The sequence below is a fragment of the Caloenas nicobarica genome, chromosome 5, assembly GCF_036013445.1.
Source record: "Caloenas nicobarica isolate bCalNic1 chromosome 5, bCalNic1.hap1, whole genome shotgun sequence".
NCBI lineage: Eukaryota > Metazoa > Chordata > Aves > Columbiformes > Columbidae > Caloenas > Caloenas nicobarica.
Window position 1 is genome coordinate 67,846,118 of NC_088249.1, and position 118,583 is coordinate 67,964,700.

Sequence of the window (118,583 nt, forward strand, 5' to 3'; positions counted from 1 at the left end):
TTCTGTTAGTTCTGCTTCTAGACTCTGTACAGGGCTTTACTTGGTAGTAATCTGTGCGGAACACTTCTGCTGGAGGCATTGGGCTCGCTGAGATAGGAACCGAGAGCTGGAACTGCTGTTAAGATTTGACGTTGTTGCCTCCTGCAGTAATTGCCTTGGTAAAGCTTTGGAAACTCAAGTATCTCCAACTTTATCCAGATGTATTTTTGTCCTTGGCCTGAGGTTTTTTAAATTGATCTCTTTATGCAAGAGTTAATTCACTATTCCGAAATCAATTTCGATATGAATTTTAGGTACGGAGTCGCTGTGTTGAAATTGATGGCAAATTGTGCCGACTAGCAGAGTGTCTGGCAGCAAACTGCTTTTTTGGTTTACAGAACAAGGTGTTGTGCCCGAGAGTCGCTGCTGCTTTCCTGGTGTCTGCAAGAGCCAGAATAACTTTGACAAAATCCCTGCGCTCCCAGCCGCTGCTGGGAGGGAACAGGGACCTCTGCAGGCAGATGACTTTGTGATGAAGAGGCTCCCATGTCTCTCTGAACCAGTCTTGAGTTCCAACGCAGGCTGCCGTCGCTGCCGCCAGCTTCTTGGGTGACTTAGCACACACGTTAAGCGCTTTCCTAAGGGGTAAGCAATCTGAATTGGAGCGGTTGCTCTAAAAAGCAGAGATTATTGATTCAGTTCAGAAAACTCTACATGTGGGACTGAGAAACACTGAGAGCTTTTCCCGCATCACAACTTTTATTTCATATAAATAATCCCTCTACATCAGATTTTTCAACTTTTCAGCCTTTGCTCTCACTGTAAAGAAGAAACAGCTAGCCACAGTTTTCTGAAAAATTGCAATCCAGGCACCACCCCAAACGCATTCGAGCAAAGTGTTAATGAGCAGGAAAAAGTTACACTTAGAGCAGGCACTATCTGTGTAGTCCCTTCCCTGGAGCTTGGTACAGACTCAGTCCTTCCTAGGCATCACTAAGTGCAAAGTTACGTGGATTTGCAGGAGAACACAGAGGGAATGGGGGAAAAGTGATGGTTTTCCTTTCCAGATCGAGTCTAGGGTGGTAAGATACAGTGACAATTGCAGGTTTTTAAAAATTTTTTATCTCTATGAATAAGTGCTGGACCAGGGGCAACGTAAAAGTTTGTCTGCCTGGCTGTGTGCCCAACGGCTGCCGACATGCAACAAGTTCTTGATCTGAGACTGTATCGTGCACGGACCGCGAGGCAAGGCAGCTCCTGCTGTGTGCTGGGAACGACGCGGGCTGACTGCGGCAAGACGGAGCTCAGACACCCGATGTAAAAAATAATAATAAATTAAAGAATGAAACCATTGTAAGCAGGTTTTTGAGCCAGTCAGATAATCAGCTTTTAACACTGATGGAGAATCTCCAGAACCTGGAGCAGTTTTATAATCTGGCTATTATCTATCTATTCTTTTAACTGTTGAGTAAGTCCAAGTAAACCCAGTCTGATTTTTGGAGGGGTGATGATGTTTCTACTGATAACACATGAAAGCTGCACACTCTGTTTCTTGATAATACCTGGTCTGAGGCCAGTAAATTCTCCTGAGCTTGGGATGTAGAGGAAGTTCCCAGGCTTGTCCATGAGATGGGTGCTTTTGGATCTAAGTTACGTGGAAAACCAAAATGTTTATCTGTGCAAATATTAGTTTATTAGAACAGAATACAGTATTTCAGTCCACACATGCCAACCGTCTCACCAAGGCAGTCTGCTGTTTTGGATAGCAAACACATCCCACAGTGAAATCCAGCAAGTCTCAATGCATACGTGTCTGCATGTACGTTTGCTCCTGCATTAAGTTGTAGAGCAACGCTTCAAAGCGAGCCTGATATCCTCTCTGCTCTGTCATTCACAAGCCGGAAATTCTGTTGTGTTATTCCTTGTCCCTGCTTTTTCCTTACTCTGCAGCCCTGTTTCAGGTAGGTCCTAGTCTGCTGTGAGTCTCTTAGCTGCTGGAAATCCAAGCAGCTGCGATTCTTGCGCATTTATGCTTGTAAGTGCTCATCCAGGTTATTGATTTGGAAGGTTTCTTTTAAGGCCAAGTCAAAATGTCTGTATGGCAGCTTCCAGGGGAACTGCTGCCGTCTTATTCAAGCACAAGGCTACGAAAGGCACAACCAGGAAGGTGAAAGCATTTGATAGGAAGCCTTAGACCCTCAGCTCCCGTTGGGCCTGGGTCCTGCTGCCAACTCCTTCGGGCAGGGTAGTGGAGAAGGAAGATTATTGCATTTGTGCTGTCCTCCTCCTTGCCCGGCTTGGCACACAGAGCTCCACGTGTCTCCAGCTACTGTAGCCGTCCTGGCTTTACAAAGTGGGCGAGTGTTTTGCTGAGGTGCGTGCATACCTGCTCAAACAAGCAGCCACCTTCCTTAGAAAAAAGCCCCACTCCCGATGTGCTGATGCAGCTGTTTGTGCCCTACACACCTAACCAGAGGAGGAAAGCAAGCTGTGCGCAGAGGAGACGCTGGGGGGGACGTGAGCACCTGCCCCCCACAGTGTACCTCAAGAACACTCGTCCCTCTGTGCCCCGCAGCCCACACAACCGCCGTCCACCTCTGCCAGCACCTCGACCACCTACAAACCCCTAGCACAAGAGCTGCTCTGAACACTACTTATTCATCCTCCTACCCAATTACAACGTAACGCCTCTCACCCTGTCTCCTAAAGCTCCGTTGGTAGCGAGGGAGAGCTCGCACGGCCGCTGCCGTCCTCCCAGCACAGCCGCTTCCCTGCCGGCCTCTGGGGGGGTGCCCAGAAACCTAAACCTTAACTTTAAACAGAATTAGTTATTAAATAAAATAAAGTGCATCCAGTAGACATTTCATTGGCTTGCCACACAGCTGCAATATAGGCAAAATAAATACAAAAGATAAGTGGCGGTATTTTCTTTGTAGGTCGGGAGTGTGTGTAGCCTTCCCTGTCCTTTGGCACACGGAGAGGAAAGGGCGATGCCAAAACTGAGCAGGGGTGGTGGTGACGGGGGACCCCACGTGTTGTGAGTGGGTGCTGAAGGGCACAGGGCAGGTGCTGAAAGCTGATTTCATAGAAGGTCAAAGAGCGAGGACAAGCTCGTGCTCCTCTTCTCATCCACCGCCTTCAGCACGGTGTCCTGTGAAACAAGAGCAGAGACAGCAGCGGGATTGTCAGTCCGCGGGGAACTGCTGAGCAGTAAATTAAAAGCGTTGGCTGAGTTTCAACCTGACCTTCCTGTGCGGCTGGGGCTGCTGGGGGCCCCAGCACCCACCTGCCAGATCCCACGGGAACAACGGGGCTCCGCAGCCCAGGGAGGAGCTGGGGGCGCCAGGCTGGATGAAACACGCTCCCAGTCCCCCTCTGGGTTAGATAAAACTACGTTAGTCCTTTTTTCTCAAGAACAGCAATCTCTACAGGGGTTCGTGTGTGCTTGGGCAGCACCTGGAGCACCAAGAGGGGCTGATGTGGGGCAGGGCTTTGCTGCCTCTCTTGTGAAACTTGTGCTGGGCTGCAGCACTTGTGGATCAGCCTGAAAACACAAACCCCAGCCTGGAGCCTTCTGTCCTGTAGCTGCCTTCACACCCAGATACCTTGATTTTAATTGCAAAAGGCAGACTTCGCAGTTGGGTGGTTGTTGTTAGTTGGTTGGCATTTTTTTATCCTGCAGCTGCCAGATGCTTGGGAGCTGCTGAGAATTGCTGAGCTGGCATTTTCCTGCATCCATGTTTAAATCCCCAGATCTGCCTTCGGCTGATGCAGATTTCAGCACCAAAAGCTCACAAGGAAGGGCAGAGGGGACACATTAAAAGAAAAACAGATGAAACACCATGAAGGCAGGAGAGGCGATGGTAAGCTTGGCTTGCATAAAAAGGAGACCTCTAAATGAATCATTTAAGGACATGTACACAGATATCTAATAAGGAACTGCACTGAAATCATAGCCACGGCACTGAAATAATCAATGCTATGTACAGCTGAGATTGTAGGACTGTTGCTGGGGTTGTTTTTCACTGTCCTGTATGTCTCCCACTGCCGGGGTGCTTGGGCTGCAGCAGCACAATTCTGGATGTAGCGCTCCTGGGAAGGGCCGGGAAGCAGATTTTCAGAATTGTGCTTGGTGGTCCAAATATTTTTAAAAATCTCTTTTACAAGTCTGAACTGACTGCAGAGCCAGCTCTGTTTATTGTTGATCTATTTTATTACTAATGGTTTCAAATCTCTTTGACAGCCTTGTGCTATTAGTGCTGGTAGACAATTCTCTTTCCTATTTTTACAATATTATCCTTTCAATACAGACGCCTTCCTGTGCATGAGTGATGTCATTCTGCTGGGTCTCTCCTGGGGCTGGTCCACAGTTCCCAGAGACAATTTTGTTCTTAGTGGGCACTCAGTCCCGTGAAATACCACAAGGCAAACTCAGACATGACGCGTAAGGACCATCTGTTAGACACAATCATACCAGATTTTCTCACTTAGCTTTTAAAAAATGGAGAGAGAGAGAGATATATATCTATCTATATATCTGCTGTTCCAACATACACTGTTAGGCCAGAAAAAAGACCAGTAAGATCAAGAGTCATCTTCTACCTAGAACAAGCCATTGGACATCCCTGATTTAATTCCCATTTGAATTACAATTGATTTCTTTAAGGGGAAAAAAGATTTCTAATCCTGTCTAGATTTGCCAATGGTAGAAAAATTATCACTGCAACTCTTGCTGAGGTTAAGTATGTAAAGAGAGTCTGTGTGGATTCCTGTTGGAGTGGCTGAAGATATTGTCACTCTCTGGGGCCTGTTCTCAAGGGCAGAGCTGGCAAGAGGAGGACGTCCCTGTGCCCCTTGCGTGGCAGGTGACAACGTGGGACGTTCACCTCCCTTTCCCCTGGGGCTGGCACGAAGAGGCTTCACGCAGGTGCTGCGGCGTGGGCACGTGCTCCCTGCTGCCAGCCTGGCAGTAACAGCAACGACTGGAGGTGACAAGAGCAGCTCCGTTTTCAACATTTAGAATGGTGATGGCTTGACTGGCAGAGCCCTACATTATGTTCAGACTTGTTAAGCTGCAGTAAGTAGCCATAAGGAAACAAAGGTGCTCCGGTGAAGAGCAAGTGAAGTCAAAGTGTCAACTGCTTCTAATAGTTCCTTGTCTCCTCAAGTCACCCCACCAAACTAAAGAAGAGACAGAAACTCTTGCAAAGTGCCAGAGAGATTTAGGAGCAAAGAGCCTACATTTCCATATGGGAAGTGTACGCTCATTTTTGGGGTGTCAGTGAAAGCATCTCCTTTGCAGCGGTCCTCAACTTTGACAGGGCCATACACAACTTGCCATCAAACTCATCCTGTCGCTGCCGCAAGCACCACATTAGCCAGTCCCTGCCAAAGCACGCTGGGCGGGCCAGCCCGGGGGCAGCGAGCCCTGCCCCGACACGGCACGCTTCCAAGTCCTCTCCTCCAGGCAGCCACCTTGCCCTCATCTTCCCCTATTTATTCAGGGTCTTCTTCAATACATTGACTCTTGCACCAGAGTTTTCTGGCTTGAATGTTTCTTCACTGCTGTTTGCTACCCTGCTGTATTTACAGAGATCACAACTCCAGCACTTTCTGCCTTCATCTCACTAGACTAAACAACCATTCCCTGGAGTCCTTCCCTGGGTTTCTTCAGCCCAAGTACAATTCTCTTGAACCACTGTCACATAATCCCCGTGTTTTCCAATGTTAACAGTATTTTCCCATGTTGTGCCCTGGGAGAGGTTTCCGTCACTCCATAGCATGAACATCACTGCATCGATCCCTGTATTTAGCCATAGCGCTCCCAGTTCTGCACGAGGATGCTCAGCTCTCTGCCCTGGTGGTACACGATGCTCTGGGAATCTGAAACACCCGTCGTGTGACGGTCGGTCCGGGAGGTGGTGTGGGCGGCTGGAAGGGCCAGCGAGACCCACGCTGCTCAAGTCAAGCCCTTGGGACCTCAGCCTGCCGATCCTGGGCCAACTTCCAGACATAACAGCAGATGGGACGTCCTCGTCTCTTGAACCTTGAGGAAGCTGGTGTGTTCTTCGGCAGCTCTGTAACTGCACTGGGAAATGTTGGTTTCTGCTTGTCCCGCTTCCCGCACCAACCTTTAGTGCCGGTTTGCATCAGAAAGCCGACCTCTGCCGTCCTCTGCCGCGCACAGGCCCTGCCGGCCCCGCTCCCGCTGACGTCAGCCCGACCCACGAGGTCAGATCCCTGGAGCTGCTCTGGAAATCTACCCCCAGCTGCATTTTCTCTAAAGATGTTAAGATTAATTTTCTCAAGAGAATTCAGGGAAAAGCTTCTGTGTTTTTTGTGTATCGTTTACTTCTCTGGGACTTGCTGGACATTCTCCAGGGATTCCAGCCCTGCACTTCGGGTAAATATTTATTCCTTGTTATTTGAAGCGAAGGATAAAAGCCCTACCACACTCTCTGCACAGCATCTCCAACTGATTTGAAGGTGATGGAGATTTTTAGTGCCATAAATAGACATCAGCAGTGGAAGCTGTGAAACCCACATGGTGGCCGCTTGCTGCAAGGAGCTGCTGTTGCGCAGGGATGGATGAGCAGCATCTGCGGTGGGGAGGGAGATCTGGCCGTTAACGTGGGGGGACGGGGCCCCCCCGAGCCCAGGAGCAGGGCAGGTGCAGAACACGGTGTTATCGCCCATTGCCGACATTTGTTCTCTGCCGTGCTCTGGGCTGCCTGAGATCCATGAACAGAGGGCATGGCCCTGGCGTCAGGTGAAGTGACCCTGTCACAGGATTTTCCACTTCATGGAAATTCCACAATATTAAAAAAAAAAAGTCATTCTGTTAAAAAGTTGGTTTTTTTTTTTTTTTTTTTTACATTCCCTTTGGAGTCGATAGGTTGTATTTTGCAAAATCATAGCATCTGTTTCAAAGCCGATTTTCCAAAACTTGCACCGTATCGAAACTGAATCACCAGTATTTAAAAACATAACATTAAAATTTTCTGTTTTGAAAAGGTTTAACGAGGGCTCCAGTTTGCGTTTTATAAAATATGAAGTGTTGGAGCAGACACACTTCTGGTACATGCAAGGCATTTGTCAAATCTGTATTTTTTCACAGGAAAAAAAATAATTTCATTGGGAAGTTACCTGCTACCTGCTGGCAGGGAATTCTTAACCAGTTTTGATAGCCCATGACGGTGCATCCCTCCAGATGCTTCTCCTTTATGCTGGTCATATCTCACATGGGTTCCAGTTACAATAATCATCTTCCTTTATTGCTATGAGCTCTCTGTCCTCCAATACAGTAGTCGTTCAAACTCTGTATAATTTAGATTCTCAGCACAGACTTGGCTCATGTTTTCTACCAGGCACTCCAGGTCATTCCCTGGCCACTTGTTCCATGGACACAGAACAGCGCAAAGCTTTCCAGCTGGTCTGGATTTACCAAGCCAGAGCTGCCCGGTACCTCCCGCAGGCTCGCCCAACAACAACCCATTTACCTTGCCGCATAAATCCTTCATCCACAGAGAACTTGTGTTACTGTTGTTCGCGCACCGCAGGGTGAGAAACGCCCCCTCCCTCCCCTGCTGCAGCGGAGAATTTGTCATTGTGTTGCCCTGATGCCAGCTCCACAGTCAGGAACAGGCATCTGCAGTTCCTTGTAAGCATCTACTGTTCAAAAGTATACACGAGCTCCCAGCCCACCGCCTCTTCAACTGGATTACGGGCCATTCACTCAGGACTGCCTGTTCCTTAAAGACTATACACCAGCCGTGAGAGGCAGAAAAGAATTCAGGTGGTTTGGGCACCTGAATTCATGGTACTAGACACAAAAGGAATAAATAGAACTTTGAATTTTGCATTCTAACAAAGAAGCGCAGCTCTTTGTTTAATGCTTGATCTTATTGCTCTCCTAGCTCCCTGAGTGATGCTCTTTTCCTGGTTCTTGCTCAACCTAGCTCTGCCTGATAATGCTGCGCTTTTGATTAGCCAGGCTGAAAAGGCACGATCATTAGCTTGTCACATGTGGTTACACTCACAAAGGGACTCCAGCGGTTGTCCTGATGTTTCCCTCCAGGATGGCCACACCACTGAAGTCCCTGTGTGGGCCACACGCAACGGCTTTGCTGGTTTCCTACGGGTTGCACTTCAGTCAGTCCTTGCCCTGAAGCATCACCAGGAGTCAGCTGGCTCAATAAGCCAAAAAAACCAAATAGGAAAATCCTGCCAAGGATTCAAACGCACCTCAAATAGGGCAATTCTGAGGCATCTGGTTCCAAAGAATTGCTGTGAAATAACACTTCAGGGAGAACTACATGAAAATAGAGCTTTGCAGCTTTTTATACAGAGCATGGTCTACAACTACTCTGTCTGCAGAGCGCTAGGAGACAGAAGCCGAGGAAGAAGGGAAGCGAGTGTCGCCAGCCGGTGGTTCTTTCTGACTGCCATCTGTGTCATTGTGCAGCCTGCCACGTTGATTTGGGGACTTCAAAGCAACAGCAGGAATAGACACGAGACCTTTTCGCTCCAAACATGCTGACAACTTATTTGGTGGCTATTGTTGTAATCGTCGCTGTTTGTCGCTCCTGGGAGCCCTGCTGTCAGCCACGCAGATGAACCGCTCTGCTTGTGCTGAGCCAGTGCTACAGAAACCCAGGTCGTGCATTTTTTCTGCCTGCCAAGGGAAGTTCCTGACAAATTGGACACATGGAGCAGACAGTTAAAGACAGGTCCGTCTGCCTCTTGGCTCTTCTCCCCACTACAAATAAATCATGGCAGAATTCACTCTGTCTGCAAATGATTGTATTTGGGAAAGCCAGCCCTGACAACAGCCTGTCAGTGGTGCAAAGGGAGAGGCCAAATTGCTTTCTGGTGACTTGAGCAGATAGGAGGTGACAATGACGCCCTAGACCTTCATCACAGCCAAGCAGCACTCACGCGCCCAGTCCCCAAGTGCTCTTGCAGTTGATGGAATGAAAAGAAACACCAGGAGAAACCCATTGCTGGGATGGGGGACACAAAGTGCTGCTCCAGCTCAGCCCGGCGCCGCTGCGGGTGCCCTGCCAGCCGTCTCTGATGCCGAGCACATAGTTTAGGCACACCTGGAAACTGAGCTTAAACTGCTTGGGAAAGAGAGGCAAGTGAGGCAGGAACACGCTCTCTTGGAGGGGCATGATCATGGAAAACAAGCATTGCAGATAGGAAGGAGAGAGATCGGAAGGCAGGCAGGATGAAATGGTAGAGGGTAACTGGGACACCAGTTAAACACTCATTTTCCCCCAGCATCACTACACTTGGTGTTTCCCAAGCAATAAATACTTCCAGAGAGCAACACTGGCCTCAAGCTCTGGCTTAGCCAAGCGGGTATGCGAGCGCTTAAGTGCAAACACCAGGTTAAGTCACCTTCTGTTCTCCAAGACATAAAACGATGTTTATAATTGAGCCTGCAGTAATGAATGCAGCGAGGAGTGATGGAGTGAAGAGCCACGCTCAAGTGGACTCAGGGCCCGATTAGCAAACCATAGGAATCTCCACTGCTGAGATGAAAACGGGCTACTGTAATTTATTGTTTCCTCTTAGTCGGTGTCTAATTAAAGTTATCCTGAGTGAGAAAAGTAGTCATTAATTCCTTCATCCTCTACTTTGGGGGCATTTTTGGTAGACTGGAGAGGCACGGCCTAGACAGCAAACTCCTGCTATGTGCATCCAAGGGTCTCTTAACATTTTCATAAATGCTGTTGGAATTAATTTCCTTCACTTGAAGGAATTTTAGTTCAAGCACAGAACCAGCTCCTGCTGGTTCTTGGTGTTTTGTCTTTTTTTAAATAGCTGTAACACTTGCGCTTCTTCAAGCCTTTTGTATAGTATTGGAATATAGTGAAAGTCTTTTGTTAGCAGCTTAACCACATCATCCCTAAGCTCACTTATGCCTTTGGGATGACTACTGAGCAATACTCGGTGACAAGCTGCTGGGTTGGGGTCTGGAGAAAACCCTGCTGAAACCAGGGAAAGGTACCCGGTGGGGCGATCTGCCTGCCTGGCTTTGAGCAGCTAATTGCCTTTGAGCAGCTAATTGCCTCAAGTGCCCACTCATGGAATATCGCTGCTGCCTCTCTACTTGAAGGCTAGAACCAGGAGTATCCTGAGAGTGATTCAGGTGATAGACAAGCTGGATTGTGTTCTGGAAGCGCTCACCTCTCCTTCAAAGAGAAACAAAGCCCAGATCTTCAGCTGGGTGCCTCTGTGCTCAGCCTGAGTTAACTGGAATGAATTACAACCTGACTGCCGAACCCGGTGGTAGGATCACATCCCAACTTACCCGTCTGATCTGCGGGTGTGACACCCTGACCTCTGTCTGACAGTGCCTGGAAAAAACATCTCTTGCAAAGGTAACTGCCCAAGAGCCCCTACACTCTCTCCTTGCTCCTTCCTCCTAATTTCTACCTTATTTTTCTGCCTGTCATACTTTGTTCTTTCTCCTGGCCTTTCTCGTTCTGCATTTGCCTTTCTCGAAGAAACTTCTTTGCTTGAGTAAAACCTGGAGCATTGCTACATAACCAGATCTGTTCTTCCTCCTTTCTGTCTGGTCAACAGGCCTTTTCAACAGCAACCGTCTCACCTTTTGTATTTATGCGCTGACTTCACATTAGTGTTACTACCCATACAATTCAAAGTGCAGTCGCCCTTCAAACTACTGTCCACGAGCTGGGCCTCTACAGCTTTGCAAGTGTTTTGGGAAAGGGTCTGTGCTGACCTCAAGTTATTCTAGTTGTGATCACCCTGGAGACAGAAATAAATTAATCCCACTATCCTTTCTGAGGTTCTCCCTTCCCAGAACAGTTTCAGTTTGTGCCCTAACTAATGTATGTCATCAACCAGACTCAGCAGTCCAGTTTTCTGTCCAAGTTTTCCTGACTTGCAGTTGTTTCCCCATCCACTCTAGGGCAGGTCTTTGTGATGCACAGATTTAAACTACCTGAGGGACCCATATCACTGTTCAGGCACATTTCTGGATAGTTTTCTGGTGTGATGCCGTAATGGATACAGAAAATGGGAGTTGTGGACCTGTACTAGAGCTGAGTGCATTAATGGGATAACAAACACACCATGGGAGAGGGGTCAGGAACTCACCTTCTGTCTCAGGCAAGCCGGTGCAATCTTCACTAGTTGAGAGTGACCCCACTGTCCTTGTCCTTGCAGTCCTCAGGCTGGTTCCCTTCCCTGGGCTGTGACTTCACCATGTCCTGCTCAGATACACCAGTCTGGTCAGAGCTGGCTTTCCCTGGGGGCAAAGGCTCTCCTCTGTGTTCAGTGCCTCCAGCATCTTCACCTCCTTTCAGTGCAAGTGTCTGCCCCTGAAGGGCAGCGTCTTGGGTCACCTCCTCCCCTCTTTTTCTCACCAGTTGTCCTTGATCTGCATCCAGTCCATCTCCTGCTGCTGTGTCCAGCTTTCCTCCGGGGCTGTTTAAAGAGTCCTCAGTAGACTCCTGTTCTGAAGCTGTGTTTTTCTCTAAGCCAGCTGCATCTAAATTTTCTCCCACAGGCAATGACAAGGTCTCCTCACTGCCACACCTGGTGGTTTGCACAGAAGCCGTGCTGTTAGCGCTCTCCTGCTCCTGGGAGATGTCAGCAGTGCCAGGCTTCCCACTGGCTTCTTCCCCAACACTGTCCTTGCTCAGCTCAGGCCCTGGCTCCGAGTCACCTGTGCTGGTCACAGACATGTCCGTGCTGCAGCCCTTCACTCCTCGCTGCTCCTCCTTCTGGCCGTCGTGGGCAGACTGGACCTTTCCGCTCTGTAGCCTTTGTGATGAGGAGGCCCCATGGTCTTGGAGGCTTGGCTGTTTCACCTTCTCCTCCAGCTCAGCTGTGCAGTCCTCTTCCACCCCCTCATCGCCTCTGTTCTTTCTCAGGCTCCTCTGAGAAAAGAAGGAAATATTTAGTTCAGCTTATTAAAATACCAGTATATGGTATTCCTTGTCTATCATGGCTCTCAAAACTTGAGGAAAAATTTGCAGAGGCCATTAAAGGGTGTAAAAGGACGTTGGTGGAGAAGCGTTCAGGGACCAGAATAAGTGGGGTGGTTGTGCTGACAGAGGGCCAATGCAACAAGCAAAGCTGCTCTCACATCCTGCCATCTGCAGAGTGCTAACGAGGGGTTCATTTACCCCAGCTCTGCACTGGCTGAGAGCATCCAACCTTCCTGACCATGCATGTTCTGAGAAAAATCAGCAGTCAGCCTTGAACTCATGAACTCACCTGGCTGTCAAGGTCATCCTTCGGAAAAGACATATCCTCGCCTTCTTTTGCATCCCATCTGTCAAGGGAAAAAAAACCCAACACAACAATTAAATAACAAAACAAAAACAAAAAACCCCACAACAAACCAGAATTTAGACCTTCAAGTTCTCATATGGCAAAGCCACTCTCCCTGCCTGCCACCTGGGTAGGAATTTCTCCCAGGTCCATGCATTCCTTGTCTGAGCCCCTTGACTGGGTAACAAGAGATAAAGGGGCAGACAGAACTGGTCCAGTTCCTTTTGGCACCTGCAAAGCACTCAGCCCATCCAGAGACACTTATCTGAGACCACTACATCTTAATGAACTGGTGGTTGTAATTCTGAATGTAATGAAAACATAAAATCCAATTGCCAGAACAGAGAGTTGTCGTTAGACTAATAAGATATACACGTTGCTCATGGTGATGTCTGCCACAGTCTTGTCCTGCTTGCCTGACAGTGCCCAAGGGTCCCAGATGTCCACAACGGCAGATGCAGACAGTGAAGGATAAAATTGCTTTGAAATACCTTGGGAGATTGGAGACATGGACATATGTGAGCTGACTGCAAGAACTGCCATCAGGATCAGTCTGAAGGTCCAGCCTGCCCAGGCTCTCTTCCCCCTTCAGCATCACTAGCAGATGCCTAGGGCAGAGTTTGGAAAGAGGGCAAGTGCGTTTAACACTCCCCCCGTACCCTATCCAGCTTCCAGAAGTGTGCAGCTCCGGGATTTCCTGAGAGATGGTATCTCCGTGTTGAGTCATGCTCAGTAGACAGTCTCGTCCAAGGATTTGTGTAAGTGCATTTCGACCTCATAATAAATTTGCAGCAGCTACAACATCCTGTGCCAAAGAGGGCCACAGCTTGGTTAAGGGCTGCATGACGAGCTGCTTTCTTTTGCTTGTTTGAATTTGCAAGGCTGAATATAAATGGGAATTTGCCCATGCAGTGCTATGGGCAGGGAGGGGTCTTGGTAACCCTGACCTTCTTAGGTGTATGCCTGGCGAGTTATATCACACACAAACTTTTTACATATATACACAAGTATATTATATACATATTTCTCCCTACCCCATACTCTTAAAACACATGTGCAAACGTGTGTGAGATTTAATTCTTCTCTAGATAGACTCTGCTGGGTTTACTGGCCTCTTCATCTGGCAAAATTGGGCCAAGACACAAAAACTGAAAATGCACACTAAGGTGACTGTAGAGTCAGGCATTTCCAGAGGCAAATGCGTTACAGTGACCCCACATGCCCTCGTGAAAATCGTGTAGGAATTACCATCACAGGCTCCACCGTACAATCACACTAAGCTGCTTCACGCTGTCTTTTTATCTAGCAAAGTCCTCAGGGCAGAGGCAAATTGCATTTGCAAGCACTTCAAGGCTCTCTCAGAGTGTAGAGCCAGGTACAGGTAGAAAAAAGTCCGGCTGTAGAGCTGATCATACCCAGTGCTACGTGTCAGCGTGGGTGCCCTTGGGACCAGCTCCCCTCTGTGCTCAGCGGCAATGCTGGTGGGACAGACAGCAGACCAGAGGGACTCCTGCTGCCGGCAGGTTTCTCTGCCTGCTCTACCATGGCCCAGCTCCTGCAGAGCCGGCCCAGCACAGACACCCCACAGGTCTAAGGACAGCCAAAACTAGCCAGACAGCAATGCTGAAATATTCAGCATCTCCACCCAACATGTTCCTCCTCCCCATCATTACTGCTCACACCGAGTGTGTTATTCATCACTAACAAGCAAGGAAAACACGCAGCACATTCCCTAGCACGTTAGTGCTGTCCATGACAGACACTCATATAGGAACTTGGCTCCAAATCCTTCCTGGGGTAAAGCGCTGCTAGAAGCCACCATGAGGTACCCCAAATGGGTCTGATCACTGCCCTTGGGGCTGCCTGGACTTAAACGGGAGGGGAGTCTCTAAGTGATAAAGGCAGATCCAAGTGAAGGTAAGGAAGAGTCAGCACCTCAAAGGCTCCCTGAGCTGAGGTTTGAAATGAGAGGAAAAGCTTCAGAAGTGGCTCTTCCCAAAGGGAAGCAGTGGAGCTAAGGATGCTCTTCCAGCCTCAGAGACAAGATGGCATGACCAGGGAGTCACAGGATCCCCTCTAGATCAGAGGACCCAGAAGATGCAGTGAAGAGGAGATAAGGAAAATGAAGTCCCTGAGGTGAGCTGGATGGGCAGAAGGAGAGCTATTCTGAAGAGATTCTGGCAGGACAGAGCAGCTGGGTGGTGCTGAGCTCTCATGGTGAGACAAGGTGGGCATGGCCAACAGCAGAAGACGTGACCAGAATAAACCAGATGTACCAGCACATGGAGACCCCAGGAAAAACCTCCTCAGCTCCTTCCCACCTCCCCAGGCCCTGAAGTGCAGGGAAAAAAAAAGACTCCTGTAGGAAGGAGAGAGAAAGGAAGAAAATTATCTTTGCAGTGGGTATAACTCATGTTCCCGCAAACACTGACAAAACCGAAAGCTGCTTGTTCTGTGCAATTTCTTCCAGCCCTTGGGAGCACTGAGCATCTCTCCCGCAATGAGACACAATCTGCTCTGCAGCAATAAACTGCTCTGTGAACCCTTCTCAAAGCAGAGGGGATGGCACTGGATGTAGATTTTAAAGGAACAGATGGATCAAAGTCCAAAGGAAAAGTGTCTCAGGAAACAGTGTTCTGTGATTAGCTTGGAGGAGACCCAGACAACTGATAACAACTGATCCGGTTAAGTTCAGAGGGAAGTACAGACAGCAATGCTGCACCAGTGGCCTTCCCCCTGAACCCAGTTTAGCCCAAAACTGGTGTGTGATTTCAGGAAAGCTGTATTCTGTAAGAAGTACTGGCTTTTAGAAAGGATGACAACCTGAAGACAGGTCATTTGTGGCTATTAAAAAGTCTTACAATTAGTGTGGGGGTAGTAGAGTCTGCCCAACAGCTACCTGTGCTTTATAGGATCAGGTGGATATATTTTTTCCTTCTGTTTCTCTCCAGTGCAGCTGTTGAAGCAATTCCTGTGTTTTTAGTTCTTCCCTCACCGCCTTGTAGTCTGTCCCTTTTTAAATTTTATTCTTATCTCCCTCTGGCCAGCTTCCTGTCCCTGCTTTTTTAATTCTTCCCTCTCTGCCCTGTCACTTTTTACATTTTATTTCTGCCTCTCTGGCCAGCTCCCTGTCCTTTTTATTATCACGAATAACCAAATTTCAGTGGCAAACCTCAGAGGCAGAACCACACCAGGTGTTGCGGTCTGGGGGTTTGGGCCGGCCCTGGTAGGTCAGAACTGTGGGTAAATCACTGCGTCTTTCAGAGTTTTGAACAGCAACGTTCAGCCTGCAGCTGTCTCAGGTATTTACAGAAAGTACCACATAAAGCAAATCCCCTGGCGTGCCCATCCTGGGGGAACAAGCACAGCTCAGCAGCTTTTCTTTCCCAAGTACATTTCATCAGGGATGGAGCTGAAGAATTGAAAGAGGTGGAATGTAACTTAGAAACCAAGCTAACTTGATTATTTGCCTGCTGTTTAACCTATTCTTCATCCATTTACCAGAATTAAATTTAATTTTTAAAAGTATGATTAACTAACAAGGCTTAGGAAGACAAAAGACAACCCATCGTTATGCTTTGAGTAGATTCCCAATCCGCAGCATAACAAGATGAGTTATGGCTGCTCAGGTGCATTTCCTCAAAGTACAGTCACTGGAAACAAAAGCAAAATTGAAAATTCTCCAGGCTTATCACAGCAGCAGGCTCTGCATACGAGACCTACACCTGTCCTGCCAGCGCAGGATCCTGCACACACGGCCCTGCCCAACACGCTGCATCTCAGCCAGCTCACAGCCAGCACCCCCCGAGCTCCCACTGACTCGCTGCTCTGGGTAACGTGGCGAGTACCCCCATGAAGCACAAATCTGTTTGTGCAACTCTTTAACTGCACGGCCAGAACTGACCTGGGTGGTTCAAGAACGCAAACATTAAATGCTGCTGGAACGCTTTTGTGCCTGGATAAATGGAGAAGCTTGGTGTACGTAATCAACTCTTCATCCTTCTGTTGCCTGCTAAAGGGCATGGCAGTGCCGCGAAGACAATCGCTGTTATTAAACCGTCAGTGTGGCTCCAGGAAACTGGAGACTGCACTGAATTTAATTATGGAGAGCAGCAGGGGAGGGGGGGCCCTGGGAGGATGTGGGCGAACCTGTAAAATGCACTTAGTTGTGCTCATATTCTGAAATTACTTCTGTGCAAGTTACTATATTGCTGCGTGCTGCCCACAGCCGGCAGAGCAGGCCACTTCCCTCCTCATCAGGTTAGGGATCTTCCAGAAGAAGCATTTAAGAAGAAAAGACGTTTATACCACAGTATCAATCCTAATTACTATTGGTTCAGTTGGGAACTATCTTTGGAGGCTGCTCCTCTGTATCAGCAGGGCCTGGCAGTCAGATAAGACACGTTCAAACACCGGCTGGGGCACATGCCAGCGCTACCCAGCCATGGTCACAGAGTAACCCTGACCCCCGGGCTGTTCCGCAGCGTTGATGCAGCAGGTCCATACAGCAATGGTGCACCCCACAGGTACCACTGACCCCATGGTCCTAGCCAATGGCAACTCATCTGAGAAGACGCCACTAGGGAATAAAATCTCTTTTTGTCTGTCCCTCTTCACAATCAGGCAGGGAATGAGCCCTGGACACGCACATCGCAACCAACAGTTGGTGGCACGGCTGCCAGCCTCCTCACCTCCTGGCTCTGCCCGTCAGTCTGTCCTTCCCTTTGGCTCGGCTGCTCGTGGCTGGTACTGCTTTCGGCCCAGGATCGCTCACATTCACTCCGTGCTGTCCTCCACCTGGAAGACAGGTTGGAAAGGCCATGCAAGAGCAGGCAGAACCAGCTGCTGGGCCACTGAAGGGGCCAACCCCCTTGTGTCACTGGGAAGTACCCCTGGAGGGGGAAGCCTCTGAAGCTGGGTGCATACTATATGTGTATTTCCCAAAGTCATAAATACAAACTGATAATTTAGGGCTATTTCTTCTGCATTTTTCATTCTACATTCCAGTTATAACATTAAATCTTATTCCTTGGATACAGCCTCCCTTGTGCTGTTCCTGGAAGGCTTGTTCTTGTTCTCCCTTGCCGCACAGCACAGACCGTACACGCAGCTATGAGAGCAGCCACGCGGTACGGCCCCAAGAGGTGCTCCAAACCTGCGGGACTGCCTGGCGAGAGCTCTCTCCATGAGGGCATAGCAGAGGTGCTGACATTTAGTGGGGTGACACGACTGAGTCCTGGGGTTTACTCACCTCTCCCATTCGGAGGAAAGGACTTGTGGTGGAATTTCCTTGCGTTTCTTCCCCCTGAAAGGACAAAGCAAAGCATGCATGGAAGTGAGTGAGGTTCTGTGATGGGCACACAGCAGAAAGCCTGACGTTCAAACAGGGTGTCACAAGGGAAAGCTTTGTTCTGCCAGTCCATCTCCTGAGAAACAGGAGGCACGACGGACTTATGCCCAGTAAAGAAGCCAGCATGTGCCACGGGGATCAGAGATAATGTGCTCTGGAATAGGATTGCCTCTTAAACCAGCGTTTGGGGAAGGAGGCAGCACTGAGCCTCCGTACTGTGTCATACAAGGTCACAGAAGCCACTGCTCTCCCTGGGAAGGTAAAAAGCGCTAGCACCCAGCCACTCAAATCCCATCCCCTGAGCACTCTGCAAAGCAGAGAGGGCTGAGACCCCAACACTGCACTCAGAGGCGTTTGCCCAGGAAAGCAGTTTCACAGCTGACAGCCACGGCAGCTGCTGTGGCACTGGGATTCACACGATCAGCATTCACTAGCATCAGGACAGAGTCTAGGTGTCCCTTGCCAACCTTTCTTATTGCTGGGATTATCCAAGGCTGGCTCCCCATCCTTAACAAAGTCCTCTTCAAACCTGCAGGTTAAAAACAGGCATTGTCAGACCTGACCGTTCCCCTCCAGTGTGCAAAAGCGTGGGCAGGAGCCCTCAGGGTGACACAGGCTCCAGCCTTCCGCCCTTCTGCACCTGCCCACTGGCAAATCTGTGCAGGTTTATCAGCAGGAGCTGAAACTACACGCACTAACCAGGGGAAATGAGGCTGTGAGGCAATTCTACCCCAAAGGAGAACCTCTAAAACCTTTACATCAGTACCTATATATATATATGTGTATATAGTTAATTCTATGAACATCCATGAAGCCTAGAGATGCCTGTAGTGTAACTGCACAAGGCTCAAATGCAGCTTCCCAAGCTTCTAAACACAATCCGAAGTAACTTCAGACCTGTCATCTCAGATGAGACCTTTGGATCAGACTCGTTTGGTTGGTTTTCAATCCTGCTTGTTTCGTTTTATGGCTTTTCTCAAAAATTGATACACGGGAGAACAGGAGGGCTCAGAGCTGCCTTGCCAGCAACACTCAGCACCCATTTAAGTCAATTCACCTCTAATTATCGGGGTCTCAGTGACTGAAAATCTACGTATCGGGTTCCATCCCTCAGGAGGAGAAAGAGACAGCGATGGGGATTTGGTCAGGGAGTGGCACATGACAGCATGGGATTCGATGAGCAATAAATATCTGCACAAGACCTCATCGCTGCCTTTAGATGGCCTGCTGCAGACAAACCACCCCAGGGCGGTGGAGGACCTACATGTGCTCCGACTTCTCCACATCCCAAGCCCGTCGCCACTCGCCCTTCGCGTTCTTGTGACGTGCCAGTCGTTCCAGGTCAATCTGATCTCGCTCCCTCTTCCAGCGGATGTACTCCGAGCGCTCCCGTCCCGTCATGGGGAAACTCAGGTCTCCAGGGCTCTTCTGGACTGACTTTCCACCATCCTAGTGGAGGCAAAATTGCTTCTTGTTAATAAAAATGTCTGAAACCAGCTACACTCAGTGTACTTTGTACTGTCACCACCAGAAATGCTCAGTAATATTTGAAAACAACTTGGAGCAAGGTTCACTTCTCTCTCCAAAGCGATGTGCACATGGAAGGGCTCTGCGTTACCCATAGCCTAAACATACCGGTCCCAGGGCTTGTGGACTTTACAGAGAGGGAAACTGAGGCAGGAAGAAGTTACATGGCTTACCTGGAGCCACATGGTAAAGCCATAGCCAAATCAGAACAAGCAACCATTCCCTCCCAGGGATATTCAACAATGGTAATGACGATTTGTGGCAACATATTTCTGAAAAGCTGTTCCATTATATGAATAGCGATACATTTTTAAGGATTAAAATTGTTATTACTTAAAGCCCTGGATTTTACCATCTGGATACACTCCTCTTGCCTTAAGGAGATGGGGCTTCACTGCTGTTCCCCTAACCTGAACCACAAGGTTTCTTTGGTTCTTGTAGTGGTCTTCAAGCTCCTGATCTGTGAAGGGGCTGTCATAAGATGTATTTTTTCATTCTAGATATTCAGTAGCTGATTACAAGCTTTTAAAGCATGCACCTGTAATTCTGTGTGCAAATGGCCAGAGAATTGATTCACCCCATTTGTACTTGCAGTCACTGTAACTGCAGGCATAAATTAGACAGTGGCTTTCACCTGCTGCGTTCCTGCTCACCTGAAGGTTTTAAAACCAAATGTTCTTAATTTTTCCAGGAAGACGCACTTTGCTAAGGTTTATTTATGAGATAGAGCTAGTTCCTGGAGTGCCTGCAACGTCTCCCAACAGAATGTGACAGGTTGAACTCTCATAGAAGATGCATTGGGCTAATGAATTCTCCTACCTGAAGACTTTGGGACATTTAAACCTAAGTTATGCCTGTGAAATCCTTCACACTGAGGTCAGGAAGGAAGCCAGCCTGCTGTGACCATCAGGCACCCAGGGGAGCCCACAGCCAACCCTCCGCCCAGGGCACACGGTGTTGTGACTGCCAAGAGCAGCATCCTTGGACCAAAGGGGCTCTCCACCTTCATTGCCTTCAGCCTCTTGGTTTATCACTCCTCCTCATGATGGACGAGTTAAGGGCTGCCACTGTTCAAAAACTTAAAGCTCAATGAAAAGTTGGCTCAGAGCTGCTGGAGCATATGAAGAGGGAGAGGTGGGTAACCCACCTTTCAGGTTAATAGACCTGGTGGAAACAGGAGCCGACTGGCCATGATGTGTTGTCAAGCAACACTGCATAGTGAATATCAGCCCTGGGGTACTAATTACCAGTGGCTAATTCTTCACTTCATACACGTGCCCTCCCGTGCCAGCCACCCTCACCCCATCCCCAAACGGGAATTAGCTCCTCAGCCCTGCACTGCTGATAAAAACAGAGCAGTAGGGAAGGAGCGACTGAAAACCCTGTTACCAAGGAGACCACCCACATGGGCCAGAGATGGGGTGGCAGTAATTGCTCCTCCACTCATTGCTGGGGGACCTGAGACTGCATCCCCAAAACAGGAGGGACGAGGTCTGCCAAAAGGCAAGTCCTGAAGCACCCACCGAGAAGCACACGAGAGCGGACCAGCACGGGGCTAGTGAGAGCAGGGAGAAGGGAAACGCCCTGGGCAGTTACCTTGACTGGGAACAAAGGGGAAGCCAAAAGGATGCAGAGGCGGCTGTGGGACCTGCAGAGGCAGTCCCTGGCCAGGGGCTCACCTCAGTTGCAGTGGAGCTGTGGTTAGCTGGACCACAAGGCTGTCGTGCTCCCCTTTTCTGCTCTGGGGAACTCAGCCGGAATTAATGTTTAAGAGCCCATCTGTGTCCTCCTAATGAATCACACTGAGGTGGGGCTATTCAATTTGTGCTCCATTAATTAAGAGCATCTGCAGGCTTGGGGGAGCCAGCACGTCCTCCAGGTTTTGCATTAAACAGTCAGTGGGAAGGCCAGTGCTTTAATTTACCTCCATCCTATTCAGCTTCTGCTGAGGAGCTGTAGCTAATACAGCCTGAGCCTTTCAATCCACAAGCAAATGTTTCTGGGAGAAAAACCAGCTAGGGCTGTGCTGCCACAGGGGTGAACATGTTACCCTTTGTAACACCCCTGCTGTGCTGCTAGGGACTTAAAACAGCCACGACAAGGTGTGATGGGCAAGTCCCCTGCCACCTCTTTCCAGCTGCTCAGCAAAGCTTTGGATGACAAAAGGGATGAGCAGTGGGGATCACATCAGAGCATGCTGCTGCTTCCTTTAGGACTTATGCAACTCTCACAGATAGGGAGGCACATCCTACTGGTTTCCTCTTCCAAGACAAGGGTTCCCCCAAAGAGACGCAGAGCCCCGCTCACCTTGCGGCTGTGCTCACTTTCTGGGCCTCTGTCACTGTCTGATCTCCTCTTCTCTGCTGTTCTCCTCTCCTCTGCCTGCAAAGGCACAGACGCAGGAATTAAGTTAAGGATTAAGCAAGGACTCCTGGCAGGGGAGTCAGTGCCTGACCCTGTGCCCACCCAGACATGTAAGAACTGCCTAGGAAAGGTCAGCAAAACAGGAGAGGTTGGTTTCTGGGGTCCTGAATCAAACCGATGTAGGAAAAAACAAAGTCAGAAAGTAAGGGATGTATTAGAAAAGCAAGAAAAAGGAACACATTCCCACAGGTCCCTCTCCTCCCCAGGCAGAGGCACAGAAGGGCCCTGTATGGTCCCGTTTCTTTCCAAGACAGACCAAGCTTCAGGTACTTTTTCAGATTTGGGCCAAAGACCCCTCCTCGCACCCAGAGGAGCTGACATTTCCCCATATTCCCCTCCCTGCTGAACCGCTACAGGGCCAGGGAGCATGTGGGGCTGAGATTATCGTGCTGCCATTCTGCATTGCCAAGCAAAACTGAAACACAAAGAAGAAAATCGCAGCACAAAATGCCAGGTCAGGCGTTCGAGAAATTGTCAGTGCTGTCAGGTCCAGCGCAGGCTGGAAAAGAGGACTTTTATTCCAGTGATTTGCCTGCCCCAGGGGCTGGATGTGAGAAAGTCGGGATCCCGGTCCCTGCCGGCTCTGCCCAGCCTCCCAGGGCAGCTCATCCCCGCTGCAGCCTGTTCCCGCGTACCTAACGAATCTCTGCGGCCTCAAACTGAGCCTTGCATTTATAGAGAGATTAAAGCAGCAGAAACCTGGAAACTTTGCCTATTTGAGGAGGCTGGCTGGGGAGCAAGGGGCAGATGGATGTTTAGCCTTTAAAGCAGCTGTAAAAGAAACTCATCATTTTAGAAAGAGTACAAAGGAGCCAGCTGCTGCAGAAGAGCTGGAGTCCCTCCATCCCTGGGGAAAGAAAACCTTGTGTGGGAGGAGAGACGGGAGAGAAGGAGCACTGATTGCCTCAGAAATGCCAAAGACAGCTCACAACTGATGGGGAAACTGAGGCAGGGAGCTGCATGGGTGTGCTTATTGTTTCAGCTGAGTCTGCATATTTCTCATGCAAAGAATGACACAGTTTGGCCCCTTTACAATGCCTGACTGTGTCCCAGAAGATGGGAACCGGAAAGCCAGAGCATCCGTGCAGCCGGAGAGCTGAGCCAGGGTGTGCGTAAGCTGTGGGGCGAGCGGTGTGTCTCTGCATTCCGCAGCCCAGCGCGGGGTGACCGCAGCCCTGCCGCTGCCAGGGATGAGCGAGCCTGCGCCCCAGGAATGTGCCCCAGCCAAGGGATCGCGACGCAGCTCGCCAGACGCGGGACAAGACGCAGCTCCTGCCTGGCTGGCCAGTGCCGGAGACCTGCACCCCGCAGGCTGCCCTGCTTTGGGCACCAGCTCTTTGGTGCACACCACAAATCGCTCTGTCACAGAGACGCTGTACAACCCTCCTTCCTTTTACACCCCTCGCTCCAAGCCAGGCTGCCTTTTTCCTTCGTCTGCTTCTATTTTCAAAGGGCACTGTGGAAAACAAGACCATAAAAATCTGATTCTCTTCTACAAGGAAAGCAGCTCTGAGCTGTGCAGTTAGGAGAACGTGGTTAGCTTTGCTTTTGCACTGGCACAGGAGCAGATTTTCGCATTTGCTCCACGCTGCCCCAGAGCTGCTGTTAGCCTGTTCTGACGCACCCAGGCCATGGGGAAGCAAAACATGTTTTTCTCCTCCTTCCTCCTCTCCGCCCCCAAAATTATGAAATATGACAATGACATTATCATCTCATAGTTTAACTGTTCCTGCACAGCAGCGGAAGACATGTGAGGAGAGAACAAAAACCTGAAGTAGACAGAGAAGACTATGTTTTGTTTATCCTGAGATTTAAGCAAGGATTTCTCTATTTATCAGCCAGAGGTTGGTCCGGGGCAGGGGTGGGCAGAGCCTGCTCCTAACCACGATATGGCCCTGGGTTCCCAAAGGCTTTCTGACATTGGCTGTGACTTCCCGGTGTACATACACCCCACTAATGTCAGTGTGCAGTGGTGACGATGCTGATGCCACTATCCAGCCATGCTAAGTATTGTTTTGTACTGACAGTTCCCCAGCCCAAAAGCTGTGAGAGGCTTCAATGTCTCTGGGCTACTTCACAGTCTTCTTATTTAAAAAATAACTACCGACAGATGTGTTAAATTAACCTTTTGGTACGCACTTCTCCAGGCACGCGTTGGCACCAGAACTGGCGTTGCTTCTGCAGAAGGAGATTTTTGTAAGAGCTTAGAGCTGGTTTTCCAGTGCTCAGATCCCCCACTGAGCAGGATTTTAGAAACTAGTACATGAGAGGATGTTTTTTTCTAACCCTTTTGAAAAATCTGCCTACCAATTGTGCTGCCTGAAGGGAGCTAAAGGCTTTTCAGCCACCCTTTCTGCCTATCTTCCCCTCCAATCGGCAACGGAAAAACAAGTGTTTCTCCTGCCACAGGTTTGGTTCCTCTCCCACACAGGCAAAGGAGTCAGACTTACCCGTGGAACTCCCTGAAAGCAGCTTTTGTGTCTATTGATTACAGACAGTCATTTCTGATATACCATCCTGGGAAACCCTGTTAATAAAAGGACAATTTAAAAGCCCTGGAGCCCTATCCATTTAAAAGATGATTTGTAACCTGCTAATTAACCATCGTGCTCCACTGGTCCTGGGCTGCAGCTTGCCGCTCTAACGTATTAACGATCCTGAAAGCCTGCCAGAGCACGGAGCGGCTTTTTAGGAAAACTGGTGTGAAACATTAGGCACTGTCCCCAGCCCTGCTTGCAGATTTAGGGGCAGCCAGGCAGAGGTGGGACGGAAGGTCCCAGATGTGGCACTGGAGGGTGTGAAGTTGCATCCACAGAGCAATGTGCTCAGGCTAATTTGTTCTGCAAGGAGACAGGATAATTTGGTGTCCCCAACCCTCTGTGCTACCTTTCACTAGGTAGGAAAAAAATAGGCTTCAAGATGGCATGGTAGTGTAAGGTATTGGGACTGTTTCAGAAAAGAAAATAATGAGAACAGCTTTTTTTTCTTGCATTTCCCCTTTGGCAGCCTCTGCCACAGCCGTGCGCTGTGGTCTGGGACTGAGAATGTGGTGTAGCTGGAAGCGCCAAGGGTAGCAAGAATGGGAATCTACTTTTTTTTTGTAATTTAATTTCATCATGGATAAAAATAGAGAAAGATGTGGGATAACAAGGATGCCCATCAAATGTTCTCATAGGATAAATTTGGCAAGGGCAGTGAGGAGGCAGATTTGACAGTGCCCAGGCTGCGGGACGTTACCGACGGGGCCATGAGGGATGTGATCCTCCCTCCCACACAAATAACCCAGAGTGAGCGGGGAACCAGCTGGCGCATGAGGTGACAAACCCCAAAGGGGAAATTAGGGAGGCTGAACGCTAATGCTCCAATTGGGGGTCTCAGCTCAGGTCCTGACACAGCTACTTGGACGACAACACTGATACCCTTCAGGCTCTCCCAGTAGCTGATCAATTTGGGGATGAAAATGAAGCTTCTCTTTTGGATTAACAACCAATTAAAGGATAGAAAACAAAAAGTGGCAAGAAAACGCCAGTTTCCATGGTAGAAGATTAGCAGGGGTGTGCCACTGGAACACATGCTGCTCGACATGCTCATAAATGGTCTGGAAAAGGAGCTGAATAGAGAGATGAGAGTTTGCTGGTGATAGTAAATCATCCAGGGCAAATAATGTAATTTGCCAGGAAAGAGCTGCAAAAGACCTCTTGACATCGAATGCCTGCATCATAAAATTACAGATGAAATTCAATATCAATAATACAAAATAACTCACATGGAGAAAAAAGCCCCTTATTACATATACACACACAGTAATGAAGCCTGAACTATGATTAATACTCGGGAATGAAATTTTTGGTGTTATTGTGAATAGTTCCCTGAAAATGTTAGCTCAATTATTTAGAAAAAAAAAAGCAAAGGAAATGCAAAGTTGTTAAAAGAAGAATAGAAAACAAACCAGAAACATTGCTATGTCACTGAGTATATCCACAGGAGCCCACAGCCTGAGTACCAAGTACAGTTCTGGTCCTCTCATATTAAAATTATATAGTACAAATAACAGAGGCACAATCGAGGGCAATGAGAGTGATCAAAGATATAGAACTATTTCCTCACCAGACTTGTCTAAACAGGGTCAGTCTCTTAGGCCTGCAGAAGAGATGTGATACGGGTCGATAAGATCATTTGTGCTCTGGGAAAGCGAAGAGGGGAGGATCTATGCATAGCTTCCCGTGACGCAGAAACAGCAACTGGAGTTATCAGGTAACAAGTCTGAAGAAAAAGAAGGCAGGTGTGTTTCGACACTGCACGTCACTTAACATTGCAGCTCCTGGCTGGAAATGTTGTGGGGGATAAAGCTTAGATGGACTCAAAGAAAAAAAAAAATTAGAATTCAGGTAAGAAAAAGCCTGTCAAGGAAAAAGATGCTGTTCTTGGCACAGGAGGCTCCTAATCTGAGAGATGGCGAGTATGGACCAGGCTGCGCTGCTCTTCTGCTCTTTCCCTGATGCTGTGCTTGCTGGCGCCTGCTGCAAACACTCGCTGGTGCTGCAAACACTCGCTGGTGCTGCAAACACCACCACACTAACACTCCTGTCAGCGCACGGCCCTCACTGGGCAGGTCCCAGCTCTTCTGGGGTGGCTTTGGGTTGCAGAGCCCACCAGGGCCAGTTTCCGTGTTTTACCAGCTGGTTCCCCATGTCCCAGCTTTCCCGAAGCGATGCAGCACTGAGCCCTCAGCGACGCTCACATGCTCGTCACCGCTGTGGCCAGGAAGGCAGAGCTGTGCTATAACCCTGGTTACATGGGGGCAACTGAAGCCCAGGGCTGCCAGGGCTTGTGGATTCTGTGATCCTACCAGTGCTGGCAGGATTCAGCCTCCATTTCCAAAGTGAATTGCTGTATTCAACATCTCTGTGACACGCAGAGCTCCGCAGGATTAAGTTATTTAATAGAGGTTTTGTACATTTTGGTATTCCTGACTCGGATCTGCTCTCTGCACCGCAGTCTCCCAGTGCCTCTTGGAGAAACACATCACTCTGAGGCACAGCACGCGAGACCGACTTGCCTCGTTTCTATTTTTCAAGCACTATCGCTATCAGAAAAAAGAAGTACTTGTTTAAAACACTAATCCTTAAGGCAGCTTAGGAACAGCTGAAGTGACAGGGTGGGCCAGACCAAACCTCCCTTGACTCAACCAGCCCAAGCTGGCATGACGTGTGAGACGCTGGCGTGACCTGTCACGTCAGGCCCCATCTGCTTCTGTCACTGATCCTGGGAAAAGGTTGACCAAGTGCGGCTGGAAGAAAGCGGCTCACAGGGGTGACTGTGAAATCCAACCGTTTAACTCTCTTACAGCCACATCCTTTCAGCCCTGTCGTGAGGTGCCTGTGTGCTGAGAGCTGGTGTTTGTCCTGTCACTGTTGTCTGAAGTGACACAATTAAAATTGCAATGCGAGGATAGCTCATTAACTCGGGATGGAACAGGGCCCGATCAGTCTAGGGAAATCACCGGGAACAAGGAAATCTCCTGAGCTCAGCTGGACTCTGAAACATATCCAGCTGGTAACAGGTCTTGGAAACTAGAGTCTCAAACACTTCTATATCTTTTTCTAAATTATAAGAGGAATCCAAAGAACAAATAAGGTCATTAACACACGCTACCGGCCCCTCTGTTTCCCAGCCGTGGGAGGTGTGCTCCGCGGCAGCCCCCGCGTTTGTCCCTGGGAGCACCCTGCCTCCAGGAGCAGTAAGCTCCCTTCTGCTCTCTGCGCTTCCGGGAGGCTGGGGGAGGTACGCTCAGGAACAGAAAGCAGGGGACAAGTTTGCTGTGCCAGCAAGAAGCATGATGCTATCACTAAATGGGTCTGCCAGTGACATTAGTCCAAGACTGCCGTTGAGCCAGGCTGTCTGTTCAGCCAGAAGACCAGAGGATCAAGCAACACTAATCTTTATTTTCAGTTGTAAGTAACGCTGAGGGCAAACACTGCTCCTCGGTAGTGCTGTTTGATAGCTAGTTATCTGAAGCCTTTCCTGTGCTCCTGACAGGGATCCTTCTCCTGTTCAACCACGGCATGAAGACACCAAACGGCTCTGCGCAATCCTTCTCCCTATGGATGTCAGCCCCAGCGAGAGTCCAGCACCAGCAGCCGCCCTCGCCGCCCGCTGTCGCTCACAGAGCGCCGAGCTTCGGTCCTACCCTCTGCCAGCTGAGTGATTGGGCTTGAATTAAGGGGAAAAAAAGAGGAAGACTTTAAATGAACTTGGGTATCTGAGGAGGAGCAGCATAGAGTTGTTTGCATTCCTGGGGATTATCAGGATTACCTTCTAGGCCAAGCCCTGTGAAGGAAACCGCTGTGGCTCTGTACAGTCGAGGAAAGGAGGGTTGACAGAGTTATGTGAGCTCCTTGCACTGCTACATGGAGGTAATTGCATTCATTGGGAATTAATTGAAATGAATGAGCTTAAATGAATGGCAGCACAGCGGGAGGTGAAAGTAGCAGGAGTAAGACTCAAAGACACCAGCCTCTGCTGAATCACCAAAATCAAATCTGCCAGGCATCAGGGGCTTCACACCCTCTTTGCCAGCCTATGAGTCACAGCATCAGATCTCCAGTGGTTCATGTTAAAAGGTGCAGACAGATATGGCTTTCAACCAGTGCAGCTGTAGGCCTGTGCTCATACACACTCCAAAAGTAGCTGCAAGGCATCGCCAAAACCACATATGTGGACCCTCAGCCTCAGATTTCATGTTCCTTAATAAACACATAGGAGATTTTCCAGAACCATCCATACATTTTTAAAATAGGGCTCAGGATCTGGAGCCAAAATCTAGGCACTCCTCCTGCTGCTCTCTCCTAGCACAATCCCACTCTTGATGAGCTCAGAGATTAAGTATTTAAACCAGCTCAGCAGGAGCAGAAGCAGAGAGACTTGCCCTGCACGTGACAGAATGCCCTGCCGGCCCCCAGGACAGCTGCAGCACAGCCACGGGCACGTCACGCTCACCCCGCCACCATGGCCAGGTATATCCGTGACTCCTACACTGAAACAGGGGACGGCGGCCATGTGAACCTCTGGCAAACGGACGGTTACTGGTGGCTCAATCAGGCAGCCGATACGAGGTTTACAGCATTAAAAAAACCTGCTTGGTAGCCATGAGAAATGAGCACATGGGCTTTCAGAGCCTAAGGTAAACTCTGGGGAGGAGGAGAAGCTGAAGATGGACGTGGGCTGCTGTCCCAGGAGGGTGCTGCACAGGTCTCCTGGCGTTCCTGGGTGTGTTTGGCAGCTACACTAAGTGTTGTTTTGCTTCCTAGGCTTTGCTGACTCTGTTTGCTGCAGGCATTCTTACTTATCTGTGCAAACTCTCAAATAGGAAAATATCACATGCCTCCGTGTGTGTAAAGAGGAAGGTATTTGCGAAGAAGTATTTGAAATATGTTTCAAAGATTAACAAAGTTCAGCCACCTCACCCAGCAGGTTATGGCCAGGCACAGCAGGACTTGGGTTTAGAAGCAGATATTGCCCGGCTCTGTTAAGTCATGCAGTGAGTCAGGAAGAGAGTGCTCCTGACTCAGTCTGTGTGGCCCCAAAAAGAAGTTGGTAGGAGACAGGAGGTGAGATTCACGCCCCATTTCTGGCAGTGCTTCCACTGACTCACCCAAACCAGCATTTGACGCTTCTGATGGACCCAGCATGTTTGAGAGCCTGCTAGCCCTAGCTGGGATCACAGACTGGGGAAAGGAGTGCAGCCTCTGCTCTTCCACAGCCATGGAAGCCAGAGAGTTTATGGTGCTAAGCTCCACACCAGTAACATATAGTCTGTCCCAACGTCCTGCTGCTGGGCTGGCTCCTGATCTGTCTCTACAGCCCTTCTCATGCTGGCAGAATGAGTGGATACCACTGATACGCCGCAGTCCAGTCATTCACAATGCACTTACTTTTTCCTTGTTGTCCATGGTGATGGCAATCTGCATCCTCCTGCCCCGGCGGAAAGCCACCAAATGGTCTGTCTCTTCCTCGCTCAGCTCTGGTACTCTGCCTGGGCCAGGGAAGCACTCGGGGCGTTTCTCACTGACGATCCGCTTGCCCTGCAAAAGATGGGATGAGTTAATGACACCTTCATTAGCCCTGCACAATGCCTGTCCGAGGAGCGTGGCCATCCCCACACTGCAAGGGGGTTTGGTGGCAGAACAGAAACAGGAGCCACATAGTCAGTCATCTTAGTTTCTAAAGCTGCCGCTCTAGATATGTTAAGGGGCACGTAATATTACACAGGCACATGCAGCTGAGCACAACTTGGGGTGGGATTTACCCTGTTCAGATGCTTTGCAGCGTAAACACTGACTGACGTTTTTATTTTAGGCAGAAGAACCGCCTTGCGTTTGCGTCTTTGAAATGAATGTGAAGTTGCCCCCCCACCAAACATGTCCCCTCACCAAACATGTGAGGCTACACTGAAGCAGAAACTTAGAGGGTGAAAGAGAAGGGCAACAGTCGTGTTCTCTCCAACCTTGCCCACAAAGCAGTTACTACCTTGAAGTGTATTAACTTTTGACAAATTATCATCTTCATAGTCGTTGTGCATTCACATTTCTGGAATGATTTATTCAGCAATGGAATAATTTAGAAAACTGATATATAAAGTCCCTGAACGAGGGCAGTTTACCCATTTCAGATATTATTTCCAGCTGTCTGTATCAGTTCATGACTTTACTGCATGGATTTACATCTGGTTCTTATTTTGTTAATTATCTTTGTTGCGGTCTGAGCTCCTGCCAGCGCCCTCAGCCATCACTTCCACAAAATGAGCACATCTTTTGTACAAAATTACATATTTTTTCCCATTTAAAAGTATCATCTTTCAGTTCCATCATGTGCCTTTTTATTTTTGCCTTACAGGGAAATGACAGACTTAATAAGTCATCTCCATCTTTATCTCTGATCTTTTTCTTTCCTCTTCATCTGTATGATTCCTCTGCTTGACTTTACCAGGAATGAACAAACCTCAGAAGCTTCCCTCTCTACAGGATGGTGTATTTTCCTCTGTTTGTCTCCTTGGACTTCCACGCATAGTGGGATCTTGATTCCAAAGGAGCTCAAAATCTCCAAGTAAAGTTCAGTGAAACTCGGGAACTCTTTGTTGCTACGATCTTGGTTTCAAAAACAAACAGCACACACTGACCTCAGACTTGTGTGAGTGTCTCGCAAGCATCAGTGAATTTGCCACGACACGCGACAGCGAGATGTCTCGCGTTAGCCTCATCTTCGCTTGGCTCTGCCAGCCGTGCAGACGTGAGCACGGAGGGAACCCCGCTCCAGCCAGCCTCCGGCATCAGGCCCGTCCTTATTGCTTGTCCAGTCATCAAGCTTCCTAACACAAGATAAATGTGTTGGGAGGTACTGGAGTAGTTCCAGCATCAGACCTTCAGTCTCCTGTTTATTCGTCCTTCACATCTGTTTAATTTTGCTGTCTCGGCAGAGACAGTTCTGGAGTTAGCCTGATGTGTGTGAGGAGCAGGTCCCTGCACTGCTCTTGGTTCTGGACATGGTGGGAACATGTGTACATTCCCTTGAGTATGTACAGCTCTGGTTTTAGCTTTCAGCTGTAGCCCCTAACAAGTTTTGCCACCCTCAGCTGGATCCTTGCTATTTCTGCTTTCCTTGAAATCAGCAAAGCCACATGTTGCATTCAAAGTAAGGATCTGCTGCAATCTGCTCAGCGCCATTCTAGTACGTGTTGTTCTCTATGTTTGTGTCAACACAGCCTCCTACTATGACTGCTGCTGAGGACCAAGATCTGTGAGCCATCCCCAGAGAGGCCAAGATCTTTTTCCTGAGAGAGTAAAATCTGATAGTCAAGAGAAAAGGCAATCATTTAAATATGGACTACAACTGTCTTGACATCTACCCCAGCCAGACATTCAGCTGTACTTTTACCTGCAGCCAAGATATACGTCCTGGAAAAGTCTCCGTACTCTGTGAGCTGTTTTAAAGGCTTTAGTCCATGTATCTGTCTTAAGAAGGATATGATTTTATCAGAGACCAGGCAGAGCCAGAAAGTTGGAACCAGAATGTAAACTGCTCTGAAATCCTAGCTTTACTACACCCCCATGAACAGGGCATGCTGTACTGTCCTTAATTACACAGCCCAGTGCAGTCTCAACGTTACAAGTCGTTGCATTGCTGCAGCTCAGTGACTGCCTGACTACTAAAATCAAGTCAGAAATGGAAGAAGACAGTTGATTTTAAGAGCTTCTGAGCAGTAAGGAAGACGAGCGGCGGACTGGAGACCACGGGCTTCAGGAGAGCAGGTGTTGACCTGTTCAGGGAACTGGTAGGCAGGATCCTGCAGGAGCTCCCATGAAGAGAACGGAGCGTGATTCCTCTTAGAGGTACGCAGCGAAAAGGAGAGAGGCGACGGACACAGCCTGCCACAAGGCAAAGTACAACTGGAAATGAGGGAAAAAAGCCATGATGGTGGTAGTCAGACACTTGAAAAGAGGTGCCCAAAGGGGCTGTGAAATCTCCATCACAGGATACTTTCAGAACTGGATCGGACTCAGCCCTGAGCAACCTGAGATAACTTTGGAGATCACTTTCTAGCAGAGGATCAGACAAGATGACCTCCAGAGGTCTCATCCCATCTCAGCTATTTAATGATTCTATTATTGTTTCCAACTCTGTTGCCTGCTTCAACTGTGAGTAACACTTATTTAGGTTTGACACGTGCATATGTGTGTATATGCATGTGCAGACGTATGCAAAGAACGAATTTAATGTGCAAGTATGAATTTAGTAATTTTGCCTGTGTTCTGCAGCTCTGGCTTTTACACAGCTAGAACTAGGTAACACAGATCAGATGTCAGGATCAGGCAGCCACGCAGCTCACAGGCACCGAGCTCTGGGCTTGGAAGTGGCACCTGCTTCCGAATGACTGAATCGCATCATGTCCAAAGGTAACAAGTGTCTGTTGCCAGAACTATGAGCCAATACAAACACAGGATGTTTTAAAATTAAAAGAATATCCCAAATCCTGTTTATGTTCTATGATTCATGTATTTTATTCCTAGACGGCACTGAAACTGGAGACTGGAATTAGAATGCTCAGCATAGGATTTCTTGCCTGCAGTCGAAGAAACCAATGTGGTTTTTCTTTATGTCAGTGCAAATCAATATTAATGGATGTGAGTGGAAGAAAAATTAACCTTTTGAATAGACTGTCTTGGTCTTGTATTTCAGACCAGAGAGCTGCCTGGATAATTTGAAGCTGCAAATCTCTCCTGCCATCTCCTCTGGGTTCACGGGGCAATGTCTGTGGCCACAGGAGTATCCTCCGGTCTCATTCATGTTGGCAGTTAGGCTGAGATGATCTAGCAGTTCAGAAATACAGTATTAACATGGTCATTTCAGGGAGTTACTGTGTATTGGCACTAACAGGCCAACTTTCTCCCACAGCTAGAAAGGATGAAGTGATGAGCATCATTGCGTGTGCCTCACAGTTCCCCTTTGTAAGGAAAACTAAACTCTTAGGCCTGGAGATGTGGAAGGAAAGTGCTCAGCAGTTTTTTGAGACCCCCTACACATCATGGGTCTGTGATTCGGCCGCAGAAATGCCAGTGGAATCACAACAGGGACAAATCCAGCCCCCCTGTTTTGGAACTGGTGCATGTGAGACTGCACCTCTCTTCCTTCTCTCCCCACACCAGCCTCTCCTCTTCTGAAAACCTGTTCCTCGCTCACATCTTTTTGGGAGGATGGCTCTGTAAAGCGATCTGGGCAATTGCCCAAAGCAATCTGTAAAGCAATTTTCTATGAAAGAACCTCTTTACCCCAGCATCTGCCTTCCTGGCAGCAACTCTCCAGCCAAGGAGGCGCCGGCTGCACCGAGCAACTCTGCAGCCCTGAGAACTGCTGTTCCCTCCACATGCAAACAGCCCCCACAACGGACAGTGTTCTCCTGCCGTAAGAGCGAAGCTCTCGGGAGTCACTGGACTGACCCCAGTGAGACTCTCCTGCCCAGGGCCCAGTCCTGCATGACTGTAACACATCTGGGAAAGAGCTGAGATCTGCTGACAACCCTTGCAAGCAGCCAGACACACTGTGCCTTGCACAAGAGGCTCTTAACTGCCTGCTGTCCTGGCTCTTGGCTCTATTTGTAGCACGATTCAGAGGCTGAAAATACAATGTGGCTTTGCAACCACTGAATTGTCCGAGCCTGGTAGACACTTTGGTGCTGAAGCTGTACGTCACTTTGTTCTTCAATGGTTATTATTCTCAGGAAATACCTTTGCTCCAGGGATAATCCTGATTTTTCTGTGACATTCAAGGCCATACATCTTCCCTCTTCTAAGCCCTCAGCAGTGTGTACAGCAATCCCAGGTGGTACTGCTGAGGTCAGCTCATGAACTGCAGAGTTGGGCTTGCCCTGCCCTAAACATAGCACTGGCACAAGGTGTTTAGCATTCTAGCTAATATATTTTTTATTAAAAAAGTAACCCCAGTGATGGCTTAGCAAAGTAATAGCAAGCTATTAATCCGTAACTTGTACATCAAACACTAATTCTAGCTTAAGTCAGCAGCTGTTCCCTAGAGCCCTTCAGTGTGTTAGGTGGTGACGGCCTGTCCTTTAGACAAATAACGTGGTCACAAATAACTCCTGCCAGGGACACCCAGCACTGGGTGGGCATGTTTGGATTAATCTCTTGCTATCTGAGAAAGTCCTTCCTGAGGAGGAACATGGGCCCTGAGAGAAAGCAACAGCAAAGCCGCTACCTGAAAACCACTGCAGAGGACTTGTATCCAAATACTGTGATCAAGACGGAAGCCTCAAAGTGCACTACTGGATTTACGGGGAGGTGGCACCTTCCCTGGGCCATCAGATGTTAGGAGTCACAGCAGGAAGGCTGGCGTGTTGGCAAAGCCATTAAACCCTGCAGTTTATCCAGCAAATGGCAAGGAACACTGAGAGGCTGAGAGAGGAAATATCCATTTAGCAGAGCTGTAGCACATACCAGCTGGGAGACCACCAGTTTTGCTACGGAATACCCTCCCTCCTTCCTTCCCTCCCTCGCTCCCCATATTGCTTCTGGCTAAGACACGTCGCCTGAAGAAATATTCTACTTAACGTGCCAACATGTGCCTTCCTTCTCTTGCTTATTATTTGAAGAACATCAGTGATTCCCTAGATCACTTGTCCCACATTGGGAAGCCCTGGCCCCCAGTGGGCTAGCTCCCCAAGCGAGGGATGTCGGATGAGGAAATGCCCATGCAGAGCCAAGGGGAACAGAGAGCGGGGCCCGAACGGTTGGCAGTGCCTGGCAGAGCCGCCTCCTGCCCTCCACGGGGCCCGTCCCGGCTCACCCACTGCCTGCAGGACATTGCGGACTCTGGCAGTAGCTGTTTCACTGCTGTCAGACAAAACTACACCGCTTCCCTGGTAGCATTTCACTGAGAAACTGTAAACTGAGAAGTGCCCATGTTATGTCTGAGGCATGCCCCAGATTGCAAACGCAGTGTTAAAAATGCCCCTCTGAGAAGCGTCAAGGAAAAGAACATGGGCAACAACAGAAAACACTGGACTTCTGTCCAGCTTATGCTATTTCCCAGCTGCCTTTCCTTTGAGGTGTCTTGCTTTACAAGGATATGTGATATTTAGGATTGAATGTAAATGGTTTTCTGCACAGCCCAGCCACTCTGTTGCTTGAACCTGTCATAGGAACCTTGCTTGCACCTTGCAACGCTCACAGGAAGGACAGCGATGGCCCATTTAATCACCCCAATATCACCGAGCAAGTCTCTCCAGGGACACCAGGTGAAGTCTTGCTCACTGCGATACTGAAGCAAGTTATCCACCCTCTTTTAATCCTCAGCAGCCCAGAGGGTGCCTTAACAGGGCAGCAGCAACAAATAAGCTTGTACTTCATGCGACATCAAATACAATTTTGTCCAAAATCCTAATAAATTTTCCCTCACCCATTACAGTCCCATGCTCTTCCTACTCATTCATTTTGAGAGCTATATTTAAAGTAACTACGGGAAGGTTCTGGATTGGTGCCACTGGAACATTCACCAATAAATCAGTTTTCCTCTGTCATCAAGTCACGCTGCTGGGTTGTGCTTTACACCAACACTCAAGAGACCTTCTGGGGCTGCCAAGGCCTGTGAAAGGTGCTTAATGCAAGCAAATTAATATATACCATACAACAGGGAACTTATGGGGACCATCCACAGAGGTCTGTGTTTTGAGTAGAAGAATCTCAGAGGTCTGTTAACTGGCAATGCTGAAAACCTCTGGCACGGAGTTTAAGGCAGCAACGTGCTTTAGCTGCCAGTGCTTTGCGCTAATACAAATCCCCATCTAGGACTTGAATTCTGAGCTATAGATTATGGAAATGGCTCCAGGGGCCGCAGCCTTCTGCGAGAGCCGCTCACTCTGCCAGGGTAATTGCCTCAAATATAAACCCCCCATGCAGAGCTACGTAGCCGTGAGAAACCTTGGAGGAGACTCTCAAGTACCCCACTGGTAACGTTCAGTCAGTAATGAGGGTGGTTAGATTTCCATGTACCCTTGATTCTAAGAAAAACAAGATTTTTTCCCTTACATCAGGAGGTGGTTTGGTTGTGCTGGAATGAGATTTTACTTGAAGGGGATGTTCGCACTACCGACAATCTATCTGGAACAAAGGAAATGTGAGGCCTCAGTCCCTTTCTCCTGAAAAATCATTCTGAAAGGTGCATTACTTCCTAAATGATTCAGTTCCTTCAAGGTAACATACAATGACTTTATAATGGCACGGTGATTGTGGCCTATTGCTTCATGGAAAGAAAGGGTAACTAGGTCACGAAGAAACAGAAATGAGAAGGCATTCAAGGCACAAAATCAGAAAAATATTTCCAAGATGCCTCAGAGGGAGAAACGTCTCTCTGCCTTTTGTTTACAGCCCAGGTTTTCAGCACTCCCACCCCAGCGCACCGGGGCAGCAGGAAGGGTGGGGTTTCGCTCCATTACCCTGGGGAATGTCTTTGGCTCGGACCTCAGTTCCGAAAAGCCCGCTCTCATTTTGCAGGCCAGGCACGTTTCTGCGCCTAAAAGCGGACCCAGGGGAGCACCATTTGCTGCCACCGTTTCCTTTTCCCAGCGCTGCCGTGACAGAGACAGGAGCCGACCTCGTCTGTCCGTCTCAGACTCAGCAAGGCCCGGAGCCAGCCAGGGCTTTCTGTCTGTTCCACATCAGCGCAGCCAGCACAAAAGGGCTGTGCTCACCTGCGCGCTGTGTCTCTTGCTGCCTCACTGATGTTTTCTCAGTCAATAAATAGATAAGATTGCCTCTTGTATTCTTTTGGACCACATTCAACAGCAAGAAATACCAGGTGCAGCAATGATCTCCCTCCAGAGACTGGGAGAGCTTCCCTGAGCTCCCGCACCAGTGCAGCTCTGCACGCAGATACTGCAGTTTCCCAAAGAAGGTGGCACTTCTGATCCTTGTTCCTATTTATCTCATGGTCAAACTCACTGACTCCAGTGAGAATAAGATCAGTCCCCTGAGATAAACTCCAAGCAAGGAAAACAAGAATGTGAAGCTCATGCAGGCACATATTTCATTGGACGCGCCGCCAGTACTAACTGCCAAAGCCTTATCAAACCCTTCTTGGCAAATAAGTCCCGACATGCCGAAGCTGCCATTAGGATCATTATATCTAGATACGCAGACTGCACGAGGGACGGGGTAGCGCCCAGGGGAGGATGTTTTTGGATTTAAAAAATGACGTAGTATTTTCAATTAGTTTTGCCTTTTCGTGCAATTTTTAATTAAGTCTGCAAATACTGGGTCACATTTTCTGCCCATCACATTGGCAGCTGCAACAGACACTCATGTCACTCTGTTTTCTTCTTCTGCATTTAGGACTTTCGGGAATACGGCAACAGGGAGAAATATGCTGGTTTTACCACCAAACTTCCCTGCCTCCCTGGGAATGGCTGGGGAATAACACAGCTAAATCCGTCTGAGCTGCCACTTATCTCCAGCCCCTTTCCAGGCACATGACACAGTTTAACACACCCGCTGGTAGCCCAGGAGGGCAATGAGGTGACTGATCTCACGAGAAGGGATCTGGCTACGCATGGCTCGGTGGAGCTGCTGGGAGGCTTCGCAAGGCCTGGGGGCCGAGTCCTGGGAATCAGACATGGGGAGGAAAGCGTGTGGCACCTCAAGATGGAGAGCGAGGCTGTTCTGAGGGGTTGAGGAGAGACTTCAGAGTCTCCTCCTTCAGAGGAGAGACTGGGGGACATGCTGAGCAGGCAGCTCAAGTGAGGGGCAGAACAGAAGCTGCTTTGGAAGTCGAGAGGCTGCAGTGTAAGAGAAATCTTTTTCCCTGCTCACCTTGGCTTTGTTGTCCATGGTAACAGCCAGCTGCATCCTCTTCCCCATCCTGAATGTGAACATATGATTGGCTTCTTCCTCCTCCTCCTCCTCCTCACTGCCAATGCCAAACCCAGGGCTCGTAGGACAGGGGCTCACCCGCTTCTCGCTCACAATCCTTTTGTCCTGGAAAACGAATCACTTCCATTAGCAAATGCAGGCCCCTGGTCTCACCAAGGCGACTCCCTTCCCCAAACACACCTGCACACGAGCAGGCAGGCCTTGCCCCGAGGAAGCTTTCTGTGCCTGGCACAGGGCCGTGACATTCCTGGGGAACAAGGGGCTCGTTGTCTGCTCAGCAGCAAAACCCACAATTACAGCGGGTCCAGAAAATCCTTTGCACTTACAAATCTGACATTTCAGATTAAAATGCCAGAGTTATAGGAAACAAATGTCATCCTCCTCTCTCTCTGCAGCACTCTGAGTTAGATCGGGAAAGCCTAAGTCCTGATGGAGATGGCCTTGGAAGCCAAGTGGATGGCTCCTCAGGGGGGTGCTCACCATCGAGAGGGCTGGGCTATCTTGTCCATAGTGTTCAGTCTGGGTTATTGCATCTTTCAGGTCCTGTATGAGAGAAAAACGTGTGCAACAACGCACCTCCGGAGAAAAGCAAGGGCCGGGGCGTGGCTGAGAAGTGAACAAAGCGCTAGCCTGGCTCCGACACGCCAGGAGTGCCGACTGCACGGCAGGAGGGTGTGCTGCTCAGCGGGCTCCACGCTCTCTCTGCCAGAAGGCTTCTCCCAGGGTTAAAGCAAGACCAGCCAGGTGGTTTGCCCAGCCCCACACTGCCAGGAGGGGTGGACAAGGCTTGTCAGAAACAGATTTGGTCCAGTTAGGAAGGAAATCTGGGACCTGAAGCCTTTGTCCCAGTTTTTGGAAGCCTCAAAGCAGCCAAGGGCTACTTGCTTTGCTCACTCACAAAGCCTCTGCAGACCAGGACTTTGCCCAGCCTACAGGCACCCTCAGAGGCATCCCCAATGCCTCCAATGACACACATACACCTGACACATTCTGCCTACGTATCTGCAGCGATGTTGACACCTGGGACCCAGCCAGGACCAAGTGTGACTGTTCACACATTCATTCATCTGCCTGTGAATTCTGCGTGCTCAGGTACAGGTGCCTGGGCATAGCTGGAAATTGATGTGCATCAGCTAAAATCACTTTTGAGCACACATCTCTGCAGAATTTTCACGTGCTTCTGCAAGGATGAGGAGCTATATCCTACACCTGACAGAGCTTTGCTGTGGAGGCTCTCTCCTCCAGAAACGTCACTCTGCTGAGGCAGGACTGGAGTGAGAGCTGTCCCGTGGTGAAGGAGAGGCAGCACTTACGTTGTGAGCCTTAGTGATAGTAATAGTGAGTCCATCCTGCTTGGGTCTCCTGGAGGTAACCGCCATTCCCTCCTGTTCAGCTCGCTTCTTGTCCTCTTCTATTTCCTGAAACACACAGATATCCTTATCATCAGCCTGTCTACTGTGTATCTCCTGCAGGCCACTGGGTGGGCTCTCTTGGGAAGGCAGGATCAAAAAACCCAGGGGTTGTAGCTGGAGCACTTCCTCTGAATTCATAGGGTAAGGCTGCGGTAACCAGCAGGCTGCTAGAGCTTTGATTTGTCTTCATCTCCCTTTTTTTTACGGAAACTCTTTTGGACGCCTCTGTGCTCCACCGGGACTGGCCAGGGAAGAGCTTGCAGCCATGCAACTGCCTCAGCAGGGAAGATACACCTACCAGGTGTCTGGAGGATGCAACCTCCTATGGAGCCGAGAGGATTAGCATGAGGCGCTGGGAAGGACAGACTGGGAAAAGTCTGGGGAATACCAGGTGAAGGGGGTGGAAAGGTGTGATGCAGATAGAGAACGATGGGAGGGTGAGAGGAGATGCTGCAGCAGTAAGGCAGGCGTCAGCAAGCCCGCTTTCCAACACGACTCAGGAGCCGTAGCTAAAGGCAGAGCTGTGCCCACCTGCTCTGAACACTCCCCCATGTAAAACTGTTATCTATACAACAAAGTCACTCCAACACTGCTGACTGTTTTCTCTACACTGCGAGCTGAGGACTCCAAAACAGAGCTGGGGAAGGTCAGAACCTGAAGATTTACCTGGTATCTTCGGATGAGTGCTTCATTCTTTTTCCGCAAAGCCAAGATTTTCTTATCGAGTTCGACATCTTTCAGCTCTTTCTTCCTTAACATTGCATCATCCACAGCAGCATCCTGAAAACAGAAGGAGCAAAGATCTTCTCAGTTATCACATGAACAAGACAAAACCTGCTCCTTCTGTTTGGGCAGGGTGGGAAGTGGAAGAATCTTTCCCCACCATTTCTCCCCTTGGTCCTCCAAAAGAGCACTGCATCTTGTAAATTGACTTTTTTTCTGACAGCAAAAAGCTGATGTCCAATTTTGATGGCTGTTGGTAGGCTTCAGAGTTAATACACCGCTTAGCTCCATGCAGTCACATCACCTCTCCCTGCTGTTGGTTCAGGTGTTCTTGGGCACATCAGTTCCCTTCCATTGCATTCGGAGAGCACCTTGGTTACCACAGGTGATAACAAATGGGATTTTTTAAATTCTAGTGACAGCAGCATCTGGTGAAAATTAATGCTGATGAGTATCAACTCACTGCAGTGAGCTGATCCATATCGCCTAGACTCTGCCTGGCGTTTGCATGAGGAGCAAGGCTGAGATCTCCAAGGCACTACAGGTTGATTTTTAAACAGCATTTTTGTGCTCTCCTCATCAGCATGGCATCCGCGTGCTGCAGAGATCTCACAGTCCCTCTCCACTTACACGGAGAGCTGGACAGGACAAAGTGAGGCTCGGGAGGGGAGGAAATGAAGCGCAAACCTCTGAGCAGGCTCTGCACGCCGGGGGATCTGTTCTGCTGACATGGCAGCTCCAACACCAGCAGGGTCCCCCAGCTGCGCCTGTGCCGTTCGGCCCCGCACAGCAACCTGCCCGGGAGCACCGCAGCAAACCGAGCTGCCAGGCAAGGTGTGTATTGCCCACAGTGCCGGAACGTTTGGAGGAACGAGAAGCAAATGTAACAAAACCATTGCCCATCTCGCTACAGCAGGATGTTGCTCCTGCGGGCGACTCTCAGGGCTGCGAACCTGGGAAGCAGAAACCGCCAGCGCGCGGCTGAAAGGCACATTGGAAGGCATATCCTGGTCCCACAGAATCCTTTTGGTGGGAAAAGACCTTTGAGGTCATCGAATTCAACCGTTAACCTAACACCGCCAAGTAAGATCTTGGCCCTGGAGCTGCTGTGTTCTCTGGGCCGGTACCAGCCCCTGCTCCAAGGGCCTCAGCGGGGGTACCTGCGCCCACCTCCAGCACAGCCCGGCCCGGCGCTGACCTGCTGGCTGCTCCACGCCTGCTCCTCAACCTAGCCCAGGCACAGGGGCACACTGGGCACAACTGGCGAGGCTTCGGCGGCAGGGACGGGCTGGGCGCCCCGCGGGGACGGGCTGGGCGCCCCGCGGGAGCACGCACAGAACACACCCGGCCGCTTCCAGCCGGCTCTGGCATGGACCTCCTGCCCAAACTCAGCCAATCAGAGGAGTCCGTGGGGCCTCTAAGCCAATCAGGGGAGTCCATGGGGCCTCTGAGCCAATCAGAGGTGTCCATGGGGCCTTTGAGCCAATCAGGAGAGGCTGTGGGCCCCCAAGCTGTCAGAGATGGGAGATGTGTGCGCAGCCTTGGGACGAGGCCATGGCGGCTCTGTGGAAACCTACAGAGGGGAAAGGGGGAAGGAGAGCAGAGCAGAGGAGGGCGGGAGGAAAAGGGCCCTGCTGGGGGATGAGGAGGGTGGTCCACCTGCGTGGGGACCCTTGAGGAGCCACCAGGCATGAGCCCCTATTGCCAGCGCTGCCCTTGCCGAAGGGATGGAGAACAAAAAATCAGGGGGGAGCAGCGCCGAGAGGGAAGAAGGGGTGCGCTTCCAAAGGGTGTGCTTGTTTGCTTTCATTGTTCTTTAAAACCAGAACCTGTTGTTAATAGATGGTTAATCAGCAAATAAAATTGATCGAAATACGCCCAAACAGTGAAGTGTTTTTGCTCGCGATGCACGGGCAGGGCGTGGGTTTTGCCTGTCCCTGTTGGCTTCCTATCAAATTTCTCATAAGAACACCAAGACCCTCAAGACAGCTGTTGGTTTTGCCACATTTACAGTAGCAATTCTCCACTGCATTCCTGCTGCCCTCGCCTCTTCAGGGCTGTGCTGGTCCCGAGGGGACCATGCCCAGGAGCACCCTCCACCGCACACCCTGTGGGACCACCCCCAGCACCCTCCACCGCACACCCTGCGGGAGCATCCCCAGCACCCTCCACCGCACACCCTGCGGGACCACCCCCAGCACCCTCCACCGCACACCCTGCGGGAGCATCCCCAGCACCCTCCACCGCACACCCTGCGAGAGCATCCCCAGCACCCTCCACCGCACACCCTGCGGGACCACCCCCAGCACCCTCCACCGCACACCCTGCGGGACCACCCCCAGCACCCTCCACCGCACACCCTGCGGGACCACCCCCAGCACCCTCCACCGCACACCCTGCGGGACCATCCCCAGCACCCTCCACCGCACACCCTGTGGGACCACCCCCAGCACCCTCCACCGCACACCCTGCGGGACCATCCCCAGCACCCTCCACCGCACACCCTGCGGGACCATCCCCAGCACCCTCCACCGCACACCCTGCGAGAGCATCCCCAGCACCCTCCACCGCACACCCTGCGGGACCATCCCCAGCACCCTCCACCGCACACCCTGCGAGAGCATCCCCAGCACCCTCCACCGCACACCCTGCGAGAGCATCCCCAGCACCCTCCACCGCACACCCTGCGAGAGCATCCCCAGCACCCTCCACCGCACACCCTGCAGGAGCATCCCCAGCACCCTCCACCGCACACCCTGCGAGAGCATCCCCAGCACCCTCCACCGCACACCCTGCGGGAGCATCCCCAGCACCCTCCACCGCACGTCGTGCAGCCCTCAAGGCTGGGAAGAGTTTCTGCACAGGCAAGAGGGGTTTTTCCTTCGTTAATCATGGAGGGGTGCTGGCTGACACAGCCCTTCTTAAACAGAGCAAACATGCAGTTGGAAGCCCCAGGCTTGAAAGCAAAGAGTAAAACCACAGATGCTGTAGCCCAGGGGAGGGAAAGCCTCTGACTCTGCTCCATGTTCCCAGCTACGTTTGTGAACTCTATCCAGTGACGTACAGGGGCTCCAGCCTCCCAAAATGTATGTATTTATAGTGTGACAATGCAATGAATGAGGCAGAATTAAGGTGCTGTGACCCTTACTCTTGATTTCATGTGTGTCATGAAGCATTTTGCCAGGGTGACAATACCCTCCCCGTTTTAAAGCATAGGATTTTAGATGAGCTGCAGGAATTACCTCCTTAACACGGGAAGGTTCTCAGCTACCTGGGAGGTGGACACCAACTAAGAACGTGGCCAGGTTTGATCAGTTGGCCCTTCAGAAAATAATTCTAGGTAGCACATGGGAATTCAGCCAGGCGTTAGCATCACTGCTCCTCCAAAAGTGTCACGAGCCTCTTGGGAACCAGGGCTGCAAATCATCCTGCGTGCATGGCCAGCGCTCGCTTCAAAGGAAGGGATCCAGCTGCTGAATCACGGCACATCCCTGCAATGCCAGGTCTGCCTTTCAACAGCTTTACATGAAAAAACCCAAAGCTAACTATACTTCAGCTCTGATCAAGCCGATCTGTGCTTGGTCTGCAAAGAATAGGGCCACAGATGGGGGGAGAAGCCTGAAAAGGGACTAAAGGTCGAAAATGTGATACCGTGGCAGAGGAGATGCGCTGGATGTTAGAAACTAGCGAGGCGAGAGGCAGGAGAACTGGTTTGCTAAAGCAGAGCTCAGATCCTGCACAAGCCCATCTTCACTCATGTCCCCGGCGAGGGGTGTTTTATCCATGCCGATTTACCAGCCCTTGCCGAGGGGACACAGGCACACGTTTGTGCTCAGGTGGAACAACAGGGACATTGAAACTGCCTCTGCACATCCTCCTGCTGGACAATGGGGTTTTGTCAAGGTCTGCGAGAGAACAAAACACGCTTTTCCATTGCCATCAATCAACCAGGTACACAACAGGTGAGTATATTGTATGTGTGGGTGGATACACTTTCATGGCCATTTTGCAAGGCTGATTAAAGCTGAATTCGGTGTTTACCTGCACAGAAGCTATTCTGTGAGCACTAAATTGGCAGGTTCGCTGTTTGCTGAGTGCTGGGGTGTTGGCGGCTTGAGGGTGGGATCAAAGTGGTGCATGCCCTCAAACACACCCCTTTCATCTTCACATCCCTTTGAAGGAGGACTGACAGGGCTGCCAGCTCAGGAAGAATTTAAAAATTCCTGCAGAGGTTGTATTTATGCTCTTCTCTTTTCAAAGGCAAAAAGATGGAAAAGACCTGTCAGGCCGTTCTCCCTCTCTGCGCGAGACTGCACATTCATCAGCATTTTGTCTGCGCTGCAACACAGCTAGTGTGGGGGGGCAGGGGGGCCTTTCTATTTCCAGCTGGAAACAAGTCACTGGAAGGAAAGTTTTACTGGTATTCAGCACTTCTCCTCCCCTTTATTAATGAGGCTGTTAATGTATTTTTCTCTGCACGACCCGTTCCAGCTAATGCAGGACAGCGGATGAGAGGTGGTCACTTGCCCACACAGCCCAGGGCTGCAGAGCCGCAGAAGCGCCGAGCGGCGTTGGGAGCCCACGCACCGGCTTGCAGGGGCTCACCCATTGTACGGTTCAGCCAAGTCAGCGTTTGCTTGTCAGCCGCCACTCCCAGCCAGCCGATAACAGGGGGATATGCCCTCTCCTCTGCTTTGGGAACAAATCTGCCACCCCAGGCTCTGCTGAAGCTGATGCTCAGCATGAAAAGTGGCTACGCTGTGCCCTCCCCGGGGTAAAGCTCTTCCGGGGAGCCAAGGTGCCCGTATGTCACAGCGACGGGAGAGTTATAAATGGCTTTGGCAGAACAAATGTGCCATAGCTTTGAATCAGAAAGGAGCCGAGCCTGATGCCTCCTAGATAGCAAGGCAGAGGGACAAAGCTGCAGAACGGGAGGCCTCTTTCTATCGCAAATAAAAATGTCACAAAGGGAGAAATGGAAAGCTAGCGGCTTCGTGCTTCATTTAAATGACGACATCTCATCCTGTCATACCCCACGCCTAAGTGGCACACACACTTGCTGCGCAGCTCCTCGGGGGCTGGAGGGACACCCGCTCCAGACTAGCTCTGCGTGCAGTGTTTTCCCACATACTTCTCCGATTGCCTGCTTCTCCAGCGAGAGACCTCGGAGGCAGCGGGGTTGGAAAAGCGAGAAAGACAGAAGGTGGGGGGGAGGGAAGAGGTGAAGGGAGCGGGGCCCTTAGCTAACACTCTTCTGCGTAAGCAAATGCATCCGCTCTTTTTAAGAAATATCCTCTGGCTTGACAGCTGCAGCTGAAGCCCTTGCCGGGACAGGCAACATCCAGCACTCCCCGCCTTTCTGTTCGTTGTCTGCCCCGGTCTCCCACCCTCCCTGGAGGCACATTGTCCTGAGCCGGGCGCTGCGACCTGCCCTGCCGATGGACATGCAAACCCCAGCACCCAAAATCTACCCCCCCGGAGCCCCCCCAGTGTGGCATGGCTTGTTTGCACCCCGTGCCTGCTGGCAGCTGGGTGAGGAAAAAAAACCAACAAAGCGACAGCCACCGAAAGGCCACCCTGAAGGAAGCGAGCGCAAGTCATTCCGTGGCATTTTTGGGTGGGGGAACCCCACCGCCCCACGCCCCTCCCAGGCCCCACAAAGGCAGCACTCACAGCTCGGTGCATGTTGGACATCGGCGGCGAAGCCCGGCGGATTCCAGAGCAGAGCTAAAAGAGGAGAGCCATCAGACGGCCTTTCTCAGCACTGGTTGCACAGCATACAAGATCATGTTTTGATTACAAAAGCCTCGTCTGGGCTCCCAGCCAAGAGCACTGGCTGCCTAATATACCGAGCACAGACAGGGTTTTGAGTGCCTGTGTCCTCCTCTCCAATCTCACTCTCTTTTTAAAAGAAACACTCCCCTTTTTCCCACCCTCCTGACTCCTTTTAACTTCCTGATGCCACAAGCCCTTGTTCAAAGTGGGGAAAGCGGGGCAAACAATGAAAAATGGATCAGGCAAACAGCTTGACTTCACTTCGTGGCCATTCATGGGGTCGTGTTATTTGTTATGCATGGCTAAATGCACGCCTGGCAGGGGAGCGGGAGAATATCTGGGGTCCTGAATGTCTTGTGAATGCCAGTATGTGCATGAGCCTTCATGGGAAAACAAGTGCCACACTTGACTTTTGCTGTTTAATTCCAGTATTCTCTGGGGACGATTTCCCTGCTTTTAAAATGTGCCTTTCTTTCAGGGAGGGAGCAGAATTGATGCTATGGGCGGGCAATACCAACGGGCACCATGATTAGCAGAAAGCACATAGTCAAAGGAGAGGGTCCCCCATGTGTCCTCGCCTGAAATGCTGCCAGAATGACCCCCCAGGAGAGTCACAAATCGTGGGGCTCTGAGCAAACTGGCAGCATTTGTCTGCTTCCGTCTCAGGGACCCAGATCAGGCAAGAGGTGAATGGGAGATGGAAGCACATGGGAATATTTTGCTGCCCAAGGACTGATGCACACCCCAACCTTAATATGAGGGCCTTGCTATGTTCATATGTTAAAACAAACAAACAAACAAAAACCAAGCAGGCCTGCTGCTGGTACCTGTCCACTCTGAGACCTCTGAGCAGGTCAGCCACTCACAAAATCCCGAAAGTTCAACCCAAAATCCAGCATGGTTCAAGAGAAGCCTTCAAAGGACTTTGAAGAACTCTGAATCTGGCCCCTCCTCTATGCAGAACTCCAGCTACTGGAGATCAGGACTAAGGCACTAAAGGAGCTGGAAGTGTGACTTAGTAAAAGTGCTTAGAGGGAAAGACTGACCCATATTAATTAGTAGCTACTCAAATGATGAAAGGAAATTGAAATAGTTTCCCAGGCAGTGCCTCTGGATTCAGGCTTGAGGAAGGAAATGAAGACTCTGCTGTGGATGGAAAATTGGGAAAAAGACACAAGAGCTTTGCTAGAGCCCAAGTGCTTGTCGAGAGGTTTGTGATGGACAAGTCTGTGCAGAAGGTGTGGGGCCATGTGGGGCTTTTCCTTACCCTGGGAGCACAGGGCAGCTCGAGATGAGGCTGCCTTGGGTTTCCAAACTGGCACAGCCCCTGGTGAGGGTGGAGTGATGGCCCATTTTTGGTTGGGCTGGTGGCCAGAAGGACAAGGTCAGCCCTAGCAAATGCTGCGGGGCTGAGCCAAGGAGTCAGTGTTCATGGAAACACTTCTTCCAGTGACGGTGCATTATCCTATTGGTGTGGTGGCCACGTTCCTGGGCTTGAGGAGCCTGCACATGCTGCAAACACCTGGGTCCAAGTCAACACAGAGACCCACACCGTTATCCCAGGTGCTTTGCACCATGTGCAGCAGGGTCCATCCTGTGGATCTCGGTAGCTAAGGGCCCGTGTCATGCCCAAGTTGTCATGCCCAAGTTGTCAAGGCTTAAGCTAAATGCTCGCAAGGAGTTTCTACAGACCTCATGGCCATGGCATCCGAGGTATCTGCTGCTACTGATGGTGTGGCCGAGTTCTTCCAGCAACCAGCAGTGCCACGAGCAGGCATGAAGAGCCTCAAAATACCTTTGCCTTTGCTAATGTCTCTGGAGAGCTGCAGTTCCCTCCAGGGCAGCGTCGGCTGCTCCACTGCCCTCAACACAAACAGCTGACATTTCTCAGATGTCCTTTATCATGTCTGAGTGGCATAAATGACAAGCGTCTACTTCTGCATCGTCGCCTGAGACTGATGAGAAGATGAATGCTCGATTAATGCTGTGGACACGGAAACCCGGGGGCAAAGGGGCCCAGTTGAGGAAGCAGCTTCTGCAGCTTCGGCAGTGGGGCAGAACAGGTTGGTCTGGGGACCTGTTTGTGCTCTCGGGACTCTCACAGGACATAGAAAGCAGAACCTTTTAAATGCACTGAGATTTATGCAGTTATATACATGCACATATATTTGCTTGTACCTGGTGTCATGGCCAGAAAGGGTTGCAATAGCACCAAGGCCCTCCTCAACTTGAGGGTTTGCTCTGAACTGTCAAAAACTCTGCTTTGCTCTCAAGTGCAGGATCGATCCTGAGATTATTGCTGCCTTCCCAGGGGGTGTGTGCTCACCCCAGGAGAAGGGCTCTCCAGGACCATCATCCCGGCACCAGGGAGCACCAATACCCAGAGCTCTGCCCCTTGGGAAGGAGAGGAGCCAAAGGTTGGCTCTGTGGTTTTTGCTTCACAGAAGGGGATGTAACAGCCCCTGAAGGAGCAGTCCCTGGAGTGGAGAGCAGCTTGCCTTCAGGAAAGTCTGAAAGCTGGAGGAATCAAGAGGACACAAGGGAATTTTTGCTGTGTTGCCCTGCCGGGGCTGACCTCCCTTGAGCACAGCCCTCAGCTGCCTGCTTGGAGCCCCTGATCTCCACCCAGGGCAAAGTTTGCTGGAGATTTTTCTGGGGCAAAGGAAGGAAACCAGAGCAATGGCCTGCCCATTTTGTGCTCGTGATGGTGAAATAGTCCCTTTCTGTAGCTGTGTGCTGCAAAGCATCTCCCTGACCAGTTTCAGCACAACCAACCATCTCTGACAGCAGTCTAGAATCCCCCCACTCCAGGACAGCATTCAGCAGCTTGCAGAAAGTAATTGCCCCACATTCTGACAGCAAGACTATTTGTTTCTTCTCTGTCTTTCTGCCTTACACAAAAACTGAAGGAAAGAATCCAATTCCTCAATAAATCCAAACCTCACTGCCCCGAGAAGCATTCCTGGCATCCCTTCATCAGCCCTTCCACCAGCAGGAACCGCCTTGGCTTGAAATCCTCCTTGCTTTTCTTTTTGCACTCTGTGAAACTCCTTCAAAGCCACTTGGTCCCATGCTGCCACTTTCCCCAAGTGCTCTTCACCCATCTTCATCTTGGCTCCTCTCCCTTTTTTGCATGACCACTATTTAGTCAACAGATGGCACTCGGTAACTGCTGGGAGAAGCTGGGAACCAGCTGCCAGAAAAGCCCACTGGAGAAGCAGCTGGAGGTCTGGCTGTTTTAGGAGTGTGCTTTTGTACCGTGTATCAGGGCTGCAGATAAGCCACATGGCCAAGTTTCAGAGGTGCTCCTGTACAGCGATGAACTCACAGATCCTGCTGCCTGAGGCTCCTGAGCAGAATTAGCAACCCCTCTCCAGGCCTGTTGGATGGAGGGAGGGATGGGAACATGCAGTGTATCAAAGAAGAGCTTCCCGGTGGCCTGGAGGCATCTTTTCGTATCAGCCACAGAGCAAACTGCCCCGCAATAAGCAAACTCCTCCTTTGCTCCCTTGCCTACCCCCTGCTCTGATCCTTCGGTCAGCTGGAACTGTGGGATAAAAAGGCGTTTGAGGCGTTTCCTCCAGCCAGGAGAAAGGTCAGCATGTTCCCTGGGCTGGGAGGAGGGACTGGCCAGAAACTTTAATCTGGCTTTAGCTGGGGAGACTTGTAAGGATCAAAGGACTGCTGAGACATTCATTTTTAACTGTATCAATATGCAATTGAAATGAATACTACCGAAGCTAGTTAAAGGATATAATGGCAGTTTAGTCCTGGTTAAAATCTGGGAAGATCACAGCTGCCTGTTGGTACCAAGGGGCTGCCTTCCCAAGGCGATACCAATCACAGCACCAGCACAGAAACCTCTCAGGATGTGCAGAGCAGCCTTGTTCCCATCAGAGGACAAGTTTGTCTCCTCTTGTCCCCCTCCCTGTGCATTATCCCAGCCTGAAGGTTCTTTCCTCAAGTCCTGTGAGTGAGATCTTTGTCTACCCACATTTAATGCCACATTGAATAACTCATTATTTCATCCCCTTACCTGACATTTTATGCTCCTGAAATACTTGTAATTCTAGTGTAGGGCCTCTGAAGTAGTTAGAGGCTGAGTGAACAATAAGAGGATCTGTCCTCTTAGTTCTTCCCACTTCCAGACATGCACAGCAGGGCCAAACGTGGGTTTGCTGATCCCATTTACCACCCCAGCCTTCAGACGCAGGACACAGGACCCAGTCTTGGGAAGGGCGCTAGGCTGTGGAAAGTGGCCAGGACAGCCAGTCAGGCAGGTTCTTTTCATCTTTTATGGAAATGCAGTGCTTTGGGGAAGCACGGAGAGCTGCAGACAGCACCTGGTTCGCCCTGGGTGACAGCTGAGGCCAAGGGAGTTCCCCAGCCCAGCCCAGGGCTTTAGCCCAGAGCCGGGGGGACGTGGGCAGCCCAATGGCCTCTAACTTGTAGTTCACAAGCTGCAGATGAGCGTGGAAGAGCCAGCTGGCTCCTGACACGGTCATGTGCCCTTTGTGAACTACAAAAACTGAAAATTACTCAACACATGGCTGCTTTGGGGCCACACCGGTGGCAACGTGACCCACTTTCAGTGCCTCTCATCCCAACCAACTCAGTTAAAACTTAACAAACCATTTCACATCCCTTTGCCAGTAGAACTCAAAAGCAAACTCCAGAGACTAACCTTGGTTCCAGGGTCTAAACTGGACTGAAGACCCTTCATGGACTCCAGCGGCGTCACATCGCACAGATGCTGCATGGGTTCGCTTTGGGCTCAGCTCACCCGGAGACGGGCTGTTCTTGCACGGGGTTAAGGTGCGGAGCTGATTTGGAGAACAAGCCCGGGGAAAGTGCAAGGACCAGGCTGCAAGAGGCACAGAGACGCCTGAGAAGGGAGGAGATGAAAAGGGGAGTCAAGGTGGCAATTAAATATTAAAGGACCTGTTCAACAATAATTAATACTTGGGTGGAGATAAAGGGTGGAGGTACCTGAAGCACTCGCAGACACTTGCTGTGCTACGCCTGGCTGGCTGAGTGCTTCACTCAAGTGGCAGAAAACTCTTGAAATTGCAAATAATCCACGCTCTAGCAGGATGGAAATCATGATTCAAGAGGGTGAATTAAAACCCAGCTGGAGATGCTGGTTCTTCTCCCAGTTATGATCTGAATTTGAGCCATATTGGCCTTATTTCAACCCTTGTACAAGCTGAGGCTGAGCTTGTGTTAAATCTATATGACATTAACCGAGGTCCAAGAGGAGACCACACGATTACTCCTGGGAGGTTTCCTAACTCGACACATCATATCACACTCAAAAAATCCACTGTAAAACCCTTGGGGAGCCATCAGATGCACTGGCCCTGTTCTTACTTTTCTCTGAGCATCCATCCCAGGTCTCTGTGAGCTCCTGAGCGAGGTGACCCTCCCCTGGGACTGTGCACCTTGTGTTGGTCCTTCTTACTTGGTCCTTGCAGCACGTTGCTCAGGGCTGGGGGCGTTCTGCAGCACAAACACATGGGATTAGGTTGAGAACTGAGTTTGTGAAAAGGAAAAATTCCATTTCCTTTCTCCCTGGAATACTGCATTTCTTTCAGTACCTTCAGAAGGAATTGATTAAATAACACCCTTCCTCTGATCTGTTGTTATTTAAACCTTTTGTTGGAAAAGGTTTGGAACAAACATTTAAAGATGCCTTTTTCTGGAAGCATCAGCTGAAATATTTTGAACATTTCTGAAGCTCAGTTTCTAACCAAAAAAAAGCAGAAACATTTCAACAATTTGGGAGATGGAACCTTTCCTCTCCAGTCTCCTACTTGCTCTTGAGCCAAAACAACTGCTTTTCATCCCCCTGTGGCTCTGATCCTCCTGAAATGGGCCATTTGGGCCAATTTCCTCTCCAAAATTTGTGGTACACGTCAGGTTAGGATTGTTATTATGAAGTAAAAAGGGAAAAAAGTAGCTTACAGAGGAAAGTGAACAGTACTTCAGCTCTGACTGGCAATTAAACGACGCTCAGGAATGGGGCTGGAAGCTCAGCTCACAAGTGTGGGATGTCTCTGGTTGTTGCTGGGATCTGCCAGCCTGCACAGGCAGGAGGGGTTTCTCCTGGCAGGGAGGAGATCCTGTCAGCACTGCGTTCAACGCCACAATTGGGGTTGTATTTCAGAGTAGTTCTGTCCTTCATTAGACCTGGGCCTGTTCCCAGCTGCAGCTTTGATCATCATCTTCACAACAGTCCAGACCCCTGCCCAAGCCGCCAAACCGATTTCAGGGAAACCACCCCCGCTAACACTAGCTTTTCCCTACTGGCTTTTATGGCTGGAATTTAAACTTGTCCTTGGCAAGACTGTAGGAGTCCTATTTTGAAGGTGCTGTGGCAAAGCTTAGATTCACCAAGGTAAAGAATGAAACAATAAGGTAATTAAAAGTTTAAAATAAAAAGCTCTCCCTGTGTTAAAACTTCCTAGCTGACACCACTGGTCATTCACCTGATTTTCTTTTCCTTGGCATGGACACACTCACTCAGGCTGAGACTTTCTCCTGTCCTTAAATCTGTTAGTGCTGCCTTTACACACCCAAATGAGGAGGGTGACAGCAGGAGCCCCTTAAATAAGCCTTGCCACAGCAGAAGGAGCAGCACAGTCCTCTCTTTGCAGGGCTGGCACAGCAGAGCAGACAGTTCTACACTTCCTGGGTCTCTCAGGCAAACTTCCCTACTGAAAATTGGATTAGCAGGGCTGAGAGTCTCCTGGTAACTCAGACCTCAGCTGTGTTTGCTGAGCAGTGACAACACAGGTTGGATCAGCCTGCAAAGCCACCAGACAAACCGTGGGAGCCAGCAGCACTTGTAACCTTCTGCGAGCAATGCCGCTAACGGGAAAGGGGATGGCTGGTTTTGCAGTGTTTGATCTCACACGAGTATTCGGCCAAGTCCTGGCAGGACCACACTGTGCGGGCTGTTTGCAGGTCCTCCGTTCCAATGAAAGTCAGACGTGATTTTCAAAACTTTTTGGATCTAAAGAAGGTATTATAACAGACACAGTTAGTCAACGTATGTTGATATATCCCTGCATCTTCTCTGGCCTTCCCCAGGCTGAGAATTTATGTCCCAAGTCCTCAAAAGAAGAATATTTATGTACAAAGAATGAATTAGTCCGGGATGTCTCAGGATGCTCTGAGGGAACTGGCTCGCTGTCAATCACACTGAGCAACGGTGCGAACATATGGGCTGCTTCAGAGCAAACGTGGCTGTGCTCCCAGCACGAGGCACCGCAGAAAATGGTACAGTGGATCTACAGGGAGATTTTCCCTGCCAAGACAATGTTCAGTTGGGTCTCCATGGGCCTCTTGCCCCCCCAAACACACCACAAACTCATCACATCTCTGATTTGCTTCAGTTTGCAATGTACTGGTGCCCATGGTACCATATGCCTGGTGCCTTCTCAGGCCATGGTGTTGTGTCAACAGCCACTCAAAGGTTTCCAGCACTGCAGGAAGCTCACAGTCACCCTGGGGAGCAGAGAAGGAACCTGCAGGGACCTCTCCTTCCTGTGAGGGGATAAAAATAATAACTGGCCATGCAAATGGCCCCGTGGGCCTGATCCCTCACTGCCTTTGAGATCTTGCATCTTTTACTACTGCGTACATTGTGGGGATGCTTCCTATCAACACAAATAACTTCGCACAGATTTTGGAAGGTGACAAGTCCTCCAAGCCCACCCCAGGACAGAGTGGTCACAAATGGCAGAGCAGACCAGGTCCATGAGGGACACAAACAGCATCCAGGCCTTGCTCTTCAGGCACCCAGCACGGATGTTCTTGGCAGAAGTGTCAGCCTAGATGTAAGCGGCTGTTCGGATAAACGGGTCTGACTCAGGTCTGGGCAATCAAATTGTGACTAAAGCACATTTCTCTCTCTAAATTAAACCCTCCTGGAGTTGTGGAAGATAGACAGCTACATTTACCTGTAAAATAAGCTCCGTACAGTGAAGGGAAGTGGGGCTGTATTTGCTAACACAGCACCAGCCCTGCGTTGGAACTGTTCTCTGGCTAAGGAAGCAATTTCACAGGCTGAGAATTCAGGAGACAAGCGGAGGTTTATGAAGCAGAAGAGGCCAGAACTGCTGCTGCTGCTGTACCCATGGAAATCTTCCAGCACGGGAGGTGCCTGGCACGCTGTCGTTAGCTTTGAGGAGCAAAAATACCCTTACTATTTTACTGCTTCAGTGAGCAGTGACAGGCCAGGGTTCAAATGTAGCTGGCTGCAGATCTGTGAGACGTTGCACACTGCTTGGAAACTGGCAGCCTGCTGCAAACCCAACCAATTGCACTGTGATCTCCAGCCTTGCCTTGACCACAGTGACTGCCAGGGCTTGGCTGTCCACAAAACTCATAACACGAGTGATTTTGCACTGTCCAAAACACCATGGTAGTGTCACCACTGCAAGCAGTGGGCTTTGAGCATGGTTTTCCTGAGACCAGGCTAGCATTGCCTGCAGCGAGAGAGGAAGTGCTGCATCCTCATGCTGAGACTGACCAGCGCACTCTGCCTCCAGCCCACTGACTCACCCACCACATCGCCAGGAACTGGGCAAGAAAACGTTCCTCTGGATGAAGGGTGGGCTCAGCTACAAGGAATTATTTTGTGGGCATCGCTTATATTCCTAAACCAGTTTGGGAGCCCCATTTGCACATTCTTCCTGCTCACTCTTGGGTTTTTTTCCGCAAGGGGATGAAATCTTGGGCTCAGCACATGTCTCCCCTAGAATGGTGCTCAGATCTGCTCCACCAGCCTCAAACTGGCCAAGCACAGAGAGGCCACAGAGTGCCAATATTCTAAATGGCAGCAGGCGCTGGGGACAGCTTCTGGCTGACAGTGCATGCTGATGGGCACAGGCAGCTCCTTCTGCTGCAGCGCAGGGCCAAGAGCCAAGCAGGTTTTGCAGAAAGGGACTCCCAGCATCCAGGGCTTCGGCTGCCACAGCCGCTCCCTCCCAGCACGGATGGCAGGTGGGTGCAAGCCCGAGCAGCAGGACCAGGTCTAGGAGGAGCTCCTGCCCCACACCAGCCCCCTCCTTGGCTGTGGATGGCGCGGCAGGAACGCAGCAGCGTTTGCAGCAGTCTGTTATCTCGGTTGCCAGAAGGACTGCAGGACTTGCTGTTTGTGTCTCGGTGCTGGCAGTGGCGGCTCACAGAGCCAGACACACACAGCAGAGCGGGGAAGTGGCAGAAAGCGGGTGTCTGGCCAGAAAGACGGGGGCTTGCTTTGGAGCATTGCTGTGCAACATGGCTGCGCCGGCTGCTGCAAGTGCCTCAGCTGGGGAATAGCCATGTGGTGTGTGCACACTCCTGCTGCTTGTTGCGAGTCGCTTCAATCTGGGAAGCAAAACCTGAGGATTTGGCCTGGCTGGAAGAAGCACCAGTGTGTAGGTAATATTTCCATCTCATTTTCCTGCCCCAGGTGCTTGGGGGATCCACCAAACCTGGCCTGGGCTTCCAAAGGAGCCAAGCCCCAAAACATCTCCTGAGGCAGCAAGAGGGAGAAAGAGGTGCCAAAGCCAATGCCCAGGACTCAATAGCGGGTTGTAGGTCCACCTTGCTAAGAAGAGCTCAAGGCCCTTTATTAAATGAATATATTTGCAGTGTAGCAAGAGGAATTCTGTGGGCTCAGGGACCCACAATGTCAGTCCTAGAGATACAATTATCTCCGAGAGTGATGCTAGCACTGCAGAAGTTGCAAAAGTGGGCTATCAGGAGCAGATATCCCTTGATCCGCATGGATATGTCACTGCCTTTTCCCGATGATCTGAAGAGGAACAGGGGCAAAAGCAGAAAGTACAGAGCACAGGGGTGATTGTCTTGTAACAGCGTCAGTGGAGATGAACCGAAGTGATCCGAGTCAAAATAGCTGATGTCAAATGTTAGCGATCAGCCAAGAGACTGCAAAAGAGTGCGATTCAGGGAGCACCATGCTTCGGCACCCTGCCCTGCCGCTGAGCTCTGCTAACGGGAGTCAGGACATGGGGAACCGAGCTAAATTCTGCTTGGGGAAATGTTGATTTACAGTGAAGGAAAATGAATTGTGCTGAAAGGCACCGTGCTAAGATAGGGCATGAGAAATGAGCCATGCTGAACTGTGACTGCAGTGCAAAGCAAATCCATTGGGAAATGCTCTTGGTCACATCTGCCAGCCCATCAAGTTAGAGCCTTATTCTGCCTCCTTAGACTTCTCTAAGGATATGCCTGGCTTGTACTCCTAATGCTTGGCTTGCACTCCTAAAGATAAAGGGGGCCTTGTTATTGACTTGGGTGGGAGAGGGAGGAACCTCTAGACTGGGGGGGCTTTGCACACACAGTGAGATGAGTGTTCACATCTGACTTTGACCTCTCGAGACAGTGGAGCACTGCAGAGACAATGTTTTGCTTTTTGTTTGTGAAAGAAATGCAAGTGGATGGTGAGCAGGAGGATAAGGAGAAGCAATAAGCTACACAAAACAAGTGGGTTTTTTGCACTTAGCACCTTCATAAACCTGCCTCGCCCCTCAGCTACCTCTTACATCACCCTCCATGCATCTTTGCCCCATTCACCTCTTCATATACTTTCCCTTTCCTTCCCCTCTCTCCTCCTTCCTCTGCTCACCAGCTTTTTTCTCTTTTCCACACATACCCATTACTGTCTAACAGCTTTTTTTAATATACCTGACCATACACCTCCCTTTTTTGCTATTTTTCTTTTTGCTTCTACTTTTTTTTGGTCACTTCTCTCTGTCCCTCTCGCTCACCCTCCTCCACATCGGAGGGACACTGGGGACTGCTGCTGGCAGGTCTCGGATGTGGGTTGCCATGGCAAACAGCCAGCTCCTGCACTGATGAAGAGCGAAAAAAAGCCAATGTGATGTACGGACCAACAGCTCCAGCCCAGGCCCTGTAACAACAGCCCCAAGAAGGATGCGGGCAGCCCCAGTGACAGCCGCACACAGCACTGGGAGCACGAGCCCTGCCATAGTCCCTGGGTAAGGGCAATTTTAAAAAATTAATCCATGTGTCAAATACGTTGCAGGCCACAGAGGAAACCTGCCAAGCTGTGGGAGCGAGGAAGCGCGATCACCCCCACTTCACAGACATGGTGTTCACACATCGGGCTGAGCCAAACTAAAAGCTGTAAGATGCAGCTGTCAGACCAGGGGGATGTTTGCACTTCAGCTGATTCCCACCATCCTTTCAGCGCCCATGGCTTTACTATTATCATTACTGCTGCAAGTATTATTATTTAGCATTGTGAAGAAAGAAAAGGAAATAGCACCCATATCCTTGTCATCGCATTAATGCCAGCCAATCTTTTCAGCAGATACCAGGTTTCAGTCTTTCCTGCTGGGCCACATAATACAAGCGACTCTGTGGCTGCTCCTCGCAGCGTATCTGGTCCTACCAGGCAAGTGACATTTCTGTGGCTGAGGCTCAGAAAAGTGCACTGGTCCCTGCAGCCCAGCCCAGCGGAGATCATCACTGGGACACCAGCACTGCCCCCAGCCTGTCCTCAGAAACTCCCTCTCGATGGGTTGGGAGCGGTGTCAGCCTGCAGTTGGAGAGTCCCCCACCCTGGCATTAGGAAGAGCTTTTTGTTCTTTAAACTGTCTCAGGCATTTAAGTTATTAAGGCAGGAAGGGCTTATTCTAAGCAGCTAGAGGATTAGTGGGAGTTATAGGATACCCTCTGGTCTAATACTCTTCCTTTTTGCTTCGGCTGTTCTGTAGCATGTGAAGCACAAAAGATGCCACTGTCATGAAAAAGGTCACTGCCACAGTGAAGGCCACAGGCACGGCCACAAGAAAGGAGAAGGTCACAGCCATCTGCATGGCCACACACACGGTCATGAAGAGAAGGTTGCTGCCACTTCACATATCATGAGACAGGCCCAGACTTTTCCTAGCACAAGTAATGTCATGGTCATTGGCATGGGAGAGGTTGTGGAAGGAGCATCCACCTTCCACAAGATCTGTGGGAAGCTCTCTCCACGGCACAAGGGGATGTGTGGCTGCCACACAACTCAGGGCAACTTCATGGTATCAACAGACGACAACAGGATCCTGCAAAGAGGGGAACGTGTTTGACCTCCTTGTGTTCTCCATGCTTTCAACTCGGTTGTTTCGAAACTACCATCTATTTCAACAAATTGTTTACTTATTTAATGCTGCTAAAATCCAGAAGGTGAACCCACACACTTCAAAACGCTGCCCTGCCCCTGCCAGGCAGGTCTGGGAGTGCTTCCGGGAGCTTCCCCGGCTAAAGTAGGACCACAACTCTGCTGAGATGAGAGACCTGCCCCCCAAAGGGTTCTGTGCATTGATGGAACCTGCAGCCCCCTCGCTGCGTCGCCCCTAGACGTCCTTCGGCAGGAGCCGTGCGCTGCTCGGGGGGAGGGCGGGAGCGTGGTTTGGGGGCCAGACGAGGCGGTTTGGCGCTCCTGCCCTGCACCCCGCACGCTCAGCCCCGTCCCGGAGCGCCTGGCCGGCCCCGGGGGCGGAGGGAGCAGCCGCTCGGCCCGGTGCTCCCCGCCCCGCCCGCAGCTCCCACCGCGCTCCCCGGGACCAGCGGCAGCGCCCCCGCGCCTGCCCCGCGGCGATTGGCCGCCCGCACGGGGCCCGCCCCCGCGGCCGCGCAAGCGCCGCGCGGAGCCGCGCCGGGGCGCTGCCGCCGCCGTGCCGGGAGCGTTCAGCACCGCGGGCTGCGGACAGCGCACCGCGACCGGCCATGGAGGCCGCGCCGGGGCCGCCGCACGGGGAGCAGCGGCCCGAGGGGACGCGTCGCCGCAGCGCCGCGCCCAGGTCAGAGCGCGGGGCCGGGAGCACGGGGGGTCCCGCACCTGGAGGGCGGGGCAGCCGGCGGGGTCGGGCTGTGCACGGTGCGGCGGGGCAGCCGGCGGGGTCGGGATGTGCACGGTGCGGCGGGGCAGCCGGCGGGGTCGGGCTGTGCCCGCTGCGGTGGGGCAGCCGGCGGGGTCGGGCTGTGCCCGATGCAGCAGCGCAGCCGGCAGGGTCGGGTTGTGCACGGTGCGGCGGGGCAGCCGGTGGGGTTGGGCTGTGCCCGGTGCGGCGAGGCAGACAGCTGTGGAGCCGGTGCAGCGGCGGTGGGAGCTGCCGCCACCCCCGGCTCGGTGGGTATGGAGGTGGCCGGTGTCACCGGGATTTTCCCGGGTCGGGGTCCACTGCCTGGCCCGGCATCCCCGGCAGGTTTTTATCCTGCAACACCGTGCGCTCTCCTCTCCGCAGCACCAGGTGAGCCATTGTTGGGGGAACTCAGCATGTTTTGGGGTTCTTGTTCCACTAGGCTATGGGCACGCATGGTTTTCATTCCAAATATTTTTTTCTATAAAACCCTGCAGTCGTCTTCTCCCTCCTGCGCCATATGCTCCCATACCTGGTGTCTTAAACCAGGCTGGCAGCCACAATCATTGTCATTTTCTGGAAATGTCAACAAGCCCATGATCACGGGCAAGCAGCCATCCCCAAATTTGCAAGCACATTGCCATTTGTTAGAGTGGCGGCAACAGATCTCCTGAGCTCTTGAGATTCTGTTTGACCAGAGCACACTCTGAGGTCAAGAGCACACAAATTCCTTCTGAAAACCAAAGAGCTTCACTTCTGCCTGGTACACGACGTCTGGGCTGAGACATCCCCCCTGCCTGGGGCAGCTCGGAAGGCCTCAGCCAGAGGCCGCTGTGCTTTGGGGTCGCAGTGTTTGCCCAGTGACTGTTACACAACCCAGCACTGGTTTAAATCTCGGGCATACAATGGGGTCAGAGCTGCCACTGACGCCCTGTCAGCTTGGCTTGCCTGAGCAATCCTTGCTCATTCTAACGGGCCTTTTGAAACGAATCCTGCAGCCCGTAAGAGTTGGGTTACAGAGATGGGTTAAGCCACCTGAAAGGAGTGTGGATCTCACTCGTGCTGCTCGCTCAGGATCTAAAATTTGTGCCAATAAAGTATAAGATAGCGCTTACGCAAGGCTCTTCGCAGAGCAGCTAAAGGGTTGGCTCTGCACTCCCTGTCCTCTGCTCCCAGCCAATGCTCTTTATCATCAATGTTCCACCCATCATCAAAAAAATACAGATGTTTGCAAACACCCCCTTCCTTCTGGCCTCTTCCAAACTGGAATAGCAAGGTGTTATTTTCTTTTCCCTTTCCATTTCATTTCTTTTTTCTTCAAAACAAAGCTTAGCAAACATGATTTTACCAGCACATTTGGCACTACCAGTGTAGAGAGAGCAAACTGCATCCAGACGGTTCTGGCACTGAGTTCTGGGAGGGGATTTGAGCCCTTTGTGTCTGGCTGACTCCAAACACACACCTGCATGGCAGCAGCAGGACCTGCCTGGGGTAAAGGAAAGGATGTGCAGACGAGGCAATGGAAAGGATTATAAAACTAAACTTTTCGCGGCAGACTACGTGGGAAGCAGAGTTTTGCAGTCTCATTAATTTTTCATGATGATTTAACGTACTCAGGAGTCTCATTAACAAAAAGATTGTAGGTCTTCTCAAGGATACGCACTATCCTGCTGCTAGACCAAAAAAAGCAAAACAAATCGGAACTCCATAGCAATTTTCCAGCACACGAGAATTTGCCCCAGCCTAAGGAGGAGCTGAATTGCTCAGGAGGTGCCTGTCACTCCCTGTCAGACAGAGGAGCTGGATAACGAGGGGAGAGGGAAACGCAATGAGCCCTCCCCTAATCTCTGGAGAAGGGCACTCTCATCTGCTTAGAAATCACCAGCAAAGAAGCTCTTCTTTCTCAAGAGCCCCACTGCTGTTCTGTTGGTGGTATGTTCAAAGAGAAAACCTCTATTTAAATTCCATTATAAAAACCCATTCTTAAGTAGTCATTTACAGCTCTCAAAGAAAAAGACATTAATCTAGATGGAAGCTGACCTATGGCATGTGGTTTTAATTCAGAAATAATTTCTTTTTTTTTCATTTGGGGAAACTTCTTCAGCTAATATGCCAGCAAAACCTTGCTAGAGTAAGAAAAAAGGGAAAGAAACAAAACCAGCTTCTCTTCGCTTAATATCTAATTGAGCAAAGGTTCCTGGGGAAATGGATCTCGGGTTGTAGTCAGGATACAGACTTGTGCCCTTTCTCTCATTTGTTTTTATTCCCCCTCAAGATTCTTCTGTCAACAGGAGAAGGTGCAGTTTGACTCGGGCATCAGCTCCATTCCTGGTAGGTGTTTCCCATCTTTCATATGCAAAGTGCTGCTGCCTGTGTCCTGTACTCGTCTCAGAAAAGCACTGCTGCACTCAGAGTGACTTAGGCAGTTTCATAAATTGGATTATTATAGTCTAGACATCTCAAGGGAAGAGATGGGGAAGCAAATAGCATGAGAAACGCAACTCATCGCCATGGGTACCAGGAGTGGTTAACTCCAGTCTGAACCTTGCCCTCCAACTGCTTGCCCTCTGTTTTCCCAGCATCTCTTCGGCTGCATCCAGCCGAGTTTGTGGAAGAAATCTGAGGCTCTCAGGCTACCTCTGCAGGCTCTTCTGTGGCTGAGAAACCATTTCTGCCCACTCAGTCCCAACGATGTCAAGTATCTGACAAGGCCCAGACTGGGAATGAACATTAAAAAAAAAAAAAAGTTTCTCTTCCCTTGATGTTAGTTGTTGTGGCAAGCAGAGTCCAGCGCTGTGCTCTGCCCACCTCTCCTGCCTGGCAGCAAACACGTATCAGAAACTCCTCCACAACCATTTTTCTCGCATAGTTCAGGGTCCTGCAGGCCCGAAAAAGCAACAGCGACACAGCTGCAGGGAAAGAAGGACCAGCCTACACCTCTGATGCAGACCTCAGCATATCAAACGTTCAGCCCGCCAGCACTTGGCTAATTGGGAGTGTAGCAAGTGAAGACTCAAATTCTGCAGGACTGCCAGCAGTGATTATCCAAACTGATCGTTATTTGCAAGCTCCAGGTTTCCCTGGAGATGTCAGATAACCAAGGTCACATTGTCATGGAGCTAGGGAGAGACAGGCACAAGGTAACTCATACCCAGAGGGTGATTGACAGAACTGTAATTGTTTAGTCTGAAAAGGGATAATGGAGAAGAGACACGAATGAATGATTTGAACTAGCTCAAGTTATTCTAAAATATGAAGTCTCTGAGCAGGCAGGAGATTGAGTTAAGAGACAACACATGGGGGAAGAACGGAACTTGACAGTATTTCATAGCAAAGGTGGTAAACAAGAAGAATGGGCTTCCATGTGAAATATTAGAATCAAGTATCTTAATCTATGTGCATAAAAACGGAAGGCAATCTGCGATATCCAAGAGTTTGTCATCTGCTTTCCCCACCAGGAGGTTTTGCAGCTGAGGGGTTTTTGGAGGAGGAATTTGTCACTGCATGCTTCCTGCGTCTCCCTCACCATCCTCAAAGGGTATTTTGTGAAAGCCTTTTTGTTCTGTCCAGTGTTACATATTCACCATCAGCTGAGGCAGACATGGCAGTGCAGCCATCAGACTTACTTTGTTACAAAAAGCCTCTGGTCCCAATCTCCTATGCAGATCCAGCAGTTTAAGTGAAAAATAATTTTGGTTTTGCTTTGAAAAAAATGAACACAACTAGCGTAGAGGTGTGAGAACACCAAAAGCAAAAGTTGTCAGTGCAGCAGTGTCTCTGAATTATTATGTATTGTCAGAAACCATCACCTATTTAAAGTGTAGAAAAATTAGGAAAAAACCAAGATCACGGTAGAGGGAAAACAGTAATTTAGAGCCATCAAAAAGGGAGTGAGAAAAGGTCTACACCTTGCCAAAGCATGACACTACCACAGTCCCGGCTCTCTGATGAAAATTCCCTGACCCAGGATTACTAGTACAAAACAGCTTTGCTGCCGTTTGATTTACAACCCCCAAATAGGATGCACGTTCACTTCAGTCACTGGGCACCTGGGAAGAGTGAGATAAATGTCACTGCCAGCTTGGGAGAGCGGGCTGAGAGCCACCTGGGTCAGCTCTCCCAAACCAGCCCTGCCCCGCCAGCTCACAGAGCCACGGGGCATGTGGTGGTCAGCACCTCCCACTCAGGTCACTTCTATAATTAGTATAGATGGGCAATGACTAATTAAAGACGTCATTCGACTACCACAGACCGTAACCTTTCTTCCGTCTGCCTGCGCTGCAGCAGCGCAGCCGAACCTGCGTCCCTCCCGCTGCGGGGATGACTCTGGTGAGGCTGTAATGAGCCCTGACAAGACCGTAGGTTCCATCCCATGAACAGCTTTGCTGCCGTTTCATTTACAGTCTCATGCACTGCATTCATATACACCAAGGACAAATGTGTGGTCTTCTGTTGTAAACTACCTTTAAATAGAGCTGTAACACAAATCATGCGCTTGAAAGTCTGGGTAATCGTGCCACTAATCCATTTGTGACGGGAGAGCAAGGAGTTCATGAAACGGGGCTGATACGATTTCTTTTGACAAATTCTGTGGGTGAATGGGACATAATTGTCACAATCTGTTCAGGAGCTCCTGTCTTGGCCACTATCAAAAATATTCAGCAAAGGAATTTGACAACACAAGGTAAAATCCTCCATGTAGTTCCCCACTCCTGCATGGCCTGAACTTCAGAAAATCTGCATTTGAAGGTTGGTTGTTGCTTCTGAAGTCAGTGTCATTGTAATGAGGACCCAGGAACACGCCACCCATGTCTGTAACCATCCTGCAGCTGTCTGCTGCCTTAAAAACTAAAATTAGCATTGGATGGTGTCTAATCCATTGAGATTTATTTGTTACTGGTCCCTGGACTGGTGAACTGTACAAGTCAAGCTGAGTGTGATGTCTGTGCCATGAGTCTCCACACCAGCACTGGTATAACTGCTACCACAAACATTACTCTGTTGTCATGGTTTTAATGAAATAAGTTGATTTTGTATAATCAAGAAATATAGTTTCTGAGCGTTGATAAACTCAATTGATTTTGGAAAGTACATAGCACAAGCTGCCAAGACCAATATGTCCCTCTTTCTGAAAAAATACCAGTTCTCAAGCAATACCAGCTAATAGTATTCTTCAAATTCCTTTTGTCATTGATATTATCATGCCATTTAATTTTGAGTGCAGTTCCAGAGACCTGTAATTGCTAAAATTCTGTCTTTTTCAGTGGTGGTCTGAAAAAGAAATGACAGAGACTCTGCAAATTTTCAAAAAGATTCCCTTCTCAAACATTTTGCCTTCCATTTTTTCCTACATCACATCAGATGCCTGTGGATAAAGTTCATCTCACTCTAGCCTCGCTCCAGCACTCATAATTCTTTGATGACTTGAGACACTTTGCAATTCTAGCTGGCCCAGATCATTTGTCATACTTAATCCTTGATGCCAGACACTAGGGCAAGACCCAGAAGTCAGCTGTAGACACCCTGGCCAGCTGCATCTCTGGAGACAGCAATTCCTAAGGCATTCTGGGGGTCAGTGTGACCTCAGTCTATCGTGTGTGAAGGGGTTTCTGGTGTCACACAGACTAACCAGTCCCTCAATGTATTATTCAAACTTTCTCCAAGCAAGCAAACTCTCTCAGGCACTATAAATCAAGAACTGTAGGAATTAAATATTTTTTTTCAATTCCTTGGAGAGAAGAAAGCAAAACCTGCAGAGACCTCATTACCTGGGAACTGAAGTCTGCAAATGTTTTGTCTTAGTAAACTGAGCAGTCAGAGGGAAGTCAAGCTTCAAGAGATCTTGAGAGTTCTAGTCCACCCCCTTCCTACATATCAAGGCCAATTAGTATCTGTTGCTGTCATCCTTGGGAGATGTATGTCTGAAATGTTCCTGAAGAGCCCAGCGGAGAGTCTGCAGGACGTGGGAGGCATTAGGGCATGTGCCGGGCTGGAGGCTGAAGCCCTTTTACACCCTCACAGCCATCAGGTTCGCTGTTCACTTTTTTAGTGCCGGAGATGATTCACTCTCCTGCCCTCCCAATGTGGAGCAGCACCAGTCCTTCTGCAGAGCAATCAAGTTCAGATCATTGAGAATCATCTTCACATGCAGTCTCCTTCGGCTTCCATTGCCCCAGGTCTCTGTAGTCACTCTGTGGTCCTGAGTTAGGACCCTGCTGTTACCAACCAGAGTGTTCTGCCTCCTCTGCAGTGAAATATCTTGGAGAATTGAGGAGATGTTACCCAATTTTTCAAAATTTTGGTGCAACATGCACAAAGATATGATGGCTTCTCCATCAGTTATAATCTCTGAGTCATGGATGTCTTTATAAAAACCGTAATCCAGCTCAGCCCTGAGACTGGCTCTTGGCACAGCAAATAGCAGGTGAGGTTTTACATCCTGCACTATGTGGGAGGCCTGTGGGAGTCTCCAGTTTGCAGGATGCGATTCCCTTTCTACTGCTCAGCTGTTTGACCATACCTTTATTTCCCCTCACAGAGAAAAACAAAATGCAGGACCTTGCCAGACCTGTCTTGCCATGCCAGAGATCGCAAACACCGAGCCCAGCTACAGTGGCGCTTCCTGGGAAAGGATCTGCCCTGTCCATCACTGCCCCATTCCTGCGTCCCCTAGGCTGGAGGGAGACCCCCTGCCCTCCTCCAGCCACACGCTCGGGCCGGTCTCCACCCAGTCCAACGGGCAGGTGCCATCCAGCTCCCAGGACTCGCAGCAGCATCACCTGTATTACCCCTGCACCCAGGAGGAGCCCCGAGGCAGCTACGGCCTGCCCCCACTGCCTGGGCACGGCGAGGGGCCTGTGTTGTGTTCCCACCTTTCCAGCGGTGAGCCCGTGCCTGCTGCCCACCATGAGGCCTCAGAAACCCCCTGGAAACAGTGGTCCCCCGGGCAGCGACGGCCGGTGCAGCATCACGTTGTGACAGTCAGGTGAGAGGCACGTGGAAGGTGGCTCAGGGGCTTTCAAAAAGCATCTCCTGAACTTTGTGGTGGGAGGCGAGATGGATGAGAAGGGTCTGAGTGGAGATGCATGGAACATGGGTTCGTCCTCAGATGCCCAGAGGGTCTGGCCTGCCCTCCCCAGCTCTGCTGGGGATGTCCAGAGAGCTGCTGCCCCCACACCAGGCAGGGGTAGGACTTGCCTGACTCACGGGATTATACCCATCTTCTGTGATCTTTGTATTTCCTCCTTTTGCGCTGCAAGACATCCAGCTGGCTAATCCTTTATCATGGCAGAGCTTCTCAGTGATAGGACCAGAGTTAATTTATTTTTCTGCCCCCACCAAAGCTGCTGTCTGTGCTGGAAGGGAGAGGCAGCAGAGGGTAAGTACTGGCTACAGCCGAGCAGCAAGAAACACAAAAGTGGGGATAATTTGTTTTTCCAGGTTGGGCAGCAACAAGGGTGTAAATTCTATATTCTCCATGACAGAACTGGGCAAACCCCATTTGTGTGCAGAGCATCCCAGTGACTCGGGTGGCGGCTGTTGCGTGGGCAGCACTGGAAGGATGCGCACAGGACTTCAACAGCAGGAGCTACAGCCTCTGTCCCTTCCAGCCAGCGTCACCTGTCCTTGCTGCCTGTGCCTTTTGGAGTCTCTGTTGGCACTAAAGACCACGATCCCTTTGCCACCACAGCAGCAGCCATCAAAGTCTGATAAAAGGTGGCACAGGACTCTTGCCTTTGTACACCAGTGCAGGGTTAGGCACAAAAGCCCTTTATGGTCTCATTTTCTAGCCATTAACAGAGGATTTAATTTGCTTGTGTTTGCAGTGTAGAGCAATTGCAGTCAGAGCAGCAGAGCCTGGATCCATTTTAGCTCATACACTATCAACAAAATTGTCAACCACGTTCTCCATAACAGGTTATTTAAGTAGGAAACGCAGCTGGATTGCAAATCCCTTGCAGGATGTGCAGCACTAGCAGACAGAAAAGCGATAACATAATAATGCTAGAATGGGGGTTTTAATCCAAGCAAATCTGCTTGAGAAGCTATTGTGAGAGAATTAGCACAGAATGGGCAGTGTGCTGCCAGAAAGAGACTTCCATAATCGGGTGAGGATTTTTCTTTGCTCCTCTCTCTCCCAAATCTACAGAGCATTAGTGTGACGAGGAGTATTTTGAGGGGACATTTCAGTGGAAATGGGGAGCAGAATGAAAGGTCCTTCAGATACGGTGACCCACTGAGGTGCCACTGTGCTCTTCAGATGCTGGTGGAAAGCTCACCCTTGGGGATTCCTTAACAAACGAAGCCTTGGGACCCGCTGCGGAAGGCTGCTTATTTCGTTCCTCAGAGCCCTACAAGTAGGGATGACAAATGCTCCTCTGTGGAGGAAAACCCAGTAAAATGTTTTAAGCAGCTCTGCTGGCCTTCTGCCCCTCTGGACTGGACAGTTGCTGTCTTTGGAAGGACCTGGGAGACAAATGGCAGCTATGTTTTTGGGAAATCCTTGCTGAGCTGAACAGGAAACAAAAATAGGCATTGCTAGCCCACCTGACGAAATTTAATAAAGAGGTATGCTCTTGCCGAGAAAAAATTTAAAAATCCAGTAGGAAAGCACTTAAAACTGAGAGATTTTCATGGACAGAGATGCGGTGCAATTTCTGTGGGATTACACTGCTGATGACCATTGCTTTCTACAGGGTTTTCTTAAGAGGGCCAAAAATGAGGAGTGACTATGTTTTCCCATCCTGCTTGGTTAAAATGCCAATGGAGAGGAAAAGACTCTGTTACTCATTACACTAATTCATGTAGCACTAGTTCTCTTGCAGACCCTGGAAGGGTCACCTCCCTCATTAGCAGCCCAGCACTGTGCTGCATAGGAAAATTAAATAAATTAATGCTTTTTTTTTTTCTGTCTGCAGACATGACAAATCTTTCAGGATGCCAAAAAGGTATGTTTAATATCAAAGGCTTCCTGTCCTTCTCCTCCATCACCACTGCTCTCCTGGCCGGCTGTTGGGAGATGTGCAGCGTTATTGCTGGTGAGAGCCCAGCAGGGTCCGCGCTGCCTGTTCGGGCTCCCCATCCCCTGGGACAAACCGCAGTTCCCTGCCCAGATCAATTTCACCTGCATCAATGAGTAGCAACACTGTCTTGACAGCTGTTCCTGGGGCAGGTGCTCTGGTCCATACAATAGCTTTTGATATATATAATAATTCTATATGTATGTGTCCATATATGTATATTTATCTATAGACAGGATTAGCCCAGCTTGGCCCACCAGAGGAGCAATCAGGAGGATAGCCCATCCATCCCATAAGTTCACTTTTTCAAAAGACAGAGGATTTTTAATACACTTATCAAAATTAAAATAATTCGATTGCTTTCAGCTGCTGTTTTAAAGGTGATTTTTTAAACCATTTTTTCTAGAAGGTTTAGGAGTCTCCTGTCATGAGGTACTGCAGCTGATTCCTTGACTTGCTTGAGTTGGTTGTCTTTAGGGGACCAAAGCCCAAAGACAGCTCTGGGTCCACCGGCTGAAAATCTGCAGGCCAAACTGTTAGACAGTGACCAGCTCACGCTGCACAATGGGGAAAAAAAAATAAAAGGAAGAAGCTCTTTTTAAATGCAATCTTTTAAGTTAAATATTTAAAGCTTCATTTTGCCCTAGGACACAAGAGTCTGGTTTTTATTATTTCTGATTGAAAAAGCAGGAAAATGTAGGGAGGCAAAATGTGATTACCCGAGTTAATTAGAATTGCCTGCAAACATCCAGTAAGAGGTATAATATGTTCATTAATAGCTGTACTAGAGCCTCTAAGCTTCTCAATAAATAAATTCTCAAACCAGAAAGCCCTAATTCTTTTACTTCCTTTTACTAACACCACGTTGGTTCAACAGCAGGTTTCGTTCTAATAGCAGAAGCGCCTTTACAGCTGCATGTTTTTTTCTGCCTTTGGTTCCAGTTATTCTCAGATGATTGCAGAGTGGCCCATCGCCGTCCTGGTGCTGTGTTCAGTGGCAGCTCTGGTTTGCACCTTAGCTGGCCTGCTCATTGGGAATTTGCCTGACTTTTCAGAACCCTTAATGGTAAGTCCCTACACACGATACATCAACATGAACAGAAGGAAAATCTGTGGGCCAACCAGTGATGTGTTCTTTCTGCCATGTAAAATGAGCCTAGGCTGCCTTCCTTCTCTGCAGACAGAGGCAGCGAGGCAGGACAGTAAATCAAGGAGGACATTAAAGACGAAAATTACTCCCATTTCTGTAAGTGACTATTTTACTTGAAGAGGAGAAGAGTCTTATGAGATCAGGGAGAAAGAACTGTAGCCATCCTTGCCCAGAAAGGACAGGAGATACACTTTTTTCTGTCAGCTCTGGGATGCAGTATTTCCAGGGAAAACTCAAATTTGTGTGTCTCTCCAAGACGCAGAAATAATCTCATATAATATCTGTGTCTAGAAGGAGGACTAAGGAAAGCTAAGCCAAAGTAAAATGCAAGCTGACGACAAAACCCTTTTGCTTGGCTGCAGGGTTTTGAGCCCCGAGATACCGACATTGGCAGGAAGCTCGTTGTGTGGAGGAATGTAGAGAGCCATACGGGCTACCAGAAGACCTTTTCCCTTTCTCCCTATGCCGAGAAGAAAAGGTATTTGAGTTTGGTTTGGGGGGGAGTGAGGAAGATGTTGGCTGTAAAGTTACAGATTCAATGTTCCAAGACAACCTTTGTCAATTGCAACATTTATGCTGCGCTTAGAAGTGACCAAGAGCCTTGTCAGTGAACATAACTCACAGCCAGACCATCCCTAGTTACGCAAATAATCTGATCTCTCGCCAGCTATGATGACATTGGTGTTGGCAAAGAACAGAAGGCTGCTCAGGGACAGCAAGAGGCGAGGACACGGAGGATGGTGGAACAAATCTACGGAGCGGATGGTTTCTTCTGTGGCCCCCCAGGTGTGTGAAATCTTGGTGGGGTGGTAAGTATTACACATCCAGAACTCAACAGCATACAGAATTGTAAAAGCAGTGTAGGACACGGGGAAATGTTCTGAAAAGTGCTCTGAGAAAGCAGTGTGTACAATACCACCCGAGTTAAGCCACTCTTTAGATGCACTTCATAACTGACTGGTTAGAAAAGGCTTGTTCTGAAATCCTGGAGAAGAGTTGTTTCTCCTTTTTGCCATACTTCTTATTCCCCTTTAGAAATACGCCTTCAAAGCACCAGTAAGAGGACTAATGTTTTCACCACTTACCCATTTCACAAGTGATTTCTCTGAAAAAATGGCGCATGACCTGCTCCCTCTCTGTTCCTTCTTTTCTTCTTGAAAATCATAAGTTGCAGTAAACATTGGAGAGAAAAAAAGAGGAAAACTCTAAGACACCCACAGTTCGCCCACAAAAGGACACTCACTAGTAAGCGGAAAGAAGAAGAGCACGCAGATACATTTACTCCCTCTCTGCATCTACTCCACCTCTGAAACCAAACACCAAACCCGCAGGTTCTTGAGAGTTCCTGACTGAACTGGGTCTGTAACAGGGTGCAGAACCAGCTGCCGACACTCACAAAGAACATACTGACAGCACAGGGAGCGCGCGTCCAAAATGCCCAACGCTGCCCTCCCGCTGCTGACAGATGGGTGAGGGGCAGATGTCACATCACACAAGGCAGATGCTACCACCTGCTACAGGCTACTGTCCTTTTGACCTGCTTCCCTTCAGGGAGCCCTCCATAGCAGGCATATAGATAACAATGTACACACATATATATTTTTTTTTTTTTTCTTTGCACAGAGAGGCTACTCCAAACAGCCTGGCTGATTCATCTTCATTACCTAATACGTTTTTTTTTCTTCTTCTTTATTTCAGAAAAGAGCTATTCCCAGCTGGTATTTATGTCCACAACTGCTGGGAGCTTATGGAACTTGCAAGCTATTCAGTCCATGTGTCAAATTGAACAAGATAAGGTTAGTAATGTTGGGAAAAACATATACACATGCTGTCTCTTTTCTGACTGCTGTAATCTTTAATCTCTAGCTGAAAGGAAGCCAGACAAAAATAACGTAAGCTACAGAACAAGTTTCAGCCTGGAGGACTCCAAAGCATTTTACCCAGTTAGCGATACACAGACAATTCCGCCTGTCACTAAAGTCCAGCTGCAGAGTAGCAGCTGCCTTTCAACAAGAATAAACAGACACTGAACCAGAGCTTGGTGCAGAAGCCAAAGGTGCCCATCAGAAGCTGCTGCGAATTTTGGACAGCAGAATCTAATTACCAAAATGGAGCTATCACCTTGGAGACTGTGACAGCAAATTTTGCAAGTGGGAAGTTTAATTGGATTAGCTGTGTTTGCCATAAGATCCAAATTTTCAAATCAGAGGTTATAAAATAGAAATAATGGACAGGGTTTGATTTTTGCAAAAGGCTAGCATGTTCCAATGGCTTTAGTATTTGCAATTTGTCCTTGAGCCATGGCTTGTGCACCTGGAGGGGAAGATTCCTGCAAAGAGCAAGGAGCAGTGTGGGGCTGCAAGATGAGGTGAGCAGAGAGGGTCTGACATGATGTTCCCTCATCTATTTTTCAGATACGCTCACACGTTCATTTTAGGGACCTCTGCCAACGTACTGAAGCCAACGAATGCTGCCCAAGCTGGTCCCTGGGGAACTACATTGCTGTCCTGTACAACAGGTCTTCGTGTTTGGAGATAACCCAAGGAGACATCTCCCACACTCTGGCCCTCCTGCGTGCCTGTGCCCCCGACTACCACAAAGGAATCCTCACTCCGTCGTGCATAGGGCCCGAGACTGTGAGACAGAAACACGCTCAGTGTGCCAAAGTCCCAGAAAAATGTACCCGCTTCAATGCCATTTACCAGCTTCTCCACTTCTTGGTCGACAGGGACTTCCTCAGTCCCCAGACGATGGAGTACCAAGTGCCATCTCTCAAATACAGCCTGCTGTTTTTGCCTACAAGGAAAGGCGCATCTATGATGGGGATCTACTTAGACAATCTCGAATCCTGGGATCTGTTTGATAACTACACATCTATCACTGGAATGGACCTGGGCCTTAAACAGAAACTATTCCAGCACTATCTTTTACTGGATACCAAGTATCCAGTCTTGGCAATATTAGCTATTTTTCTAAGCATTTCTTTTTATTTACGCTCAGTCTTTATTACCTTAATGGTCCTGCTCGCTGTTGTCAGTTCTTTAATGATCTCCTACTTCTTGTACAAGGTGGCCTTCAGATTCACCTACTTCCCTTTTGTAAACCTGACGGCAGTCATCATTCTCAGCAGCATTTGTGCCAACCACACCTTTGTCTTCTTTGACCTCTGGAACCTCAGCAAGAACCAGAACCCTTCTGCTGGGCTCTCCCAGTGGGTGAGTCAAACCATGCACCATTTTGCGTATCTCATGCTGGCATCTTGCTTCACCATGGGTGCTGCATTCTACGCCAGCTACATCAGCAATATAATAGCCATCCGCTGCTTTGCTGTTTACATGGGCACCTCCGTGCTGGTGAGTCTGCTGTTCATGCTGACTTGGCTTCCCTCTTCAGCTGTGCTGTACGAGCGCTACGTGGCAACGACCTGCATTTACAAGCCAGCAGACTACTGGAACAACACCGGCCAGAAAAGGGTTGCTCCCTCCCTCCAGTACATCCTCAGGGGTCTCCAGAACATGCTGTCTGAAACCTCCAAGCTGCTCTTTGAAAAGCTTCTGCCTTGTGGGGTCATCAAGTTTCGGTACATCTGGATCTGCTGGTTTGCTGCCTTAGCGATAGGAGGTGCCTACATCTCCTGTTCCAACCCCAAACTCAAACTCCCGACCCTGGAGGCATCGTCCGTGCAGGTGTTCAGACTGAGCCACCCATTTGAAAGGTATGACTCAGAGTACTGCCATCAGTTCATGTTTGAGAGGTTGGAGCACGGTGAAGGGCAGCACATGCCTGTCACAATAGTCTGGGGCATTCTGCCGGTGGATAATGGGGACCATTTCAATCCAAAAAGCAATGGCACCCTAGTGACAGACATTACCTTCACGATCCAAAACCCTGACGCTCAGAGGTGGCTCCTCGAATTCTGCCAAAAAGTGAAGAACAAAACTTTCTATTACCCTGACACAGAGCAGAAATCTACTGTGTGCTTCATGGAGGAGTTCCTCAGGTGGATGGACAGTCGCCAGTGCTCTCAGCGAGACCACAGCTTCAACCTTTGCTGCAACCAGTTCTCTTTCCCTTATGGAAGCGAAGTCTTCCTACACTGCATCAAAATGATGCTCCTGGAGCAGGGCAGGGAAGGGGCAGAAACGTACGATCTGGGCCTCAGGTTTGACAGGGAGGGAAATCTTGCTGCCTTAGTGCTGCAGTTTCAAACTATTTATCATTATAGCTTCAACTACAGCAAAGCCAAACAATTCTACGAGGAAATCAACCTCTGGGTAACAGAGGAGATGAAAACTGCCCCCGTGGGGCTTCAGAATGGCTGGTTTACTAGTAAACTAGAGCTGTACAACCTCCAGCACAGTCTCAGCACAGAAACCATGGTGATCATGGGGCTTTCTGTAGCCGTTTCCTTTGTGGTGCTGCTGCTCACCACCTGGAATGTTCTCCTCAGCGTTTTCTCGGTTACTGCCATCGCAGGCACTGTCCTGGTAACTATCGGCCTTTTGGTCCTCTTGGAGTGGCAGCTCAACGCAGTGGAGTCTCTCTTCATCTCGGCTGCAGTAGGTCTCTCCGTTGACTTTACTGTCAACTACTGCATCTCCTATCACCTGTGCCCCCACTCTGACCGCCTGAGCCGAGTGGCCTTTTCCCTGAAGCAGATGAGCTGTGCCACGGCCATGGCAGCTTCTGCTCTCTTCTCTGCAGGGGTCATTATGTTGCCTGCGACAGTCCTGGCATATAGGAAGTTGGGGATATTCATCATGATGATCAAGTGTATCAGCTGCGGGTTTGCCAGCCTCTTCTTCCAGTCACTGTGCTGCTTCTTCGGCCCAGAGAAGAACTGTGGGCAGATCCTCTGGCCTTGTGCCCACACCATGAAAGACTATTATGATGACCCTGGCCTGAACGGCAGCTTTGCCTGTGGGGGGAGCGAGAAGCAAAACCGGTTACGGAAGGTCCAGGAGTCCAACACTACAAACGAGCAATATGAGCTCCAGCCCTTGTCTAGAAAACTCAGCGACAGCTTTGACAACAGCACTTCCACAAGCAAGCTGTCCAACCGGCCCTCCGTGCTCTCTGAAGACACACAAGTTGAAGACAACAGATGCCCCAGAATAGGAATGGAAAGAGAGAGACAGAACCTGCAGGAGGCCCTTGGAGAGCAGCAGGTTGGCCTGTGCCAGTGTCCTGCCTTGCAAACCTCGTCTCCGTACAAGCACAGCAGCTCAGGAGTAGAAATGCACAGGGAGAGACTCTGCCGAGATTGTCGATGTCAGAAGTACGGTCTGAAAGCTTGGGACGGGTCTGGGCTGGACCATATCCAGCCGGCTGGCGTGAAAGAAGAAGAGCAGCTCAATAAATCACACTGCTCTAGTGACACTGCCCAGCAGCAGTTGGATTATACCTCAGACAACAGCCACCTCCCTGCTGCTGACATCTACAAAATTCACAGATGCCTTTGTTCTCTCGGCAGCTCTTTTGACATGCTCAACATCTCCAGTGAGACATCGATTAGTGATTTTGAGCAAGGCCTGAAGCTTGCTGAATCAGCCAGTTCTTGTCCCGATGTCTTAGAGCTGTCTGATTCATACAGTCAAACAGAGAGAGGTTACTTGAACGGGAAGAGAGATACTCTGCGGCTGGACCTGAGGGAGACTGTCTTTGATATCTCTCCAGCAGCATCGCAGCAGAACAGCTCTTCGTGGAAAAATCGATTCGGATTAGGGAACGAAGGTCCGGTTGTGTTACCGAACAGCCAGCCAGACATGCCTGATGTTTGGATCAAACGATCTAGCGCACAAAGTTCTGGTCACAACAGTTGAAACCTTGCAGAAAACTAAACTGTACTGCTGGGGAAAGGGGAAGTCAGAATCTCCTTGGAACTGTAAATAGCAGTTTCTTCCTCCCACCTCTCCTAGAGCTGAGACTATTTCTTAGTATTTCAGCTGTGCAAATACCTGTGTTTTCACAGAACCAGCAAATCTGATACTAGGGAGAGGATGTGAGTTCAGTTTTGATGGAGTCTAAGCCCTTTGACCTTCCAGTGTCTGGTGCCATAGTCACAGCTGTACTGCAAAACTTATCGTGTAAACCTGTTTTATCATTTCCTACAAGAGGATTAGATTTTGTTTTCTTGTCAAGGTCACACAGGAGAGAAATAATGAGGCGAACCTCCCCAGATACTTAACAACAGAGAGAGCTCATGTAAAAAACCAAACCAAACCAAAACAAAAACTCCAACCCACAAGTATTGAAAATCTAGGTATCAAGTGAAGAGTGTATTGTTAATAAAAAAAAAAAAGAGTCTTTCATTTCCTACTGAATCAGAACCTGCTTTATGTGAAGTCCAGGTTCACAGATCTCATCAAAATAGTTCAGATACTATAAAAAAAATCTCATTGAGACTTTTGAGTTGATACAGCCTCGTACTGATCATGGAGAAGGCTGCAGAATCCAGACCAAATCTATTTTCGGTAACAATTTCAGTTTGTTTTATCAGAAGTTCTAATACTGCCAAAGACTTTCAGTGTGAGATTTCCCCTTAAAGTGTCCTGGTCCCCTCAGCGACATGGGTGCTTTGTGTGTTGTCTTCATGGCTTGGTTCCACTCAAGGCATTCCCCACAAACATGTAACTTTTTAAAATTTGTGTATCTGGTAAATCTTGACTTTCACTTTTTTTTTTTTTCCTTTTCTTTCTTCTCTACCAGAAACAAACAGGAACACAAACATGTCCTTGCCTTTATATGTTGAAAAAGAGAAAACACTCTCTATACAAGTTGACGTAAAATAAATGCTTATGAGAAACTTTCCTAAAGCCGAGTGATGCTTCATTTTCAGCAGGAACAATGCGGTTCATTTGCTTCATCTTCTAAGTGCCCAATGTATTTTCCAATATAACCAGCAAAAGGAAAGTCTAGGTCTGGAAGATTCGCTCCTTCTGAAACCCCTAAGTTTGCCCTGCTCAGTGGAGAGTGGCCACAACTGCCTGATGTTGAGTAGGAAGATGCACTTCTGAAGCTAATGACAATGCCTGGAACGGACAGTGTATTTCGGTGTTGCATTTCCATGGTGCAGCTCTCGAATCCGGTGTCCAGGCCCCCAGAGCGGCCCTGGGGCTGCGAGCAAGCGCTCACTGAAACTCTCCACACAGGAACGCTTTCCTCTTACTCTTCGGAGGGTCTTCTCACCCATTTTTAAAGCCGTGTTGGAAAACATCTAATAAAGTGGGGAAACACTTTAGACAGACGCCTCGTTTCCACTTCCAGTGTGGGAGGGCGACTCTACCCGCCTCAAACAGCAGCGGCGGCAGCCGCGCCCTGAGGGGACGGGACTCGGCAGAGTGCCCCCCGGCGGAGGCCGCGGAGGCCTCGGGAGCTCCGGGTCTCGAGTGCCCGAAGCGCAGGGCGAGGCAGCGGGAGGCGGGGAAGGCCCTCCCCGCTGGGGGCCGGCTCCCCTGAAGGCAGCTGCGAAGGGAACCAGCGTTACACCCTCATGAGGAGCCGCCATGGCCGCGCCGCCTTCGCTGAGGGAACAGACGAGAGCGCCCGCCCGCGCGCGCCCGCGCCGACCCACAGCCCCCGCGCGCACTGCGCCTGCGCGGCCGCTCGGTGGGCGGGGCCGGCCCTGCGCACGCGCGGAGCCGTTTGGCGGCGGGTTCGATTCAAACGGCGGCGGAGCGGGAGCAGCGGGCGCGGCCGCCATGGACGCGGAGCCCTCTCGGATCCCCGTGTACAGCGGGCTGCACCGCGGCGGGCCGCCCGCAGGTGCGTACGGGAGGCCCTGCCCCGCCGTGGGGCTGCGGGGGCCCGCGGCGTGGGGGGAGCGGTGTCTGTGAGCGAGCTCCGGTGCTGCCCCTCGCGAAGCCCGATTACGGGCTTTATTGAAGTGTTTTGTCTGTATTGAAGGCTTCGGTGAAGGCTTTTTCTGCCAAGGGCGCCTCTCTGGGCAGGGCGGGTGTTGCCGGGCCCCAGGGCGGGGCGGCTGCAGCCGAGCAGCGGCCCGGGGGCGCAGCCCCTCCCCCGGTGTCGGCCGTGGAAACCGCCCGCAGCAGCTCGGGCCGGGGGCGGCCGGGCTGGGCGCCAGAAGCACGGGGGTATTCCGAATCGGGGAGAATCCCGACGTTGCTCCGGTATAAATGTGCCCATGGGTAAGTCATTTGAAAAATGCTTGATTTGAGTGGGAAATCAAAGCAAGCTTCCTGAGCCCACTATGCGAACAAAGCTTTATACACTCAAACAGCCCTGGTTTAAAGCCACATGAACTTTACATAGAAAGCCAGTTCTCTGCAGTGTTTCTTTAGAAGTGTATCTGCTCCTACAAAGTGAATTGAAATATAAAGTTCTCTGAACTGAGAGTTTTGGGTGCGCTGGGTTTGGTTTGCTTCCCGTAACGAGCAGCTTTGCTTGGATCCCTCTGCCATTCTGGCTGCTTAATGTTGACTCCTACTTTATTATCATGCCTGCATTACCACTTTCAAACTTTCTCTCATTAGCGCCAGCCTGGTAACTATGTTTTAACAGTCTCTCGCCTGAGCTATCTGTGCCTTGGTCTCGACCCTGTATCCTCGGTAAAGTGTGAAAACTCCCCTCAGCTGTCGCTACCTTAAAGTCTTATTCTAGCGAGATATGATTGTGATTCATCTCAAATTGAAGGCTTAAGAGATCCAGTAGTTCTGTGTATTATGGTGATGTCTTGCAGACTGTGGTGTTTGCATTGTCGTCTTTTTCTTGCAGAAGTGCAACCGGCTTTTTCTTCAAAGAAACAATGCGTCAGCAAAACAGCAGATGTAGAGTTCAGCAAAGATCCCAACTTTAACTTTAGCTCAAACCCTCCAGCAGATGGTGTCTTCAAAGCCACAAACCAAGGGTAAAAGAAAGTAAAATATTGATGCACTTATTACTTGGCAAATGTCCTAAAGATGGCTTAGTATTTTGCAGATTTTGTCAAACTAACAGGCTTGGTAACCTGCAAGAATGCACTGACCTTCTGGTAATTGTCTTTTACCTGTCTTTTAAGGTTACCTAAATCTGCCAAGAAAGTGGAACCGCCCTTGAAGAAGACGGCTACAAGAGGAGGGTATGTTTCCTCAAACTCCTGTTAGTTGCCCTCGGGCAGCAGTGTTCCCTCTTGGAGGGTTGTGATGAGCTCTCACCCGTGTCCAGCTTTCTTGCCAAGTTTGCCGATTAAAGCTCTTGGTCAGAAACAAGAGCAAATACTTCAAAAAAGGGCATTTTTGTGAAAGTAAAAGAGAAGGCGTGTAATACTGATGTTTTTGCCCCTAAATCTTTGATGTTTGGCTCTACAGAACTCTGAACAGGTACAAACTAGAAGCAGAACTGAAGACCAAGAATCAGCTGCTAGAAACAGCCAAACAACAGCTACACTCCAGGCTAACAGGAGCACAGGTAAGGAAGGGGATGGAAAAATAAATAAATCATGGAGTAATTCTTATATTCTGATCCCTACAAGGTCAGACCAAAGGATTGGCTTGCTTATGTTTCTTCATGTGCTATTGTGTCTTATTGTTGCCTAGTCTTTTAGTGTCTTTGTGTTCTTCTCCAAGTTTTTTTTCCCCTGTCTGCTCAGCACTGGTGAGATCACACCTGGAGTATTGTGTCCAGTTCTGGGCTCCTGGTACAAGAGAGATGTGGACATACTGGAGAGAGTCCAACAAAAGGCCACTAAGATCATTAAGGGACTGGAGGAAATGCTGAGAGAGCTGGGACTGTTCAGTGGCTTCTGTTTCAAACAGATTTGAGTTTCCTGAGTCAAGTTCAGGTTCAAAATTGGCACCTCGTTTTTCACTACCTCTAACAGATCACTCTAGGACACAGCACAATTTCTGTCATGTGCAAGAGGCCCTAATGGTACCTTTCAGCTGTAAAAACTCCCTTTATTTCCTAGTTCTCAACCAGTTACTAATCCGCAAGATGATCGTTCCTCTTACCTCACAGCTTGATTTCTCTAAGAGCCTTTGAGACCTTCTATGAGATGTTCAAAAAGCTCCTGACACTATCAGCCAGATCACCCTAATCCACACGTTCATTGATTCTCTTGAAGAACTGCATTCCACTTGTGAGGTTGATCAGCTTATCCCATTGCCTGGCAATATCTGACCTGTGCAGGGAATAATGCTGGGGCTTAAAGATTCTAAGATGCCCTTTTCTTCCCAATGTTTATATGCTCTTCAGTGTATCAAACTCATGAATTATTGATGTATATGAGAGGGAGCACAAGAAAAGATACACTAGGACTGCCTAAAAGGATCTTTAGGATCGACTTTTTCTAGTAATTGCTATGAGATGTGGATGTGATAAATGTATTAATCCTGTCCCGAAGCAGGAGTAAAGGTTGGCAGCAGACTCATTTGCTGTGGTGGTAGAGCCAGAAGGGCAAGATCTGATTCTCCGTGCTAGTGGAGCACTTGTTAAGCCATTAGCATCACACTCGGTTACTGACTAATGAGAAGAAAATCTCCTTGGAAACTTGATTAACTTAACAACCTGCGTTAATGACAGGGCATTATAAAGGATTTAAAGGAGGAGAACGAAGGCCTGGTACAAGAAGTTGAGAAGCTCAAGAAATTTCAGGAGACTTGCATGGTGATTTTGGAGAGCAGAAACATTGATCCTGGTAAGGACCGTGCCCTTCACATGCCATTCTGCTACTCGTTCTTCAGAACACTTTTTTTTCCCTGTCGTGACTGTTCATAAGACATGTGGATTCTGCTTCCTCATTAAGGAAATACTGCTGTAACTCCAGGGCATATTTTTTTTTTCTAGCTTAAGAGAAAAAGCTGCTTCTGTAGCAGGCCCTGTCCTGGATAAACTTTGAAAACAATTTAGTCTTTCTTGCTGTAGAAAGTCACTTTGAAAAGCTGTTTGTTCTTACAAGTAAAGTTATCAGTATATTAGAGGTTCACTAATGCATCTTGTAAATTAGTTACAGGCAGCAACATTTTGGAGGAGGAAGAAAAGACACAAGAATGCCAGAAGCAGACAACGGTAAGAAAGCTTTGAAATAGCGCTAGGAGTTAAATGGGCTTTGAGAAGTCTGTGTGCTCTGCTGCCCTTTTCTACTGATGCTGTGCAAACAGCTGCTGAGAATTGCATTTATTGGCATGATATTAAACTGTTTTCCTTTTGGCTCTTCAGCTGTTAACTGAGAAGCTCATAGAAGAGTTGAGGCTATTCAATCAAACAGCTGCAAAAGAAAAGGAGGTGCTTCAGGTAAGACTGTGACTTTGTTTCGGACTTAACCAGGTAACGAGCACTTGGTGCTGAGTGAGATTTCAAAGGTTATTTTGCTCCTCCGAGTGCTGCTCCATTCTCCAAATGAACCAGACAGTGAAAGCCTCCAATATTGTTCATTTTTTGTTATATGTGCATTAAGGAAACTGTAGGTGTTACTCCCCTCCTGCACAAAGGGCTGGGACAATGTTAATTCTCAGTCATTTCCAGTTGAATTGTACACAACTGAGCTTGAAACAAGGCAGAAGGTGAAGGTGCTGTTAATGAGTGACAGCTGGCAGGTTGGACTGTACCAGTTCCAAAGCGGAGATGGGTGGCAGTACTGGAAACGGAGCAGTCTCTGCAAGCACAAGCAGCTTCAATAATAGTCTATATACTGACCAAAATAGTAATTAAATTACGGTTCTAAAATTATTTGTAAGAAGTTTAAGAGCTAATTTATGTAATAGCGATTTCATAAGGCTTCCTAAACTTTGGTCACAGATAAATTGCCATATTACTCAAGGAACCAAGCTAAAACGCCCCAGTCAGGCTAGACTAATCTTCGTTTAGCTGGTAAGACCCTGCTGAAGAGTTCAAATGCTTTAGCAGGAGCTGCTTTAGAACGTGGCCTTGCTGTTCAGTAGTTTTTGTGTTTGTAAAATGTCGTGTACAGACTTCTCTAAATGTCATGTACACTGACTTCTCCACGCAGACAGCAATGGCCAAGTGGAAATCTGCGGAAGAAGAGAGGCAGCAGTCCCTGGAGAAGCACTCCTCCTTCCAAGCGGAGATTACGGAATGTTCAGCAGTACTCGATGAGCTGGAGCAGCTCCTGGCGATGTGAGACACAAGGACAGGACTGTACTCTTTTTTTTTTTTTTTTTTTTTAATCTTTTACTCCTTTGCAATCCTAGTTCTTATGTCTGGTGGTCTCACCAATGCGCAGGTCACTGCTCTCTGGGGGGACAGCAGCAGGAGGGACAGTGGGGGAGCACAGCGAGGGCTGCCCACCTGTGTCAGCCGCTTGTTGCTCGTCCCCACCTGCCGGGCTGCGCCTGGGACCCCCGCACCGGGGAACTTCCCTCGCTGGGGAACCCGCTGTAGTCTTGCAAAAATTACTGGTTTTAACCCATTAAATGTACTGGAAGGACGTGGACACTGTCACTTTTCCCTGCAGCGCTGCCCTTCGCCTCCCTCCTCCCGGGCCCCCCCGGCGGGGCGGGGCGGGACGCTCCCCGGGGCCGGGCCGCGCCTGCGCTCCGCTGCGGGCCCGGGGCAGCCATGGCGGCGGCGGCGCTGATCGGGCGGGCGGCGGTGGGCGCGGGGCTGCGCAGAGCGCGGCGGCGGCAGGCGCTGGGGCTGCCGCGGCGGGCCTGCGCGGGGCTGCCGGTGGACGACACGGTGAACGGGCTGAGCGAGCAGCAGCGGCAGGTACCGCGCACCGGGGCTCCCGCCGGCGGGCCGCGCTCCGGGGGGCGGGCCCGGCGCTGGGGGTGTGGCGGGGCTGGCGGCTGCTGATTGGTCGCGGCCGTGGGGAGCCGGCCTATCCCCGGGCGCGCAGAGGGGGCGTGGCGCGGGCGGCGGGGGCGCGCCCGGGGCACGTGTGCGCTGTTCCCGGCGGGAACCGGGAGCCGCGGGGAGCGGGAACCGGGGGGCGGCCGCCGGACCCAGAGCTGAGGTGGTTCCAGCTTGCTCTGGGTTTTCCTCGTCGGTGGAAGGCTCCTCTGTACCATAGAATGCCGCACGACGAACTATTTGCATGAACAAATTCCACTGTGCTCGCGTTGGGCCTGTTTGATCAGAGATACCGGCGCCAAAGGAACAAATTGATTTGGTCTCGTCAAATCCTCTCAAAAGAAGCGTTGTAGCTCTCCTAGCTTGTTCTCTTGCCCAATGGGGGACTTAAAGCTTTAAGATAATGTTTCTTGGCTTTACCGTTCTCTCCTGTGTTGAGCAGCAGCCCAGTGCTGGCCATCACAGCACTCGCTCCCTGCTGCCCCAGGGTGGGTAGGCAAGGCAGAGTCCTCAAAGGCTTGGTCCGGACAGGCTTCTGCCAATAAAACCCTCTTCCTTGGTGCTTCTCAGGTCTGGAGCTATAGCCTTACTTAAATTATGACGGTGCAAGCATATGGATATACAAAACAAACTTATTCTTGTTTCTTTCTTACTAGAGAATTTTTTTAGTCAGCTCGTGTTCATGGTTTATGGCCTTATCAGCCTGAATTAACTTGTTTCTTTGTAGTTCTACATTCAGCAGGTGTAAAAGGAGGAAAATATTCTTGTAGTTCTTATCTGTCTGGTGGAAAAGCTAAAAAAGAGACCAGAAATAGATCTTCAGCAATGTTAGTTAACTGTGAATTAAGAGCACTGTGTTATCAGCTGGCTTAGGCTGTGAGGAGTGCCTGTCTGAGTCCATCCCTTAGTCTCTAATTGATTCAGACTTTTTTTTTTTTTTGTTATGGTTTTAAGTTCAGGGGGGTTTTGGGGGTTTCGTTTTGTTTTTTAAGCTTTATGGTCAGGAATATATATGTATATAAAAGTAGGTTTTCAGCTTTTTAGATGTAGAAAAATATTTTGAGATTTTTAACACTTGGATCAACAAGCATACACAACTTTATGAAATTTTGCCTCTGTAGAAAATATAGGATAACCAATGTACTTCCAGGTTGATGCACCAACACATTCAATTAGTAGGCATGCTTATTACAGGCATCTGCATAAAATTAAATGAAACTGTAAGCAGCTACTGGATAGGGATAATCCATTATAAGCCCTGTTCATCAGTTTTCAAAGTTTCCTGACCAAAGCCATCCCCTGAAACCCTAGTGCAGGCAGTAGTTAAGTAACGTTATCTCATTTTGGGCTAAGATTGTTAAGGTTAAATGCTGAGAGGAACTTAAGTACATCAGTATTTTTTCTTTAAAAGACTAAAGGGTCTTTCCTGTGGTCTTACTGCCAGTAACCTGAAACATCAGTTCCCTTCTCGTCTTGTGCTTCTGGCTTTGGGATCCTGGTGTCACCTGGCAGGATGCTAGAGAAGAAGATGGCAATATATTGATGAGATGTAACATATGTGTTTCTCGTCATGTCTTTTCCCAGCTTAGAGAGACCATGACAAAGTTCTGTCAAGAGCATTTGGCTCCGAAGGCCCAACAGATTGACCAGGAAAATGAATTCAAAGGCATGCGGGCAAGTATTTCATGTGTGCTTTTAAAATAGGTGGTGCTGACAGCCTGTCTGTACTTTGATCTGTGCATTAATCCAGACAAAGGGTCCCAGTCCACACCACAGGAACAGATGCATTAGCTTTTCAAACTTGAAAGCCATAGAGAAAACAATTTTTTGATTTCCTGTTTCATCTTTTGTTAACAACTTTCAGCAACCTGGGGCACAACCCAGCCAGCATCCAACTGGAAAAAAAAAAACCAAAACCAAACAAGATTGATAACGGTCTTGTTTGGATTCTCATCGTGATATTTCTGCCTGGTTCTGTTCAGACTCCTTCTCTAACATGTGCTTTGTATTCTATGTAGGACCCTTTCTTGGGCATCTGAGTTTCCTCTCAAATTTTTTGCGGATGTATTGTGTGCAAATGCTGAAATGTAGAATTTGACTGTTGAACTGAAACTTGCCTTCCTAAAACCCCAACAAATTCTGTGCAAGGGGATGGTTAGATTGATGAAAATGAGAGATCTAGCTGTTGGTTTTCATAAGCTCCACAAGACTTAAAAAGCCCGGAACATCTGCCGGGGCTTCCCGGAGCTCTGATGCTGACATTTCCAGGGATATATGCACGGCTTTGAAGTTCAGTATATGAATTTAGTCTGGCACACCAGATGTCATCCAGAGCTGTTGAATAATACTTTTTGAAGTCTCTGGAGACTTCACTGATAATTCTTATCGCCGGCTGCTGAGGCCGTTAGCTCCGTGCCTCTGATGGTGTGGCTATCACTGGAGTGGTGGCATTGCCAGAGTGACCAGTCTGGGGGGAAACAGGCAGATGGAGGAGTCGGTTTGTTCTCTAGCAGATGAACTTTGCAGCTGAGGTGTCCAGCTCTGCAAAACTAGTGTCTGGTGTCCTGGTGGTCATGAAAACCTCGAGGTTATGTGCTTGAGGGACCCTTGTGGATTCAGCTCCGTTAGCTTCACAAGCCCAAAGTGTTCACAAATTCCCTGTTGTCGTCACCTTTTAAAACTTCTCTAGTCCCGCTGCTCCAGCTGAAACCTTCCCCATTTTCAGCCTTTCCCAAGGAGGCCTCCTCGGCTTTACTTATCAGTTTGCTTTACTAGAAGAGTTAAATTGCCAGCTAATGGCAACTCTTCTAAGTATTTCCAGGGTTTCAGACATGAATACCTTACACTAAATCCACTATTTGCAGCAACCACAGGCTGACAGGCCTACACAGGGCTGCCGAAGAACAGTGGCAAGGGTGCATGAGGTACAATACAAGCAGAAACTTAATTCATAACATCCTATATTATTTTTAGCAAGAGATAGTATATGAAAGCCTGGAAATGCAGTTTTTAAGTTAATAGGAGGTTTTAATTCACTGAGATTCTCCCTAAACTGGGCAATGAGTTAAATCTTATGACCTGTACTTCCAGAAAGAAATTTAGGCTTTGTGAATTTTCACTGAATTCAATGGACTGCTCCCATGTGTGTCATAACTAACGCCCGTTAGTCTGTCTGGGTTCCTAGTCCAAAGGGTGGAGCTGCTGCTGCAGGAGGAACAGGTATTGGTGTGTTTATCTCTGAGATGTCACAAGAATAAGGTAAATTGATGTGTCTGGTGAGCTACCTGGGAAGACTTCTTATGCTGATGTCCTGACTGCAATCTGGAATGATTCCTTGTTCTGTACTTGTAGGAGTTTTGGAGGAAACTGGGGGAACTGGGAGTTCTGGGGATCACAGCTCCTGGTAAGTCTGTTCCCACCCTTTACCTTCTGCTGGGTGATCCTTCAAACAAAAGAGAGACTACTGAAACTTGCCAGTTCGTAACAGCCTTGTCTGTGGTGGGACATCCATTTTGTCCAGAAGCTCCTATCTTCCTATTTTTAAAAAACTCTTTGGCAACTTTTTAATTCTTCACTGAATCCGAATCCTTTTTGCTTGTTAGGACAATTACAAAATGGCTTTTACAATTTAAAAGTGCTGTTCAGAAATGGTTTCTCCAGATATAACATGTGCAACTCAAACATGTTTGCGCTTATGAAGCGTTTGCTGCAGGTTTTGAAGAAAGGGAGCTAGAGATAAAAGTATCCTAGAACAAACATCCATCTCTAATAGAAGTTAGAGCATAAAACAATGCTGTGAAAAGCTGTGATAACGAATGGAGAGCTGACCACATCCAACCAGTCAGAAGAAAATCAGGGTAAATCTTATTCAGCCTTGTCCAGGTTGGTTGAAAAGTGTTTTGATTAATGTTATAGATGACTGAGGCTGCTGTGGTCATGCTGAATGCGCTAACGCAGTGTAATGAGGAGAAGCCCTTAGTGCAGAAAAGCGGCCAATGGGGCCTTTATTTCCCATCGTAAAGTCTGTGTTTCTAGATGTGCGTCTGCAAAGGCTTCTGCAGAAGCAAGCTGAATAGCAATGCGTTGAAATAATGCCTCTGCGTTCCTTTCAGTGGCGCTGAGGCTGCTTGAAAGAGTCTCTATTTCTGCTTTCTTTCTCTTTACTCTTCCCAATTTACTGCTGCTCCTGTTTTTTCTCACTCTTACCTTCTTTCTTCTTTGATGTTGTGCCTGAGGCTTACAGCAGTTTCCCACACTATAAATAAGCCATCCCCTCATGAGTCCTGTCCTTTTGGATTTCCTCAGAGATTTACCTCTAAAACCCTCCTACGCCCGGGATTTTTTGCCTTATTTTTGATTGTATAGCTACGTGCAGTTTCTTTACTGGCATTGGTTTTGTTGGAGTAGGTGGAGACTGGGACTTAGGATGTGAAGATAATGGGAAATCTTACGAGGGCATATGCTCAGTTGAATGGCATGTTTGGGCACCACTGCATCAAGTCTATAAAGGGAGCATTTTAAATAACAGTGCTTTTTGTTTTCTTTTTAAAACTAAGAAAACTATGTTGGTTTGATGTAATTTTCTGTTTATTTTATAAAGAGCTAAGTTAAGAAATGCAAATAGGTAAAGATATATATATATATAGAGGGATGTATTTTTATTCGCTATCAGCTGCTCAAGGCCATTATGCGTTTCTCAGCCTTCTCTTTTTTCCCAGCCTTTAATCTTTACCACTGGTTTTAGGCTCAGCTCAGTGTGCCAAGCTAGATTCCCAGTTATGATGGTTGTGCTGCTCTGTCTCACTTCATCGTCTCTAGAAATCCACATTCTTGCCACTGGTGAATTGCAGCAGTTATATTTATGGGTCATTCTCACTCCAAATCGGCCACCCATCAAAATGCAGGTCTCCTGCACATTTGCGGGCTTAGAAAAGTCCCTAGTGCCCCAATTTTGAGCAGTTTGAGGATTCCTCGCTTGTTTGGGGGTCCTTGTGATGACAAACATGCATGGACTTTACCAGTTTTGCCTGGGTTCCTTTGTCCTCTCACCTAATACTGGTTGCCACTTTGTGATTTAATCTTTGTGATGACGTTAAGGTTGCACTTAAGGGTAGTTGGCAAGAAGGACTCACTGTTGTGCAAGTGTTGGTAGCATGTTTTAGATGTATCCTTGTGCATCTTACATGGGTAAAACTATGCTGTACAAGTAAATGATTTATTTTGGTGAAGTTAATAACAGTGTGTGATATACTCCGTGGCGGTTAACGTGAGGTTCCTCTTCTCTTTCCAGTGGAATACGGGGGATCCGCATTGGGTTATCTGGACCACGTGCTGGTGATGGAGGAAATTTCCCGTGCGTCGGCAGCGGTTGGGCTCAGTTACGGTGCCCACTCAAACCTTTGTATCAACCAGCTCGTGCGGAACGGCAACGAAGCCCAGAAAGACAAGTACTTGCCCAAGGTTTGTGGCTGCAAGAGGGGGAAGCTGGAAGGTGTTTGGGTTTCAGCTGCACGCAAGGCTCAGCGTCTTCCACAGTGCGGAGCATTTCAAGCGCTAACCAATTTCAGTGACCCAACCTTTAGGAAATATTGTGCTTCCCAAACTTGCCTTTCTCTACCTTGTTAGTTTTTGTCCTGTTAATCCATATTGAGCTCAGCCTGTGCCAAAGTCCCTGTCTGCAGGCAGCAGAGTCCCGCTCTCTGGAACCGTGTTACTAAACGAGGCTTTGAAGTGACCCTGGATTATATTGTTCCAACTTCCCAAATCGTTTTGAGATTTCTGGATGGAGGTCACCGCTTTCCTATTTTATATTCTCCGTTTCTCGCTGCCCAAATGCTGGGTTTGCCTGCGCCAATTAACTACATGTGGAGCTTCCTCTTCGTTTGGGGCATCGATGTTTGTGACTCCAAAGCACATTAAACAGATTTCAGTACTTAAATGCATGGAAAAACTTAACTAGTACATTGAATCCCAGCCACTGAAATTATCAGCAAAATTATCAGTGCAGGAAACTTGATTTAAACCGCATGCAAAGTCCAGTGTCACTTCCTCAAAGCGTTGTGCAACCTGCTAATATGTAACCCTGAGTTGTCCTCGTTGCTCCTCAGGTGTATTTTGATGTTCTTATTTGCTGCCTTTCAATAAGATGTGCAATCACTTTAGTTCTTACTTGTCTTGGCTCACGACAGACTCCTAACGGTACTTAAATAGTTTTGAGCAGATCACAAAGACTTCTGTAGAAAAGCACTGATGGATTGAATTGGTTGAACATCTCTCTTAAACATTGAATCTGTTTTTTTCTTTAAAAAAAGGAGATCAAAAGGAGGAGAAGACAGATAAAAGGACACAGGGAGAGAAAAAAAAAAGGCAAGGAGAAAAGGGCAGAAAGAAAGGACCAGCGAAGAGGAAGCAAGGGCTGTGGGAGAGCCTGGAACGAGCAGGCACAGGAGGAGGGTGTCCAGCAGCTATTGCAGCACGAGCATGGGGCAACGAGGCTATGAGAACACTGCTGAGAACTTTGCAATCTCTTTTCATCCCCCTCACTGGCCTGCTCTCCCTCCCTTTCTTATATTTGTATTTTCTTGCAGCTAATCAGCGGGGAGCACGTTGGAGCCTTAGCAATGAGCGAACCCAATGCAGGATCTGATGTTGTGTCCATGAAGCTGAAAGCAGATAAGAAAGGTAAAGCCCGTCATGTGCTGCCTGGCCAGATAGCCGGTGTAAATAACATCTCCTGTAAATCCAGACTGACCTCCTCAACGCCACTGAGATACGGTGCTAAATCCTGGCTGTACCAGGCCATGTTTGCAGGCTTGTGCTGCCTCCCAGGAGGTTGAACGTGTGATAAACCGGGTAGTGAAAACCTGAGGTGGACAGCTGAAGGTGTAAAGTGAACTTCTGATGACGGTGGTAGAGGCCGGTGGTGTTATGGAAGCAGTGCCACGTGCCTTAGTTTGTCTGGTGTTCGTTAAACTGTCCCTGGACTCCAGAAATGAAGGAAATGAATTTTCTTAAACTTGGGAAGGATTTGTGCACAGCGTTTGCGAGGGTCTTAGAGAACATTCGTGGAGATAAATGGTGTGAGGATGTAGGTGTTGGTCTGTTGTGAGCTGACAGGTTGCTGCTCTTTGCTTCTAGGAGACTACTTTGTTTTGAATGGGAACAAATTTTGGATCACCAATGGGCCAGATGCAGATGTTCTCATCGTTTATGCTAAAACCGATGTTCATGCTGTTCCAGCCTCCCGAGGTATAACTGCGTTCATCGTGGAGAGGGTAGGTTGAAGCTACTGTTTAATAATTCCCACAAGCTTATTGTAGTGGGGCTTTCAAAGCTGATTCCTTAACCCAAACTGCCTCATTGAGAAGCCAGCTAGTTTTCTTTCTGTAACTGTCAGCCGCCTGCTGAAAGACAAACTAATTCCTGACTGAATTTTGGAAACTCGTGAGATGAGTCCTCTGCCCTGGTGACGTGGTGTACCTCACTGGCAGCTGGGCACACCTGCATTGTGGTATCCAAGCATGTAACCACTCTTTAGGGCTAGAAATGTAGAGAGAACGGACAAGATTCTAATAGAAAAGGGCTTGCTTGTGGCCAAAAATAGTCAGATAAATTGGCAGCCTTGTAAATATGTCCTATTATCTAACTTTATGGGGGGTTTTTTAAGGCAAGACATTAAAGACATCTAGTGATTTTATTTAGTCTGTCAGAACTGAGATTTGAAACGTATTGTTACTGTCTGGACTCTGCAGGGAATGCCGGGTTTCAGCACAGCCCAGAAGCTGGACAAGCTGGGAATGAGAGGGTCGAACACCTCTGAGCTGATCTTCCAAGACTGTAAGATCCCCGGTGAGTTGGGTTCAGGTCACGGCAGCGTGCACCTGGTGGTTTCCTGTCTTCCTGATCAGATAAATTGGATCGCTAATTAGATGCGTGTTCAGGCTGTGACCTGGAGGGCTCTGCAGATGGTTATCTGCTCTCTGGCAGCCTCACAAGAGAGCTGGTGGAACTGGAGCAGTGCAGCGCTGGGTTCTGGGAGAGCACATCCCGTGTTGGGTCACCCTCGTGGACCTGACTCCTCACCGCTGCTGCTGCAAGCCTGGCCGAGGCTTCTGAAAAACTCCTTTATTGCCGTTAGAGCTCCCCATCTGCAAAATCACTAGACGCTATCCAACAGCCTTTTGGTTTGCCTGTAACATTTCTGAGCCCTTTTGGGGCCAGGGCCTGAAAACGGACATCCTTTCCCCCGGTAGTTAGCACAGCAGGGGCCACCGTAATGGCCACTTTTGTTACTCCAGTGGCTGCTGTTGCAGATAGAACATTCACAGACACTACATAGCGAGTGGAGGAGACACCTTATCTGAACTCATTAAAATCGTAATTGCAGATCTGCAGGGTAAGTAACTCTCCTGCTCCCCATCTGCCACCAAAAGCTGCTTTGCAGCAAGTGGAAGAGTTTCAGCTGCAGTCTGACATTTCTAACTTTATTGGATCCTTCCACTCTGAAATCAGAAAGGCCAGTGCCCGAGTCTTCAGATCATCTCCTGGGTAATCATCTGTACAGAGCAGCATGTTCTCATGGTAATGGGATTTCCATTTGCCGATAACTCGGAGGAGCACATCGCTGCAGTGTTGAAAGTTAACGCACTTTGCACTCCTGCCATTAATGCTGCCTCAGATCTCTGCCTTGGAAGCTGAACCAGTTTGATGCCATTTCGCGTGTCTGCAGGATCCTTCTCTCAGATCAAGCTGTCCTCCAGCACGGCAGTTCCGTCTGCTTTAAAACACGTGGCTTTCACTGTCAGCCACGCTCCACTGAGTGGCTGCTGTTTTTCTCATAGTAAGTGTTGTCCATGGATTCATTTGTGGACATTTATGGTAAAAGTTGGTTCAGAGCCCCCATTTTTTAAAATTTGATTTTTTTTCTGTAATACACACCAGCAGGTCTGTGCCCCTGGTGCAGCCCACAGGTGTGTCCTTCAGCTCACCACATACCTGTCCAGCCCTTTTCCCTGGATGTACAGGAAAATGTTCAGGCTATTCAGACCTTTTTTAGCTACGAGATGTCATTACTTGTGAGCAACTTTTTCACTTTATTATTACTGATGCTGATATTTGTGTTCTTCAAAGTAATGTTTACTATTAGTATTCTGGTCTGTGGGGCCTTGGAGCCTTTTCTGAAAGCCGTGCTTCACTCTTCTTCCTCTTTCTAGCTCCAACACCATGGTGAAGGCCCTGCAGAGGCTGCAGTTCTCCATACACTACATCAACATGCTCTTTAATAAGGAAGAGACAAAGCACTCCATGAGCTTCTGCCACTGAAACCCAGACTATTTATTTCAGGAGTCTATTTGCATGTGTCCACAAGTCCTGTCTCATTTTCACTTTGTGTATCACGCCTCTCAGATCTCTCGTGATCAAAGCCTGAAGTGTATGTTATTTCTCGTACGTGGTGTGATCAGCGGATGATCTCTGTCTATCCGCAAAGCACAGTTGTTAGGCTTTAAGTTCTCTCCTGGTTGTAAGAATACAGCCTTGCTGCGATGAGCCTTCTGTTCCAGCTTCTCCTTTTATACTCCTTAACATCAGTGCGTGCTTTAGATTGTCCCAAAGCAAAAGGGTTTCTTGAGGTTTTTTTTCTCAGCCCATTATCTAATGTGGCTATTTTCCTGTTCCATTTTCACTGAAATAATACCTGTCTTTCAAAACATTTATTTATAACAACTACCTTATTCTGTTCAGCCCCCCTTGCAGAAGGGGGATAATGACTGTTCATGTTCTCTAGTCTTTGAGGACTGCTATACATCCCTCCAACATGTGATAAGTGGTGAGCTCAGACTGCTCGTCTGTGTGAGCTCTGGGTCCTGTGCTGGGAATGCTCAGAGAGGTGACCCAAGGGTATCAGACCAGGACTTACACTCATTTTGAACACACACATCGGATGGTAATGCTGTCAGTTTGGGTTAGATACAAACTAATGTGATGGTGGAGAGGGCTCCCAGTTTGTCCTCCCAGGCTGTTAAGTCTCTGACGCGTGTTGGTACGAATGCTGAGCTGGAGGATCTCTGGAGAGCACCTTACGCTTCAGAAAACAGACAAGAGCATAGCAGTGATTCTAGGTGCACTTTATAACCCTTTACTGCTTTTTCCTTTTTGGCCTTGGTTGGCTTGGAAAGACATTTGAGTGGGAGGGAGCGTAAGTACCAAAACTCAGAGCCTGTCAGCTGATCCTGAATGGTTGTGTCTCAAGCCGAAAAGAAAGGGGAACGGGACTGAAAGTTCAAACCCTCTCCCCAGCAAGCACAGGCCCTTGGATAACAGCTTGGCTGAGCTTTGCACACAAGTGAATCACTTTCCTGTGCCTGTTGCAGCTGAAAATGTCTTGGGGACAGTGAGCAAAGGAGTCTACGTCCTGATGAGCGGACTGGACCTGGAGAGACTGGTGCTGTCTGGTGGGCCGCTGGGGTAAGGGATCGTCTTGTGTAGATTGCAAGGCCAGAAGGATCCTTCAGGATCACCTACCCCAGTGGGTCTCCAGCTGGGGCTGCACCTCTCTGGTGGGATGGAGAATGGAGATATTGGGGCAGAGAAGAGGAAAGCAGGGCTGGAGGAGGTGGCTGGGGCAGAGCTGTGGACGGAGGCAGGAGCAGGCCGTCCCGTAGCCGCCGGTGCTCGGGCCGTCCCGTAGCCGCCGGTGCTCGGGCCGTCCCGTAGCCGCTGGTCCCGTAGCCGCCGGTGCTCGGGCCGTCCCGTAGCCGCTGGTGCTCAGGAGCTGCCTCGTAGCTGCTCTGAGGGGCTGTGGCTGGAGGGGCTCAGCACAGCTCTCCCAGCAGCCAGGGCTTGCTCTGCCTCTGCTCACCTTCTCCTTTTGCTCTCCTCTCATCTCTGCTCCTCATATATATTTTTTTTCTGTTTGAAAGCATCTATATGTGCCCTCTGAGCGGCAAGGGGTAGAAGCAGCAATGCCAGAAAGAAAGCTTGCTAATCTCTGCGTTCCAGTGTAGCACAGACCACAGGCTCTCCAGAGCGTGCTTTTGAAAATACTGGTCTTGATGCAAACATTTCTAGGGATGGTAAATCTTTCTTGGTCCTCAATTGCATGTTTACGTATGCCTTACTTTGGGAATAAGCAGCTCCTCATTTGTGTTACTGATCCCTTGAAGTCTAAAACACCATCCAGACTGTCACACAGAAGGGCCACTGGACTGGATGAAGGGTTTATTCTTCATTTATTCAGTCCTTCAGCTCCCTTGTAATTATTTTTAACCTACAGTCCTCTTGCCCTCCCAAGCGATCTCTCTGTGCTAACCCTCCTGTGGAAAGACCATCTTCCACAAAGCAGAGGGAGGATTTTTCACCCTTATTCGTGCCTTCACTTTTTATGGTATTGGCTAGTGCTCCTTGAGTTGGTCTTCTCTGGAGGTGCAAGGCAGCACAAACTGTCCTGCCTACAGTTCTAGGAAAGCTCCTCAACCTTTTGCCTCCATCCCCTGAATTAAGCAGGTGAGACCTTACTAGAGGATGTCCCAGATAAGCGAGATGTAGAGCGCTGGGGAGAAACCGGGACATTTGGATTTTATTCTTAGCGTTGTTTGAGTGGAGCTGTAGGAAGACAGCAGCGTATCATTTTAGGTACGAGAACCTTTTTGCCTTAGATTGAGCTTCCAAGGATTAATTATTATTTGTCTGTTACTCGTTCTGTTGTCTTCCTTTTTCCTCCATATCTGTGCTTTTCTTAGGATCATGCAAGCTGTACTTGACCATGCAATTCCATATCTACATGTAAGAGAAGCGTTTGGACAGAAAATTGGCCACTTCCAGGTGAGGCAGAAAAGGAATGAGTTTTGTCATCTTGCTTTTTTTCTTTAAAAATGAGAAGACAAGGAGCTCTGTCGTGGGAGGTCTTTGTGTAGAGGTTGCCTGGAGTTAGTGCTGGGGCTGCGTGATGTAGTGATGTGTGAGAAGGTGAAAGGGTCTCAGGCCACTGTGGGCGAGGGACGGTGGGTGACACGTTACTGCTGGCTGTGACACCTGGGAGTTTGTGAACTGACAGAACCTCCAGCTGAATCCGTGTCTTCTCATTTGTCTAGTTTCTATGAAACAGCTTGGGGAATGGATGATCTCCGGTGCTAATGCAGAAAATAATCTTGCCCTCCCTCACGTTAATGTGTCTCTCCTGCGACTCGCAGCTCATGCAGGGCAAGATGGCAGATATGTACACGCGGCTGATGGCGTGTCGGCAGTACGTCTACAACGTGGCAAAGGCCTGTGACCAGGGACACTTCAACGCGAAGGTGAGCTCGCGTCCACCGGGACCGTGTCTGCTGGGGGACTTCTCTTCCCTTTGCTCCCAGATCGTGAGCAGGGTGGAGGTTTTGTTCTAGGGGGTTCAAACGACTCGCTCACAGCACTAAGTGCTTTCCCCCCTCCCAGTGAAAAAGAAAGTCAGGTTCTAAAAGGAAACAGATTTAGCAAGATCTGTAGGTGTTTATTAGAAACCCGAACACAAAGCCCTGGCTGTTGCAGGGGCTGTAGCATCTTTTGGAGGTGTTGTCATCTCCACAAGCGGCACTGTCACCTCTCTCGAAGGGGGGGGGACCGAGTGCTTAGCAGTTGGAGCACAGAGCCCTGCATCCCAAATCAAATCACATCGATCTCCTGTGGATATGATGCGTGTTTGTGAGAGACACCGGCTCCCCTGCCGCACTGGTGGTTTTTGCTTTTTCTGTCTTCATGTGGCCTTTACAGACCTGACACAAGTGCTCTGTGGTGACAGAAAGACTGCTGCAGCTTCTTCCTTGCTGGGGAATGAGTCCTTTGCTTTTGTGATCAGGTAGCTCAGGCTTGTTAGCACATGTCTGTAGAGTAATAGAAAGGTCAGAGCAACGCAGAGATTGGAGATGGGCAGGTGACACGTTTGCTGACTGTCACTGCTGTGACTCTGCTTTAGGACTGCGCTGGAGTGATCCTCTATTCAGCAGAGTCTGCTACGCAGGTGGCTCTGGATGGGATCCAGTGTCTGGGTAAGTCACTGGCAGGTCTGTTTCTGGGAGTGATTGCTGGAGAGTGCCCAGCACAGTGCAGGGGTAACGCTCCCTCCCGTCCCACCCTCTGCCCCTGAAACCAGAGAAATGACTCGGGACTCCTTTCTGTTGCAGGTGGGAACGGTTACATCAACGACTACCCGATGGGGCGGTTCCTGCGGGATGCCAAGCTCTACGAGATCGGCGCAGGCACCAGCGAAGTGCGCAGGCTTATCATAGGCAGGGCGTTTAACGCCACTTTTAAGTAACGTCCACCCGTGGAGAGGCAGCTCCCTGACCACCGCGAGGCCTTTGACCACAGAGGCTGGAACGCACAACTCTCTTTTTTCTTTTTCTCCCTGCTTTTGAATCTGGGATCATCACCTGTGGACTCTGTTCTGCCTGCTCTGTGAACAGAGGCTGCTGGACTGGGCTCCGACAGAGTGAATCAGATGGTGGCATGGAAAGAAAAGTGTTTTTTCTCTTCTTGTGATCATGCTGATTCATCCTGTTCATAAGCCATCCCGATTCTCAGCGTCACAGGGCTGAGGTTCACCCAGGGTTGAGCTGCCATCGGAGCAGGCTGGTCAGATGGATGCCTGAAACAAGAGCACAGAAAGTCAACACCCCCCCCAAAAAATGGACAATGAGGGAACAATTTTGTTCTTTAAAAAATACGCACCTGAGTGCCATTAAACAGCATTTAGTATAGAACCACTGGAAGGTGAAATTTCCCCTTGTGACCTTCTGGTGGGATTAATAACTTCTATTGTGGGAACTCGACACCAACCACGTCGTGGGGGTGGCTGTCAGGAGCACTCCAGCATCATCGCTGCACAAGCAGTGTTTTAGGTGGTGATTCCCAAAGCCTTGTTAAAATACCACATCTGTTTCTTTGCATCCTTCCTTTCCCATTCCTGCTGCTTCTCGAGATTTTTCAGTGCAGCCCAAGTCCTTGCTGTGCTGATTGACTGCCCCCCGCTGCGGTATTCATCCCGAGGTGTCGCCATCCATCACTCTGGGAACAGTTAAAATGTCAGACCTGTATTGTGACATCTGTGAATGAAGCAGGCAGGAGGAGGTTGACTTTTTGGATTGGGGTTACTTGTTGTTTTTTTCCTGAAGGTTGTTCTTTTGGCAAAAGCACGTACTCGCACTCCACCTTCGGTTGGCTGGAGAAGCCAGAGCGAGCGCAGCAGGATTTGTGGGTGTTTTCAGTGCATATTATGTGCAGCAAATTGAAGTTTTTACCTAGCTGTATTAAAGAAAATTGCAGAGTAGACTTGCCAGCCTTAAAGAGTGAATCACAAAGACAAATTAGATGTTGTAAATATGACAGAACAATTAATTAAACAGTTGCCATTTAGTCAACCTCCCAGCAGTTTTAACAAAAAATGAGATTAAAGCTTTGTGTATTTTGTTGTAGGTGATATCTATCTATCCATACTAGATGACAATAGACTAATATGGAATTTTAAAAAGTCACGGATTGAAGAAAATTTCACCTTGAATCGCCAGGTTGATCACCAAGTGTTTTTATAAAAAGGTTATAAAACTTCTAAAGTCATGGTGGCAATGTCGTCTCCTTCCTACAGTTCAGGTTTTTTCAGCTACGGCTGCTGCTCTGGAAGCGTCCCAGGGTTTAATTATCAGCCTTAGTCTCTGGATGGAGGTAGCGGAGAGTGGGCAGAGGTGCCTGTCAAGAGCATGTCATTGGGCTGCACCTGACAATGCGTGTGAAATGCACTTCACTTGCATTTCGCTCTAAATCGCTGCAGTTGCTACACCCCAGTCTAGTGTCCAATGCATATTGGAAGCTCACATTTTATCTGTGTGTTCTGCAGCTCTTTAATAGGGGAGTCAATCCCTGACGTTTGACTTGAAGCCTCTCGGAAGAACATAGGAACTGAATCACTGGGTTACGGTCCATCTCTGGCCAGAGGAGTTTCTCTAAGGAGTGTTAAAGCCGTGTCAGGATGTTGTGAGATGCAGACTGTTAAAAACAGGTTTTCTAAGGTGGAAGGGACCTGCAGATTTTTAAACCTGTCCTCTAACATTCGAGAGGTCTAATTTTTAATACACATCATAAATAATGCCTTCACTTTCCAGGCTGATCAGCACCTTGGCGTTAGAGGTAAAATGATTCACTGTCTAACGCATCACAGGACAGGGTGGAGGGAGAGATTCATCAATCTTAAGCAGGGTTTTGTTAGTCGAATCTCACGCGCTTCCACAGCAGCACCGCCCTGGCAAAGTGCCGGCTTTCCCTGCGCTGAGCGCGTTTTGCTCTGCGGTAAAAAGAGCTGGGGAGGGCTCGTCAGGGGAGAAAGGTTTAATCTTTATATGATACTAGTAAAATAAGCTTTTGCTGGGTGGTTTCTCAGCAGAGACCTTGGCCGGTCCCTGCTGCAGCCCTTGTCATCCCTCCCCACTCTTTATCAACCAACGCTTTTTTCCCCTAACTGTCATTTAAAAAAAATACATTTCTAGCGATACATCTGGGCTGTGCCTCGGGCCTCCTCTGGAGAGCAGCAGAGCTAATAGGAGAACATGCGAGGACACGAACTTAGTGTCTGCTCTGAATCTGTAACAGGAATGGTCCTGGCCTGAGCAGCCGGTGCCACTGGGGCGGGGTGGGATGTTCGGCGGGGTGGGATGTTCGGCGGGGCGGGGTGGGATGTTCGGCGGGGCGGGGTGGGATGCTCCTGCCCTGGCTTCCAGACCCTCCTGTGTTTGCAGCTGCCTGGTTATGGAGCAGAGAGAGCCTGGAGAGTGGAGGGAATTATTCATGCAGGGAAACAGGGAGTTCATTTTAGCGGTGTGTATAAAGCATGAGGATTTTGAATGATGCAGGTTCATAAGGAAGGGCCTTGGAGCTTATTGGGGATCCAGAGATGCTGCCTGTCCTGGGACAAACAGGAGCCAGAACCTGTACCCAACAGAACCCGCCAGCACAAGGAGTTTCAAGGTGTTCCCAGAGTTGTTCTGTGTGCATAAAGCATCGTCCTGCAGCAGCCCGGCAGTCTTCACACATTAGCAGTGTATTGATGTATTGAAAGAAGAAAAGCTGTGCTGGGTTCCCGTGCTGAGGCTGCTGGCTCCTGGGCGTCCCGCTCCGGTGAGTTATTTCTCTGTGTGTGACCAGAGCTGCTCTGCAGCTGGTTCCCTTCGCTTGAACACCTGATGGAAGAACAGTCTGAGCACAGTGTCCTGCAGGGAGCGAAGCTCTGGCTGGGTTTGCTCTCTGACAGGTGAATTTTGCAGCTGGGGGCGTTCTGCTGCGAAACAGATCCGGTTGGGCCTGAGGGTGGGCTAGTTGCGGGATCCCGTCAGCTGCAGCAGGGTAGGTGTGCGAGGCCAAGGCTTTCACAACGCAGAGCAGGTTGTCGACTCGTTTGGAGCCCTGGATGGGCAGGAAGGTCTGGTCCGTACCCTCCTGCCTGGGGTTCCTGCACGGATGCTGCAGCTCCGCTCCCCTCCAGCTCCTCAGCTGCACAACCGAGCTGCCGTAATACTGACAGCATTGGCATGAGGGAACTTGTTCGTGTGCTTGATCGATGCCCCTTTGCTCTTCAAGTCCTCGCTGGAGCTGTTGGCAGGAAAAACCAGCTTGTCATGGAAAAACTGGGCTTGTGCTGAGTTACGGTGCTGCCAGAACAGGTACTGAAATGTGTTTGATGCAGAAACTCGTGTTGAGAGGGAAGGGGAAGATGGAGCAGAGAAGATGGGCTGTAACATCTCCGGTGTCCGGCCTCGTGCTTCTCGGGGCAGACAGGACCACGGCTCCTCCAAGCCATGGCCAAAACTGGAGCTTAAACAGAGGCTCATGTTTGCGGGGATGCCCACAGCATCAGAGTGGTGTTGGCTTTATAAACATGCCAAGGACATCTATTTTAATGTACGTCTGCAAGGTAAAAACTGCTGCGGAGGGGTTTGGCTGCAGCAAGACCAGCTGCGCTTTGTACCGACGATGATTTGCGGAGGGAGCTGCGCGTGGGGCTGAGCTGGGGGTGAAGCAGATCTCCTCGAGTCTGCTGAGGTCAAACCTCGGGGACAGGGACCCGTGTTGGAGCAGCACCCCGGGCAGGGCCGTGGTTGTCCCCACTTCTTGGCAGGGACCTGGGAGGTGGTTTGGGGGGTAAAACCACCCACACGAGTCCTGCTGGGGCTGCCGGATGGGATTTCCAGGTTGATGCGCGGCTGCAGGACCCCCTGCCCGCTCCCAGCAGAGCCCCGTGTCCCCGCTCTGTCCCCACCGCTCGAGCGGCCGTGGGGAGTGTGTGCGCTCATGTGTGCGGCAGAGGATGCGGTTTCTCGCCTGTGGGGCAGGTCTGGGAGGGGAAGGGAGGCTTCCGTAACCTGTGGGGAGGATGATGTTTCCCTCCTGCGCCTGGCTCTGCTGTGCCATTTCAGTACAGGATGACACATAACGAAAGTGTCATCGAGTCTTGTTTTCACCGTTTGGAGATGTGCTGAGGCAAAACCCCACGATGCTGCCCGAGCATCGTGCAGCACGTTGTGCCATCCCTGCTCGCGAGCAGCCCTGCCGCCCCTGCAGCCCTGCCGCCCCTGCAGCCCTGCCGCCCCTGCAGCCCTGCCGCTCCTGCCGCCCTGCCGCCCTGCCAACCCTGCCGCCCTGCCGCCCTGCCGCCCTGCCGCCCCTGCAGCCCTGCCGCCCCTGCAGCCCTGCCGCCCCTGCAGCCCTGCCGCTCCTGCCGCCCTGCCGCCCTGCCAACCCTGCCGCCCTGCCGCCCTGCCGCCCCTGCCGCCCCTGCAGCCCTGCCGCCCTGCCGCCCCTGCAGCCCTGCCGCCCCTGCAGCCCTGCCGCCCCTGCAGCCCTGCTTGCGAGCAGCCCTGCCGCCCCTGCAGCCCTGCCGCCCCTGCAGCCCTGCCGCCCCTGCAGCCCTCCCGCCCCTGCAGCCCTGCCGCCCCTGCAGCCCTGCTTGCGAGCAGCCCTGCCGCCCCTGCAGCCCTGCCGCCCCTGCAGCCCTGCCGCCCCTGCAGCCCTCCCGCCCCTGCAGCCCTCGTGCAGCCCTGCGCCCTGCGGAGTTTGGTGTGTTTGGGCTCTCGCTTGCGTTGCGGCCACCCCCGGGGCTCCTGGCAGAGCTCCCTGCGGTTCAACGCCGGTGACGGAGCGCAGACCTGCTGCTGTGTCACCTCCGTGTTTCCCACACGTGGGGGAGCTGCTCCTGTGCCGGGGCGGGGCTGAGAGCCCGCTCCGCCGCCCGCTCCGCCGCCCGGCTGCGGGCAGGGGGGGCGCGCACCCCCGTCCTGCTGCACAGCTGTGCCGGCCGCGCTGCCCGCGCAGCAACGCACCCCGAGCCACAGCCCGGCGGGGAGATTAGAAAGAGATTTCTTTTCGATTTATAAAAGAATTCACAACTGTGAAGAAGGAGACAAAAACCAGTCTTGAGCTGAGGGGACAATATTGTGCGAGGGGCGCGCGGGGGGAGCGGGATTACTGCAGCGCAGCCCGGGGTCGCACCGCTTACACCTGCTGTTCGCTGAAAGGCTGATGCTGAGCAACAAGCAGCTGATGCTGAGGCCCAGTTGTCGGCCTGAATGGGAAGAAAAAAAGCCTCTGAGGGCTGCGTTTGCCAAAGGAAATGGCAGGAATCCCATCCGTGGGCTGGAGGAGGGAGCGCCGGCGCTGGGGGGCAGGAGCCAGCTCCCTCGGGCACACGGAGGTCTGGGCAGCCCCACGGGGGGGCCCGGCTGGGGATTCGTCATTCCAAAGGGACTGGGGGGAAATGGGGTGATCCTGAACCCCTGAGGGGCACGAGCTATCCCCAAGCTGTCCCGCTTGCTCGGCCCTGAGCGGCTGCGGTGGGCAGGGTGGGGCGATGTCCCCCCATGAGACTGCAGCGAGAGGACCAGGGCGGCACTGCCACCGCCCAGCGGTGCCACCCCAGGCTGCCGCGGTGCCTGGGTGGCAGCCGGGATCTCGGGGCTGTAGGACGAGCAGTGAGACACCCTGCTCAGCACCCACCCCATCGGAACACCGCCTTCATCCGAGCAAACCCCGCGCAGAGGGGGAACGCGGAGTTTCTGGAGGGTGTTTCAGGGGGCTGAGGGGCTCCGTACGAGCACAGCCCCCTCCTGCGCGGGGAGGTCTGGTGCCAGAGCTGGGACAGCCCCGTCGGGAGATTTTCCAGCCCTCGGCAGAGCAGCTGCCTGGGTGAGCGGAGGAGGGAGCGGGGGTGTCTGCCCGGGGATGGAAACGGCTCCCGCGTGTGCAGGGCGAAGGGCGCTGCACCGCATGGATGCTCCGTCCGGCAGCCAACCGGCCCGCGCCGGGCGCGGGGGAACGCTCGGCCTGTCTCCTCGCCGTGCCCATCGCTGGTCTGAAGAAGCTTGAGGCCCCAGGGAAGCAAAAAGCAGCAGCCAGCTGGTGAGTCCAACACAGGGAAGAAAAGCAAACAGTTATTTTTTCAGCCCGGCAGAGTCCCCGGTGTGATTCAGCACAAGGTGCTGGGCTGTCCCTGTCCCTGCTGCTGGGATCTGCTTGAGAAACCCGCAGGGATGATTTCTTTCGCTGCCTCCCCTTCTGGGGCACAGCCAAAGCTCACGGCGTTAGCCAAGGAGATTTAAACCAAAAACCCGCCTGGGGCAAACCTGACCGGGCGGTTGCTCCCCTCTGTGCCCCACAGGGGCCCGGGCTTACGCTGCTGAGCCCCAGGAGGCTGTTGTAGCACGGACTGTCTGTCTGTCTGACCCGGCAGTGTGTCTGTCCCTAACGGCCACGCAGGTGCTGGGGCAGGACTCGCCAGCGCTGCAGGAACAGCCTCGGTGCAGCTGCCCCGGGCCCTGCTCTGCCAAGGTGCTGGCGTCGCGCTGCCGGCCGAACACGCTCACCCGGGGCTGCTTTTTCCGAGTGCCGGCGTTTCCATCGCAGCTTCACGGGGAGCTGCCCGGTGGGACCAGCGAGGGCTTGCACAGCCACGGCTGAGCTTGCAAACCTGCAGAAACGTGGCCCCTGGGGTCTGTGCAGCCGGGGCGCGGGGCAGCTTGTCGGGCTCCAGCAACCCCCAGCTTGCAAAACAGCTGCGGGGTCACTGTCCACAGCTTTGGGGTGGCTGTTTGCAACAGGCAGATGGTAGAGCAGCCCTGAGGCTATTCTGCTCATGCAACTGCCCACAGCAACCACCAGCCACCCGTGCAAGGCTGGGGGCCGTGCAGAGGTTGCAAAGGAGCCCCATCGGCTTCAGATGGTTCCAGCTGTGTCCAGGGAGGTCTGCCGGGATGGGGAGATGGTGGCAGATACATGCAAAGGGGATGAGAGGGCTCTGCAGCTTTGCAAACGGGGGGCATGGGGATGTCAAACCCTACTTGCTTCCCAACCAGCTGCCAACCTGTCGAACAGCCTCCGAGAGCCCTGGAGGGGGAGAAGCCACTGGAACCCGTCAGGAGAGGGGAAAGGGGAGCTCAGTGCCCTGCAGCCGTCCCTGCAATGCTGCCTGCGTGGGAGAGGGAGAAATGGCCTTTTGCTCCATCTCACAGCCCTGACCTGGTTACAATGCCCAGGGCTGGTGCCAAGAGCGGGTTAAGGAGGGGGTGCAGCCCCATGGCCGTAGTTATCGACCCCCAGACTCCCGCAGAGCCGAACCCCGGCCGGGCAGCACAGCAGCAGCCCAGCCCTGCGGAGGAGCCGAAAGCACAATGAACGCTTTTCCTGTTTGATTTTGCAGGTCCTGCCGTTCTTGTGGTGGTTCCTTTCCAGACCCATGAGATCAAGAGGGGGGGAAAAAAACAGCTGGTAAAGCAGCACGACGCTGAGCCGGGTCCTGCTGTCGGGGACCCAGCCCATGCAGGGACCGTCACCAGTGTCACCACCCCTCTGTACGCCCCAAGAGGTGGGTCAGGCTGGGGCTGCCTCTGCCCTGAGCCCTGCTTGGCTCTTCCTGGCACAGGTGTAACATCGGGGCAATCCTGGTGACGATCACGTGCGTGCAATTTGGACCAAGCCCCCGGAGCCAAGCGGGGCTGCTCGCGGAGCGGTGCTGAGCACAGCCCTGCGCCAGCAGCCCTGTCTGGCTCCGCATGTGTGACACACCAACGAGTGCATCCACGTATGTATGTTATTTATGAACGCTGAGCAGACACAGATCTCGTCCAGCTGCTTTCCAAGCCTGTGCACAGGGAAATTCCACTACGAGACCACCGAGACATCACCTGTGTTTTGCGGAGTCCCAGAGCCCGTTAACAGCAGGATTTTGCAAAGCAAAAGCAGGTTTTGCGAAGTGTCCGCAGTCCCTGTCCTTGCACAGCTCCACCGCTGGGAACGGGCTGCTGTGACAACCGGACCTTTGCCCCGGCCTCGTGCAGCTGCTCCGGCTCCTCAGCCCCCCGCACATCATGACGTTTGGGGTTTGTTTTAAAACTTTTATAAGGGGGAAGGCTTGAGAGGCAAACTCTGGCCTGAACGTGAATCTGGAGCCTGTTTCTAGAGATAAAAGGGTGTTAACGGCACTTTCTGTCCTGGAATTTCACGGGGATCCCCTCTGCTCCCCATGCAGTCCTAGCCAGGACGCAACGCCGACCCCGCCGAGGGATCCCGGGGAGCAGCCGTGCCTGGGACTCGGTGCCGTTGTCCCCCAGGGAGGTGGCTGCGGTGGCAGCAGCAGAGCCAGAGCCACCCACCCTCCTTTCCGCTGACTCGGCACAATTTGGAAAACCGGCTCTCACCGGCAGCGGAGCCGTCTCCCTGCAGCTTTCCTTCCACCCGCCTGCTTTTGTTATTAGAAAATCCCTTTCATCTCCACGCGTCTATTTTCTCCATTGCAGCACCGCCTGGGAGCCGCAGGCAGGATCAAGCCCTTTTTGCCCGGCGTCCTTTGCTCGTGCAGCAAAACCCCAGCGCCCGCGAACACCCCGAAGCTGCTGCTGGCAGCACGGAGGATCCCCTGGTCCGAGGTGAGTGTCCTCGGGCATTGAGCCACCTCTGGTGTAGGAATCTCCGGCTTTGCCATGTTCGAGTTTGCGCCCCGAGCCGGGGTGCCATGGACGGAGCGTTTGCTGCGCTGCAGATCTCGCTGCCAGCGAGCCCTGAGGAGGCAGAGACAAGAGGATGATTATAAAGCTGATAGGCTACAGCAGAGCTTGTTTCAGAGCTGCAAAAAATGCCACGAGCTCAGCCAGATCCCACCCCTGCGCTGTTATTCATTGAGCCCCCAAATGGGGGCTGCTCGGAGGGGCCCGGGGCAGGACAAGCCGCGGTACCCAGGGCTGCAGCATCCCTCAGGCACAGAGGGCTCAGGGACCAGCACGCTCTCAGGATCCCAGGGAACAATTAACTCCATGGCAGGCATGGGTTTGCCCAGCTAATTAATCTATTTAACCCTGCGGGTAAATGCCTCACCCATCGGAAGGGACTGAGCAGTGTTAAAAGGTTAAGTAACTTGCCCAGGGTCATCCTGGTTGTCTAGAGCAGAGCAGAGCAAAAAGCCCTGTGGGCTTCCAAGTCACAGTCATTTTTTACCTGTCCTCGTGGTCAAAAAAAGCAGCTTGGTGCTGCTGGGGCTGGGTTGGGTGTCCAGACGCTGATTCTTCTTGTGCCTTTCTCTGTGAAATGAAAAAGCTCTTTAATGCTTAACGCATTCTCCTCTGCAGGTACTTACATGTCGCAATCAAATCCCCTCCCGGCGCCCCGGTGGAGAACCTGAACAGGTTGGTCTCTGGAAGCGCCTCACGATGCAGCTTTTCCCCCAGCATCACACCGTTCCTGCGTTTTCTCGCCGCAGCCCCCGGCCCTCGCATCCCTTGCCAGCCTCAGGTCAGCCCTGGACCGCGATGCGGGCACCAAGACCAAAACCAGCCTCGTTTCCTTCCCCTTGCCTGATGATCGAGGTGGGATAAAGAGGCAGAAAACCCACAGAGCTGCCAAAAAAAAAAGAAAAGGCTGAGCAGGGGCTGCATGCAGGCAAATTGTTGCTGTCATTAGACCAGTACCTTTAATTGCTGCATCTCTTATTCTGCCCGTGCCCAAAGAGCTAATCCCAGGTGATTACAATGGACAATGTCATTTAAATCAATTATCTCTCCACTCAGAGCCATCCAGCCTCTCCTGCCTTCCCTGCACATCCACAAGCCCCATAATTTATTCATCCTAGGCTGCACTTAAACATCTGCTCCGGTGCCATTTGAGTTTGGCAGAGCATTAGCTTTAAAATTTTATGAAACACAGTGCAGGTGGCAAAATCAGAAATTAAGGATTGTAATGATGGCAGAGAAGGGCTGGTGAGCAGGACTTGGCCACGCTCCTCCGTGTCCCTCCGGCTCAGGAGCAGAGATGTGGGCAAAGCTCCTGGGGATTCAATGCCTTTCAGGTGCGGAAATTGTATTTTTCCCCATTTCTGAACAACAGGTCAGGAGGATCTTTCCAGCCCCCTGCAGTTGGGTGGATGCTGAAAGAAGCAAGGAGAGCATCCTGCCCTCGCTGGTCCTCGGGGTTTTGTTGCTTCGTTATTGCTGCTGCAGAAGCCTTGGCAAGGGAATTGTTGTGGGTGGGTGATGTGCCTGTGAAGGAGACACCTTTCCCTTTTTCCCCACCAAAATGGGACTAGCAGGCTTTTAATGACACAGTGTCCCAGTTCCGTCTGTGCCGGGATGCAGCTGCTGGAGCATGTGCCGGGAAAGCCCCATCTCTCCCAGCACCACGTCACGATTTTTCCCCATGAGTTCTTCCACCCCATCAAAAACTAACAGAACTGGAAGTTTTCTTCCTATTCCTTCCCCTCTCCCAGTTTTCCCCTCCCTAGTTTAAGCCTCATCCCATCAGCTTGGTTCCAGGCCATTAACGAAAATACCAAACCTGTGTCCAAACCCCGGGGGAGCTTTTTCACTGTTTTCCCCCAGGTGCCTGCAAGCTGCCGGGTTGTTTGCTGGGCTGAGGTGGATGCTGCGGGGTGCCGGGGGTCTGCCCGATCTCCCGCGGGTGGGGAGATGCTGGGACCGACGTGCTGCGAGGTGCTGTAGATGTGGGGGGTTCTTGCTTGTCCAAAAGGTAAGGAGCTCTGACATGGTCCACAGTTAACGATTTTAACTTGAAATAACAGAAAATCAGAGATCTGTGTCCCCCAGTTCCTGCCTTCACCACAGAGTTATAACCCTGTGTAAAACACGCCTATTATCCGCAGCGGCTCCCTGTGTTTATAGCTAATGAACAGAGCTTTGGAAAGAAAATATTTGCTTTAGCAATTCCCCTTTCATCTATTAACCCCGCTTTCCATTGGCAGCACATAGCTGGGCTGGAGGGAGCGAGCTGCAGAGGGAAGAGGAGGTTAATGGGGATTTAGGGATCTGGATGATGTGCCGCTGGGGCTGGTGCTGCTGAAGGGCTTAAGGATGCGGGGGTTTCTGACCCATCAGGCATCCCGCGCTGCGGTGGGGCAGAGCCGGGGGCAGATCGGCTCCTGCTCCTCTTCCCCGATGGAAAGAGGAAAACCAGGGGGATTATAAAGTGCTCGGCTGTTCTTTGATGCCTGGAAAGCTTCTGGAGTGTGTGTGGGGGCTTAAACCTACTTAAGCACCTGAAAGATAACAGGGTGATAAAAAGCAGCCGGCATGGGTTTGTCAAGAAGAGATCACATCAAACCACTCTCATTTCTCTCTTTGAGGAGGAAACTGGCCAAGCGGACAAGGAAGCAGCAGCCAGCGGGACATATTCTGATTTTAGCAAGGCTGACGCAACCGCATGGTGGGAAGTGCTGATCTGGGGCGGCCGCTGTCTCTCTCCATCCCCTTCTTCGCCGGAGCGCGAGGACGCAGCGCTGGAGCCGGGCGGGCACCCTGCATCCCACGGAGATCCCGCAGGAGCATGGCAGGTGTCCCAGGAACCCCCCGTACAAATCCCCGCAGATCCGTCCGGCTGAGCCAGGCTTGCTCGGGTCTGCGTTTACAATTCCGAGAGCAGGTCCCCTGTGCGGTGGGTACCGTCACGTTGGGTGATCTGTAACTTCCCAGGCTCGTTGTCCCGGCGCAGTGCTCAATCCAGGGCAGTTTTCCCGCTGGGAAGCGCCTTCTCCCACCTGCGCGGGCAGGAGAGCGGCTCTGCGGAACGGGGACGTCGCACCATTCCCATAGCAACGGCCGGGAGCCTGCGAAAGGAGAATTATGACTTTGTTCCCCATTCTGGCACGAGGAGAAGCCGGGCTTTATGGGATTAGGCAGATCCCAGCTCAAACATCCAGGGTAACACTGGAGGGAATAATGAATAGTAATAGCAGAATAAATGGCTTTTGATATAAGGCTCTGTCCAAACAGCGCTAACAACCCACCTTGTTTAAGCTTGGTCGATGCTGACACGGCTTCCATGCTAAATATGAACCCTTTGGGGGTTTTTGAGCTTCTCAGATAGCGTGTCCACACAAACCAGCATCTGGCCCAGCTTTCTGAGTGCAATTCCGCTCCGCTCGCTCAACACAACTGCACTAACCTGCGTGATCCAACCCCAGCCCTTCTGCCCATCGTGGGCTGTTTTGCCCAAAGCAGAGGAGTCATGAGCAGGTTGCAAGGTGGGTCTCCAACGCGGTCACCCATCGACTGCAGCGCAGCGTCCCACCAGCCCTTCCCCACGGCCAAACCCACCCACCCCGTGCCAGGAGGCTGGGACAGAAGCAAAGCTATGCCACCAAATACACTTCATAGGTACTTCAGAGGCATAAAAAGGTCACTAAATTTGAGGCCAAGAGTGATCATTATCATCCAGCATCTCTCTGATGAGAGACGTTTTCCCCCAGACTCTGGTACTAAGCCTATGGCTCAACTCACCTCTCATCTCGGTATCAAGTCTTCTCACCCGGGGGAATAAACCCCCTCTTCAGATTAATTTTGTTGGTAAGTAATAGCCCTGACTGCTGAGAGCTTGCAGTTCGCTGCCTGAGACACAGGCAGCTCCACTTGCCAGCCTGGAGTTCAACAAAAAATTGCCTTAATGAATTAAAGTTCCCATTACTCTGGGTACATTCATATCTCACAGAAGCAGAAAGCTTCACTCTGTGGGAACAGTTTTGACTGGTGGAGTATAAGCCCTCACATGAGGATCTAATGAGGATATTGGGGTTAATAACTGCTTTTGCAAGGGCTGCAGCAGCCAGGACGCTGGGTTAAGCCTCCGGCCATGGTGATCTGCAGCCGTGGGGCAGCACCTGCAGAAGGACCCACATCCTCCCGTACCCCCTATCATCCCACACCCCCATCATCCTGCGCTCCTCATCATCCATCATCTCACACCCCCACCATCCCGCATCCCCCGGCATCCCGTGCTCCCCATCATCCCACTCCCCGTCCCGTGGGTAGGTGCTGCCATTGGCCATGCGGAAAGGACCTGAGCATCGCTGGCCGTAGCAGCTCTGCTGGTTTCCCAGCTTTTTGAGAAACTGCTCTTCCCCCCGCGCCGTGATGTCTCCAGGCTGGGATTTCTCGTGCTCGCTCTGTGGTGCGAGTGTTATCTCACCAATCCCTTCCCTGCCAGCCCTGCACAGCCCGTGTCCCTCGCGTTGCCATCAGGTAACACCTCTGTGACACTGCAGCCGATGCTTCCCTGGAAAATGTCACGCACTTGTAACGAGGTGAGAAAATCCGCTCTGCTCATCCCTCTCGCTTCTTCCCTGCCTGAATCGTGGAGCAAACCAGCTCTGTTTTCCCCCAGCTTCCCATTATCCCCCCAGAAAAGCCCCTTTTGCACAGCTGTGCCACGCTAGCATCTCGTGCAGCTCTCACGGCGGCTCCTCCGGCCTTTCTTGCAGCCGCTGTTGCGTTTCCTGGGGCTGTTTGCAGGGAGCCGAGTGCTGCCTGGGGTTTCTTCAAAGCCCAACACGTTTCCCGAGGAAAAGGAGGCCGGTGGGTGAGCAGGCTGCGCGGCTCCGCTGTTTACAGCTCGCTGCCCTGCCAAGTTATGGAGTGATGTTTGCTGCTCAGTGCCACCACAGGGGACAAACTCGGGTTGAAAAAAGCAAAGAAAAGGCAAAAAGGTGACCAGGGAACAGAGCCATGGTGTGAAACTGCTCGTGGCCATCAGCCTGGGGCTGGGGGGAGATGAGACCTGGTTTTTGGGCTCTCCTCCGTGGCTCTGCCTCCTGTTGCAGACGCCTTGTTCCCAGGCAGTAAAGCTGCAATGGTTTTGGTTTTTATTTTCCCACAGGATCAATGCTGATCATGACGCTGACATGTGTTTCAAAGCCTTGGAGGAAATGGTGGATTGCCCCCTTTTTATTTTTTTCTTTCCCTTTTCTCTCTCATTGTAATAAAATAGCAATAAGGAAAGCTGTGGGAAGGGGAGTTAAAGAGAAAGCCGATGCCTTCCTGAAGGACATGCTGGGTGTTCAACCCCTGGTTTAACCCGAGAGAAAGGACAGAAATGGGAACTGAGCTGGAAATCCCGTCTGCTGTGCTGCTGCCTCCTGCTTCGACCTGGGATAACCAGCTCTGCGTGTCGCATCCAGAAAGAACCCTGCTGGAATATCGTGTTTGTGGCATCTTCAGTGAGACGATGTGTTTTCTGTTTCCCTTTCGGCAGTCCCAGGTTTGCTGCGATGGTCCCTGGAGGACACGGCGCTGTCTCTGCAAGCCCCGGAGGTCCCTGCAGCCTGTCCCTGCTGGGGACAGCTCGCACCCGTCTGGGTCACATCGTTTGCCCCAGCTAATTGCTCACGCTCCAGATCCACCACTAACACCAACCAAAATCACTCTCCGCGGCACCACGGCAGCCCCACATCCCCGGGCGCTGCCTGGTTTACCTCCCGCTGGAACTGCTATCCCCAGACAAACCTTCCTCCGCTCCCGACTCTCCCTTTCCGAGGATTCGTTGATTTAAGCCACCCCTCAGGGATTCCATTTCTGTGCAGAATGCAAGGATTTAGCCACACAGCCAATGCTAACGCTAATAGGATTTGTGCAGCTAAACTCCAAGCCTTCCCGTAAAACTTACTGCCCCGTTGGTCCCTTAACTCTTCTGCTGCTCACCAGGTACCTGATGCACGGTCACCAAAGGATGGAGATGCAGATGCTCCCTGGCACCCGTATGAGCTTCAAAATGTGGGTGCTGATCCCCAACCCATCCCTGCAACCCGTGGGGTTAAGCAGAGGTTAATAGATGATGTGCATGTGTGTATTTTCCCCCACCACAGAGAAGCCATTATTGTTTTAATGAGGCTTTTGGGGCTTTTTCTGTTTCTCCACCAGCAGCCTGTGGAGGTGTTGCTCCTTCCTTGTGCTGCTCTGACCTCATGCTACTGAAAACAAGGAGTGAAAAACAACCCTCAGGGCTGAAAACATCCCCAAGCGGGATGCTGGGTGGACCTCACAGTGCTGGGCACCTTTGGGAGCTTGAACACAAGAATAAAGCATCCACCAATGACGTTTTTTCATACTGAAGAAAAATAACTAAATTAACAAACGGTTTCAACTCCGAACCAAACCTTTCAGATCTGGAGACTTGATGGGCGCTGCGGGGTTTTCAACAAGTCTGCAGTGGGTGTCCGACTTTGCTCCAGACCCCAGCACGTGGGGTGGACGCTTTCAGATGCTTCTGGCCACGATCCAACAGCGCCCTGATCCAACAGCCCCCTGATCCAACAGCGCCCTGATCCAACACCGCCCTGATCCAACACCGCCGTGATCCAACAGCGCCCTGATCCAACAGCGCCCTGATCCAACACCGCCCTGATCCAACACCGCCCTGATCCAACACCATCCTGATCCAGCACTGCCCTGATCCAACAGCGCCCTGATCCAACAGCGCCCTGATCCAACACCGCCGTGATCCAACACCGCCCTGATCCAACAGCGCCCTGATCCAACACCATCCTGATCCAACAGCGCCCTGATCCAACAGCGCCCTGATCCAACAGCGCCCTGATCCAACAGCGCCCTGATCCAACACCATCCTGATCCAACAGCGCCCTGATCCAACACCGCCCTGATCCAACACCATCCTGATCCAACACCATCCTGATCCAACACCGTCCTGATCCAACACCGTCCTGATCCAACACCGCCCTGATCCAACACCGTCCTGACGAGCGCCAGGAAATGGGCCGGACTGTGTGACAACAGCTGGGAAAACCCACCCGAGTCCCTGCTGGGGATGAGCACCCGAAGCTGCTGACGGGCACAGAAATGGAAAACCCCGCGGACTGGGCAGCTCCCCCTCCAAGCCAAGCCTGCGCTCGTCTACTGGAGGCGGCTGCGTTTCGGTCCTGGCTCGTTTTCCCCAGACCCGGCCCAAAGATGCACCCGGGACATCGCCACTCTCGAAAGAATGGGGAAGGTTTTTAGGAAAGAAACGTTTTTCATCCATTACGCCGGGGTTCCAGCAGCCCCCCCGCGCCCCGGGAGGCCGCGCAGCCACCGCCGCCCGCAGCCGCCGCTCCCAGCGCCGCCGCCGATCGCTCCCGCCGGATCCGGTTCCGCCCCTTCCCCTCTTTGTCCCGGCTCTCCCCGCCCCGGGCCCGGCACCTTCCCGGGCCCTGCCCGGCGCCTGCACCGGCACCGCGGGACCCCCGCCCGTGGCCCCCAGCATCCCCGGATCCCCACCCTGTGGCCCCCAGCATCCCCGGATCCCCATCCTGTGGCCCCCAGCATCCCCGGGACCCCCGCCCATAGCCCCCAGCATCCCCGGATCCCCATCCTGTGGCCCCCAGCATCCCCGGATCCCCACCCTGTGGCCCCCAGCATCCCCGGATCCCCATCCTGTGGCCCCCAGCATCCCCGGATCCCCATCCTGTGGCCCCCAGCATCCCCGGGACCCCCGCCCATAGCCCCCAGCATCCCCGGATCCTCATCCTGTGTCCCCCAGCATCCCCGGATCCCCATCCTGCGGCCCCCAGCATCCCCGGGAGCCCCGCCCCAGCCCCCCGAGCATTCTCAGAGTGGACTGAAATCTAGAAACCGGTTCTAACTCCCAGGGACCCCCCTACCTCCCCACCTCCTGCACCCCAAGTGTGCAGGACCTGGCAGCTCCCCCCACCTTCCTGCGGAGACTGAACAGAGTGAAGTTCCGTGGGAATTGGATTTCATTATTTTCACAACATTTGCTACAGGCGCCATTATGAACTGTTATCATAAATAATTCAAATGAAGCTACAAATGATAAAATAAATGAGCAAAGTCCATTTTGAGAAACATTATCTTCCTTTTTTTCCTGTGTTTTCTGCGCTTAGGTGCTAATTTCCAGCTCCAGACATTTGCAGCTGGATTCACCGCAAACTAATGAAGTTCTGCACAACAGCATCTTTCAACGAACCTGAAAATCAGGAAAGCAGAAGGGCTTTTTCTGCAGAGGTCACACAATTCCCAGCCAGCTCATAACAGCTGAGATGGCTTTTGTGGGTACAGGTCTCGGCAGTGATGATGCTCGTGTCAGGTTGGAGAACGTAGCCCAGTTTGATACTGGTGCAAGTCGGAGCAGAAAGAACCAAGGGGCGATTTGCCTTCGCAGGTCAAACCACTGGGTTATTTAATAAAGTATCTGGGCTGGGGGCTGAAGGCAAAGTGCTCCTCGGTGCCCGCAGAGTGTCCGGGGGGAGGGCAGAGATGCTCCTCACCATCACACTGCTTTCCTCTGACTCCTGAACCCGCGATTTCACCTTTGCTGGGGACACCAGCGTGCTGGGGACGTTGGTGCTGGGGCTGGCGTGGAGCAGCGGCAGCAGCTTTCCTTCCCCGTTCAGCCTCTGGCCAAGGCAGTGGCATTGTGGATATCCAGCCCCTTGTGCAACGCCTTGAGTAAGCAGAACAATCTGATTTTCTCTGTTTTACACCCGGGGAGCAGGAGCCATGGCAGCCAGGGTGCAGAGGAGCCAGCTGCAGGGAGTCAAAAAGCTGCTGTCCCTTTTCCTCCTGCTTTTCCCCCAAGACATCACCTTCCCGGCGGCCCAGCCAGCCAAACAGGTTGGCTTAATGCAACTGCCTGGGAGCGCGGAGGAGCAGACACGTCCCCTCCGCCACGGGCAGCGACGCCGAGGAATGTCCCTGTCATGTCCGTGTGCTGGCACGAGCTCGTCCTGAGGGACACAGGGAGAAGGGGCTGAAGGTTTTACTGGTGATGCAGCTGTTTCCTATGGAAATGCAGATCAGCCAAGCTGGTGCCTTCGGGATTTCTTATTGGGTTTCCTGTATTAGTTCTGCGCAAGGAAAAAAGGCAACGTTTGGAGCTGTAAACAGTGCAATGGTTTGGTTCCCGCTGGCTTGTCCAAGGGAATGCACTGCCCTGAGCCCAGCAAACCTGCCATGGGGTGCAGGACCGGCCGTGGGTCATAGGATGGGCCATGGGGTGCAGGACCGGCCGTGGGTCACAGGACGGGCCATGGGGTGCAGGACTGGCTGTGGGTCGCAGAACCAGCTGTGGGGTGCAGGACCAGCCGTTGGAGCTCAGGACTGGCCGTGGGGTGCAGGACTGGCTGTGCGGTGCAGGAGTGGCTGTGGGTCGCAGGACCAGCCGTGGGGTGCAGGAGCGGCCGTGGGGTGCAGAAGCGGCCCCGCTCTCCGCAGCCACAGGCGGCAGCTGCGCTGGCGTTCGCAGCCCACCGCAGCCCCATCCCTCTGCATCGCCGTTCACAGATGGTCACATAATTACTGTTTGCTTTCCCATCATGTCTTTTTCGGGACATGTGTTTTGCGTTCGGATTTCTCCAGCCTCCCTGTTTTTGTGAATCACACTTCATAAAATAATGGCTACCCCGGGAATGGGAGGCATAACATGTTATCCTTCCCCTGCATATGAATTTTTCACTAGCACTGCCACGATCCAGCTCATAAAGTGGAGTCCTCAGTTCTAATCCTTACTTTGCAATACGCTTAAGCACACACCCACATTCACCTCTGTCCACGATAACACTTAGGTATGGTTTTAATTCTTACTCCTGTGATTTTCTGCTTTCATTTAATGCAGGTCTCATTTCCTGGTCCCCACTGAGCTCATCTGAAGCAAAATTCATTGTCCCTCTGTTTTTTCTCTCCATCAACAATTTTGGCTAGTGGTGCTTATATATCCTTACTAAAGCACTTTAAAGTCTTAAGATGAAAGGTGAAATAAGAAATGCCATATAGCAATCCCCTTCCTTTTGCAGTGCACATGGGCTGAACTTCCCTGGCACTGGTGCTTGGTAGAAAATAGCATCAACAAGCAGCAGCAACTTTACTAAAACTAAAATAAAATATAAATTAAACCTTCGCAGCAATAACAAACCTAAAAACCTGCAGATGATTCCCTGAGACACAAATACAGTACTTTTTGTTTGCCATTTTTCCAGTTAGGTAGTGAGAACATGCGTGACAGCTCTGTGCTGGCAGAGCCCTCTTATCCCTCCTGACTTCTTTGGATGGAAAAAGGGAAATATTTCACCCAGCTAAGAATGAGCAAAAGTTGATGTTTGAACAGAAATCTCAAAGGAAGCCGCCTGTGTAACCACAGCTGGTATCCTGCGGACCCAAATACTGACAGCCAATTTGCTTTTTTGGTGTAATGTAACGCCGAGTCAGTCAATAGAGCTGCACCAGGGAGTCACTCGGCCTCTTGTATTTACTGGATTAGCCCGGAGCGGGGAAGGAAAGGAGGAGACCACTAAAAACATCTTTTTTGCCGCTACAACTACTTTTCATGTTGTGGCATTGGGCGGGATGGGATAACTCAGCTGATTCGGATTTGGGGATGTTTTTTGGTGCCTGCCCATTGGAGGAGATGGCTGGAAAAGGTGGGAACCCCAGGGGATGCAGCTGCCCCACGCTGAAGGAAAATGACTTGCTAACCCAGCCCTGTCCCTGCGGTCAGACAGGTGCTGCATACAGACCTGACCGCAGGGATCCTGAGCAGATGAGCCGGGTTTAAGCCCCATCTGTGGCCATGGAGGCTGTTTGGGAAGGTGGGGGCTGGCAATCCTCCCCCTCGCAGACTCACCGTGCTCCTCCCTGCAGCCCAGTCCTTCCCCGAGGCCTGACGGAGGAACCAGTCGGTGCATGAGCCTCCAGACTGCTGCACCTTGGTGCTTTTAGTGGGTAAGCGAACTGGGTTTAAGGCAGTTGCTTAAGCTCCTGTGCGTGTTTGCAAGCTGCTGGTGTGATGGGAGTGTTCCAGCATGTGGGAAACTGTCGGTGCTGCATTTCCAGGGTTGTGCTGCCTCCCCACCTGTGCTAAAAACAAGTGGCCAACAGCCTCCTGCCAGCACGGACACGGGAGCCCCAGGCTTCTTTTCTGTGTCCTTGCAGCGTTGCTGGCGGGGGGGGGTTCCTCTTAGTTTTTTCTGTGACTCTCTAAAACTTGCCACAGTTGTTCGTGGAGGTCAAAAGAGCTCTGAGCATCGCTCTGGAGATTCACAGTGCAAACACCCCTTCTCCAGCCTGGGTGGCTGATCTGCAGCGCACAGGGTGACGATAGTGCTTGTCCCCAGTCTCTCTGCTGTTATGCTCCTGAAACTAAGAGTCAAGAAATGCAAAGACCCTTTTCCCCCAGTACCCCTGTGTTTAGTGGTGAACTCCTCTTTTTCCCTCCTGTTGCCTTCCTAGCGCTGGTTCGGCTGTGTGTGCCTCTGTGGGTGGCACAACAGCCCTGGATGTCGCCTCTTTCCCAAAAAACCAGGCCAAAAGTCGGGGTAGGAAGATCTCGTGTTGGGGCTTTGGTGCTTTGTTCTTCCTAGTTAATGAGGGAAGAAAAAACCCAACCCCATGTCTGGTCAGTGCCTCGATGCTGACAGGCTGAAGAACAGCAGACACGCAGCCATATTGTTCTGTAATCAGCAATTAGCTTTATATTTTTTCCCCCTCATCCCTTCGAGAAAGGGACAAGGAAAGGCCCCACTTGAGAATAAATTAGTTTCTCAAAAGGAAGGGAGCTATGCAGATGGCTTTGTCGTGCTTTCTGCTCTTGTACAGCTCTAGAGCACGCAGTCCTCTATCTTCAACCTGTCCATGCTCCAGATGTTCTCCTGTTACAAACACCTGGAAGAGGGGAGGTGGCCTCACCTCCACCTTCACCAAAAAGCAGCTGTTAAACGTCTGATATTTATCGTTAAACTTCAGCATTAATTTTGTCCAAGTATTTCCCTCCTGAGTGCTGTGAAGCTGCGGTTTATTGCAGGTTTGCTGGAGTGTCAGTGTGGCTTCGGCTACGTCTAACCTGGGCCAGGCATGGCGGCAGGAATGGGTTGGGGGCTAATGAAGAACCACTAATTAGAGTGTGGGGTTCATCCGTGTGCTCTGTTTCTTCAGAAAGTGCAAGAGTTCGATGTGTGTGCAAGGGAGGTGTTTTACACCTTCACTGTTACCCCACAAAACGGGTCGCTGAGCAAGAAGGATTTTAGACACCGCTTTAGCATCCAGCAGCTGTTGGCCAGGATCGAGTTCTCCTGCCCCAAACTCAGCCTCCTGGACTCATTTTCTGGGGGAAAAGTCTCTACCCCAGGTGAATGCTTCCTCCCCAAACAGCCCGTTTCAATCGCATGCGGTTTTTCTTGCAGCCCCACTGCAGGCAGCTCCACGCCGGAGCAGGGTTTGGCAGCGGATTGTCGCAGCGCTCCGAGGGGCTCTGGGCCTCCTTCCCTGCCAAACCAGCCCCGAGCGTCCCTGCTAAATTATTGCATCCACACAGCGAACAGCACAGCAGCAGTGTGGTTCCTGAAACTTTATAATTGCCGGTCTCTTCATTCTCCTGGTCCTGTTTAGCTCGGCAAATCCAAGGCAGTGGGTTTCTGAAGTCACTCGAACACATCTAAGGACCGGCGTGTGCTCTGTGTTACACTACAATTTAACTCGCTCTGGTGCTCAGCAGTGCTGTAGTTACCCTCTGTTGGCTGCGGCTCACAGCAGAGGGGAGGACTCAAGTAAAAATGTCATTTTTAGGCAGCACTTTGGCAGCAGCATGAGCTGCCTTTGCGTTTCAGGCAGGGAGCAGCACAGTGCAGCTCCACTCCAAGGAGAGAGGCAACGTGTTATGCTTCTGGACAGGCTGCTGGTCATAAATCTGTTTAACGGAGTGAAAGTCCTGTCCAAAGGCGGCATTTCTACATTGCAGCCCCTAAGGAAAGCAGTGAAACGGGGTAATATAGGAGAGTTTTGGTGGCACCTCCGCTCCCTCTCTTTAAGGACATTGGCGAAACCCTAAGGTGAGTGTTGGAGAGCAAGAGGGAGTGTGCAGCACTGGGCCAGCTGTCATGTGCTTTTGGACACAAACCCACTTATTTCTTAAAAAAAGCAAACAGTCCAGTCCTGCATCTTTTACCCCACCATGCACAGGCTTTGGTGAGTGACTAAATGCTGTATCTGCAAGGTAAAACATGGTCCCAGCCCCGGGACTGTCTCTTTAGTGAAATCTGGGGAGCATCCCTATTTTTCCAGCTCTCATGTTCTGCTGGGTAGGTAATATGTTTGATAACGAGCTGGTGGTGGTCTCATAAACACTGCCTTGCATGAGCGGTTTCGCATTTGAATGCTGCCTAAACAGCCAGGAAAGCTTATTGTTCAGTCCTCAGCGAGCTCACAGGATTATATTCTGAGTACCTGAACAAGGGGATCTGCTGCGCTGGGAAGGTGCAGACGCTGCTGCACGATGTCTTTGCTGGCTTCCAGGGCTGGCGCTGCTCAAGATGTTTTAGCTCAGCTCTCTTCTGCTGCATCACCAATTCTTGGTATTTGTTTCAGGCAGGTTTCTGGTTTATTTGTGTGTCACACTCAGATGCTGTGTTCGCTGCTGGGGTCCTCGTGCTGTCCTCTGACCCTCCAGAGAGGCCTCCCCTGTGCACTCCAGAAACATGATGCTGAGCACAATTTATCCACCCAGCTCACATTCACTGATATCCCATCGGGTACAGTTTGACTGGGCAAGGAAAAAGTGCTGATCCCTTTTCCTACGGCTGTTACGCTGCTTGAGGTCGGTGCTGCCGAGGCTGTGTCGTCCACGGCGCTCCTTGGCCATCACTTGGAGCTCGCGAATCCTGATTGCGGAGAGCAGCTGGGTTTATCGCTCACCTCATACACAGAGGAAGGAAGAGAAACTTCAGCTTCAAACTTCAGATTATAAAGGAAACCAAGCATTTTTGGAGTCAATGTCTCCAAATAGCGGAATTTTCCCTTGATATTCTGTGTAGCATCCGGGTCCTGCAAGCATCATGGCAGCGGCTGATCTTCTCCTTGCCCGCGAGGTCCTTGTGGACCGAGGACCACAGGAACAAGGCAGAGAAAGTGTTTTAACCTCCTGGGTTTGCTGTGGCGTTGTATTTCATGCAGACCCTTGGAGCTTGTGTGGGGTTTAACTTATCATGTGTGTATTTTTCTCTCCTGTGCTAGCTGCTGGCTTCGCAGAAGTTTCTTAGCATTGAACAGGATGAACAAAAAAGCCCATTCTGCAGCTGATGAAGGGACTTCAGCGGCAGGAGACTGTGGTCCTGCCAAAGACACCACCACATCACGGACTGAAGAACCACCAAGGCTTGTTGTTTTTTAAACGCGTTTTTCAGGAGAAGATGGACGGTCACAGACGCCGTCCCGGCTGGGAAGAAGCAGCCGCTGCCATGTCTCGGGCCTGCGGGTGCAGCCCGTGCAGATGACACCCTGGCGAGGACACACGTCCCGGTGTCCCAGGCTACGTGGGGAGGCTCTGGGACACCTGAGGATTCCCTGGTGGCCTTTTCCCCGTCAAACGAGCGGGGCGTCCCGCCTTGCCCGCTTACAGGGCTGTTCGGGGGGAACACAAACCGGCGCGGAGGCTCCTTGGCCGTCCTTGGGCTCCCGCGATGTGGCGGGGGCGGCGACGCGCACCCGGACCCGCAAACCTTCGCTCCGCTCCTCGGCGGCCGCTCCCAGCGAGGCTCCCGCCGCCCGCACCGCGCTGCTCG

At 50.7% G+C, this 118,583-nt stretch overlaps 4 protein-coding genes across 5 annotated transcripts; 3 read left to right on the plus strand and 1 right to left on the minus strand.

The window, feature by feature from the left end:
• Positions 1-729: 729 nt before the first annotated feature.
• CCDC9B (coiled-coil domain containing 9B) lies at positions 730-45,980 on the minus strand. Of its 2 annotated transcripts, XM_065636711.1 has the most exons (14): positions 45,837-45,980; positions 40,107-40,220; positions 39,342-39,446; positions 38,509-38,571; positions 37,969-38,133; positions 29,527-29,676; positions 21,476-21,550; positions 18,906-19,090; positions 18,109-18,170; positions 17,543-17,596; positions 16,983-17,088; positions 12,235-12,292; positions 11,110-11,894; positions 730-3,130 (listed from the first exon to the last, which is right to left on the minus strand). In XM_065636711.1, exons 1-13 carry the CDS (start codon positions 45,855-45,857, stop codon positions 11,142-11,144), a joined length of 1,911 nt encoding a protein of 636 aa, XP_065492783.1. In that variant the 5' UTR covers positions 45,858-45,980; the 3' UTR covers positions 730-3,130; positions 11,110-11,141. The 2 variants fall into 2 exon arrangements, with proteins under 2 accessions (XP_065492783.1, XP_065492784.1); XM_065636712.1 differs by lacking the exon at positions 38,509-38,571 and having other exon boundaries at positions 45,837-45,979.
• Positions 45,981-58,688: 12,708 nt separating this feature from the next.
• On the plus strand, positions 58,689-74,814 carry DISP2 (dispatched RND transporter family member 2). Its single transcript, XM_065636651.1, has 8 exons — positions 58,689-58,762; positions 65,361-65,807; positions 67,741-67,770; positions 68,785-68,908; positions 69,355-69,470; positions 69,660-69,778; positions 70,691-70,788; positions 71,407-74,814. Exons 1-8 carry the CDS (start codon positions 58,689-58,691, stop codon positions 74,812-74,814), a joined length of 4,416 nt encoding a protein of 1,471 aa, XP_065492723.1.
• A 1,802-nt stretch (positions 74,815-76,616) lies between these two features.
• KNSTRN (kinetochore localized astrin (SPAG5) binding protein) lies at positions 76,617-81,207 on the plus strand. The gene is made up of 8 exons (XM_065636793.1): positions 76,617-76,756; positions 77,726-77,858; positions 78,009-78,068; positions 78,298-78,397; positions 79,511-79,625; positions 79,935-79,996; positions 80,147-80,221; positions 80,937-81,207. Exons 1-8 carry the CDS (start codon positions 76,693-76,695, stop codon positions 81,066-81,068), a joined length of 741 nt encoding a protein of 246 aa, XP_065492865.1. The 5' UTR covers positions 76,617-76,692; the 3' UTR covers positions 81,069-81,207.
• Positions 81,208-81,497: 290 nt separating this feature from the next.
• Positions 81,498-96,313, plus strand: IVD (isovaleryl-CoA dehydrogenase). Its single transcript, XM_065635731.1, has 12 exons — positions 81,498-81,655; positions 83,324-83,413; positions 85,091-85,142; positions 87,030-87,199; positions 88,327-88,420; positions 88,877-89,013; positions 89,491-89,587; positions 92,110-92,203; positions 93,478-93,559; positions 93,928-94,032; positions 94,689-94,761; positions 94,897-96,313. The coding sequence occupies exons 1-12, from the start codon at positions 81,506-81,508 to the stop codon at positions 95,028-95,030; spliced, it is 1,278 nt and encodes a 425-aa protein (XP_065491803.1). The 5' UTR covers positions 81,498-81,505; the 3' UTR covers positions 95,031-96,313.
• The last annotated feature ends 22,270 nt before the right edge of the window (positions 96,314-118,583 follow it).

Coding starts and splice junctions, on each gene's coding strand:
- IVD (XM_065635731.1), top strand. CDS start 81,506: ATGGCGGCGGCGGCGCTGATCGGGCGGGCGGCGGTGGGCGCGGGGCTG. Junction 89,014..89,490: donor CTGCGTTCATCGTGGAGAGG/GTAGGTTGAAGC, acceptor TGGACTCTGCAG/GGAATGCCGGGTTTCAGCAC. Junction 94,033..94,688: donor AGGGACACTTCAACGCGAAG/GTGAGCTCGCGT, acceptor ACTCTGCTTTAG/GACTGCGCTGGAGTGATCCT.
- KNSTRN (XM_065636793.1), top strand. CDS start 76,693: ATGGACGCGGAGCCCTCTCGGATCCCCGTGTACAGCGGGCTGCACCGC. Junction 76,757..77,725: donor CCGCGGCGGGCCGCCCGCAG/GTGCGTACGGGA, acceptor TTTTTCTTGCAG/AAGTGCAACCGGCTTTTTCT. Junction 79,997..80,146: donor AATGCCAGAAGCAGACAACG/GTAAGAAAGCTT, acceptor TTGGCTCTTCAG/CTGTTAACTGAGAAGCTCAT.
- CCDC9B (XM_065636711.1), bottom strand. CDS start 45,857: ATGTCCAACATGCACCGAGCT. Junction 21,551..29,526: donor CCATGGACAACAAGGAAAAA/GTAAGTGCATTG, acceptor GTGCCTTTGCAG/GCAGAGGAGAGGAGAACAGC. Junction 19,091..21,475: donor AAAGTGAGCACAGCCGCAAG/GTGAGCGGGGCT, acceptor TGCCTCCACTAG/GATGGTGGAAAGTCAGTCCA.
- DISP2 (XM_065636651.1), top strand. CDS start 58,689: ATGGAGGCCGCGCCGGGGCCGCCGCACGGGGAGCAGCGGCCCGAGGGG. Junction 58,763..65,360: donor CGCCGCAGCGCCGCGCCCAG/GTCAGAGCGCGG, acceptor TTCCCCTCACAG/AGAAAAACAAAATGCAGGAC. Junction 67,771..68,784: donor TCTTTCAGGATGCCAAAAAG/GTATGTTTAATA, acceptor CTTTGGTTCCAG/TTATTCTCAGATGATTGCAG.